The sequence below is a fragment of the Poecilia reticulata genome, chromosome 5 (assembly GCF_904066995.2).
Source record: "Poecilia reticulata chromosome 5, P_reticulata-male-v2, whole genome shotgun sequence".
NCBI lineage: Eukaryota > Metazoa > Chordata > Actinopteri > Cyprinodontiformes > Poeciliidae > Poecilia > Poecilia reticulata.
Window position 1 is genome coordinate 28,639,973 of NC_088834.1, and position 121,896 is coordinate 28,761,868.

The 121,896-nt window shown below is 41.2% G+C and overlaps 6 protein-coding genes and 2 long non-coding RNA genes across 14 annotated transcripts; 4 read left to right on the forward strand and 4 right to left on the reverse strand.

The window, feature by feature from the left end:
* Nucleotides 1-6,978: 6,978 nt before the first annotated feature.
* On the reverse strand, nucleotides 6,979-79,933 carry plxnb1b (plexin b1b). Of its 4 annotated transcripts, XM_008410420.3 has the most exons (39): nucleotides 75,911-76,271; nucleotides 60,278-60,348; nucleotides 38,663-38,756; nucleotides 36,425-37,598; nucleotides 34,385-34,567; nucleotides 32,147-32,275; nucleotides 31,779-31,879; nucleotides 30,379-30,511; nucleotides 28,916-29,072; nucleotides 26,817-26,925; nucleotides 26,253-26,361; nucleotides 25,134-25,922; nucleotides 23,568-23,702; nucleotides 23,362-23,484; nucleotides 22,319-22,412; nucleotides 21,278-21,444; nucleotides 20,886-21,037; nucleotides 20,694-20,799; nucleotides 19,917-20,053; nucleotides 19,273-19,449; nucleotides 19,004-19,193; nucleotides 18,177-18,419; nucleotides 17,802-17,969; nucleotides 17,552-17,700; nucleotides 16,582-16,682; nucleotides 16,098-16,315; nucleotides 15,741-15,919; nucleotides 15,589-15,655; nucleotides 13,890-14,036; nucleotides 13,615-13,780; nucleotides 12,550-12,653; nucleotides 12,388-12,472; nucleotides 12,130-12,296; nucleotides 10,841-11,001; nucleotides 9,629-9,776; nucleotides 9,477-9,541; nucleotides 9,242-9,317; nucleotides 9,089-9,163; nucleotides 6,979-8,524 (listed from the first exon to the last, which is right to left on the reverse strand). In XM_008410420.3, the coding sequence occupies exons 4-39, from the start codon at nucleotides 37,586-37,588 to the stop codon at nucleotides 8,420-8,422; spliced, it is 6,579 nt and encodes a 2,192-aa protein (XP_008408642.1). In that variant the 5' UTR covers nucleotides 37,589-37,598; nucleotides 38,663-38,756; nucleotides 60,278-60,348; nucleotides 75,911-76,271; the 3' UTR covers nucleotides 6,979-8,419. The 4 variants fall into 4 exon arrangements, with proteins under 4 accessions (XP_008408642.1, XP_081463548.1, XP_081463547.1 ...); XM_081607422.1 differs by lacking the exon at nucleotides 75,911-76,271 and adding an exon at nucleotides 79,915-79,933 and having other exon boundaries at nucleotides 9,089-9,317; XM_081607421.1 differs by having other exon boundaries at nucleotides 9,089-9,317; nucleotides 75,911-76,273.
* A 395-nt stretch (nucleotides 79,934-80,328) lies between these two features.
* On the forward strand, nucleotides 80,329-84,987 carry LOC103465507 (ubiquitin-conjugating enzyme E2 variant 1-like). Its single transcript, XM_008410419.3, has 4 exons — nucleotides 80,329-80,481; nucleotides 82,143-82,291; nucleotides 82,860-82,985; nucleotides 83,918-84,987. Exons 1-4 carry the CDS (start codon nucleotides 80,460-80,462, stop codon nucleotides 84,062-84,064), a joined length of 444 nt encoding a protein of 147 aa, XP_008408641.1. The 5' UTR covers nucleotides 80,329-80,459; the 3' UTR covers nucleotides 84,065-84,987.
* Nucleotides 84,988-85,827: 840 nt separating this feature from the next.
* On the forward strand, nucleotides 85,828-99,451 carry serinc3 (serine incorporator 3). Its single transcript, XM_008410418.3, has 10 exons — nucleotides 85,828-86,782; nucleotides 89,256-89,408; nucleotides 90,789-90,982; nucleotides 92,496-92,575; nucleotides 92,657-92,794; nucleotides 92,892-93,061; nucleotides 94,153-94,243; nucleotides 96,245-96,446; nucleotides 97,342-97,569; nucleotides 97,696-99,451. The coding sequence occupies exons 1-10, from the start codon at nucleotides 86,744-86,746 to the stop codon at nucleotides 97,829-97,831; spliced, it is 1,431 nt and encodes a 476-aa protein (XP_008408640.1). The 5' UTR covers nucleotides 85,828-86,743; the 3' UTR covers nucleotides 97,832-99,451.
* On the reverse strand, nucleotides 86,607-92,488 carry LOC103465505 (uncharacterized). The gene is made up of 3 exons (XR_533807.2): nucleotides 92,197-92,488; nucleotides 87,634-87,698; nucleotides 86,607-86,684 (listed from the first exon to the last, which is right to left on the reverse strand). It is a non-coding gene; the product is annotated as an uncharacterized LOC103465505 (long non-coding RNA).
* A 400-nt stretch (nucleotides 99,452-99,851) lies between the features above and the next one.
* tp53rk (TP53 regulating kinase) lies at nucleotides 99,852-101,773 on the reverse strand. The gene is made up of 2 exons (XM_008410417.2): nucleotides 101,501-101,773; nucleotides 99,852-100,467 (listed from the first exon to the last, which is right to left on the reverse strand). The coding sequence occupies exons 1-2, from the start codon at nucleotides 101,703-101,705 to the stop codon at nucleotides 99,980-99,982; spliced, it is 693 nt and encodes a 230-aa protein (XP_008408639.1). The 5' UTR covers nucleotides 101,706-101,773; the 3' UTR covers nucleotides 99,852-99,979.
* Nucleotides 101,774-105,352: 3,579 nt separating this feature from the next.
* LOC103465502 (casein kinase II subunit alpha) lies at nucleotides 105,353-118,598 on the reverse strand. Of its 4 annotated transcripts, XM_008410414.3 has the most exons (14): nucleotides 115,921-116,068; nucleotides 114,943-115,171; nucleotides 114,746-114,857; nucleotides 114,565-114,666; nucleotides 112,954-113,004; nucleotides 112,657-112,716; nucleotides 111,815-111,898; nucleotides 111,467-111,577; nucleotides 110,151-110,252; nucleotides 108,746-108,846; nucleotides 108,049-108,197; nucleotides 107,840-107,929; nucleotides 107,710-107,764; nucleotides 105,353-106,660 (listed from the first exon to the last, which is right to left on the reverse strand). In XM_008410414.3, exons 2-13 carry the CDS (start codon nucleotides 115,041-115,043, stop codon nucleotides 107,745-107,747), a joined length of 1,083 nt encoding a protein of 360 aa, XP_008408636.2. In that variant the 5' UTR covers nucleotides 115,044-115,171; nucleotides 115,921-116,068; the 3' UTR covers nucleotides 105,353-106,660; nucleotides 107,710-107,744. The 4 variants fall into 4 exon arrangements, with proteins under 4 accessions (XP_008408636.2, XP_008408632.2, XP_008408631.2 ...); XM_008410410.3 differs by lacking the exons at nucleotides 107,710-107,764; nucleotides 115,921-116,068 and adding an exon at nucleotides 118,478-118,598; XM_008410409.3 differs by lacking the exon at nucleotides 107,710-107,764 and having other exon boundaries at nucleotides 115,921-116,069.
* On the forward strand, nucleotides 116,090-117,458 carry LOC145551756 (uncharacterized). The gene is made up of 2 exons (XR_014087663.1): nucleotides 116,090-116,823; nucleotides 117,134-117,458. It is a non-coding gene; the product is annotated as an uncharacterized LOC145551756 (long non-coding RNA).
* On the forward strand, nucleotides 118,105-121,641 carry LOC103465503 (putative peptidyl-tRNA hydrolase 2). The gene is made up of 7 exons (XM_008410416.3): nucleotides 118,105-118,295; nucleotides 118,921-119,034; nucleotides 119,122-119,193; nucleotides 119,306-119,380; nucleotides 120,016-120,113; nucleotides 120,493-120,607; nucleotides 120,707-121,641. The coding sequence occupies exons 2-7, from the start codon at nucleotides 118,927-118,929 to the stop codon at nucleotides 120,791-120,793; spliced, it is 555 nt and encodes a 184-aa protein (XP_008408638.1). The 5' UTR covers nucleotides 118,105-118,295; nucleotides 118,921-118,926; the 3' UTR covers nucleotides 120,794-121,641.
* The last annotated feature ends 255 nt before the right edge of the window (nucleotides 121,642-121,896 follow it).

Sequence of the window (121,896 nt, forward strand, 5' to 3'; positions counted from 1 at the left end):
GCATTCACCTGAATAATGTGTAGTTGCGCCACTGCCTGTACCTACCTGTGGTATCTACCTCCTGTACCTGTCGTATCTATCTGTTGTACCTACCTCTAGTGACTATTTGTCGTACCTACCTCTGGTACCTATGTTTCATAACTCCTTCACGTGCCTACCTCATTTACCCACATGTCGTATCTTTCTCCGGTACCCACCTGTCGTACCTACCTCCGGTATCCACCTGTAGTTGCTATCTACTGTGTCCACTTGTCTTTCATAGATGTAGATACGACATGTGGGTTCTGGAGGTCGATACGACATGTGAGTACTGGAGGTAGATAAGACAGGTGAGTACTGGAGGTAGATACGACAAGTAGTCACCGGATGTAGGTACGACAGATAGGTACTTACCGTACCTACCTGTCATGTCTACCTCCTGTACCACTGTGTCATACCTACCTCCGATACCTACCTCCTGTACCTACCTGTCATACCTACCTGACGTACCTACCTCTGGTACCTACCTGTCATAACTACCTCTGGTACCTATGTATCGTATCTACCTCTGGTACCCACCTGTTGTATCTACCTCCGGTACCCACCTGTAGTACCTACCTCCAGTACCCACCTGTTGTACCTACCTCCAGTACCCACCTGTTGTACCTACCTACGGTACCCACCTGTTGTACCTACCTCCTTTACCCATCTGTTGTATCTGTCTCCGGTACCTACCTGTCGTACCTACCTCTGGTATCCACCTGTAGTTGCTATCTACTGTGTCCACTTGTCTTTCAGAGATGTAGATACGACATGTGGGTTCTGGAGGTCGATACGACATGTGAGTACTGGAGGTAGATAAGACAGGTGGGTACCGGAGGTACATACGACAGGTGAGTACTGGAGGTAGATACGACAAGTAGTCACTGGATGTAGGTACGACAGATAGGTACCTACCGTACCTACCTGTCATACCTACCTCCTGTACCACTGTGTCATACCTACCTCCGATACCTACCTCCTGTACCTACCTGTCATACCTACCTGACGTGCCTACCTCTGGTACCTACCTGTCGTAACTACCTCTGGTACCTATGTATCATATCTACCTCTGGTACCCACCTGTTGTTTCTACCTCCGGTACCCACCTGTAGTACCTACCTCCAGTACCCACCTGTTGTACCCACCTGTTGTACCTACCTCCTTTACCCATCTGTTGTATCTGTCTCCGGTACCCACATGTCGTATCTACCTCCGGTACCTACCTGTAGTACCTACCTCCAGTACCCACCTGTTGTACCTACCTCCTGTACCTACCTCCAATGCCTACCTGTGGTACCTACCTCTGATACCTACCTGTGGTACCTACCTTTGGGACGTACCTCCGATACATACCTCCAGTACCTACCTCCGGTACCCATCTGTCGTACCTACCTCCGGTACCTACCTGTCGTACCTACCTGTTGTACCTACCTCCGGTGACTACCTGTTGTACCTACCTGTCATACCTACTTCCGGTACCTGCCTCCTGTACCTGCCTCCAGTAAGCACCTGTCGTACCTACCTCCGGTACCCCCATGTTGTACTTATGTCCGGTACCTACGGTAGGTACCTATCTGTCATACCTACCTCCGGTAACTACTTGTCGTATATACCTCCGGTACTTGTCGTACCGGATAGATTTTTGCTATCCATCCATTCTAGCTATGTAGCTATCTAGTTATCATAGATTGTCACTTCATTGCTATCTGCCGTAATAGTTATGATGAACATTAAACATCAAAGCCAGTGAAAGCATATCTATCTGATAGCACTATCAATCGAGCCGGTAGACCAATTAATTTATCATGTGACCTGCTATGTTTTTGGACTGTGGGGGAAAGCTGGAGTACCCGGAGAGAACCCACATATGCACAGGGAGAACATGTGATCTCCTTGCAGAAAGAACCCAGGTTGGTTTTCGAGCCTGGAACCTTTTTGCTTTAAGGCAACATTGCTAACTACTGTGCCACCGTGCAGCCTGCAGCTTACCAAGATTACTTTGAAAAGTAGTTGCAGGTTTACCGTACTTTTTTAGCATGATGTAGATGTTGCATATTTTAAGGGATACCGTGTTAGTCTGAAAAGTTTATTTACGACAGTTGTGATATAAAGTTCAAAAGACAAGATATAGGACAATCAAATATAGAAAGAAACTTGTGTGCGTGTGTTTGTGTTCTTAACATCTTTTTTTTAATGTTCATTATTGTTACTTAGCACCTCATAGGTATTTAGCTCTATTTGGTGGGATGTCTTCTGTTTCTATTGAAGCCTGTATTTGGGTATAGGCCTGGGTTTGCATATGAGCCTGAGTTTGGATACCGCCGTGGGTTTGGGTGATGGCCTGGGTTTGAATAGTGGTTGGGGTTGGGATAGAAACCTTGGTTTGCGTTAAACACTGGGTTTCCCTGGGGGCCTCTGTAAGGTGGAATTCTTTTGTTTCCATTCAAGCTTCCATTTGGGTGGTGGCTTTTCTGTTGCTGGGAGCCACTAATTGTATGAAGTCGTGTGTTTGCATGGTGGCTTGTTACGATGGACTCCTGTAATTGTGTTGAGGCCTCTGATGGCATGGAGACCTCTAATGGGGAAGAGATCTGTGATTTCGTGGAGACCTCTGATGGCGTGGAGACCTCTGATCGATTAGAGAAGTGTTTTCGAGAGGGAACTTTGTAATCGTCATCTTTTGAAGCAAGGTTAAGCTCTACAGTCAGATTTACAATGTAACTTTGCATAGATTGGATTTTTTTCTCCTGTTCCTTGCATTTGGTGTCAAGCTCAAGGTAATTCTTGAGCTTGTCCTCACATTTCAGTCTTAGTTGGCGTTCTTCTACCAAAGCTTCTTCCAGTATTGCATTGTTCAAGTCATGTTTTTCAGCTTGCTTCTTTAGGAAATTGAGCTCATTAAGAAGGTCCTCATAAATTGCTGCTTTGGGAATGTCCTCCGCAACGGATCTTTCTTGCTCCTCCTCTTTCTGTTCACATTTGGCTTTTGTGTGGCGTTCATTCTCTAAAGTTTCCTCCAGTTCCATGATCTTTTTCAGGTAGGATGTGCATTCTACTTGAACTCTGATTCTTTGTTCTCTCTCCTCATCAAGATCAAAAGTTTTACGTTGGAGGTGCTTCTTAAGGTCATCCACTTGCTTTGTGAGACTGGTGATATGTTTGGTAGCCTGTTCAATGTACTTAGAATAGTGGTTAAATGCTGAGATATTGTTGGGATTTCTACTCCGCTTGGGTTGTGGACAGTGGGGGGCTTCATATCTAGAAAAGGCCTGTGTCAACTCCCTGTTTGAGTAACCACACTGGAAATGCTGGTATGAGCCTGGTGCCAGACTGGTTGAAGGAATAGGAAGAAAAACTGGAAATGGGTTGCCTGCTTGGTGGATTTGCACTGAGTTGACCAGCAATGAGTCAGCAAAGGAATTTGAATCCTGCTGGTCTTCTACTGAGAGAGAATGATCTAATCCGGCAGAAGATGTAACCTGTTGTGCTTCCCCTGACGGGGAAATCTCTAATCCGGCAGAAGATGTAACCTGTTGTGCTTCCCCTGACTGGGAAATCTCTAATCCATCAGATGTTACCTGTTGTGCTTCCCCTGAGGGGGTAATCTTTAATCCGGCAGAAGATGTTACTTGTTGTGCTTCCCCTGATGGGGAAATCTCTAATCCAGAAGATGTAACCTTTTGTGCTTCCCCTGACGGGGAAATCTCTAATCCGGAAGATGTAACCTGTTGTGCTTCCCCTGAGGGGGAAATCTTTAATCCAGCAGATGTTACCTGTTGTGCTTCGCCTGATGGGGAAATCTCTAATCCGGCAGATGTAACCTGTTGTGCTTCCCCTGAGGGAGAAATCTTTAATCCGGCAGAAGACGTTACCTGCTGGGCTCCCCCTGAAGGGGAAATCTCAAATCCGGCAGAAGATGTTCCTGCATTACTATCCATGGGGAAAATAATGGCATCATAGTCAACTTGGATGTTAAGTTCGACCATGTCTTCCCATGAAAGTTTTGCCTCAAAAGCTTCCAAATCAGTCCTGATCTCCTGTTGCTGCATGTTTAATTCTCGGCTGAGATCGACGTGTCTGTTGATTCTGTCAAAATTCAACGAACTCTCTCAGAATGTGTGAACAGTTATGAAACAGTCTGTTTGTCAAAGGTATTTTTTCAGACGCCTATGATGTATTAGAGAGTGATGTCATCACCTCTGTTGTCAGTTTCTTTTGATGTTGAATGTTCCATTTCAACTCTGCAAACACACAACAAATGTTCAAAATAGAGATTGTATTGCATTTTTTTTGTCTATGCCAATATATTTATTTGCTCAGTGGAAGTATTTATTGGAAGGACAATTTTACAAAAACTTTAAGTTGCACAGATTGGGATATGTTTTCCAGTCACAAGGTAATTCACAATGCTAAATTATTCTGTGATAACATTGTGTAAGCTTTATGAAATACAGATTAATACATTATTATTTTTTATTTGCATAGTTATTTTTATCATTGTATTATTCATTTTATTGTTCTATCAATTTCATCATAACTTTTCACAATTTTTATCACTAAGTTAATCGATTATTTCATAACCTTTATTGTTATTGTTCGTTTTATTTCTAGCCTTTTTTTTAAGCCATTAGCTATATCGTAACTCTTATTTTGTAACTAACATTAATTTTATTGTAACTTTTGTTTTTATTAATTTTATCGTTCAACACGATTGTGTTATCACACATGCTACTGACAGCATCTTAATTTTAGCTTATACACTATTGTTAACTTAACTCTATTCAGTATGTAATCTCAACAAGCCACCGATAGACAAACACGCTCGTGAGAGCATTTTCGCTAACTTTAGCATTTTAGCTAACGTTGGCGTACCTGCTTCCTGTCGGTCTTTTCTATTAATTTATGAGCCTGAGTGTCTCTCGAGCCATTTGGCTTCAATACCTTTATTTTGATATTTATCACCTTAAGGATGACAGCATCACCCCTCTGCGTCACACTGTTTTCTGGGGTAATAACAGGTGACTTCAATGTTAGTGTCATCATGATTCTGGTGCAAATTTAATGCAGCCATCCATGGAGCATCTCCGACTCTCATAAGCCCCTTTCGCACTGCACAGCTGGACTCGGGCCGACCGTTTTTGCATTAGCACTTCCAGCCCGGTACCGCCCGGCTCCCTGGAACCCCGAGAGCTGCGGTTCCAATCGGGCCGGCCAGACCAGGCCGGTTTGGAGTTAGCTGTTGTTGATTGGTTCATTGGATGAGGGGGCGGGACAAAGACCAGCTCTCTGGATCAGAGGAGCACTTGACATTCTCGATGGTTGTCATTTCAATATGCTGCATCAATAAATTCCCCTCATAATCTATTCTTACCCTACACTGCGATTACATTCGCCTCTTCAGCCAAAGATTTTAATGGTAAATATAAATAACATTTCTCCAATGAACCGATCATAAGTCTTTTACTCTATGAACGAGGGGATTTCCGCATCTCGCGTCGCTCCAGCCGGGAAATCCCGCCTGCCGCAGCGGTAGTTCAGCTGTCCGCGAGTCCAGCAGAAACATTCAGATAAAATTTTTTATTTATTTTTTGTTAAATGTAAAGCTGAGGTAAATGTTTCCCTCGCCCTCAGCTTCCACGCTCATGAACGCATACAGAAAAAGCGGGACGGGAGACCCAAGAAGAAAACTGTTCTGCGGTTGCTGGGGAGATCGCCTCGGTAGCTTTAGCAACGGGTCGATTTACGTGACGTATCCTGCTCAATGCAAAACGACCACGGCCACAGCACCAATCGGACCTGGTCGAACCGAGCCGGGCCGGGCCGGGCCGGGCAGGACCCTGAGGTGCGAAAAGGGCTACAGCTTGTGACGGTGTGGCGAGAGGTTGGAGAAGGAGTTAACAGCGGTGGTTAGCCCTCTAACCCAAAACAGCAGGACGTACTGTTGAAGTATTCCACACTTTCAATTTATTTAACTTCGTCCACGTAAAGTCAGATCTCCACGGTACTACATTTTCACACATGAGAAAAGTAACGACAGTTTACCGCTCTGCACCTCATCATCACCTACGTTCTTTTCTACAACAAAGTGGAAGACTAGGTCTTCTTCTGTACAACAACAAAAAAAGGGAATAGGCGCCCTCTTGTGGTGATACCTACTCATCTCTAGGAACCAAACAGTATAATGACTGTTACAAGCTTTGCCCTCCTGGCAGATTCCAGACCACATCAGGGGTTATGGAAGAAAAGCCACAGTGACATCTAGTGGTAAGAAATCTATTCTAGTACGTTCGAATCTGTTCACAATTTGTTCAAGTGTTTTTAATGAGATTTGGGGTAATAACTAATAATACTTATTAGTATTATTAGTTATTACCCCTAATAATATAACTAATAATATTAGTTATATTATTAGTATAACTAATAATACTTATTAGTTATACTTACTTGGAAGCATTCAGACTTCTCATCTATGAGGAAGACCTAAGTCTGCAGTCCCAATCTGCCGAGCCACTTTTTTTAAAGGTTTTATTGGATATAGTGGCCTTTGATAGTTGACGGGAGAAGGGGAAGACATGCGGCAAATGTCGCCAGGCTGGGAATCAAACCTGCGACTGCCACGTCAAGGACTGAGGCCTCCATATGTGGACTGTGCTTAACCCCTGCGCCACCACAGCACACCCACATTGAGAGCCACTTTGAATGGAAAATGGTAAATTAGACTTTTAGATAATAAAGACTGGAAATACAGAAATATATCTGCTATTTTTATTTGCTCTGGAAATTCCTCGTCTAGTTGGATGTGTAGCGCCTCCGGTTTGAGTTGACTGCCTTCCAGAGAGAGAATTCACTTCCTGTTTGTAGACATTTTTCCTGCCGGACATTCACCTGCAGCAACTCATTGGTTGCAGTTAAACTGCACTGGAAGTGAATGATACTTTCAAAAAAGAAACCAGATCATTATTTTAGGAATACTTTATTATATCTGTGGACATTTTGTCTCAATCAACAGGTTAAATCGCTATGGTTACATTTCAGATCAATATGTACAACAGCAACGCAAAATGTGAAACATTAAAACTGCTCCTTGCAGAGCCTGCTCTACATCGCCGAATGTGTCTAACAGTTAGTCCTCCATCGGGTCAGTACCGGTGAGCTTCACTCTGTCTGAGCAGTGATAAACAGAAGTTGTCTGGGAATGTCACTAGAGACCTGCAGGCTGCTTTCTGATGAGATCAGTCGTAGTACAAAGTGTGGCAAAGTACAGCTGAGAAAAAAAAAGAAAATGCTGTCCATTCACTTTATTTTGGATTCTGGCTTCTTTCCGAGCCAGCTGTGATCAGATAAGCGGTGAGGTTGGCATCTTGTTGAATAAATACTTTAATGAGTATCCTGTACAGCAGCTGCCATTAACTAAGAACAACAAATCTGACCCCTACTGATCTGAGTATTTGTTGAAAATATTAAATGTCAGCGTATGAAAAAGTGCCGCTCACTACAGGAAATGCATAGACAGGATCTATAGGAGTTCTGCCTCTGATAGATGATCCAGTCAAACAAGTGAATCACAATTTAAAACTAAAGTTAAAACATAAAAAAGAACACCTAGAGGTGTACAAACAAAAACAAAAAAGTGGGTTTTGTTTAAAATGATTCTACAAAACTTAAAAACAAAACAAAACCAGAAATGTGTAGAATGTGTGTGTGTGTGTGTGTGTGTGTGTGTGTGTGCGTGTGTTTGAAGCTGGTTCTGAGGGCACATCGGGGCAGTGCTGCTGCACTTAGTGGATGGAAGCAGCTGAAAAGCACAAAGCGAACATCACTGATGCAGCTCAGAGGGCTGAGGTAGAGCGGTAGCAACTTATTCTACTGATGTTTGATTATGTGGGATGTCAGACCGAAGCTTTGTTTTCACTTCTAGATATAAAATACAACTTAAGGTCAGTTCTCAAAGTAAAGTAGCTTTTATATTAAGATCCAATGTGTTGCTTCCAGCACTTCATACCATTAAACTCGAAATGAGACAGTTTACAAACAGGAAAACATGCCCACACACACACATACACACACTCGACCATACAGCAGCAACAAGCACAGAAAGAATAAGAGCTGTGTCCTTAAACTGACTCTGGAGAAAGTAACAACACATCCCCTGTGATCAGTCTTCAGATCAGCTCAGGTTCTCCTCTTCATGGCTTGACCTCAGCAGAATGAAAAACGTTAAAACCTCAGTCCAGTGACAGCAGACCGCTCCTGCTTCCATCTGCCCAGGTGTCTTCTGTTGTCCATTTTTATATATATATATATATATTTTTTTTGTCCCGTTTCTACTCAGGACTCCTGGAGTAGCTGGAGTGAAGAAGCTGCAGAGAGCACCGACACCATCACGATGTCTCTTCTGTCACAAGTCGGTGACTTTGTTTTCCACAGCAGCAGCTATCTGCTGCAGCCGGTAGCCCAGCTGCATCTTCTGGGCTGTCGTGTCCTCCTCCAGAGCTGTAATGATCTGCCGAGACAAGAGGGGAAACGGTTAGCGACGCTCCATCTGGGAGCAGGGCGACCCAGGACTAGGTTGGTCGGCTCAGCAGAATAACTTCAAATCTCTGGATTCTCTACCCACTGAATGAAGACCAAACATGTTTTAATCAAAAATTCACCAGACATACAGCTGCAGTGTTTGTTAAAGTTTCATAAGTTTTTTTTTTTTAAATTGAAGGAAACTGATTAGTAAAAAAAAAAGAAAAAATGTTGGCTTGATTTTATTATTTTTTGTTACTTAAATGAATTATCATTTTCATCCTTAAAATACCAAAATTTAGATTTAGATGTGACATAGAAGCAGAAACAGATGGGATGAATTACAATCTCTGGTTCCAATGAGACTTGTTTTGTCAAGTGAAAGTAGCTTTTGAAAAAAAAAAATACAAAAAAATCTGAGCAGGTATTAAACATACTTTTCATTAAGCCCACAATTCTGTATTAAGAAAAATGCAGTTTTCTAATCTTAAACGAAGCGTTTTCCTGAGCAGAAGCTCATTCTCAGCTGTGTGGGACTGGGTGTGAGATGCACCTGGTCGTAGTACTTGTTGATGTATTTGTAGAGCTCGTGCAGTGCCACCAGGTAGTTCAGCTCTCCGGAGTAGTTCTGAAACACAAAGCCTTCAGGTGAGTTGGCACCGAGCAGCTTGGCGTCCTGCAGGAGAGGAAGTGAGGCTCCACTCACCCTGGACAGCTCGGCCAGCGCCGAGTTCATCTCCTGGTCGCTGGCTGATATCGTCTGCCTGATGTCAGCGTAGTACCTGCAGCAAACCAGCATCATGACATCAACTCAAACTACGTACCAAATCCAAGTTAGACTGGAGTAGTTTAGAATTTCATTCGGAAGGAAAATTCCTTTCCATCCTGATCCATCTGAAGCAGTTTTTAACCAAGGAGCTGCGAGCTAAAGCAGAGCAAACCTTTCCACCATCTGTTTGTAGCGGGGAATGTCTCTGGCATACAGCAGCTTGTTGATGGGAGAATCCTGTTCCACAAGAGAGAGAGACAAACAATCACATCTACATCCAGGAAGCATCTGAAGTGGAAGAGTGAAAGAGGAGCAACGCCTCACCCGCCCCAGCTTGTGGTCAGCAATAGTGCAGGAGTCCATGAAGGTCTGAGCAATGACCGAGAGGACGGCGTCCACGTGGTCCGACACCTGGACGTCAAAGATGAACTGAGGGTTCTTAATGATGTTGATCCAGAAACGCAGAGGGAGGCTGGAGAGAAACAGAACGGCACACAGATCAGTTTACTGCGGGTGCAGCTGAGAGCATCCGCAGTAAACCGACTTCAGGGGAAATAAACTCTCATGTTCAAAAGGGGAATTATTCCAACATTATATCAAACGATGAAAGTTACTTACAAAACACCAGCATAGTGAATATTAGGATAAAGTGTCAAAATGTGTTTAACTTATATTGCAGCTCATGATGCAGCTGATTCAAATTCAAAAATACTTTGCTGTGGTGGCGCAGGGGCAAAGCACAACCCATGTATTGAGGCCTTAGTCCTCATGCCGGTGGCCGCAGGTTCGATTCCCAGCCTGGCGACATTTGCCGCATTTCTTCCCCTTCTCTCTCAGAATCCTCTTTCCTGTCAAACTACCTTCAAATAAAGGCCAGTAGAGCCAAAAAAAAACCTTTAAAAAAACAAAACTTTATTGATCACAAAGGGAAATTAAATGTTGTTGTAACTCATATTAATTCAAACACTTCAAAGAGTTTTGTAGATTGTGATGACTGTTTGCAGGAAATATTTCCTGTAGCAGTCTGTATTACAGTGAATCTGAAGAAGCCTCTGACCGAAGAGACTGTTTGGTCATATTGGTCCATAATTTTATTGATTTTATGAAGAATCCTTCTTTGCACCATCAGCTGATGTTGCAGCTGATTAATGGTGCTAACATGCAGCTCTGTTAGACTTGTAGTTAAAAAGGGCTTTAATACAAACACCAGATGATCATGGAGATAAAATGTCAAACTGTTTTAATCGTCAGATGTTAGCCGTTATCGTGGTTCAGATCAGAAAGTCATCGTGCATCTCCTTTGTCACTGGGAGGTTTGAGCACATTTCCTTCGCTAGCAGGTTAAACTCTGGGGTCAGCTGAGGTCAGCTCCAATCTAAATCAACAGCCTATAACACAACCAGGTTCCATCTCTCACTTCACTTTTAAGATGAACTTTCCTTTCTCTGGAACAACTTCAACACCACAGACTGTTGCGGTCAGCGGAACTTGTTGGCTCGGGTTTTTAGATCCCACCTGGCCGTTTCTGCCGCCTACCTGTTGGTCTTCCATATGTGGATGGTCTCCGGATCGGTGATGCTGTGCTGTCCCGCCTGGTCGTCCAGCAGGTCAAAGAAATATTTGACGGCTAGCGGGACGGGACGGCTGGTGCTGAGGATCACTGTGAACAGATCGTCCACAAACTTCTGTAACGTCCCCTGACAGACACAAAGGAGGGACAAACGGATTCAAAATCAAACCAGATCATTGTATTTAAGAACAACAAAGGATCACAGGATCACGTGGTGTTCTGGAGGATTACGCTGAGAGTTTTCATCGCCTGACATCAACATGTTGGCAGCCGTGTTACCTGGTGTAACTTGCTGACCAACAGGCTAATAAGAGTGAGTCAACAGAAAACAAGCAGCAGTCATTCTACGGATCAAGACACCATACGGGATTATGAAGGTACAGGCATAACTAACAGTACCAGGATCAGAGTTGGTTCTGCTGCTGACGCTGAACACAGTTTTCTTTGTTCTGCAGTTACTGTCCCATGTGACTTCATATGTCTGTGCCTGCTGGAGCACGTTGCAGATCTACCGTCCTGCAACATCCAGATGCATCTTCCACTTCTACACACCTGAATCAAATGAATGCCAGCGGCTTCTGCACGGCGAAAATATGCTGGTGAGCTGCTTGGTTCAGGCGCGTTGGAGAGGGAGGAATGTGAAGGCGGCTGCTAGGGAGACTTAAAGGTTTGTACCTGTTCAACTGTGTAACATAATAGAGTAGCTTCCATCTTTATGTGTGGTCTTGTATTTTCTAACAAATGCTACGTTGTGCAGAGCGACTGCTTCTTATGGGGCCCAAAAGCCAAAGCAGTGCTGTTTTTGGGTTAGTGGCTTCAATGAAGACTAGAGTACTGAGTTTAGGTTAGTGTTAGGCTTAGACATGTACTGGTAACGGTTAGGTTTACGGTAAGGATTAGGGTTGGGCTATAGAAATAAATGACAAATGAAACGAAGTCAATTCAAAGAAATAAAATAAAATCTGACTTGCATAGCGCTTTTCAACCCTCAACGGACACTCAAAGACGCTCTACAATGAAATCAGTCATTCACATTCACACACTGATGGTGTTAAGCTACTAGACTGCAACCACAGCTGCCAGAAATGAGGTTGCCATTTCACTTCCACCCCCAGCAGGTAAGGAAGGCGAGGTGTCTTTCTCGAGGACACAATGACAGAAGTGGATGGAGCGGGAATTGAAGTGATGATCCCACAGACTGCAGGATGAAAAACCGCCAATGCCCCAAAGAGTGTGTGTATGTATGTGTGTGTACCTTCATGGAGAGCAGGCGGGTGAGGTAGATCTCAGGGATGGCCTTGGCCCGCTCCCGCTCCCTTAAGCTCCCTCGGCGGTGTTTAGGAAGCTCTGGCTCCTCGCTGGCCTTCACCAGGTGCCACAGCTTCACGCCGCCCTCGTCTGCATCATCCAGCATGGGAGTCTCTGTTCACACAATGGGATGCCAGTGATGAGCAGAGCGCCACTGCAGCGGCTGCTGCTCCATCACCCAAATGATTTCTGCAAAGGAACTCACTCTCTCCGGCGATGTAATCATGGTTGTCATGGTGAATGTTTTTGGTGTGTCGCGGCACCAGTGCCACCGTTGCACCGTCGGGGACCTGGAACGACACACAGCGGCGGTTAGGGCCTCCGTTCGGGCGGCCCAACAGGGCGACTCTGGCCAAGGGGGCGTCACCTTGTAGTGCTGCAGAGTGTTGAGGCGCTTCCAGCTGCCCTGTACCACAGATGTCAGGTCCTCGTCCGACAGGATGAGGTGGCCTGCAACGCCAGACCTCCACTCTGAACAGGAGCAGCAGGGTGTCATTATACTCAACTGTCCCTCAAATGCAATATCAGCATAAACATTGTTTAATTTCTATAAAGCTGCCATTAAATACGCCAAGATGAACCAAGTTCACCAGTCAACCGCTGGGTGTGTTTGGAGTGATGGGATGCCTTTTTGTGTATTGCTGCTAGTTTTTACACTAAGACTGTGATATCAGTTAAAGGTAGATTAAAGACATCAGTAAAGAAAAAACAAAAAAATATGGCGGCACCCAGAGTTACCGATGCAGATATCAGAAGAATATTCATTAGACTTTTTTATCATGAAATGTATCCTATTTATAAAACTCATCAACCAGTTCTCAGTGTATTGAGGTCAGTGGACAAACACCGAGATCTCACTGCTGCTGGAGGGTGAGGTGTGCTGCTGCTACTCAGCTACAGGGGGCGATATAGAGATGGCTGTTCAGGGAACAAATCGGGTCAGCAGGTAAATGTGACCCATATCTGACTTTTTCAGGCGGTCTGAACAGCCCAGGTCAGATTGTTTCAGACTTGTACCACTTCCAGATGTGCAAATAAATTGTTTCTGAACAGTCACGCATCATTTTATCTGCCTTTGAGATCCGGACTGTAAATTAGGGCTTGATTCCATTTTATTTGCTCACTTTTCATAGCAAACTGGAATCAATAAAAACTCTGTGTGAGAGAACAGCAACAGCAGCAGCAGCACAAACAAAACGCGCAGAAAAAGATCGACTGGACAAGCACTGATCGTGTAACGCAGTTATGTTTCTCTTGCTGTAGGGGGCGCCACAGCTCAACAGTTTGAAATTGTGTGAACATTGAAGTTGAACTTCTGCTTATCCTTCCCCAGATACTGTTGGAGGGAAGCAGCAAATGTGTTCAGGGCGAAGGGGCCAGCTGTTCGTGTGTGTGCGTGTGTGTGTGTGTGTGTGTGTGTGTGGACACTCACCCAGGTCCAGGGAGTCAGCGTGTGGCCGATGGGAGAAGGAGGTGCTCTTGTACACCTGATCCAGGAGCTTTTCCTTCACCTGGGTGATGGTATCACAGTCCAGCACTTTGGAGGGCAGCGGTTGGGTCTCACTCACTCCTCCACCCTGCACCAACACGTTCAGCGTCTGGAGGCCAAGAAGAAATGAGGGCAGGGAGGAGACGGGGCGGGGAAGAATCCTTCAACCTGCTGAAGGTCATGGGAATGTTCCCCAGGATGACAGAGCTCATTCTCACCAGGGTCTTGTACTCCACGTCTTCCCGCAGCAGACGGTTATCATTCAGCGTGTACTTGGCCTTGCGAGTTACGGCATCCACCGGCCCTTTATCTACCTGGTGTTTTATGGCCTTGAACAGCATGTACAGAGACTCGCCAGCAGAGTCCTACACACACACACACAAAGATATTAGTATTGGCCAAACACACTCTGCAGGAGAGAGTGAAGGGCCTAGACAAGGACAAGCTGTTAAGGCTCTGGTTCGCTTTCAGCCGCTCCCGGAATACAAGCACAGAGAGAAACCTGAACTAAACGTCCGAGTGAGTCGATGTCTAAAGCCTCTACTGCTCACAGGGTCCTGGGACAGGTTGCTAGGGCAACACATGCACACCAACAGGCGTTTAGGTCTTCATCAGATGAAGAACACAGCGCCTTGCAAACCCCCAATGCCACTTTAAAAAAGTTGGGTTTGAATGTGACAAGAACAAACCAGAGCGTCACTGTAAAGTGAAAGGAGGAGGATACATGACTGTTTTTTTCCTCAAGCATGTAACTGAAAATCCTGCTGAGTTTTTTATTTATCACTCCCCAAAAAATTGTTTAAAAGTTTGATTAAAATATGTATTGGATTCCGTTGATGAATCTACCAATCAGTGGACAGAAGGCGAAGTTGTTAATGATGACGTCGATTTGCGTTGTTTTAGAATTGTAGTCTGCCTGTAGTTTTAGCAGGAAGTGAACGAAGCCGTTTAGTCCGTGTTGGCCACGCTTCCAAGTATTGAATTAACTTTAACAGCCGCCTTGTTCGGCTCGGCACTTCTCTCTTCATCACGGAGGATGGTTGTTCACAGCGCAGGCAACTTCAGGTAATCTTCATAGTATCAAACTGCCGCATTACACATGTCACGGACTGGGTGAAATTTCAAACCTGAACACATTCCACGTCTCCATGAAGTAATCATTTCTCAACAGCCGAAGGTCCAGACCCTCCAGATGAAATGAACGTAGAACAAGGGGCTGGTTTTTAAGCCTGAAGTAATTTCCTTATTATGTACATAAAAATCATTTATTGACTTTGATCAAGTCTGACTTCAGACATTAGAGAAGCAAAAAACAAAACAAAAAAAAAAGATCTAGACTTCTAAGTGGCTCTTCAGCTATGGTTTTCTTGAGATACCCTTGAGTCAATCCATCAATTTATTCATCTATGCAAGATGTTCGATGGATCTGCAATTATAGGTCAATAAAAAAAAGAAAAGAACTGCTTTGGTCAAAGGATGAACCAGCCCAGTTTGACCTTCAGCTAGTCGTAAACTGACTCCCTGTCTCTATTTTATAACAAGGAATTTGAAAGTTATTAGAAACGAAATGAGTTGGACATTCTAAGGTTCAGGAACGTCTAGTCAAGTCGTCAAGGCCTTCAAGGTCTTCAGAGAAGATTTCTACTATTCTTCTAAATCAACAACAATAAACATGATTATCATAATTTATGACAGCTTCAAATTAATTCAAACTGTTTTCATAAATGTAGCAACCTGACAGAAAAACATAAAAGTTGATGATTTTCTCATTTCTGTAAGTCAACCTTCCTTTGGAGAAAAACAACTGGTCTGAAATCCTTGGTCTGAATGGTGCAAAATCACACAATTTGTCTCAAGATCCCAACAAATTTCTCACCAACAATTTGCACAGAAACCTCTCTTCCTGCTCTTACTGACCCTTAGGAATGTGTAGAGACAGATGGACATCCAGTTGGTCAGCAGTTTCTCCACCACCGTCTCTGTCCTGCAGGCACACACGGCCAAGATCTCAGAACCGCTTTAAAGGCTCAGTGTACTATGAGGTTCCCCCCCTTCTCCTCCCTTCCTACCTTCGCAGCATGAGTTTGGGGTTCTTGGCCACATACTGCTCCACCAGGTCGTTCAGAAGAGTTTTGAGGATGTCTGTGAAATACTCCAGCTTGCCATGAAGAGCCACGGTCAGCAGCGAGGCCACATAGGCTCGGTCTCTGGGGGAGAAGGTCCGCTGGCTCTCCAGAGTATGAATGAACTGAAGGCCAGAAAGCAAAGGTGAGATGTAGTTAAAGAACGAGGTAAGTCATGGAACAATTCAGCTGTAAAGCTGGGATGGTTTCATAAATTCTCAGACTTGATTAGACATTAGCCAGCTAGCATACCCAGGTGGGCTGATGGTTGTTAGCAGGGATGCTAACAGTGAGGATGAGTACCTTGGTGAGGAAGAGTTTGCTGTTGAGCAGGTTGGACAGCTGGATCAGGCCCTGCTCCACCGTCTGCCGCCGACACTCCTGCATGTCCAGGCCTCGCCTCAAGGGCGACTCCCGGTGGCCGGGGAAGAAAATGCGCTCTGCATACATGCGGTAGTCGAGGAAAGGGATACCTGAGCCCACCAGGTCGCTGGACATGTCCATCATCTCTGTCATCAGGTCTGGGTGGAGGCAGAAAGGTGGAGGTCAGCTCAATCACCAGCTTCTCATATTTTTTAAGCACTCATGTTTTCGTTCTTATTCAGAAACAAGGAATTAGAAGATTATCCTTGTTTAAGCAACATTAAACAAGGATATTGTTTAATATCCTTGTTTAATAGATCAGAAAATGTATCTGATCTATGTTGAACTCCAAAAAAAACTCAATCGTAGAAACATGATGTTTATTGATGCGTTTATAAGTGAAGTTCTTAGTTTTGAACGTTACCTGTGAACTCCTTCTTGCATCGGTCCCTGACGCTGGTCTCCAGGTTCTCCAGCTGGATCTGGACCTTCTTGTAATCCCTGAGAGCCTGCTTACTCTTCCTCCTGACAGCCAGCAAACAGAGAGCGAGGCAGAACGGTTACCACCACGTTTCTGAGACGGCTCTTCAGACAAAGCCTGGATACGGGTCGGATCTGATCCCATGCATGATCCCAGAAACCAGCGGAGCTTCAAGTGGGTCGGCACCGGGACGTCATACCAGCACTATAACATTGTTCCCTCACCATACGGCCAGGAATAATAATAATAATAATAATAATAATAATAATAATAATAATAATAATAATAATAATAGATCTTAGATAATATGTCAAAGGTAAAATATTGGTAAAATGCTGCAGATTTCAGATGCCAGACCAGATACTGAGAAGAAATGTGTTTTACAAACCTTAATATTAATAAGGAATTTATCACTTTTATTTTAAGTTTTTTTTGATGGGGACAGACACACATCGACAGACAAACTGAACAGAACAGCAGTCCAATGTTTGAATCATAGTGCTATTAGCAAAAGCTATAATTTGCAGCACTTGTCCTTCGATGGGCTTTTTAAACAGTACATCTAAAAACTAGTAGAAAGTGAAATAATGATTTGAAATTACCCAACATGATGTTGACAACACATATATATGAAACAATTAAACATAAACATAAAAACACTAATAACATATTGATTTTTATGTCTATGCTCACACCATTAGACTTGAAGTTAATAAATGGCTCCATGTTGCTTTGAACTTGTGGTTTTGATTTAAAACCAGCTTTGTTCTTCTGTTCTCTTTCTGTACATTAAAAGCATTGATTTATAGACTGATGGACAGAATGATATAAAAATATCTCCCATGTTTCTGTATGGCAGATAGAGGAGAGTCGTGTAAGGGTGTAAGGGTTCAGGTTATTTTAGGGTACTAACCTGTAGATGAGGACAATCATGAAGACAATGAGGGCGACTATGGACGCCCCAACACCCACTCCGATCTGGGCCTCCAGTGGGAAGGTGGGCGAGCTGAGATTGTCGTACTGAACCTTACCAAGAGAGATGTTCAGGTGGCCCATCTGTACCTGAAACACACGCACTCTCCTTTAAGCAGACGGTACCGAGGACAGACCGACCAGCTGAAGGAGCATCTCCTCAGTAGGAGTTGAATGTACTGCGGACTCACAGTGAATTCTGGAAGATTGTCTGAACCCTCACACTTCCTGCAGCTCGGCTGCTGAGGCGGCGGCTCGCAGTACAGATGGTTTCTGGTCAGGGTCTTCACAGCACACACCCCCTCCCCTATCAGCACAACCACTTCTTCTTTGGTGATGGCAAGGTCCAGGTTGTCCCCCTGAAAACCCACACAGACCCATCGCTTACCTTCAGGTTCCAACTATGTTTCTGTACAGTTCTGTTCACTAAGCAGATTTCCTGAAGGGTCTGGAATTGACCTTTCCAGTCTCGTGCTACACATTCTAGTAACGGCTTTAGAAAGCAGGTTCCTGGTTCCTGATGCTGGAACACGAACCCGAGGTGAGGAAAGAGGACTAGTTCTGACCTCCAGCTGGATGAAGCTGCCGGGGTTGTAACGGTACGCCTTCTGCGGCTCCTGTTGGTTCAGAGGCTTCAGGACCGGGTTGGGCTGGTAGGTGAAGGCCTGGGAGCTCACACTGCTGAAGTTAAAGCACAGACTGTCCAGCAGGAACTGGACGGAGATGCTGGAATCCAAGATGGAGGAGTTGGCGATGGGGGAGCGGCAGAGGATCAGGGAGGAGTTGGTCACCTCACAGAGCTCCAGGACCTGAGGAGGAGAGAAACAAGGTCGTTTCTGGGAACTGGGTTGAAGGTCAGAGGTGACGGAGCATTTTCTGTTGTTGCTCCCAAGTAATGGAACAAGTTACTATTGAGTGTCACACAGGCCTCCTCTGTTTCTGTTTATAAATCTCTTTTAAAAACACACTTTTATTCTCTGACTTTCAACACACTGATCTCGTCTTGTAGGAACCTCAAAATACACCTGCAATACACACGTTTGTGTACGTTTTGTATGTCTCTTACATATTTCTGTTATGATGTAAAGCACATTGTTTATCCTACCACTTTTGAAATGTGCTACAAAAAAAAACTTGATAAATTGAGAACACAGACGTTTGTATTTCTATCCACACTATGACTTTGTATTGACTTCCATTTTATGCATAATCCAGACATTTTCCCTAACCCTCACCTTGACTAAAACCTGATTCACATCACACCTCTAAGTCTAACCCTGACCCTACAGAAGGGGGTCCACCGTATTGGTCACCATAAGACAAGAAGACTAGCAAATATGCCAGAAATGGCCTTAAAGAGGATAGGTAGACAAGTACACACACATATACACACCTGTGCAATGGGGCAATGTGGCTCTATACAACACACTGGGTCCTGAAGCTTCCTGGGAGTCCGCCCCGGCCCTGCTGTCCTTCTCCTCCTGCTCTCGCTGACGGACGTGGTTGAGAAGATGTTCACCACCATGTGTGGCTTCTGCACCACATCCAGGTTGTGGCCGGACACGCTGACGAGGCGGCCACCGCTGACGGAGGGAGAACAGGAGATTTAGAGCCGGTCTCAGGCTGAGCTAGGGGGCCACAGCGAGGCGGGGTCAGACTTACTCCAGGAAGCTCTTGGCTGGCCAGGCGCTGCTGATGCTGGGGTTGTGGGTGTAGTTGTACAGGGGGGTGTGGAGGTGCCGGGGGGTGCTGCCGTAATGCAGGGTAACCCGGAACCTTCCTGCCTCACTGCTGCTGCCGGTCACACACTGAACAATGGAGTTCTGCACCGCTGACACACTGAGGACGAGACACAACCGTCACCAGCAGGGAGTGGGCTTTCCTTCTATTCCCTTACTAATAGAGGAAGGTCAAAGGTCAGTCGGGATTCAGACTGCAGTATTAAAATATCTTTCTTACAAATAAGTGACAAATATGATCCAGTGAGAAACGGGGCCGACAACAAAGATTAAAGTACTGTAGTAATCACTGAAACTTCCTGTTGTCCTGAGGGCCCCGTTTGGCTAGGCAGGGGCTCAAACCGAAGTCCAAAGATTTTTGCATTAGACAGGGCAGCCACTGATTGGTGGATTGGCTGCGAGGGCCGATCTTCCAGATCTCAGTAAGAGAAGTGTTAGAATGTCTCGATGATTGTAATTTTGACTGACGGCGGGGGAACAGCAACATTTCGTTTGGACGGCAACAATAACCAGCAGCCAAAGCTAACAGTTCAGACTTTAAACAATGAAAACTGTGCATCTCCTCACATTTTACAGGGGACCTCCCCCACTGTGATGGTGAGGTCAGAGGGCAGGCCTGTCAGCAGCTTCCGGCCGCTGATGGTCAGAGTGGTTCCTCCGGCCTTCTGACCTCTTTCAGGTGAGACAGCAGTGACAGACGGGTCCTGAAGCGGAAATGGGGACAGATCAGAGGAGGGACAGCAGAATTTCCACCTCCATGAAGATCAAACACACAGCAGCAGTAAACAGCGACAGAGAATTATATTATTATTATTGTCGAGGGGTGCATCAGTTGCAGTTTTCTGGCCGATCGCCGATCTATAAAAAGCCTGACCTGCACTTTTGTTTTGACTGAAATATCGCTAAATATAGCAAGAACGTTGATGAGTCTGCAGCAGTAGGATGACAAACTTGCAGACATGACCTGGTGGGCCGGTCTGTCAGTCAAACCTCTCTTATAGCAGAGCAGAAGAGGACAGTGGTTGATTTTTAGACCTTTCCTGAGGTAGATGACAGCTTTGGGGAGATTTAAACCTCATTTAATTGCAATTAATTGTGGCAATAAATCCAAATTCTTATAATAAGTATTTTATCATAATAAATCAGTGACACTTTCTACGCGGTTAGCAGAAAGACATACTCTCTGCATTTGGCTGAAAAGTGACTACAGGCTGAATTAACTTTGACCTGTTCCACTAGTAGATTTTATTTTATGTGAAAGAAATTTTATTTCAAAATTAATATATTTATTGTTTGCACGATAAAGCAAAAAAAAAAAAAAAAAAAGCAGCTAGTTGACTGAACCTGGTAGCTGAAGAGCTGACTGGAGCTGCGCCGGGCCCCTCCACTGACCGTCACAGACACAGTGCCGTCCTTCTCGCCACCACTGCTGCCGGTCCGGCACACTATCCTGGAGGACAGGCGTCACACACAGCTCACACACATCCTCAGCATCAGAAGTTCCTGTTAGAGAGAAGCAGGCTGTGTGTAGAGCACCTGGAGGAGACCTCGTACAGGTCCAGCAGGACAGCACACGGCACCTCGGCTACCGTCACCGAGTGGACGATGTCCTCAGCCTTCTGGCCCAGGTTGGACCCGGAAATGGTCACCAGGGTGCCCCCCTCCAGCAGGCCAGACAGCGGCTCAATCTGGAGGAAACACGGCAGAGCTGCTCACCACCATCACCATGGAGACAGCTGATGGTTTTTAAAGACAGCTGACGCTATGCCACAGGTTAGTTCAGGTTGGGAGACAAAAAGAATCCAAAATCAACACAGAGATGGTTTAGAGAAAAAAAAAAGATCCAGGTTCTTCCCCGTAAGGATGTTCTGTCAGGATGCCGTTGGTCTGCCACAGCTACCGGTTCAGGCAGCAACAGATGGACTCACCGAGTGGATGACGGGAGCCGGACACGTCTGCTGGACTTGTTCACTGCAGGAGTCTGAGTACAGGCATCTGGCGGTGTGGCCGCTGCACCACACACAGCCGTATCGCTGGTCAGCGGTGTGGCAGCGGCTGCAGTCCGACCGGCCCACGGAGCAGTTGTACAGGGTCACTGACGGCAGAACAACAGAGTGGTGTCACACCAACGCCAGGTCTGCAGAACTCTCTAGAAAACGTGGATCTGAGCTGCCCGCAGATAGACGTGCCAAAGTTTCTCCACTGTAACCCAACAACAGCTCCACGGTTTCATTTAAACCCAAACGTTCCTGGCGCTGCTGTAAACATGCTAACTATTACTTCTGTATTAGAAACAGCAAACTAAGGCTAGCATGAATCAACACCAAGTAGTTTGTAGGTGTTTCTACAGATTTTAGCTGCTTTGTTGTTTTTCCACACTCAGGCGGATAATCAGTCAGGCTGTCTGCTCAGGTAGCCAACTGTAGTTTTAACTCAGTGGCTCTCTTGGTTTCCATGCTAGGACTGGGATGCTTTTGCAAGCGGGGATATTTAACCTTTCAGTAACACTTTATTTGAAGTGGTGTGCATAAGACTGACTTCACACCGTCATAAACATAACACCTGTTATGAACATGGATTCTTCACGAATGACTGTTGTCATTAAGGGTTAGTCAGTAAATAATACTTTTAATTGACTTTTACTCCAGGTTTTAATGCTACTTTGCATTAAAAGTGTCATTATTTACCAACTGACACTTAATGACAACAGTCATAACCATTCATGAAGACTCCATGTTCATAACAGGTGTTATGTTATGTTTATGACAGTGTCAGTCTTATACACACCTCTTCAAATAAAGTGTTTCCAAACTTTTTGTCTTTTTTGTCAATGAGGAAATGCTGTTCCTTTCAGCCAGCTGACTGGCAAGGTGCGGCAGACTGAGAAAGCTCTCCTCCAATCACATTGAACATAACCGACCTCAGCAAGCCGTGCCGTCTGAACACAGAGCAGAGCAGGCGGGTCTCACCGTGTAGATTAGGAGCGGTGTCCACATGAAACGTGTTCCTCCTCTTCACATACACCATGGCACTGTAGTCCTCCACCGCAGCAGAGTACGAGTACTGAACACACAGCAGGGTTGGGTTCAAAGAAAAGCATTCCACAAGTTCATCGTGCCTCAGGTGAGGCTGGCATCACGTCCTCTGGGCTCAGTCTGACTGGAACAGTTGGAGCTCCGTGTTCTTTACCCACATCAGAGCCCCCTGGAGCTGCCAGGACCCACTGATACATCTATACACACAGTTCAGTTAAAGTTCATCTGAAATGTTGGACGGTGACTGAGTCTTTTTGGGCCATAATTTAAAAATGCAAAATAACACCACTGTCTAGATCAGGGGAGTCCAAATCTTCTTGTCACGTGGAGTAAAATTACAAAGTCAACAGGACTTTGTTTATCTCCTCAATAATAAACGAAGCATTTGATACTTTTATGAAACCAATAAAGTAGTCAGATTTGTTGCTGGAAAATAGGGGTACACCAATTTATCGGCCAGTCGATTTATTTTTCTGTTGACATTTCAGACAAAGAAATTGGTATTTTCCAAAATCAGAATGATGGGGAATTGGCGATCGGCCAGAAAACTACAATCTGTGCACTGCACTGGAAAGGGAAGCGTAAATTATCTTTTAATATTAGAATGCATGTTTGCTAAATAAATTTAGCACATTTTCTAAGTATACATTGGAAAAATAAAACACAATTTAGTCAATTCTGATAAACAAAATCATGATTTAGGTCACTTTGTCTTTGAAAATTGTTGCTATGTTTAGCCAGGTTAGATAAATTCCCTAAAAGCTGATATGAGTGCAACAAAGCTTGTTTTTGAGTAGAAGTCACCAGACAGAAAGTAAAAAGCCTGGTTACTTAAAGACAAACAGTTGGCGTTACCAACATTTTCTATTGTAAATTTTTTTTTTTACTTTCCTTGTGATAATTTTTCCATAAATAAATAAAAAGTCTCCATCTACATCAAACATCTGTGCACATAAACAGTGGAATGTATTTCAAACCTTGTGTAGCTGACAGGTGATGTAGAAGCTGGATGGATTCATGTCGTCAGACTCCACAAAGGCTTCCACCACCACCGTCTGACCCTCGATAACCAGCACACACTCATAGTCCAGCTCTGCATCCTGAACACACACACACAGAAGTTTAACAAATGCCTTTGGGTCCAGTCTGGTTGCACAGACGGATCGGGAGCGTTGATCTGCACCTGATACAGGTGGAGGTTGCGTGCCAGTAGCGTGATCTTCCTCTCCACCTGGACGGGCAGCAGGGAGGAGCCCTGGACCTTTTCCACACAGGGACATGCAGAGGAGCCCCAGCTGATGTAGGGGCCCTCATCGCCCTGCAGTGAGACACAGTCACACAACGTAACGACCCCGCAGGCCCCGAGCTCCCGCCTGCAGCATGGACTACCAGCTACGAGAGGACAGAGGCGGGTAGAGCAGCCAAACATTGTACTCAAGTAAGAGCAGTGACACTTCAACATGTTTTTACTCAATGAACATCCTCCAAGAAATGATTCAAGTAAGAGTAAAAATGTATTTGGTAAAAAGTCTACTCAGGTATTGAGTACGTGATCACATTATCGATCATTTATTCAATCATTAAAAATCACATAATCAGCTGAATCAGAGTATTAAATTATGTGGAAAATTTGGTATTTTAAAGATCAGAATGAAAATAATTCATATAGACACCATAATTATGAAATAACACAATCAGGCAATAGGAAAATTTGTCTAAATTTTTTTCCCCCCCATTTCAAAATGTATGAAACTTTAGTGAAAATTCCTGATGTGCGTCTGTTGATTTTTTTGGTTAAAACATTTAGTTTTTTATTCAGTGGGCAGAGAATCTAAAAATTTTACTCAAGTGAGAGCAATGACACTTTGTACTAAAATTACTCAAAGAAAAGTACAACGTTTCCAAAAAGTTACTCAAGTGACTCGAGTATTTGAATAAATGTAGCTAGCTACTACCCAACTCTGTGTGAGGATGAGTGCTTTGAAAAAATGTGTTTTAATAAAGTTTTAGACCAACTAATCATCCTCCCTCCATCATATGTCGGACTTGTCTCCAGGCACACAAAAATCTTAAAAACACTTTGATCTCCAGAGAGTATTTCTTTGTTTTTCTTTTTTCTGATGTTGATCTTTTAAGCTTGCCACCCTAACCGCTAACTTGACATGCTAGAGACAGTTTTAAATGTTAACTATGTTATTATTTCGTCTTTGTTTTGAAATAATAGTATTACATATAAATGACAGCTCGTATCTTCGTTAATTTTAATTCCTGGTGGGAAATCTGGATTAGCAGGCCGGAGAGAACCTCGGTCATCAGTGGATCATTGGGAACCGGCTCAGTGGCAAACAGGAGCTCAGATTACCATGTTCACTGTCCAGGTCAGTGGCATCGTCTTGTCATTCAGCCATGTTCTGTGTGCGTTTAGGTGTGTGTGTAGGCGTGTGTGTGCGTGTGCATGTGTGTGTGTGAGGATGGACTGTGTGACTAAGTTGCTACAGAAACCGACTGATCTACAGCATCAGGAAGGAAAGAAAGTGATGAGAAAAGGTCCATAGTGGAGCAGAGCAGCTGGTGTTGTGTGGTCTAGGCACAGCAGACAGACAGGAAGAGCAGCGGCAGAGGAGACGACTGGAGCGTTTCAGTGGGATGTACAGTTTCCAGTTTGAATTCCAGTTAGACGCTGGGAGTAAAGGGAAGTACTGGTGAGCAGGTTAAGGAGGCACAGAGGGCGGACCGCGCGTCAACTCACCGGTAGGAAGGCATCAGCTGGATCATCCTGGTAATCCAGTTCAGGGTTTGAGTCTGTTTCCCTCAGCTGGGCGTATGAGGGGGGGTCACGGTCTTCGCCGTCACCTGACAGCCTGGCTGTGTCCTCTTCTGTGCCCTCAGTCAGCGCGTCTGCTTGCTTCGACTTCCAGGTCTGGTCAGGGTCAAAGTCGAGGTCATGGTCCGGGTGGATACCTCCTTCTGGGCTCAGTGAGGGACTGGGTGTGAGGTCCAGGTTGGGGGAGGGGTCAGTAACAGCTGCTCCCGCCATAAAGGTGGTTGTGGGCTGGGGCTCATCGTCAGGTGAGGTCACGCTCAACGTTTCCTCACTAGGGGGCGACTGCGTGACCCCACTCAGGGTGGAGGCGTCCGAGATGACCAGAGGCATCACGGCTTCCTGATCCCCACTAAGGCTGTCGGCCCCGGTGACAGGCAGAACCTCAGTCGCTGCCATGGCAACTTGGTCAGATTCGCTCTGGGTGACAACGACGAGTCCCCCCACTGCAGTGGACCTCTCCGCCCTGCTGGGCGGGGCCGGGGGCGGAGCCGAGCTGGAGGGCTGTGGGGGCTCAGTGCTGGGCATGGGGGAGGTGGCTAACGCCCCGCTGGTTACTATGGCAACAGGAACAAAGCTTGTTGTGGCAGCAGTGGTAGCTGATGGCGTTATGAAAGGAGTGGAGGTTGTCATGGTGACTGTAGCCGCTGTGGTAGTAGAGGTTGGGATGGTTTTCATGGGTTTGGCGGTAGGGGGGGGAGATGTGGGGAGTTTAAACTGAGGAGGGGGGGAGACACATGAAGGAAGGGGGGGGAGACAAATCAAAAACTTACAGAAAATGGAAAACAGAACTGAATTTGCTGTGCTAAACGCATGCATGGACACATTAGCTGCGACAAACACCCAGGTTAGCTTAGCCTGGAGGAACGCTGCCTTAAAACCAGCTCATTACGTCACACAAAGGACAAAATGGCTGCCAGTGAAATGGGTGTCGTACGTCAGGTGGAGTGTTTGTGGAGCGCTGGCTGTGAGCAGAGAAAGGTCCACTCGTGGCGGAGCGAGCGGCCACAGAGTGCGGCGCTCTCCTCCTCCGTTACTGTGACTTACATGCTGGTTGTAGATAATGGCGCCCTCCTCGCACTCGGCCTTGTGGGTACAGGAGTGCTGGTGAACGCACCAGTTACAGCCCCATTTGCTCAGCACGCATCCACGGCAGCTGCACACAGACATAGCACCAGAGACGGTGACATTGGGGGAACCATCAGCACACAGCAGGAAATATGGCAAGAAAAAGATCTAAGTGAAGCTGCACAGCCTTTAAAACATGTTAACATCCTCGTTAGCACCAGAAAGTATGGAAAAGTAGAATCTGAAGATGAAACCAGGCTGGATATTTCAGCAAGACAATGACCCCAAACACACCGCCACAGCCCGGTGGGGCTCTTTTCTCCATACAGTTCTACATTATGTCACATCAGCTGATCGTGAACTCAGCTGTACCGACTACTTGTGCTTTTATCCACATTTGGTTATCCACATTTCAGGTTCATTGTAAATGTGTTTACATTGAAAAATGCTGAGAAGCTTAAAAGACGTGAAGTTACATAAAAACAGGACAAAGTGTTAAGATCAGCAGCAGACAGACAAGACGAGCACTGAGTGGTGACTTACGGAGAGCTCCCAGACTGCTGTTTCACTGCCATGCAGTCATAAAAGGTGAAGTCCCTGGCTGTTACCGTGACATCCCCGAAACGGACAGACAAGGTGAGAGTGATGAAATCTGATGGCAGAACACACACACACACACACACACACACACACACACACACGCAAACAGAGTGAACATCATCTCTTAACCAGGAAACCAGCAAAGCTTTAGCCAGGCTTATCAACTCTGAGCTACATCATATCAGTACTATGATGGGAACATCATGACCATCATCATCATCATCATCATCATCACCATCTTCATAAAGTGCTTTAACACCAGCAGCAACTGAAACAAAATGTTGAACATGAGTAATAAATAAATAAATAAATAAGATAAAAGAAACCATAAGAATAAAGCAACAAAGCTAAACACATAATAATGAATAAAAAACTCAATTCAAAACACAATCAGACAAGACATATAAAATTAACACCAATAAATAGCGGTGCACCGATTGCTGATTTTGTGGCCGATCTTTAAAAAGCCTGACCTGCTGACCCATTCTGATTTTGGCTGATTTTGATAAAGTAGCACAAAAGCTCAAATTAAGCATCTTTATGACATTACTAAAACAAAAATATCTTCATGTCTGTGTGACAGATTTTGGAAATGTGTCCTGATTTGTAGGACCTGCTTTATGTGGAGCTGCTTCTGTTGTTACAATGTTTTTATCACAGCCTTAAAGGCTGAATGAACAAATACAACACAAACAATAACAGCATACATGTGATTATGCAGTAGACAGTACATAAACAGATTTAAGCAGAACTGTGCATATTAGGATTCAGATTAGTGGCCACTGTCCTAGCTGCTTTAGGTAAGATGGAGTGGGTTTGATTTGATTTAGCTGTGTGTGCACATGCAGCATGTGTCGATACAATCTACACACACACGCACACGCACGCACACACACGCACTCACACACACGCACACACACAGAGGTTAATCCCAACACAACGGGGCTCCAAATCCCTTAGTCACAAAACCAAAAAGCTCATACCAGTAATTAAAATCCCTCAGTTGGAGGTTCAAAGCGATCAGACTCAACAAGCAGCGAATGCTGGTGAATAAAAACAAACAACCTCAGGCCTCTAAACCAGTGTTTTTCAACCTTTTTTGAGTAAAGGTACATTATTTTAATTGAAAAAAATCTCGAGGCACACCACCAACCAAAAATGTAAACAAAGATACTCCGTAGTCGCTAGTCGCCTATATTACATATATAGTCATTCTTATCAAAGTCTCTTGAATAGGAATCAAATAAACACAAACATTTATTTTGATCACATTTCATATTTCAAATTGCACTTAACACGTCCTCTTCAAAAATACACCTGAATAGTGCCACAACACTGTGGTGTTAAATTTAAAGAAGTTGTAGAAAACTTCAAAGTGTTTTACAAACTAATCCACAAGCATTCTTATAGCCGGAATACAGAAAATAATTCTTATTCTGAAAGAAGCAATAACATTTGGGAAAGATTTCACTTCATATTCACTGTTACAATATGAAGAGTTGCATGTACAAAATGTCAATATCTGTATATTTTACCCACCTAGTGTGAAACCTGTGAATGTTTGGATGAAAACAGCTGATTTCCTGGCAGAAATTGAAGATTTCAGTCTCTCTGGTTTTAGGTTTTATAGTAGCCAGGCTCTATTTCCCTCCTGTAGTGCCAGATCGACAACCCTCAACTTAAAAGCTGCATGATATGAGTTTGAAAACATTTCTCCGTCGTGCCTGCTGCTAGCATGTGGTTGTTCTAAATGAAAATCAGCGCTTCTTCTTTTGATTTACAATTTTGACTTCTAATGATTCACTTCCTGCTAGAGAGCCCCCTGGTGGTTGAAGAAAAATCCACAGAAAAGCCACATCGGGCTACAATCCGCATGGTTCAAAGCTTAGGAAAAGAGTAGCAGCTTATAGTCCGGAATATACAGTACCGTAGGTGAAATTGGAAAATTTCCACGACACACCTGACGATCACTCATTGCACACTAGTGTGCCGCGGAACAGTGGTTGAAAAACACTGCTCTGAACAGAACAAGCTGGACCCACCCTGTCCAGGAGGCACCATGGGTATTCTGCTGGAGTCCGGAGATTGGCAGGTGACTCCAGCCTCGGTGACGGCGGCAGGACTGCGGCTGTCCTGGAACAGGCAGGAGTACGACTCGCCCTGTTCCAACACGGGGAGTCCTGGGACGGACAGGGACACCTGAGGACAGGGGAGCAGTGGCACAGCAATTAGATTGTTATACATGGTTCAAAAGATGCAGAGGAGGAGGCTCAGTCGCTTTGCCACATGGAAATTACAAACAAATGTCTGGAGAGATAAAACTCAGCACCTGCGATTCACTAAGCAATTAGCTGGGAGCCTTCCTTTGGAAAGCTGCAGCTGTGTAAGCCTGGACAGACGGGCGTGATGTTCCAGCTACTGACAGCAGAACAAAGAGCAGACGACTCTGTCAGAATCAGCCGGGCTGGCCCGACTGTGTGCATAAACAAATACTACAAATACTACACTGCAAAAACACAAAACCTTAAGTACTTTTGGTCTAGTTTCTAGTGAAAATGTCTTTAGCACACTTAAAATAAGACAATAAACTAACTTACAGGTACATTTTCAGCAAGAAATATGAGTTTGTTTTAAGTAAATGATTCCTTAATACTTTTTTTTTTTAAAGTTCTAGTTCCATTGGCACTTATGGGAAACATGTCCTGTTATAAGTGAAAAAATCTGCCAGTGGAACTAAAACGTTTTCATCAATATTAAGGAATTACTGACTTAAAATAAGCTCCTTTATCTTGCTGAAAAGCTACTTATAAGCTAGATTTGTCTTATTTCAAGAGAAGACAGTAGAAACTAGAGAAAAATTACTTGGTAAGTTTTTGTGTTTTTGCAGTGAACTGGCTTCTCCTTATGGGGCCCAAAGCCTGGGCCCCATGAGAGGAGGCGCCGTTTTGGGATTAGCAGTTAGGTTTAGGATTAAGCTGCGACTTAATTTAGATTCAGGACTAGATATGTTCTGCTGATGGTTAGCCTGCAGAAATGAATGAAAGTCAATGCAAAGTCCCTGTGAAGATACAAAAACATACTGTGCGTGCGTGCGTGCGTGTGTGTGAAAATGTTTAATAGCGGGTGTGAGAACCCACATCCCCCCCGCTCCCTGTTGGACCTGAGGATGACATGAGGACATCCAGAGCCAGAAAGAGTCCACATGCTCCAAACAAGCCAACCAATCAGAGCGGGCCCTGGGCAGAGCAGCTCCAACCCCCCAGTGAGCTCTAATCTCATCTCCACAGACCTCCATGGAGTGCAGACCGTGGCTGGACGACTCCCAGTGATTATCCCCCAGATAAAATGACTTTTCCCTGGGCTGGTTAACTAAACGGCAATCTTAAAACGGGCCCAGTAGAACTGGCTCTGTTCACAAAGTCTCTACTCTGATAAAAAAAAAAAAGTTTTACCATGTAGCTAAGCATAGTTTGTTACTTTGCTTTGTGAAAGTAAGTGACCCTACCATCCTGCTCTCCTCCCGGCTGATGTTGAATGGGTTCAGCTCCTGAACACTCAGACACTGCTGCTCGATGTCGAAGCTCCACAGCCACTGGCCGGCTCGGTCCCCACGACCACACTGCGACCTCAGCACACACCTGCAGAGGAAAGGCAAACACACACACTGTGTCACACTATCGCCACAACTCACTCTGGAGTCAGAGTCTCCCTCACCGCACTGGTAAAGGAGCTACAGTAAACTGGACCCCTTTAACACATAAAATGAAAAAAAAATGAGGTGGAAAAAATAAGAGAAAAATAAAACATTGAAATCCATCTGAGGGATAGAAATATGTTTCCATGTCTTCAGTGTTCTTCCAGCTATTTGAGGCCGGGAGTTTTCCCAAATACAAAATATTTGAAAAGAAAAATGACGTGATGAAAAATGATATGACTCAGTGATCACATCAAGATAATAAATAGGCTATTCATGCAAGAAAATTCTGGTTGAATTAAAACAGCATCATTCACTTCACCTGAAAGGGCATGAAGCAAAACCCTGCAAAAACACAAAATCTCTCTAGTTTCTAGTACCAATATCTTAGTACAAGACAAAAAATAACTTCTAAAAAACTTTTCAGGAACATATAGAAGCTTGTTGTAAGTAAATAATTCCTCAATATTGTTCTAGTTCCATTGGCAAATTATGTTATTTATAACATGGGGAAAATGTTTTGTTATAAGTGAAAAAATCTAGAACTTATTCATCAGTATTAAGGAATTATTGACTTAAAACTCCAATATATAGCTGAAAAAATATTTATAAGTCAGTTTTGTCTTATTTCAAGTTTCTAAGATGTTTGCACAGGAAAATAAACCAAAAATACTTGGTAAGATTTTGTGTTTTTGCAGGGCAGCAGAAAGGAAAGTATGAACGAATGAATGATTCCGATTGTTGTTTTCCCTTAATTAAAAACATAGTTTGAAAACTGCTTTTTAGTATTTATTGAGGTTATCGCTATCTGATGTTGTTATTAGTTCAATCATCTGAAATATTACATATGAAGGGGGAAAAAAAGTGAAAATAGGGAGAAATCCATCGTCTCTTTTCACAAGAGTGAGACATAAAAAGACCCGCTTCCAAAATGTTTTGTGAAGAACACTAGAGTTGTGGATGATGAAGAGAAGGAAATGTCAAACATCAGACATGCTACAACAGGGAGCCTAATAGAGTGACAGAAGTTTGGGATTGGTTGTGTAAGGATCAGTCTGGAGGTGACTGAACTGTATTCATGTTAAAAAGAAAAAAAACATCTGAGTCATGGGGTAATCAGGCTGCTCTTTCTGAATGAACATAATCACATCAAATGGATGACTAATTACTGGGTGCCTATCGTTTCCTCGTCTTGCTAGCAGCTCTCTCACCTTCCCTCCAGGACGCACCAGCCGCAGTAGGGGTCATGGGCCAGCAGACAGGAGTGGCAGTCTGGGTGCTGCTGGCATTCAGCCACCGGCCTCTTCTGCAGCTGCAGCCAGGACAAAACAATCACACTCATTTGTGCAAATCAGCCACACTAAGCTCCTAAAAAAAATCTGATTATAAACAATAGATGGCCCACATTCCCCCAGTGCAACAACAAAAAATCAAGAATACGGTGGCCGGAATAATCCCAACTGCACGCACATTGCTGGAATAACTGGAGCAGAAAGCAAAGAGTCATTTCCTGCTTTGCTTTGTGCCCGCAGCGCGGCCGAGGGGCGGTGTGGGACGAGAGCGCGGCCGGAGTTTGTACCATGTCGCGGGTCATGATGAAGAGGTGCTCCTCCTCCTGGTCCAGAACCAGGTCCGAGCTAATAGGCGTGTTCTTCTGGATGGAGACCACAGAGTACTCCTCCACCTCGCCGTTTGGCCCCAGGAAAACCTGAGGAGAAACAAGACACCGGTCTGATCCATCTGTCTACACGTTACAGAAGGCATGACTGGGCCAAACGGCATCAAAGCTTTGAGAGACAGACAAAAAACTACAAAGCAAGAGAGGAAGGATTTCAGGCATGTGGCTGAGGAATGTACTTTCATCTCTCTTAACTGCTGAATAGGGTTCCACCAATTTATCAGCGCCGATTTCCTCAATTTTGGGAGATCAGTGATCGACCGATACTTGCATGTCAAGCCGATCTTATCCACCTCAGCAAAGGCCTAAAAATGAACCACTTTCCTCTTCTGCTCACCAATGAGAGAGGTTTGACACCGGCCCACCAAGACATGTCTGCATGTTTGCAATTAACAACACTCTCTCCACTGTTGCCAACTCAGCAACTTTCTTGCTGTATTTAGCGACATTTCAGACACAAAAATTGGTATTGGCCAAAATTGGAATCAGCAGGTCAGGCTTCTTAAAGATCAGTAATCGGAGAACGGTCAGAAAACTGCAATCAGTGCATCTGTACAGCCAAACTTCACTATGTCATGTAACAGTAATAGTAACAGTCATGTTACTATGTTACTTCTCCACAATAAAATTAAAACCATCTGAAAAAGACAGATTCATAATCTCTTGATGAAATGAGATAATCTTTTCCACCTCAGTTTTTTTTTACTTTTTTTTTTACTGAGCACAACAAAATGAAACATCCAGAAGAATGTGTGTGTGTGTGTGTGCGTGTGTGTGCGTGTGCGCGCGTGTGTGAAGGTGTGCAGCAATAACGGCGCACAACCCCGAGTACAGTATGCTGCTATGTACAAGAGATAAAGTCCCATACACGCTGAATCTGATGTAACTGCATAGTAACATATTAATGGAGTCAGTGTTCCTTTTGTAATGCTCCTTCACTACGGCTAGCCACTGAGGACAAAGACTCCAGTGTGTGCAGGAGGTCTCTCAGCCTGTAAAATCCTCGTGTCATCACTGGTACCCAGGTCCTTCCCTGACCTCCAAGCTGACGTTATTGAGGGAAGTTTTAGACACAGACTCATAGATTTATTGATGCCCTGAGGGGGAACTGTCCAGTCACAGCACCAGAGAACAAGGCAGCTGAACAAAACACAATCTGTGCAAACTCATCATCTAAAAACAACTAAACACGGTAAATTCATCATGGCTAGGTGGAGTGTTGCGCCTGTTCATGTGCTGCGCCTCTGGAAATGATTCACATCGCTTCACTTTTTCCACCGTTTGTCATGTTCCGACCTTAATCCTAATTGGATTTAATTAATTTCTTGCCCCAAAAATCTGCACACAAGTGCCCTATAAATGCCAATGTGGAAATCTTTTTGAGTGCTTTTCACATTTGTTAAAAACAGAACATGAAGAAATCACATAAAATCACGGTGCTGGAAGCATGTGATGTGACTCCGTCAAGAGTCAGTCTGACTTCATCCAGAATGTGAAGAATGTGACATGATATGTCGTGGTCGCTTCAGGTGATGTTTTGTTCAGCCATGTCTCTGAGCTCTGAACATCTTCAACTACAGTCATGGAATATGACAGAACTGGAGGATAATGGCTTCCTGGTAGCTTCAAGTATGGTTCTAAACAAATCATTGGCAGATAGTTTGTTATGGTTCTGTGATGATGCCCCAATAACTTCTAGAGTACTGCATCCCTCTGGAAGACTTCTGGTACATTTTGACAATCCAGAGTCAATAAAATCTCTTTTGGGCCTATTTTGACAAAAAAAGATGTAAGGTTGCTTTTATTGCAGTTTTCTAACTGGTTGCCAATCATGATCTTTAAAACTGGCAATTCCAGTTTTGGCCAATAAAAATATTTTATCTGAAATTTGCTAAATATAGCAAGAAAGTCACTGATTTGACTTTCTTGCTATATTTGCTATCTATCTGGATGAAGGTTAGTTGGGTCTCAAATCAGCATATAAATGTTTCCCATAAGAACCCAAATTCCAGTTAGAGACATCACTATATGCTTCTTGGATGGACATTATTTTGGCAATTGATACCACAGTTCTTTGCTTCAAATGCAACATAATCATTCTTCTGCGTGAATAGGCAGTGTTATTGGCTGGACTGTCACCTTGTGGAGTTTCCCCTTGGAGTCTCCAAGGAAGGCGATGGTATATCCCTCCCTCATGCTCACAGCCACAGCAGTGAGCCGGGCAGACGGGCTGTCCAGTATGGTGTCCACTAGCACCGGGATCCGGCTGGCCATGGGGCTAGGAGTGTGGTCAGAGCCACAGGGGTAAGCATCCAGGGTGTTCTGAAATTCAGAACAGAACCATAAGAAGACAGTCGCATCGACGAGTCACTTAACCAAGGCTGAAGACTGAAAGAAGACAATTCACTTAAACACAAAATACCTACATACCTAACTACCTACCTACATAGGAAGGTATATAGGTATACCTAGCTATATAGGTAGGTATATAGCTAGGTATGTAGGTAGAAACATACCTACCCATGTATCTACCTACTACCTATATATACGTCCATCAACTCACCTGCTTTCCTGCCTCCTTCCATCCCTCCCTCCCTCTTTCTCCCGGCTCATTTGGGCTCCACATAAAATCTTTGAACTAATTTGTCTTGAATTCCTCTACAGCAACACCAAAAGCCAAAATGTTTCCCAAAGTGTTCCTGATGGGGCCCATAAAACTGTGGCAGGACTTCTTGGGAACAGTTTGTGGTTTGAGGATGAAATAAAACTGGACACAGTCGCTATAAATCTGAAATAGGATTTGATTTTGCCTTCCCAGTTTGGGAAGAGGGAGTCTTGACTCTTCTTGTTGCAGAAGCTGTATTTTTAAACGAGACCGCTCCCCAATGGGTTCATTGCCTCATCATTAGCAATGAGAGATGGAGGCAATGAACCCAAGAACTCTGGCTTCTGGAAGCAACTTTTGATGGATTCTATGTTAATATGATGACAGGAACAGCTTTTGTGGTAGCAATACTTACCCTTCATCCACAAAACAAATATAGTGTGAGTGCTTTATAGGAAAATTTGATTCCTGCTCTTTTCTGCACAACTGTAGAGCACATTCAGCAAAGCAGAATAGATCTCTAAAAACAGCAGAGCAGACATCATGAAAGGAAAATGTATTATAGGATGTAAAAAATAAAGAGCCAGGTCTGGGAATATGTCATAGCAGCTTAAGCGGTGCCTGGACACTAGCTGGTTTGGCTGATGGAAGCCTATGATTACGCTGTAACGACTAATGAGTTCTGAGTATATCCGGAGTACCTATAGCCATAAATATAAAGGCCAGATCAGAGCCAAGATACATCTTGGTTATTCATTATCACTGTGAAACTTCACATTTCATCACCAGGAACAAATCTGCACTCTTAATGGCTTAAACCTTTTGTCCAAATCCACCCAGGGTGCAGATGGACCTTCCTGGCAAAGATGAAAAGTGGAGACAGATTGTTTATTTGCAGGGATCAAGTAAAGACTTAACGTTGTAATCATGTCGTAAATCTGCTTTTTGGCTTTAATTCTCAGAGGTTGCCTCCTTTCTGCAGTTTGTTGTGGTTTTCCTATTATGATCTTTCCATTATGACGGAAACAATATTTTTCTCCATTCTCATCAAATGGTGATCTCATGCCAAACATTACACATTTATCTTTGACGAGAAAACAAGCAAAGAGAAAGAAAACCACAAGTAGTCGACTAAATAAGAGTCGACTCAAGTTCAACAGTTATCTCAATCCTAAAGGTCGCTACTGTGGACCCCCAGGTATTCATGGGGGTTAGGGGCTACAAGTAACTGCCTATTTTTATAGTTCAAACACCAAATATACCTTAAAATGCTTTAATACACACAGAGGAAACCATATTAGCGCTCACGCAGTAACTAGCATCCAAAGATCTTACTTATCTCTGAATTTGGGGGTACAGTCAATCAGCACCATGGAATGTGAATGGTGCTTCTGGATTGGCTGCTAGGTGAGTTTTCCACAAAACTACAAATTTCAAGAAAACTGTCAATTTGAAACTTCAGTTGGACCCAAAGTGATTGGATTACGTGCACAAAAGCCCACTTTCCCCTCAGACATTCCGCTTAATAGTTGAGTGTAGTCACAGAGAACAGATTTATGGGTCATTGTGCTTACCTCTGGAAGGTTGGCACAGTTGGACTTGACTTCATATTCAATGTATGCCGCCTCCGCTCCTCCTTCTCTACCCATTTGTGTGTAGCACAGGTCTCTAGTTGAGTTAATTCTGCGGTCCACATCTTCAAGGTTGAACATGCACAGAGCGGAGTCCTCACTTGGTCGAGACGATGAGGTCAGATGAGTTGAGAAGACTCCGAGAAGGATCTCTGAATCTTGACCCTTAACCCCGTCCTTGGAGAATCCGAGCTGGACAGCTTGCAGGAGGTTGTACATTTTACCAGCCCTGGAGCGACACGTCAGCGGCACCTCTACATACGAGTAATAGGCCTGGTCATCTAAACATACACGCGAGACATATGTGCGGTACTCCCGTGACTGTGACTTCAGGTCCCGCCTGTAGAAGAAGAAGTACACATGGTGCCGGTGGGCGAACGAGGCCACAAAGTGGTGATCATATTCTGAAAGGCGGCCGGCGACGGCCAGCTTGGCGGTCTCCTCATAGGAAAAGATGGGGGCTTGGGCTAGGTTTCGGGTGGAGATAGGTGGATGGCTGCTGGTATAACCTCGTCCCACAAACAGAACCGGCTGTCTGTCAGGGTGAGAGCGAACCACAAGCCCGACAGTGCTAACATTGGGGTGGTTGGCTGCTACATACTGAGTGTCCACTGGCTTGTCTGTGGAAAAAAGCACTACATTGATTGATGTCAGGTTACGCTTCTGGCATATTCCTTGATTGACACTCCCACAGGTAATAAGTTCCATAGAGTAAGGGTCAACCAGCAGGAGCTTGTTGTGGTTGCTGGTTTCCTTTGCTTGAGGGCAGTTGGTCTCTGTCACAGGGGGCAAACACTCCGGGCTGTCGATAACGGGTCCAGTGTCGTTCCGGAGCTTAAGCTGAAGTAACGGATCTAGCTGGAACAGCTGATCTCGAGCCCCAATGTAGACCCATCCTACACTGGGGTCAGGATGCAGGGCCAGGTGCTCGAATATCGTGTTGTTCCATTTAAAAGTGGGATAAAGGCCAGAGTGGGAAGACACCGATCCCTGTGCAACACCTCTGGATGGTGAACTAAATGGCTGAGCAAAGATGGCAACAAGCAGGAGGCACCGCAGAGCGTGGAGCATTAACGCTGAAGCAGAACACGCTGTCCCAGGAAGCATGGCAGTAGAGCTGAGGGAAAGAAACAATTTCAAATATCAGAAAGCATGTCTACCTCCAGTACAACAGAACTGCTAAAGGTTTTGCCATCGTTTCCTGTGCACTTCTGGAACATTGGCAGGACTGCTCATACAGCAGATCAGGCATGAGATGTTTGCTATAATAGCACATTACCTCAACAAGATACATTACAACTTGCAAAGATATTTGATCTGACTGAGATTCTGATGGTCTCCCAAGACACAAGGACCTATTACAGACTTGGATCTATGATCAGTAAGATGTGAGTTGTACTTGTACTTTGGTTCTTTGCTTATTGTTATATTGTATAAACTACTCAAAGTCTAAATTTTTCTACAATATTTTCTGTTAATCTAAGAGCAAAGAGTTTTAGGGGTTCACCAAGGATGCGACCTCTGACACTACAGAACTTATGAATTGTTATTAAGCATTTTATTGGTTCTGGTTAAAAACTCCACATGTAATTATGTTAGTAGTCGAAGGTATGCCTGGTTCCCTGAAAAAACAAAATCTTACCAAGTAGTTTCTAGTGCAAATATCTTAGTACACTTGAAATAAGACAAAATTTACTTACAATTAACTTTTTGGCAAGAAATATGAGCTTGTTTTAGGTCAGTAATAATTCCTTAAATATTGATGAAAAAGTTGTTCCATTGGCAGATTAAATTTCACTTACAACAAGATTTTTTCCCCAATGTTTTTAGTGAAATAATCTTCCAATGGAACTAGAACTTTTCCATCAATATTAAGGAATTATTGACTTAAAACAAGCTCCTATATCTAACGGAGAAGTTATTTGCAAGTTAATTGTGTGTTATTTCAAGTGTACTAAGATATTTACTTTAGAAACTGGGGCAAGAATACTTGGTAAGATGTGGTTTTGCAGTGTTTGATGGTTTCAGTTTGTTAAATCACACATTGATCATTAACAGGAAAGTAAACCTCTTGATCTTTTATCAGGAGAAGAATACAGAAAAATGAGACTTTAATCAGTCAGACAGCACTGGAGAAACTTTGAAAACTTAAAATTCTCTCTCTCCACACAACAATCTCACCATTTGTTTGCAGTGGTGCTTTACAGAGGTATGTTACCTCTTGACCTCCCAGATGCTCAGGCTCGGGTCATAAACGCATCCTTCTGGATAACACCTGCAGCACAAGGAAAGATAAGACAAATCTGAGGTCTCAGTTCATAAACAAGCTGTGATTCACAATCAAAATCCAGAGTTATGTCAGCCTACACTGGGGGGGCAGTGGGGGGGGGGCGAGTGAGCCCGGAGCTCGTCATGTTTAAACTACATCAGGTTTCTTTTTTCCCCGGACTTAATTCATAGACTTTTCATACCCTGTTCAGACAGGATTTTAAGTCAAGAAGGGGCAGGAGACTACTACAACCAAAAACACAGATACCTCTTCAAGCACATCAGCTCCGGATGATGTGCTTGTAGTCGTTCATGCTGCTATAGGCTTAAACTACTGGAGAGTAAGGAAAACTAACCACTTTCCTCACTCTTCCTCATTTCATCTCCTGCTCTTCAACCTGCATTATTTGCTGTTATTTCAGCTGTTGCTGAAGTTCCTCGAGACATTAACTGTAAAAATGTTGCTCTAGAAAAAGACTAAATTGAATTTAACACACATCTGTCTTGCATGTGGAACTCATCCAAAGCAAACAAAGAGGGATGTCTCCCTTATTCACAAACGGGAGTAGAAAGAGACGTGGACACTCACATTAGGAAGCAGGATTATAAGAAATGCCTGGTAGCAAGATCTAAAACTTGAGAGACCATACCTGCTGATAAAGCAGCCATTAAGACAAACAGCAAAGACAACACACCACACAGATTTTAATCAAGAATATTCAGTTGTCAGACAGGAAATCTCGCTAAGCTGCTTGAGATCAAACTAAGTTCAGAGTAAGTAAAAATGACCGACAAGGAAGAAGCCAACATAGATAGTTTGTGTACTATTGTTAGCAGTTGTTTTGTTTTCTGTACTTTGGACTCCCCTCCGTGGTCCCGTCTCCTCACTTTCTGACTGGCCACATGTCACATTCAACAGGCTGCGTTCCCGTTCATCCTCATGGGGGAACACCACACACGATGTCAGGCCAAGACGATCCAACATGTTGAATGTTTCTGACTGAGATGGGAGCAGTCATATCTGAGCGTACCAGATCACTCTGAACACAAGTCAGTGGAAGATCTCTTATCTGTAGAGCCATCACTATAATGGGGGGAGTCCTTCAGATTGTCAGATGAGGGAGATCGGGTCAAAAAGTCAGCATAACTATCTAGTTGTGTGAACCAAGCTTAACACACTTCACTCTGACGGTTCAATGCATTGCATTTCCAGCTCTCTGCAGAGGAACTGCAGAGAGCCCTTTAGACAGGGCCCGTGGTGTGTTGGAGCACACACTCAGATCATGTACATGCAGCTGTTCATCAAAAGACAAGCTCTAGAAATACACACATTTCTTTTGTTATATAAGTATTAAGTGTCATTCATTATAATCTTAAAAAGAAGCGGTGCACCAGTTGCAGTTTTCTGGCCGATCGCCGATAACCGATCTTTAAAAAGCCCGACCAGCCGATTCTGATTTTGGCCGATACCAATTTTTTTGTCTGAAATGTTGTTAAATATAGCAAGAAACTCGCTGAGTTGCAACAGTGGGTTGACTATCGTTAACTGCAAATGTGCAGACATGACCTGGTGGGTCAGTATGTCAGTCAAACCTCTCTCACAGGAGAGCAGAAGAGGACAGTGGTTGATTTTCAGACGTTTGCAGAGGTAGATAAGATCGGGGGATAAGATCAGCTCCTCCTATGTTGGGAGCTGATCATCGTTCTCCCAAAATAAAGGAAATCGGCACCAATAAATCAGCTGGTCAATAAATCGGTGCACCCCTTTTAAAAAGGTCATAAATTTCAGTTGATATGACCTGAAGAAACTGTGTGAAATGCTCCCACTGGATGGGTATTAGTTGCAAACTAAATTATAGCCTTTGTGTCCCTGGAAAAGAACAAGAAGTAAATTAGAAGATTAGGAAGGGAAGCTGAAGAGATCATCTCTGTTTTGACACGTAAGTGTGCAGTTTCGTGTTCACGCAGGGAAACGGCATGGAATGGTGCCTGGCTGTGACAGCTAAATTGCACTAAATTCTCCTTTTCTATCTAAACTAGACACATAGAGCACATCATCCCCCAACCCCCAGTTTCCAACTTTCCCAACGTGATTTCCTTTGCCTTTCAGCATTCCATCATTTGCAAAATGGATCTCTTACAAGTTCAGGCAGGTCTGCTGGAAGCTCATAGGATGAGGTGCTGGACAAAAGTTGAAAAAAGAAAAAAAAAGCCTGAAAAGGACACCATTCATTCCAGCAGTGGAGAGCTCACTCATTCAACACACACACACACGCACGCACGCACGCACGCACGCGCACACACACACACACACACACACACACACACACACACACACACACACACACACACACACACACACCACACACCCACACGCACACACATGCACAGAGCTCTTTCTCTGCCACACAGGGCATTAGAATGCCTGCTTTGTTGGGGTAAATCTTCTGGATGTGGGAATCAGGGTAACAGCTTGGCAAGAGGCCAAAGGCCCCCCCCCGTCTCCCCAGACCCCGTCCAAAAAAAACTGAAAAGTATATGAGCGTCCAATCGCTGCACGAGCAAAGACAGGGAGCTAGAGCCTGTTGATTACCAGACAACATTCCAAAATAATGAAATCTAAACAGGAAGGTTCCTTTGATCCTTCTGGAAGAGGTATTAACGTCTGTTGTCGGAGGATGCCTCTTGTGACAGCACGGTCCGAACTCCGGAGACTCACAGGATTGGCCGGTTGATTACGAGAAAGACTGGAAGCTGAGAAAGCAGAGAGGAGCCTGACTGGAAAGTTAATTTACACGAGGACTTTCCCAAAACAATCAAACCAAGTAGTTTGGAATGAAAAGGAGTTGGAAAGGATTTCCAAAAGAATGAAAAACAAACATTCAGGTACTAATTACCTGAACGTTATGGAGTTGCAGAACTGTAACCCAGCATCAGGAGCATGGATTTTTAAAAAGGATTTTAACTTTCAGAGGGCATTCTGGTCTTCCTTCAAACTTTGCCCTCAAAGTTCAACAAATGTCTTGCTTGAAGATGTGCTCTACTTCACACACCTACTGCCTGTTTCAACAACTGAGCTAAAACTTTTTGTGTGTGGAAAAAAAAAATCTATTGTTCTTCTTGAGGTCAGGGGTCAGAAACAGCCTGCAGTGGCCTCTACTAGTTGTGGAGTAAAATCTACGAACAAAACAGGTGAAGGCATCACAGTGATCACACACTGTTTTTATGACACCGGAGTCAGATTACCTCAGTTTGAAGCAGAAAACACCAGCAAGCAGAAAGAGAGGTTTGGTTAGGAGAGCGCTGGTTTTACTTCTATCCAAGGACAGACACCCAAACGGGAGCAGAGAGTCGGTTCAATCAAGAGAGAACAGAAACAATCGCTCTGAAGGAGACAGGATCCTGATAGCTACAAGCTAACAAGACGCCTTCATACTGAAGAGAACAGTATCTAAGCATCTCTCTGTATTTTCTTCTATAACCTTTCACAGCCCACAAAACACAAACTTAAGACATACGCATATTTCAGTGCAGCTCAGGGGAAAAATAGCACCGACTTAACCAATCAAAGTGCTTGGTTATGGCACATAATTCCACCTCAAACAGAAACTCAAAACTACTGATGACACTCTGACACTAAGCTCAGCATCCTGTTTGAAGCCCCACCACGGCATGGTGCTGTTAATCACTTACTAAGTGTCACCTTGGCCTCTTGGTGTCAAAACATGAACAGTAGGATCGTCCAATGACTGGTTTTGATTAAAACAGAACATTTCCTGATGGATCCAGGAGTCAAACTGTTGGACGTGTCTGTTCAAAAGTTTAGAGAAAGTGACGTTAAGCCACCTGGAAAGGTTAGAATGCATTTTCAGGTCATTTTGACATTTAACAGGATAAATGTCACATTGTATTTAGAAAGACTTCCAAAATTACTTATATTGGCATTCATTTTTAATGTAACAAAACCTGAAATGAAAAAAATTAAAAAAAAGCTTTTCAGTGCCATTGAACATATGGATGTTATTGAAATGTGATCTGGGAATTTTAGAGAAACACTAAGCACACAGTACATCCTGGAGGACATGTCCCTGTCCAGTTTCAGACGCATTCGCTTCAGGCTTCTAGCTGCAAAGCGTAGCTCCATGCACTCGGTGGCAGACAGGTTTGACCAGCAGCGCAATGTCGAGCAAAAATCTGCCAAACGACACTAACAAGCATTCCTGGGAGGCACATTAAACCGAGGCATCATCCACTTCACCGACTCCACCAGGTCAGGCTCTTTCAGCTTTCCCTCAAACTGACAGCCGAACGAGAACATCTTCGGGGAGGGCGACCGACAACGGCCAAAGAGCCAAACACTCGGCAGAGTAATGGCCATAAAGACATTAAGAACTTTTTCAGAACCCATAGAAACAAGTGGCAGCAGGATTCAGAGGTCACCGAGCACTGATGGAATGTGACTCCTGAAAAGGAACCAGAGAGGGAGAGGTAGCGAAGGAAGAGGAAGATGAGGGAGACATTAATTACCCACAATTCAACACCCACTCAGAACAAGTATGTGTATGGTGGGGGGGAGGATTTCTAATTAGCAACATTACAGGGTACATATATAATCCCATAAAGGGTCCTAGTCCTTATTGTAGGGGGGAAGCTGCCACACACACACACACACGCGCGCACGCACACACAATGTGGCCATAAGTAAACACAGACATTTCTAATCTTTCCTTTTATCAACAAACAGAGTTTATGCTTCAGTAGCTGTGACAGCCCATGGTGTACAGTTACACAGACACTGGTAATCACCCTCCTGTGCTTTCTGCTCCACACAGATGTTGTGCTGAACCGCAGCAGCTGTTAGCATCACTACGTAACCATTAGACACAACGCCACTCAGCTGACGGCGGTGGCTACATGCTAGTCCCAGAGGCGAAAAGGCTCCATGCAATCTGCCAGGTTTCCTCAGACAGAAGCCTTTTTTAACCCGACTGCCCGGTTAGACAACTGATCAGCTGGAATACATGCAAGATGGGATTGCATGTATTCCAACAATTTTTGTTGCGAATTCTTGCGTTCTAAATTAGCTCAATTTAATTAGGCAGTCACAGGGGACCTGTCGCTGCTACAGTAATACCTGGGCCAACACTGTGTACTTAAGCTAAGGCTCAGCAATGACAAAAACAACAGCTACAAGCTTGACTTGAAGTTTTATGGAGTTGGAGAGAAAGAAGGAGGACCCCGAGATGACGGCTGCTAGCATGGAGACAACCGCTCAAATGTTAACAGAGGAAAATACAATGCACTCTGAATTTGAGAGTGCCACTTTTATAACTTAGAATAGAAAAAAAACAATATTTCAAGTAAAACTGAATGAACAAGTTAGATGCAGGTACAATCAATGCGATGCTGTAGAAAACCAGAGGGTCCATGGTCTTATAGTCCAGACTCTGGGAACTGAAATCATCCTCCATGGCTGCACTGTACATTGCTGGAGCACCAGTGTGCAATAGAAATAGAAATAGCTGTTGTGTAAGATATTTAAAGGGTTGTGAACTTGCACTATAGCATGGCAGTATATTTAGCCAGTCAGAGTCTCAGGACAGCAGAACTTTAAACACAAATGACATCGCTCAAAATGCTAAGGGTAAAAAGAGCTAGTTTTTTTTTTTTTTTGTAGAATAAACTCAAAACTTGACCTGTCCTAAAGAAATTATTGGTAATTTATGGGACCATTATTGGAAAAAGACCAAACTCAGAATATTAGAAATATGTTCAGTGTCTGTATTATTGTTCATTTAGGTTTGCTATGGTGACACAAAGATGCGAAATAGCCTTTAGTACCAGAACTGATTGATATTTGGGTCACCGAACAACAAAGCTTTGAGTGTGAGAATGCTTAAAATGTTGCTTCAATCCCTTCAGTCCCTCTTCCTGAAGCGGCACTGAAAACACTGCTGCTTCACAGCAGGAACGGCACCAGAATGAGAGGCGCACCAGAGGAACAGTCCTCATGCACAACGGTCCACAGCTTCAAGTTACAGCTCTAAAGTCACATCAGAGGAGTTAAAACAGTATTAAAGCAATAGTTTTTGAGCTGCTCAGCCTGACATTTGACCCCTGGGCAGAGATGTATAAAAACATGAGGTTAGTATTCAAGGATCCAAAACCAATCACTTGGAGGATATTAATGATGAACAAATGATCCAATAGTGCATTAGTGAGGTATTAGTTTCTGCACATGAGAACACATGGGAGGTTTACAGTGCAGAGTATAGTTAGGAGCTCCGGATAAACTTTTTACACCCCCCATGTGTAAAGGTATTAGCAGGCGTTGCCATGCCAACGCTGAGCTGGTGCGGCTGCAGCATCAGTCAATCTGTTGGAGCTGGACAGGCGCTGCTGGCTGGCTGACAACTACTTATTTATAGAGCCATGCTAAACAACTGCTGCTCATCTGAACGGCAACCGTTTTTACCCAGCTGATGAAGAGGAGGGGGAGGAGGAAGTGGAAAACAGCCATCCTGGGATCTGTTCAGAAAACACGACTAAAACACAAGGAGAACCAAGTATCAAAAATGGCGCTGTCATGCCAGTGAGCTGCTCCTTCAGAGGTTTGAGGAGAGCCGCTCACCTCCGAGTGGGTAGGAAGTTCCCACAGCACTTAAACTTTATGGTCCTAAAGCGATCGCGCTGGTGTGGCCAGCTGGGCCCGGACTCCTGACAGAACAGATCCACAGGACTTGTGGTCCGTCTCTGTCTTCTGACCGACCACCAGAGTTCATATGTTTCCTCCCTCTGCAGCATCTTTACTCCCTGCTTACGTCCTGGATTATTCAGACCAGAACGGGGCAAAAGGCAGGTACTTTTGAAGAAGTTTGGCTGCAGCATTTTGTTGTTATCGCTGCTCTTTGGATTAACATTATTTTAAGAAAGAAATACAATAATACGGTTGAAAAATTATTAAAATTTGATTTAAGTTTTATAGTATCCTGTTTGAAATATTTCTTCTATTTGAGGTAATGAGACGAGATGAAAAGTATATAACATTTTTCATTCATATTCAACCCAAATGCTTCCAGCTTTACTCTCCTCTGGCACCGCCTCTATCTCCTCTCCGCCATCAGATCTGCACAATGCTGCACCTGTTTAGTCTACGTCTACTGGGCTGAGCAGGCAGCCCGGTGATTAGCTTGAGCATTGCTGCCTCCTAGCGACTGGAGGCTTCCTTATCGTTGAAACAAACACAATGAAGATACTAAAAAGTCCCTGTGCCTCTAGCAGGGGATTACCTTAGCGCCCAAGGCAGACGTGCTCCAATATTTCAATAATACTGGTATAATCAAAGCAAAGAATATCAGGTGAAGCTCAATAGAAAGCTTAATCATGGTGGAGGGGTCAGTGGAGTCATGCCAACATGAAATTATGAGATCGTAGTTTAACGAAAATCAGATTTACAACTCTGGAACAGGCAAAATTTATGGCAAAGCTGTAACTGGTATAAAAAAAATGAATAACTCGTACGCATCAGGAAGGTTCGAACTGAAATTATGTCAAAGTTTGTGTCGCTATGATATGATGTTAAAAAAAAGTTTGGTTGAGATTTTTTTCTCACTCACAATATAGCATCCTATTTCCAATTTGGGCCGATTTGCTAGAAAACTGCAAGTCACTCATAGATGTAACACTCATAGATGTGAGTGTTACATTTTCTGAATTCAGACATGAATTCCTACGTTTTGATATAAAATATGTGAAGAGCCAATAAAAATTGAGCACGTGAGCAGAAGCTGTTTGGGGAGGAGCATAATTTTCAAAAAAGTTTGAGTTGTACACTGTAGTAGTTCCAGACACCTATCCTTGAAATCCATCATAAAGATAAATGATGAGCCAGAAGTGACCAAAGAGTTGAAGAAGGATTTTTATATTTAAACGTTTGTGAAGCCCTACTAGCTGCTACCTCATTTGAGAGGCCTGGGCTGTACGATTAAAGAGCCAAATACTTCACCCCGAACCACAGGAAGGGCCTGTAGGGTTCTCCTCCAAGGCTCAGTAAGTGGCGACTGCTCCAGCCAGACCTGGCAGAGAGCATAGACAAGTGCGGACAGCATATGTCCAAGCTCCCTGGTCAAAAGATCAAAGGCCTACAGAGACGCATCAGCCAGACCTTTGTGGTCAAGTGGAACAAATTCCAAAGAGGAGGACAAGGCCAGCATCAGATGGGAGAGGGATTTCCCAATCTGTCCATTGCAGGCCACGGAGTCGCATGGCAGAGAAGGTCATTCGTAATACAATGCTAGGGCCATGGACAACAGGCATTAGGCCGCAAAGCCTCATCCGGAGGGATAAGAAGCGAGGTAATGCCTGGTTCCACAGCTGGCATCTGCCCCAAGCCAACTGTGGGCAACTCCTGCATGGCCGACAGGGCCCCGTCATCCGTCATCAAATGTGAAAAAGCCTTGGTGTCCGACCAACAGGCATGCTGTTCCTGTATGTACTCCTCTGAGGGAGGATCCACAAAAGCAGAGTCAGACTTACTGTGCAGAAAGAAGGAGTTAGAAACTGCAGACTGATCCCACCAAACATCTAGCTGCAAAAGAGCCAGACCCATTCTGATTGTGGCTGTAACCGACCCCCAAGCATCCTCCTTGGGGGGATTGAAGTCAGAACCAGAGGCCCTGGAGTTCAACTCCAGAAGGTGCTCAAAAAAATCGGTACCAGAGTCTGCCACTGAAACGGCATCGTCACCGTTGACCGATGCTCCATCCTGCTCAGAAAGGAGAGCCAGGGTGCAACCACTGTCAGCCTGAAAGGACTGGAGGAGGGCCTTCACTGGGGCAACTTAATAGTGAGATGATCCACTCTTATGGACAACTTCCCTATATTGATTCGTCTGGCCCGCTTTGCCGGGACCGAAGGTGCAGCTCCAGCAGGCTGCTTTCCACACGTTGTCTGTTCTGGTGGCAACTGGCTTTGCAGTGCAGCTCCCACTCAGTCACAAGGCTACTAGCAACAAGCAGATAAGATAACGGTTGTAAATACAGATGCCACTAGCTTCGCATAACCACACCTGCAGTCAATACATCTGCGTGTGAGAAGAATAAAAGGGACTGAGGGCCAAGGATCATATGACTACACAGAGTCACAGGGGTCACCGACAGGTCACAGGTGACTTTGTTGTGATTAACACTCGACCTACACATGTACAAGAACGATCATTCAGTGCTTGAAGCACCCGCTTCTGAAGTAGAACTGTGGTTAGATGTTTGGGAAAACTGGGTCTTCACATAGATCCAGTCCTAAGTTCTGTGACAGACAAGCACATCGGATTTTTTCTCGGATTGCATTTGCACCAGAAATAGAGATTCTGACAGCAACTATCACTAAACTTGAAACTTTGGCTTTCAGTTTTCGTTCTGAATGTGGTCAAATACACCTTTTCTTCAATGGCAATTGTTAAAAATTGTCAGTACATTAAACAAGAAGAAAATATAGGAATAAATAGGACTGGTCTTTGAAGTCAAATGCTCTTCTGATCCCCCAGTGGCCCCAGTAGGCGGGTTGGCACTTATCCTGGGGCAAATTGACTAAACACAACCTCTGACACTGGTTTGCTGTGTCCCACCAGCTCTGGTTCTGCCCACAGGAGATCTTAGAATAGTTGTGGCCACAGCTGTATGGTTCTAGCCTTGTTGGACCAAATGTGTTTCCAGATTGTAGGACATCTTGTGCCCATGCAGCGTGGGATTAAAGAAGACTTGAAAGACTAGCTGGCTGGTGCCGGCCGTCAGTTTCCTGCTTTTAGCGGCGGTTCAGTTGGTAGGACACTCATCCACATCCGAGTTAATGTCACTATTTCAAAAAAACTGTCTACAGAGCAAACTCTGGTAGATGTTTAAATATTTTTGACATTTTTTTACTTAACAAAACTAGAAAGATTATGTCAGACAAGGCCTGAAGGCAAACTTTAGTCCAGCCAGAGTGGAAAGCTTTCTGATCAAACAAGAAACTAAAGTCTGAGAACTTTTCTGGACCTTCAAGCTCATGAAAACGGTGCAGTGATGGGATGGGAGTGGAAGAATGAGTGTGTCTGAATGTGTGTGCATCCACACATACACACCCACTTATCCTGGTGCATATTTAGGCTTTCATGAGGCAATGTCCTCACAGGCAAATTATAGCCTGTGTTTTCACATGGTCATTATGGGAAGCAGAACTATGCACACATTATCAGAATAAAGCCAGAGGTTTTTCACAAAGTACAAGGAGAAAGCTCAGATGCATTTTTTTATTTTATTGCTTCCCTTTTCCATCTGTGCAGAGAATAACAGTATTGTATTACTTTTGGTATCGGTATACCAAAGGTTTTCACTTTTTCCAGGCATTTCACACAACGAAAGCTAACAGGCACTTTGAGTCGGTGAGAAGAAAAATTCTCCCTTTTGGAAATGGGACAAGAAAATGTCTGGGAGTGTGGGACAGTGGCCAGGCACCCTGATGGACTTAAGGCCCTTCCACAATTCACCCGAAGATGAACAGTTGACTCATAGTCAATCATATTCACACCCACGGCACAGATCACCCGGGAACACGCCTCGTGCTTCAGTATACGTCACACCCAAAGCATCAGGAAGCGGCCGCAGAGAGAGAGCCACACCTTTCTGCAGACAACAGCACATTTTCCATCCAGGAGTTTTTTTTGTCCTTTGACATTCTTTTAAGTACAAATGTAATGTACATGATGAACACTCAAAAGTATTCATGTCGTCTCCAGAAACAATAACTACCGAGTGGAAGCGGACTAATTGAAGTGAAAGATCGACAAAGCTGTCCAATGGCATTTCTGCATAAAACATATCGGCAAACTTCAGACCGATCAAACAAGTCATCGGACAGAGCTCTGTCCAAATACTTCACCCAGTGACTAAGGAGAGGAATGACGCCTCCCTACGAACATAATGAAATAACTTTAGCTACATGACTACGTTAAGAAGAGACGATTTCGACATCTTGGATGAAGTCTGGGAGAGCCTTAGTGTGGAACTGGTAGAAAGAAAGCAAAGACAGAGAGAAAACCCGAACAATAGAAAGCGGTGGGTGTGTACGAACCATGTGTGGTGCTTGAAAGGTTTTAAATTCAGAGTTTGATCTTGTGTGAAGCACAGAGAAAAACTGGAGAATCTCTCTGGTGTCAGTTCATTTTGGGTTAGCTAAAAGCATTCCAGGTTGCCTCTTGGCCATTTTGATAGGGAAAAACTGCTAATCATTGTTCAGCAGAGGTTTGGTGTGGCCTAGTCAAAGGAATCCTTTGAAGATGCTGTGGTACGACCTAAAGGAACTTATTTCCAGTTGATGTCACAACCAGTTCCTCTCACCCAGCCAGGTTGCTGTAGTTAACTCTCTCCTCTTAGACATCACAGTTTGAAAACATTATTATTCCAGTCATCTTTATTTCAACTTGAAAATGACATTTGACAAAAAGTAAAAACGCTGAATCTGCAAGGTGGTGAATAATTGCCCCCAGTAATATGTAGTATAGATTTCCACTCAGCATATGAATGCCCTGAGCTCATGGTGCGGTTCAGGAATGTAAAGCCACGCATTCTGTCTTTCACCTGCAGAAGCTCGGAGCTCTAATCCTCTTTTCCCTCACAACACCGGCCTCTTTCTGACAAACAGCCAGTCAGCTGCTGCTGCAAACATACGACCGGACCAAAGCTCCTTTCCGCCCTTCAGTCCCGATGAAGTGATTTTAACACTACGGAGATAGCGACATGCTCTGGTGAAAAGCCTGGCCGAGCTTACACACACTCACACAAGACGCATACTCATGTAGACGTAAATAAAGGCTCCTTTCTGTGTCTGCCAGGGCAATAACAAGGGCAGTGCAGGGAGTGAAGGGTAAATGTTAGTCTGGCTTTGCTGTGTTGTCTGCTCCTCTCTGAAGGCTGTGTGTAAAAACCCACCGGAGCACAAAGAGTCCCTTTGTGGTCCGGTCAACTTAATGCTGCTTTTCCATAGTGTTGCTTTCATAAAACATCAGGGGTGTGTTGCTTATGGAAGCAGGTTTGTTTCTGAACATGCAGAGGCGATACAAGAGAGCCGAAAAAGTATACGAAGGAGCTCAGCTGGAGTTCTTTTAACCGGGCGGCAAAGACGAATAAAAAACTAACGAGATTCTAGAATAAACACTTCAATCATAAAAATAATTACCTCCAAACAACATGATCCAGGATCAAAGTGGTATAATACACAGATCATAGCATGACAAGCACAGACTAAAGTCAGTGTATGAGTAGGAGGGTAGAGTCAAACAATTTAGGAATAAATCGCTCTAAAAGGAAGTCATAGATGTCAACCTGCTGTGTCAGTTTTGTAGGAAATAACAGACTCATACAATCAGAGTACTTCTTTATTTTTTTAAGCAAGGCCTCACTTCCACCCCCTAAAAACAAAGTTTAAAACAACATAGTGATGATGAGGAAGAAAGTGTCAAGAGTATTTCAGGGTAAAAGCTGCTACAAATTCTTCTCCTCCCTGTTTGGTGCCTGAGGCTGACAGAGGAGCAGATTCAGAAAGCTCACGATCCAAACATATCGCACTTCTCACAATACGATAAGTTTGAGCCAAAATACATTTACAGTATTGGCATAAAAGTTAATACAAAAGTGTACAACATGATAATAGCTTTAACCTATTAAAGCTATTATTATTTCATAACTAGCTTAACTTATTAAGTTATTTATGAAATATTACTTTTAGTGCTGCTAGATCTCTTGTAAGTATTTTTGAACACTTCAAAATACCAAATATCTTTATATGCATTAATACACACAGTGGAAACCATCCCAGCACTACTACAGAAGAAAACATCTACAGTCTCGATTATCTGTGTCGTTCTTTGGGGTTCAGCCAATCAGCACTGAGGAGAATGAATGGTGCTCCCAGATTGGTTGCTTTACGAAGGCTAACCATTGGCACGTCAAGCAGAATTGTGTATTTCCACTCTCCAAGTTGGTTTATCTTTTAAATATTTTAAAGATTTATAAAACACACACACACACAAAAAAAAACCCTCAACAAATAGGCAAATTTTCTGTGAATAATTTGGAATTACGTTCCTGAAAAAAATCCTCAAACTGGCAGTGGTCCTCTGAAGGACTATTTAACATAGTTACAGTGACAAAGATGAATCAGGGGTGGAGTGGAGTTTTTGGAAACCTCCAAGCGGACCTTCCTCTGGCTTATACAGACGATGGAAACCGCTGGGCTCATTCGGACCGTCAGAGCAGCTGAAACTTTTCCCAGATTTGTGCCTTGAAACAATCCTGTCTGAAGTCTACAGACGATTCCTGTGACTTTTTATGTTCTGGCCTCATATAGACACATGTTAGCCTTTCAATAACCTGTCCAATCAGCTGGATTCACAACAGGTGGAAACTTTAAAAACGATCAGTTTCTACAGTTTAAAACAACAACAAAGTTTAAAACAACATAGTGAGGATGAGGAGGAAGAAAGTGTCAGAGTAAAGGGTTAAAATTGGGCTAAAATTGAACCCGAGCTCAATTTTAACCTTAACCCTTGTGTGTGCGAGGACTGACGCAAACGTAGAGGACAAATGATACAAGTTTTATGTGTGTGGGGTCGGTTGGACCTCATTTCTACATACAATGGCAGATACTGTGAATACTTCTGCAGATGGGATTTTTAAAAAGATTCTTATTATATTTGTAAAAAACAAACAAACAAAAATGTACGTGTTCACTTTGTTTTTATGTGTTGTTGTGTGGGGAGTTTTGAGTGAGAAGAATGAGGCTGGAACATAAGACGAGAATACTTCCCCACAGGGGAGAATGAAACGATGACGACCGTGGATTTCTGGCAGATGTATTTGGGACATAATCAGGAGATCGGAGGTTTGACTTACAACCGTTGTGGAGCAATCGAAACGCATCAGTGGATCCATTTGATGTGGACCCCCCACCCCCACCGGCAGGACAACGGAGGCTGCCAGAGTTTGATAGTAACTACCTGCATTTACTCAATTACATTTACTTGAGAAACATTTTTGAAATTTTTACTATGCTGTACTATGTACTTTTACTTGAGTAATTTTAATCATGAAGTATCGCTGCTCTTTCTTGAGTAAAATGTTGAATGAAGAACAAACATGTTGTAACTAAAAATTCACCAGACACAGACACACTCATGCAGTTTCTGTTAAAGTTTCATAAATTAGTTTTATTGAAAAAAAAAAACTGATTTGGAAAAACTTATTTCACCTGATTTTGTTATTTTTGTCCTTAAAACACCCAAATTTCCACTTAACTATATTTTGGTCCATCTGATTATGCAGTGTTTAAATGTACTACTACTTTATTCTTTTCTTTGAGTAAAAATATGTAAGCAGTGCTCCTCTTAGGTACTCTGCCCACATCTGGTGCGTGCCGAGGTTGCTTTAATTAAACTGTGGTGAGCATTTCTCTGCACTATCTTTTCAAGTTTCAAAGGAAGAACAACTACATTAAGAGACAGCGGACTCTCCCTGCCCCCATTGGCTGCTTGCTGGTTCAGTTAGTGACGCATCAGGTGGTTCGTTACGCCAGGTGGGGGTAGAGTACACTTCTGGGACAGGCGCCAATGCACTTGTGAATAAATTTGGATTTTTGCGTACCGCTGCGCCTTTAGATGAAATCCGAGCTTCGCACAATTTCTAACAACTCCTATTTTCAAAAGAGGATCAGTCTCTCTGTTTATTCAGGCAAATTAATGTTTAGCTGCCATCTGGTTAAGCACAGGTGCAGCAACTACAAAGGGGAATGTTTTCCTATTGCCTGCAGCAACATGTTAACCGTCAGCAAGCTGAAGGCTCAGAACCTCACTTTTATCCAGAGAAAGGAAAATAAAGCATGTGAGCAGCAAGAAGAAGAACATCCCTGTTCTTTTCTGCCCTTGTTGTGTCTCAAAAAATTTTCATTAAAAAAGTCTCTCCTTTTTTTTGACCAGAGAGGAGAGCTGGCCTATCACAATAGGATTGAAACAGAAGAAATAATCTATTGTAGATTGTAGATCCTGAACAACCCAGTCAGAAAAACAAGGGCATCAAGGACCAATAACATTTTGTTCATAGAATGCATCAAAGTTCCTAGAAAGACGGCCTGGAGGCATGTGAATCAGTCCATCTCTACTAGATAACCATCTCAAGTTCTCAGCCTGAAGAATCACGGTCAACTTTCATCCAAACTTATCTTCTACTGAATAGTTTTGCATGAAACATGGGATAAATAAAAACAGTGTGTTTGGTTTAGCAATCCTGAAAGCAAAATGGAAATTGTGACGTGGAACATCAGAAATCAGAGATCTTACTTCGTTTTCCTGAAATGACAAACCCACAGCATCATGATGTGGGGCTGCTTGGTCTTTATGACAGAATTAGGCCTGCCACAATAAGCATTAAACCAATTAATCGCATTAGAAATTAAAACAAGCTCAATAATTTCCATTTGCATGATTTATCTTTTTTCTCCATCAAAACCTGGATGATAAAAGTCTTCAGTCTGGTGTTTTGGTCTCAACTGCCCATTTTTTGAAGGACAATATTGTTTACAGAGACGACATAATTTATTGTATTTGTTGTTTTGTTTATTTATTTGGGATATTTCAAATTTCTTGAAGTTCCAGTAGTAAAATGTTCAACAGAATTTAAAATTATAAATGTAAGAACATGTTCTTGCATCATTCTGCCGTTACCATTATGTGACTTGAAAATGGTCTCAAAACAATAATATCATTGCTTATCGCAATAACGTCTGGGACAATTTATCGTCCAGCTAAATTTGTTATAGTGACAGGCCTAGACAGAATACCTACAAACTGAAAAGCGTGCGTGAAGCTCCAGTCACAGAACCCAGCCACACCCTGACCCTTCCAGAGACTAACAACAAACATCACTGTTTGCTCCTGTCTGCAGAGAATCAGTTTTTTTCACGTCTGTCTCCCAGTTCAGACCAAGACACACAGAGCATCACCAGCACAGCTACTAGCTCTGATGCAAAGGTAATCTGGAACTGCAGTACTTCATAAACCTATAATATTATTCCCCAGAAGCTTTGTTTGACTATATGTAAAACAGCTGTAGCATCTTTGTGCTCCATTTTAAATGTGTTGGCATCCAGTAGGTATAAAACGTAGATTTGCTGTTGCAAAAACAAGTTCTCTTCCCACTGAGCTACACGTTACATCTCAGGACAAATAAGGGTTCAAAAACATCACTATTCATATTCTCTAAGTTCACTACTTATTATTTCAATTCTTTTCTTTTTCTCCTTTACAAGTAGGCAGTATAGAAGCCACCACTTTATCGCCCTCTGTGGCGTTTTACTGGACTGAAGTGTATTCAGCTGAGCTAATAGTGAGGACGTGAACGCTCGCTTGTCTGCAATTCCCAAGTAGCTTTCATATGCAGACACAGACACAGAGAGGTACGGCGAGACTTTAAGAAGCAGGGTGAGGACTTCTGTCCTCTGAGGCAGAGCTGCTGCTTCTCCACACTGAAAAAAGTCAGATGAGTTGGTTCAACCCACCACAATTAGAGATCCTGAGTTTCTTTTAGAAATTCAGGGCAGAGGAAGGGTTTCCCCTTTCATTGTGTGTTCACCACTTCATATGATGTCATTTTTTGGTTTTCTGTGTTCCCGTTTATTTAATTTCATCGGCTGCAGTAGACAGCAGGTGATCCTGAAATCTAACTGCGGTCTTGGACTTTGGTGTTCTCGGTCAGAGGCATATTGCCGCTGTGTGATGCCAACTTACAAACCAGAATTGTTGAGAACTAAATCTTCACCAGCACAAACAGAGGGCATGCACAACGGAGCATGAGAAGGGTATTGTTGGCTCATTGCTGTGACATTTGAATAGCATTTGAGCTAATTCAGCCGGAGTAGCGCAAATGTAAATAACCCACAGCATCTCTAGAGGAGCTGGGACTTAGTGGGAAGAGCGGTCATCTTAAAACTTGAAAGGTGTGAGTTCAACTCCACAACACGTGTGCTCATGTACCGCTAGGCAAGACAAAAACACAAGTTTCAGTACCGGCCAAAATCTGAATCAGCAGGTCAGGTTTTTTAAAGAGCTTAATCGGCGATCGGCCAGAAAACTGCAATTGGTGCATTAGGTTGTCATTATGAGCAGAATAACACTATAGAAGCTCATTTATAAGCTATATGTCTCAGACTTGTGATGGTCATGTCAAATGTCCAAAAAAAACTAAAAGCAAAACACAAACCAGAGGAGTTTTGTCTTATACTGGTGTATTAGACACGTAGCAAGGCGATGCTAATTTAATAAAGCCACTTTTTTTTTTCACCATGGTGAGGAGGGGATAAAACAATGACTCTCTCAGACATGCTTTCATCAAAGAGCCAGGAAAGTGAAGGTCAGACAGCAACTGAGATACTGGACTCTACAAAGGTCGTCAATGAAATGTTTTCTCTGACACGGAATCGAGGACACACACCGTCGTCTCTCAGATGGTTGCTTTTGTGGAAGTTATGTGAAGTTCAGCCGTTGCTGGTGCAGTTCAGACACAGAAAGGCAGTCCCAAAAGGATCAACGGTGCAGAGAGCTAAACGACATGATTTGATTACATTGTTCTGCTTGCTGTGAGCGTAGCGGCTGTCTAGCTCCGTGAAGAGTCACCTTGTCTCAATGTGCATCCAGAGATAAGCAAGGTCGATCGCTCCGGGCTTTTCACGTATCTCATTTGGGTAATGTTCTGATGTAATGTTGGGAGGGAGGGAATAAAGAGAAACAGTCAATGTAAAAAAAGACAACAAAAAAAAAACATTTAAAACCATTTCAGACAATGACTCAGGCTGAAACTCATAAATGAAGCAATAAATCTTTGACTTTTACTGTCAAATAAGTTTAACCTTGTAGAAAATATGCTTTCATCCTTTTCAAAATGCTACGTTGTAGAAGAATCTTACATCCCCCGTCCCATGCAGACTTCACATTGATCTCATGATAAATCCTCAAAGCGTTGTTTGTAGGAGACGGTCCGTGTTTTGTCTGCGTCAGGTGGAGCGTGGTCACCTCACAGAGCAGCCAACGGCTTTCTCACACACATCTAATTTCCAGGCACTACCTAGTCTACAGTTCAAGTCTACAACCATCGTTAAGGAAAGCAACCAATCCGATGCCATTGTAAAACTCACACTACAAACTGCTGCACTTTGACACCAGACTGGTGATAGTGGTATAAAGTGATGAAGGGAGATAACCGGTTTAAACTTGTCGACAGAAATTCAACATACAGTAGGAGGAGGATTAAACATTTACCAGAGGAGACCTTAAGGTTGCCGTGAGATGGTGCCATAGCAACGTTTTGGGGGTGAGAGGAAACAAATCAGTTCTTTTTGTTAACATAGACCAACTCAGAACCAGATCAGACATGGTACAAAAACCACTCCAAGTGCTTTTGCACAGCAAAACACACCCACTGGTGCACACAAACAATCGCACACCAATTCACCAACATGCAAATCCACACTAGTAATTAGTTATACTTCCTTTAGTTTCTTTTTTAAGCAATCCTGTTGTTTTCCTGGATCTCTCATCTCAGCTTTGCCTTTTTTTGCGATCAGTTATTTTGATTTTTATTGTTGATTTACATCCACAAAAGTATGTGCAACACATCTCAATTTGTATAAGTCAAATAAAAACTAGAAACATAAAATTATTGGTGTGTGGCCCCTTAACACGCCCCTTAAGAGCTCAAAATAATAGCTGTAAGGGATGTGGATAGTTGAAAAGATGAAATTATAACCAACAGTCTCAAATTTAGGAGATTACACAAAGTTGTGTTGCAGTTTTTCTTCCAACCAGTTTTGCCTTTTGAAAGTTATTTTATATACCCAGTTATTGCAATTTCATACTCTCTACCCTCACAACTGGATTACTTCAAAATTAAAGGGGACACTACATGAAAAACAATCCACTTTTTTTTTTACCCCTTTAGTAATTTGAGTGCAAAAAATAGAAATTTATTTCTCCAGCTCGTCTCCACTACGACAAGCTTCTCAATAGAATTGAAGAGACAAAAATTATAAATCACTGACTTGAAGTAAATGGTAGACAACATTAGCATTGACTCAAAATAATGAGGCGACCGACAGCTATCCAGCGCCAAACTCCCCTAGGATCTGTCTGGGTACATCGCTGAAAAATAAACGCCATAGCCTTCAAATTGGGGAAGGATGAACCCTGAGCATAGACAAATCAGGCTGGTCAGAAACACGGTCGTTCATGCAACTACCAAATGCGACCGCAGTCAGACCTCTGTGTGAACGGTTTACGACCCCGAAGCGACCCGCATGCGTAGAAGAAGAACGTTCATTCAGCAATGGGAGCCGACAGAATTGTGAGAAGATCATAACGAGACGAGAGAAGCTAAGACGAGAAAGAACAGCGAATAGCAACGCGCTGCAGTGGAGCACTGACTGTAACTGCTGTACAGAAAACCTGGAATCTGAACCAGGAGTGGTGGGAGTGTGATGCGATGCACTTCACTGACAGACTGCTTCCATAAGGTCATAATAATCATTTTCATTTGCTTGCATCCAGATTTACTCTGTCTGGCTTCTTGTGCTGCAGAATTACGACACATGCCTCAACGTCAGTGACTTAAAAGTCGGATAAAATGCGACATGATCATTCAGGCAGCAGACTCTTTGAAAACAATCGGATATGCATCTGATTTAATTCCACATACACAAGTGGCATAGATTGGGTTTTATTTTTTGGGGGCTGGGGGCGAAAGGTGAAAAGATCAGCTTGCCGTGAAAAAACGTTGGATATGGGGCGCATTTGCCTGCTGTGGGAACGCAGCCACATATTATATTGAAATCATATCTTCCCCTGATGTGCCCTGAAATAAAGGCTATGAGAAGGCAGAACCGTCACACCAGCCACTCAAAGCTCCAGCAGACTGAACTTTCACAGCATAATCAAAATTCTTCACTTTGTGGGGAGCTCTGAAAGGATAGCAGGCTGGCGAAGTGGCGGATTAGGAAAAAGAGGGGAGGGCGAGGGCAGAGAGAAGAAACATGGAAGGGGGGATCAAGTGTTAGTTTATGTAACCAAGGTCAGCTGAAAGGAAAAACACAATCCACACGGCATAGGCAAAAAAAACAGCAAGACCACAAAGGCAGAGGGACCGATCTTGGGAAGGCGAGTATGAAAACAATCAGCTCCACGTCACAGCAGGGAGGCCTCGGTTCGCCCGGCCTCAGCTCCTGGTTTGGCACAGGCGCAGCAGTATGGAACAGCCGCAGCCACTTTAAATAGCTGCTGAGTGTGGTGGGAAGTGGGCAGGCTGGGTGGGGGTGGTTGACTGTGCAGAAGAAGAAAACTAAACTTCTTTATGGCAACAAAAGAATAAAAGGCTGCTGGTTTCATCCTCACATGGTTGTTGTTTGGGTGGTTTTTTGTGCAAAACGTTCTTGCACATATTTGATTTAACAAGCCAATGAATTTGGCAACACTTTATTTGAAGCGGTGAGCACAAGCCTGACATGACATCGTCGTAAACATGACATAACACCTGTCGTCAACGTGAAGGAGTCTTCATAAATGTTTACGACTGTTGTCATGAAGTGTCAATCGGTAAGTAATGACACTTTTAATGCAAAGTTGCATTAAAAGTGTCATTGCAAAGTGCCAACTTTGCATTATTTGATAAATAATGACACTTTTAATACAAAGTTTCATTAAAAATTTGCTTTATAAGTGTCATTATTTACCGAATTACACTTATTAACAACAATCTTAAACATTCATGAAGACTCCATGTTTACGACGGGTGTTATGTCAGTATTACTCACACCACTTCAAATGAAATGCGACCAAAAATTTGACCTGCAATTGTACAGCATTCTACACATTCGACTACAAATATTTACTTCGTGTGCTCGACAAATCGTTGTGGACACAGCGCTGAGGTTGGCCTCTGATTCACTAGAGCATTTACGGACCGGTTCATAGATTTTGGCAACAGAAGACAAATCAAAATATTTGACATCTAAACTCTAGACGAGTCCAATTGTTCTGTGAATGCAGCTTATTTAAAGCTCAGTTTGTGATTTCCGACACCTGATTTCTCACTTTGTTAGAAAAAGATTTTGTTCAACGTTTTGGGGGGTTTAAATCTCGGACCTTCGAGGACATGGAGGTCGAAAAGCAGCACAGGCGGCCTCAAAAATGATCGTCCCTTTTTGTGTGTGCTATCTGTGATAAACAAAGAAAGAAACTGTATGCAAATTTAAGGAAATACTCAAGTTGGGATATTGCAATCAAAGACAAACATTCCATTTAAGCATAATATTAACAAAAGATCTTTTATTATTCAGGAAGTTGCATTATGTTTAATGTATTGGAGTAAAACTCATGCTTTCCATATTCAACTTTCTTTTTTCTCCACAACAATAATAAAGCAAAGCCCACGTTTTGCAGGCTAGAGTTGGATTTCCTACCTCTGGACGCTCAGTGCCCCTTTCCTGCCATTCCAGATCCATCCATGGCTGCCATTTTGTTTTGTCAAAACCTGCAAAAATGCACAGAGTTAGATGATAGAACAAACATGCCTTTAAAAGCTACTGTGACCATTTACTCCCCCCCACACTGTTAAGAAGACCAGGCTCAAACTTTTTTGCTCCGTCCAAAATGAGTTTGAATTTCCTGTGAAGGAAGTGTGTGTGATAAAACATGATATAGTTTGGTATCTGCAGAAACTTTTTTGTGTGTGTGTGTGGGGAGTGGGGGCGTGTGTGTGTGTGTGTGAGAGTCGGTGCCGAAGCTTCAGGTGGAGGACTGAGTGGAGGAAACCTCCTCACAGCTGTCCTCCCATCTAAAAAGCCTCTCCCCCCACTGGGAGGCGGACTGAGCAGAGCTTATCCGAGCCTGATGCGGCAGCGGGTGATTGAGTTTGCTTGTTTGTCCGGAGGTTATCCCTCCAATCTTATTAAGATGCTGAGAAAGAGCTACAGTTTGTCCAGGAAGCGCCGGTTTTAGGGAAGATTTTGCACAATCCACCGGGTTTACCAATTACCTCAAACAGACACAAAGGAGATCCGCTTTGTTTATTTCCAGTTTCGTTTTAAAACTGTAAAACGTTACAGTTCCTGACTTAATCAACACAATGCTGTTCCACCAATTAGTCTAAAATGCATCTCAGAAAACAGTAACTTTATTTGAAGGGGTGTGCATTAGACAGACATGTGGCAGTCATAAACATGAAGGAGTCTTCATCAATGTTTATGACTGCTGCCATGAAGTGTTAGTAAATAATGACATTTTTAATGCAAAGTGGCATTAAAAGGCCATTAAAAGAGAATTAGCATTATTTGGTAAATTCTAACATTTTATGTAAAGTTGCATTAAAAGAGTCAACTTTTAACTGAGTAAAGTGTCATTATTTACTGAATGACACTTCATGACAACAGTCATAGACATTCATGAAAACTCCTTCATGTTCATGACAGATGTTATGTCATGTTACAGTGTGACATCAGTCTAATGCACACTTCTTTAAATAAGGTGTTACTGTAAAACCCAGTTCACCCTATGGAATTGAACTGGTTGGACGGGTTTTCTTTGTTTTGTTCCGGGGGTTTTTTTAGGGTGCTGTAGCTGCTTCTTTCTTCCACTGAAGCTACTCTGTATGTCCACTAGGTCTGCTGTTTTGCTACATGTCAAATGTAGTCAAATGACATGTCAAATGACAAAAAGTCATAGCAATATGCGATTACCTGTAGATGTGCATGTATTCTAAACTTCTTTTAAAATATTCACATGGTTTTCATGTTTTCTGTATTTCTAACCTCAAGATGTAACATGACGCCAAAACGCGACTGTAGCACTCTTAATGCAGAAGAAAGAAAATTCCCTAGTCTGAAGAGAAGACGGCTGAACTCTTCAGTGGGTGAATACGGCGAAGCACGGCGGAGGCAGCATCATGCTGCTGAAATCGTTTTCAGTGACAGGACCTGGCGGACTAGTCAGGATAGCATAAAGGTAAAGATGGAAGCAGCGTTATACAGTGAAAACCTGCTCTAAATTCAAACAGCAGAGACTGTACTTGGTGCCAAAGGTGCATCAACAAAGTATTTAGCAAAAGGTTGTGAATATTTATATACATATCTTTTTTTTCATTGCAATTGCAAAAATCTATAAATAAATTAAAATAACAACCATTATGGGATGTTAGGTTTATAGTCTGGAGGGGGGATGAGACAGAAAGACAATATGAGGGAAAAGTGAACCGTTGTGAACAGTTTCCAGATTCACTGTATTTTTAAAACCAACATGCAACAACAACAACTACTACTACTACTAGTACTACTACTGCTACTACCAGTTCCAGATTTCAGTTTAACCTCTGCAAGAACTAAATCACTTGCGGTCACATTATTAAGCATATTCAGCAACTGAACTTCCTATTTCATATTAATCAAAAGAGCCAAACTAGGCTCAGAACCAATCAGTGGAATTATGACAAAAAGTCATAGCAATATGCGATTACCTGTAGATGTGCATGTATTCTAAACTTCTTTTAAAATATAACTATATTTAACATTTATCAGAAATGCTTTGACTACCAAGAAAAAGAGCACTGCTGTGAACTGGTTCATGCAAACTTAACCAATAAGTTGTTTCTAATCAAGGTTAAAATCCACATCAGATGATGGTTTACCTGGTGGAACAAAAAAAAAGATTGAAGATGAATATCCAATAGATTTTAAAAGTACTTTATTTGAAAACATGAGCAAATTTAATCAGAAGTATTGAAGTGGTTTCCTTTAACCCAGGACTTTTTACACACAGCTACATGTAGAAAGCAGATGTGATCCACCACTAGGTGTGGAAGACAGAACAATCAAATCATGGTTTACTCTTGATTTGGTCAGCAACCTCGAGTGCCTTTTTCATTTTTACTAAAATCTTTTTTTTTTGTCTGCCCGGTGGCTTTGGAACCGTCACACGCCCGAGGCCACAGATACCAACAATGCCATAGTTTCCTCGCTTACCGAGCCTTCCTTTTTGAAATCAACAGCGAGAGTGTGCCTCCAGGCAAAGCTGCTCTGTAATTAAACTACAGAAATGTGAAGTTTTCCTTTCTTCAGATACCTAAAATATACACTTGGTGGGAAGTGATACCGGGGTTTTCTGTTTCATCTTTTAACCCACTTCAGCCAAAAGGTTTGGCACCATCTGAACCTGGGTTTCATTCAATTCAGATTCCTCAAGCCTAAATTACCATTTCCCCCAAACATATGTGTTGCTAAACTATAATGCCAACAGTATTTTGTCACGTGAACTTGAATGGCATCCCATTCTTAATTAAAAGACATTACAGCGGCTACAAAAGCTTCGCTTCCTTTAGGAAGAAGCTCATGAAGTGTGTCTAAGGCAATTATCACTCCTCCAGGAGAGTGTTACTGAGCTCTGGCACTGGAGACGTTTTCACACTAATTCATCCCAACGATCTTCTGTCAGGACTCAGCCCAGGCAAGTTCGACCAAACCAAACCTGCTCAACCATGTCTCTGAGGTGTTCTCCTCTATAGGTCCTTTTTTCTGCTTGCATCTTCTTAGCAGTGACATGTAGTGTTTAGAATGACGCATGCATAACCTTTAAAGATGGATAGTAGATGTGAAGTTGGTGTGGTGACTGGTGGGATCAGCAAAATCCCACACAAAAAAACAGTTAATGCCTTTAGCTGCATAAATCGTGCTTGTTCACTGGGTACAAATGTAAATCAGGCCACTTTTAATTATCCTCTACTATGTTGGATATTAGGTCATGGGATTATTGGAGTAATCAATATTGAGCACAGTAAGCATGTGCTGCTGTGGGGGTAGATGTAGAGCCGTACTGACGATATCGCTGGCACAGAGCATAAACAACAACATGAGCAGACATTTTAGAGTTTGCCTAGTTTATCATAAAGCTTTAGTATCAGTCAGTCATGTTCATTTGTGTAGCACATTTCAGCAGCGAGGCGGTTCAAGGTGCTTCATATAATAAAAGTAGAAGCAGTCAACAACTGAATAAACGTCACATTTTGACAAGTGTCATCACCAAAAATCATACACATAAAATATGTTGGTCAGTGTTTCATTTATCGTGGTTGAGAAGCAACTCTGAAGGGCTGGGTTTATAGTCTAGATTTAAAGGAACTCAGTGTTTCGACTGTTTTGCAGATTTCTTGAAGTTTGTATGTTAACCCAACAAAAAACACATTGTCTGTTTACACTCCTGTAATTAATATGGTTATTTTGCAGGCAGAACTCTGAAGTAGTAGGGCGATCTCATCCTTTATAACCAACATATACAGGATCATTTTAGCTGTTCTCAGGTGGCTTTTGTCCTCTATAGCGAGTAAATAGTAGTGTAAACAAAAATTAACATTTTCTTTTACTGGCGTATAAACATTGAACAACGTATGGAACAGAGTAAACTATTTACCAAGTAAAAACTCTCTCCAAGAAAGGATTTTCTCAAGGAAATGAAAGAAACCGTAAGCTTATTAACAAAATCAACCTTTTTTTTAAAGATCTTATCACATAATGTGACAGTTGTAACAAGTATGTAAAAAAACAAAACCAAAAAAAAAAACAAGAAGTATTGTAAAAGTTATAGACTGCAGCTTTTTTTTTTGCTTTTTTTTTTTTTTACAAGAACCCATTGGGACGCTGGTGGACCCCCACAGGGCTTAGCAGGTTTTCTGGGGGAAGCCCTGGTTCTTCAGGGCAGGGTCCAAACATGGTGAACTGTATCTGACCCAGCCTGTTCTTTGTGTTCTGGCACCGTTCAAACTGACAGCCCGTTTCAGCAGCTCTCAGCTTTCAGCATACATTTTCTTGTGTTTTTAAATCTTTTTTTACATGCGCTTCTGTGCGCTCTACTATTCTGTTCAAAATTGAGATGACTATTGTCTGGAGAGCTGTTGTTGTTTTAACCTCTATTTTTTATTTTATTCAGTGACTGTTGTTTACACCAGGTATATGCTAGCTCTCAGTAGCTCGACTGTACCGCCTTCCACCGAGTGACCCGATATTCCCCGTGAGCTGAGAAGGAAGACGTACAGGCATCGGGCGCCATGACCGGGGTATGGACCCGTCATCCATTTTCCATCATCATGGAAAATGTGAGATTGCTTCCCAACAAAGTAGTGGAGCTAGCGGCTCCCACGGGCCATCAAAGGAGCTACCAGGAGACCAGCTTTGATGGCCCGTGGGAGCCGCTAGCTCCAACTTTGATACAAAGTACAACGATATTTAATATTGCAAGCCACCAGTTGAGTAAAGTTTATTTTCACCACTTCATAACATTACTACAGGCTGAAAAAAGCTCATAACTGAGACATATATCGTTTTTCCTGCAACCAATAGCAGAGCTGAGTAGAGAATCCAAAAAAATTGTACTCAAGCACTACTTCAACATATTTTTACTCAAGTAAAAGTAAAATGTAGCCGTCCAAGAAATTACTCAAGTAAGAGTAAAAAAAGTATTTAGTAAAAAAGTCGACACAAATACTGAGTAACTGATTAAATTCATTCAGTGGGTAAAGAATCCAGAAATTTTACTCAAGAGCAGAGATACTTCATAATAAAATTCAAGTAAAAGTGAAAAGTACAGCGTAGTAAAAATACTCCTAAAAGTACCTTTTTTCAAAAAGGTTGTTGAAGTGAATGTAATTGAGTGAATGTAGCTACTTACTACCCAACTCTGACCACAAGGCTGCATACTTTAAGCTAGGTAGGGCAGTCTTAGGCACCGTAGGCTGACTGCTGGGTCATTGTGGAGCCCACCAGCTGGTCTAAACTTATATGCCTTTCAAACATTCGTTTTTTTTTTGCCCTCCATAGAAACTCTCCTCTTTTCCTTATAAAAGGAGTCCTCCCCCCAAAGCATTTAAAGGAAAGGGGTGGAGGATGTGTGAGGGGAGTTAAATTAGAGCGTGCTGTCTAGAGAAAAAGGGCGTTTCTAGGGAAACTGAGTGTTCACTCTTCTCCAGTGGTTGCCACTGGACGACCTCTAACTGACTGCATTTCAAAACACTGCTTTTCATGCCTCTCCTCTGGCCATGAAGAACCACACACATTCATGATTGTATGACCAAGAGGAAAAAAAAGAAGAAAAAAAAAAGAAAACACCTTCCCGGTGTCACCACAGTACACTGCTACCTCTCATATCACCGCCGCTGGGTGCAAAAGCCAGAGCCAGTGAGCTGATGTCAGCTAGAGACGGTTTAGTTTCACGAAGGCCTCCCAAAACCATTCTCGGAAATTCAAATCCAGGATTAATGACAATCCTGCTGTCAACAATCAGCGCTGTAATTACAATGATCCAAATCCAGTAACAAACCCTCAGGTTGCAGCGTTGGTTTCACTAAGTTGACGCGGATTGGATGATGCCGCCTGGGAAACAAATAGACGGCGAACATTACCTCTGCAGCCACACCCACTCACCTGTGCTTTCTCTGAGGAGACTGAAGAAAACACCAGCCGTTTTCCCACTGACCAACAGTTTTCCATCCTCACCCCACCCATCCTCCACCCCGCCTGTCAGGATCCTGAGTTGTTTCAGGGATTGTTTATTTCTGCTTTCCTCAGTTTCTTATTTTCATCAGACCAGTCCCGTTTCTGTATTTATGTTAGTTCAGTTCTTTCTTAGTGATTCTAGTTTGTTTATTTCTAATGTCAAGCTATTCTTTGTTACACTAGTTTAATTATGTTTCTTAAGTCTAGTTACTATTGGTTTCATTGTGTACTCTCGCTCGCCCACTATGCCATTTTCTCCCTCTCTTTTCACTCTCCAAATATTTAAATGACCCCTCTCTCATTCATACTCATTGTTTAGGCCTGTCGCAATAATCAAAAAATTTATTAATCGAATGATAAATTAAAACAAACGCAATAATTTCCTTTTGCATGATTAATCGTTTTTCTTGCTTTCTACCAAAAACTGGGTGATAAAACTCTTCAGTTTGGTGCTTTGGTCTCAAATAGTCTGTGTTTTCCTTTAAGGATAATTTTGTTTACAGAAACTTGATATTTATTTATTTATTTTTATCTTGAATATTTAAAATGTCTTCCGGTTCCAGTTGTTAAATGCTCTTTAGAATTTAAAGTTGGTTGATCTTTGAGAATGTGTTCTTGCATTATTATGGCTTTATTATTGTTAGAACTTGAAAATGGTCTCAAAACAACAACTTCATCGTTTATCGTGATAACTTCTGGGACATTTTATCGTCCAGTAAAATTTGTCATCATGACAGGCCTATTAAATACTTCAACATCAGCTCCTCACCTCAGCCTCAGCAGAGGCACACGGATCCGTAACCTCCACCTAACGTGGCGCTCCTTCAGCGGCCAGTTCTTTTCAGCCTCCTCCACAACAAAAGAAACAAAGGAGAAGGGGCTGCTTTCCCTCGTCATCTCCCCACACCCACTCCCTTCTAAAGTTGACCGTGCACAGACAATGTAGCCTCTGGAAAGAAAATTCTAAAATAAACCCAGTCGAAAACATCCAAACAGTATTATCTGCATTCTCTGTGGAGGCTGCAGAGCTACATGCAGGTGCATGAAGGCAAAACACACACCAGTAAAAATGTGCTGACTTCAGTTTGCATGTCTGTAGTTTACATTTGTCTCAGCAAAAAATTGAGGTCTAAATACAATCACTTCTAAATACTGAAATGGACTCATTTCCTCCTAAAATTCTCAGTTTTATACGATTTTGTTACCACATGTTCCATGATGGGGTTTTTTTTTCTTTTTCACCTTTTTTTTTTCTTTGTTCGGTAAACGTCATCCTGTTTTCTGCTCAGATTTATTGACAGAGAAGATTATGGTTTGACACATTGTGTATATTCAGCATTTTTTCCTAAGCATTTATAAAAAAAAATTAAATTTTTTTAAAACTTGTCCATCCTTGAATGAACTTTATGTAAAACTGAATTATTTGAATAATGTAAGCTTCTGCAAACATCTATAATTTCCTCTAAAAGTAAATTCAGGAACTTTGTCAGATGAATTTATTCCTTTTTTTAAGCTCAGTCAGGTTAAACAGAACTATATTTACTGTAAGTCTGTAATGTTACCTCTCATCTCCATTTATATATATCGTTCTGAGAAACTTTAAGAGTCTCTCTCTGGCTACCTGCGTTTTTACTTGTGATTCAGTCATAATCAGTTAGTATTGTCATCAACAGTGCTCCTTGTACATGTGGTCTAAAAGAGGTTGCCATTACCATTATATTACTTGAAAATTACCTCAAATTAAACAACATTATCATTTATTGCGATAACCTTCTTATTGCCAATAAAAAAACAACAATGGCTTAGGAGTTCTTTTGGAATATTATGAAAAAACAAAATGGTAAATGGTTCTTCCTCAGCTTTGCTCCATCTTACATGGAGATAGATTCCACGTAAGATGTAAAGCGGAAGATAACAGCAGCTTTTACCTTGTCCTAATCCGAGGTCTAATTAGGCTCAATTAAAACTGGATTAAGATTAGACCCTACTGTAAAACAGAAGAGCGGATTAGAGCTCGACTTGAAGGATTCTGCCTAAAAATCAGCTTCAAAGTCTGCAGCTTTGTCTGCACAAAGCTGCAGACTTTGTGCAGACAAAGCTACACAAAGTTGGCAGCTTTGAGTAGGTTTCATCAGGAAGGCACTTAGATCACCTATCCATTGATGTCAGTTTGACTCATTTTCTGGCTCTCCTTCTCAAAGGCCCTTCCATCAACAACTGCTTCACAAACAAAAAATAAAACGGTAAGCAAGAGCATGCAAGGATGGAGGTACTAGAAAAGGTTCATATTGGGTGTCCAACATTGAGTCAGAAACAATAAAGTGAGGAATTAATCTAGCAAGTGACAATAAGTAAATTATCTCATGAACCAGAGCAATAAGGAAGAAAGCAGTGCTCAGCACCGAGTTACAGACAAAATCAAGATGACAAACTTCTTGCGAGCAAGTGTGAGCTGCCATTTATTGTGCGACAAAACAACGCTCCAGGCAGAGTAATAATAACAAAACAGAAAGATGCCTGTCAGTTGTGAAGTGTCGCAACTGACAGGTGGTGGAGAACTGCTATTCTCCACCACTATTGAGAATAGAACATTTGGAAGTTCTTGAAGTTTCTCTTCAAGAACTTCCAAAAGTGGTTCTGCTATGTGGCAGTTTGAATTTTAAGCCGATATGCTAAGTCGCAAGTTTTTTCTGAAGCTTCTTGGTTTACCACATCTGGCAGTGCACTGCAAAAAACAAAACAAAATCCAACCAAGTAGTTTTGGTCTAGCTTTTAGTGTGAATATCTTAGTAAACTTGAAAAAAATAAACTAACTTACGAGTAAATTTTCAGCAAGGTATAGGAGCTTGTTTTAAGTAACTCCTTAATATTGGCAAAAAAGTACTAGTTCCCCTGGCAGGTTATGTAAATTATAACAAAACATTTTTTCCAATGTTGTAAGTGAAATAATCTGCCAATGGAATTAGAACTTTTCCCATCTATTAAGGAGTTATTTACTTAAAACAAGCTCCTATATCTTGCTGAAAAGTAGCTTGTAAGTTAGTTTTTCTTATTTCAAGTGTACTTAGATATTTGCACTAGAACAATAATACTCGGTAAGGTTTAATGTTTTTGCAGTGTGAATCTCCTGCAAGTCACTGTTCTGCTACACCAGAGCAGCTGTCACACCAGTGGTGGCAAAACACGTAATTGTCTACGTAACTCTTATGATAAACCTGTGTCTAAACCTGTGTTTCATCAGACAGAACTTGCTGCTTTATCTGGCCTGGCTTCATGTTGGACTAATTAACGTGTTGCGTAGTTCTAAACTAAATTCTCAACACCTCGCTACAAACCGTCTCTCATTGCTGCAAACACACTGACTTTGCAACAGGGAGATTTTAGAGAGCCTTTGCACTGCAAAGTGAAGATGCAGATTCTACCAAAGACTGAATGCTTAAATTCAGTCAAAACATTTGCTACAACAAAGTAGTTCAACTCCCATACTGCACTTTTTGAATTTTTCTCTTTCTAACAGATTTATTTGGTTTTCAGTGTGGAACAAGTTTCAAGATGATTCATCACGGTGTCTTTATTTTTTCATCCTGAAAAAATAAGTGCCTGGCGGTTTGACAGAGGTGTGGACACTTTTCAGAACCACTGCATGACTTGAACCATGTACTCTGTTCTCAGAGCAGAGAGGGTTTGGTGTTTAAGTCACTTTCACAGTTTCAGTTTTATCCATTGCTATTCATACACCAGTAAAGGGGAATTCAAGTCATTTCAGGAAATTTTGCCGTCAGTTTCGGATTTTATTTCAACAGAGAGCAGCACAGAGAGTGGTGAATGAAGTCCAAGAGGAGAAAACCTTCGAGAAAACCTAGGTGGCAAAAGGCATCCTTCAGGCCCAAACAGCTGATGGATAAAAAAGCAGCTCAATGCAAAAACACAGAATCTTACCGAGTATCTTTGTCTAGTTTAACTAGATCTTTTTCATCAATATTAAGAAATTATTGACTGAAAAATTACCTGCGAGTTAGTTTTGTTTACTAAGATATTTGCACTGATTTTGCGTTTTTGCAGTTTACAGCAGTGCTAGTGCTGACTGTTCTTCAAAATGATCAAAAACATCAAACAAACCGCTTCTTGAAACCAAAAGTACACCGACCTAGTATGCACTCTGAGACAATTATTCATTCCCACTCAACCTCTAAAACGTGGACACAAGCCTTCTTCAGGTTCTAAGCGGTTCAGTTCTTCCGGAGACGAAGCTCTTCAAACCCGCTTCAGCGCCAGCTTTACACAACCGCACCTGCTGCTTTCTGGAGAACGCACTGCCAACACTTAGACACCATGACCATCAAGGCGTGGGAGCATACAACAGGCCCTTGCGAGTTAATAATTCACATGCTCACAGAGCACTTGATCTTTCAAAGATCTCAAATCTCCTCCACATTCCACAGCAGCGGAGCGTGCATCTGGGTCGCTTTATTTCCACTGGGGGAGTTATCATCAAGTCTCCCTGTTTTCAAAGGAAATCCTCAACACCTCCTCTGCCGGTTTGGCAACCTGAACATCAGGTGAAAAAAAAAAAATACACCAAGCAGAGTAATAAATACCAGTAGTATACTGTGGGAGTTGAGCAGAGCACACTTACTGTTTGATTATTTCTTATTATTAGACTGTTATTGTCACAGCAGGGGTTCCATTACCTGGCATATGGCCTGTTTTGGTTAGGCTGGAGACTTGGAGATTAATGGCCGTCTACTAGGTTGAGTTTCCAGTTTCTGCAAAGGCCCAGTGGCAGGGATTATGTCTGAATAGCGCTGAATATCTGCGTCTCATTTTATGGCACAAAAGAACAGGAAGAGTTCAGTTATGCTGCTTTACTCCAAAGAATGGTGAACTTTAAGGCGTTAGTGAATTTTCACACCTGCAACCTGAATCACCACGGAGTCTTCTGATAACGCCGGAAGACGTACGGTCGTTCCTAGGCAACAACTAATTTAGATCAGTTTTGGAGACCTGGCAAGGTTAAAGATCTCAACACAGGCTATAAAGTGAACAAGAAAAGACTTTTCACTGATCTTCTTTATCCATTCACTCTATAGAGAATTGCAAGGTGGACGGTGCCCATCTTATTTTAGATTTTAGAATTGCACCGCTGATGGTGGCAGCATATTAGCATCTCGAAAGCTCAACTAATACCTGAACTCGGTCAGAAAACTGCAAATGGTGCACCCCAACTCTGAAGATTTCCAGACTCTGTCTCCAGCCCATATAAACACAAAAAGAGTCTTCATGAAATCCCAACATCTGAGAAGCAGAGTCATTTTCCAACAATGAAGATATCAACACACTGGTGATCAGAAGCTGAAGCAGGCACAAACATGGCGCCCCCATCACCATGTTCTCTTACACTTTCAAATAAATAACATGTGGCCTTGCTTATGTTGGAAAGACCAGGTGAGTACAGTTTGCATAGGCTGGTTTGTTTGTGGTAAGCAGCGTGGTGATGAAAAGGCTCTGCGACATCCGTGCAGCCGCCGACACCCTTCATCACATTTCACACCTTCACTGACAATTCATGAGCGGGCTATTGTTTAGTGTAGACATACTAGTGTAGACAGAGGTGGGCAGAGTAGCCAAAGATTGTACTCAAGTAAAAGTAAAAGGTAGCCGTCCAAGAAGTTAGTAAAGTATGAGTAAAAAAGTATTTGGTAAAATGTCTACTAAAGTACTGAGCAACTGATCAAATTATCATTTACCGTATTTTCCGCACTATAAGGCGCACCTAAAAACCTTCAATTTCCTCAAAAGCCGACAGTGCGCCTTATAATCCGGTGCGCCTTGTATATGGACCAATATTGAGCCACAACAGGTCTAGCAACTACGGTAAGCAGCCGCCAACTTCATTTAGCCCGTAGAAGTGCGCGGTGCATGCTGGGATAGTTGTCAGAATGCTGGTTTGTTAATAAAGTTTGACTGACCCATCTACCTACGGACCTGATAATCAGGTCGTCTGCAGATCATTTAGCACCACGTTCTCCACGCGAACGGAGAAGGGTGACCATCGTCCGGCCACGCCCCGGCCCAGTCGCGGAAGGCTCTCCTCGCAGACCGAGGAGGGGGACAGAGGGTGGGGGCGGGAAAGAGAGACAGAGACTGCGGCGGCAGAGTGTCGGTTGGTCTGTGTTACCCAGAAAGCAGTTGGGCACAATATCGCAACACCAACACCGTGAGTGAAATAATGACTGGGGCAGCCTACTTTAAAAAGTACTCGGGGACCTTTTCTTTATTATTACACATCCACATTTGTACAGGACGGGTGGCAACAAGAACTGTAGCGTCTATTCTATGCGCCTTATAATGCGGTGCGCCTTAAATATGAAAAAAGTTTTAAAATAGGTCATTCATTGAAGGTGCGCCTTATAGTGCGGAAAATACGGTAATATTTAAAAATTACAAAGTCAGTCGGACCAAAAAAATAAAGTTAAGTGGAAGTTTTGGCATTTTACGGACCAAAATGACAATAATTCATACAAGTAACAAAAAATAAAATCGGGTGAAATAAATATTTTTCAAATCAGTTTCTTTCAATGAATAAACTAATGAAACTTTAAAAACTGCAGGTGTGTGTCTGTGTCTGGTGAATTTCTGATTAAAGCATGTTTGTTCTTTATGCAGTGAAGTTGCAGTGGGTAGAGGATAAATTTACTCATGTGAAACTAACAATACTTCATAATAAAATTACCCAAATGGACAACGTAATAAAAATACTTCTAAAAGTACACTTTTTCAAAAAAGTTACTAAAGTAAATGGAAGTGAGTAAATGTAAGTAGTTAGTTACAAACCAACTCTGAGTGTAGAGATCTAATAGTCACTGCCTTTTCACGTTGTCAACCTAGAAAAACCACAAATAATCATATTTGGAAAAACAATATTTGCTTGATATTGACATATTAAAAAATATTCATACAACTACAAAAAAAATTAATAAAGCCTTACAGATAAATTTAAAGATAAACTTAAATGTTTTCTTATACATTGAATAGAAATTTACTTTTTCAATTTACTGGTTTTCTCATGAGTGTTACTTTTTTCTTAAAATGTTTTATTTTAAAGTTACAAGGCAAAAAGCAACCATATTTTCTGTTTATCTTGATGCATGTAAGATGATAGGAACATCTTTGTTGTAAGTTAAGTGTAAAAAGTTTGTGTTTGTATTGAATTTCAACAATATAATGCAGTTAGTCGGTCTGACCCACAAGCAGCTTACAAGAGTTAATTAAATCTATAAGAATTATTACTAAACGTCTACATAGATCTAGCAATGAATAATAAAACGACGGGCCCCAACTGTATCAGTCAGTGCACTCATGTTTTATTATTCATGTTTTAAAAGGACGAACAGACTCATACATGTAAGAAAATATTACATTACCTTAATAATTCCTAAATATTTTTGATGGAGTAAATAATGGAACTAGAGGAGAAAACTGCTGCGACACAACAATAGCTTCCTTAAATTTGGTTTCCATTATTACATTCCTGAACAATACCTTTGGCATGTGGAGCTCAGGCACGGTCCAAACAGCAGATATAACATGTTCATAAACCTGACCTCACTCTGGATATTAAAAAAAAAAAAAAAAAAACAGGTCCCCAAAATCACATCTATGGCTATTTGGAGATTATTGTAATGGAGGCCTTCATCATTTGCTTTGTATTTTGGCAATAAGTGGTTTAGAACCAGAACCACCAGAGTGGTTTGTTCACGCAAAAGCAACAACCGGCAGCTGAAAGTAGTTTGTTCACCCAATCACAGGACGATGCACATCCTCATAATACCCGTCTCAAAGAAAGAAAGACCGATTCTGGTTGAAAACATCCTGTCCTCAAGGGACGCTACCAGTATTTAAACATCCCAAACATGTTTCATCCTGGGTTTTAGCTTCAAAAGAACACAGCGTTTCACAAGACGAATTTCATCTCCCTCTTTACAGAGAAACATTTGGAAGTTTGTGATCAATAAAATCACAAAGAGATGCTTTATTTAAAAAAATTTAAATAAAAAAAATTTAAAACTAGCTGACTTCTGGTGGTTAGATGACAGACATGTCATGGTTCTTTTCATTCAGTTGAAAAGTGTTGTTTGTGATTGGAATATTATATTTCCCCTATCAAAATAGCAACAAATAATAATAATATGTCTTAAAATGAAAAAATGATCTAATTCAGTGGTTTCCAAAGTATGGTCCGAGGACCCTTCGTGGCTCTTGGAACCATGTTGTGTGGCCCCCGTGTTGTGGAACAAAACAATGACACAAATTTGTCATTTTTAGCACCAGAATTTAAATGCCAGATGGAATTCTTCTTTAGGCATGACATATTTTTCTTTAATAGCTGTGTTTTAATGTCACAGCAGTTTATTATAAATTAAAGTGAGGTAAAAAGCTAAAGCAAGCTGACATACTAATAATAGCATCTAGGCTATCATTAGCAATTTGACCCACAGTAAAATACCCCATGCAGGGTGAAGAAAACTCATGTGAAAGCTATAATTAGCTAAAAAGCTAAAACTAGCTGAAATACTAATGATAGCATCTAGGCTAGCACTAGCCCAAAATAACTGCCTGTTATTATAGGAATCATGCCCGTCTACCCCACGTATCATACTTACAACAGCCTGTATGATGACGTCTATGAAAAGACCCTTAAAAAAAATCTCTGATTGTCATTAATCAGAGAATATTATTAATACCCGATTAATAATAATAAGTGGGACATTGATTAATTCTGATCTGGATACAACTTCTCATTACTTTTTTATTATTTCAGCTTTTTCTGCCATTGTAATGTGATGTTTCTGTTTGGTTTATTTATTGAGTTGTGTTTTTATCATGCAAAGCACTTTGAATTACCATGTTTCGTAACATGTTCCATCCTAATAAACTTGACTTTAATTACAGCATATTAAAATTTTAACTATATAAAGCGTATCGATATACAAAAGTAACGTTTTTATTTGAGAAAAAGATTAATCTCTGGAGTGACTATTCTTCCTGTGGTGGTAAATTCAGACCCGTTTGTTCGGTTTTGGTGGTTTGCATCAAACACGTGAAATCAGAACAAAAATAAGTGATATTCTAACATCGCTATGAGTCCTAGTTCTGTGTCACACTTCCCTTTGCTACGGTTCATTCAATGGACTTTGTTTCCTCGTTTTAGTACCACTTAAAATCTGTTTTTTTTTTTTTGTGAGTCTTCATTTTTCCACCACCAAATGGCTCCACATGAGCACCACAAAGCATTTGCGTTTTGGGCACCCAGATGGCTAGCACCGGCCCTGCATTAGGTGCTTAGCAGACGTTCTGTTGTAAAAAACAAACCAAAAAATCTTCAACGAAAATATCAGAAACAGCACGTGGTTCATGCTGGGAAACAAGTGGGAAAACACGGAAGGTTGTTTTCTTAATTGATACCTAAAGTACACACACAGTTGAGATGAGCGCGGGGTTAATTCAACACACACACACACACACACACACAAACACAAACACACACAGCCAGCCACTCACCTTACTCTGAGTTCAACTTTCTCCTGACTAATAATGCTTCTTTATTCCAGCTCAGGTCAAGTTCCAGTAGTTCCCTCAAACTGCCCAGTGTGGCTGCTGCTGTGTGCAGAGACCAGCAGCGTTTTTTCCTCCTAAGTAACAACAGAATATCCCAGAGTCCGGTCCAGCACCAACCACTTTCTCTGCTTCACACACTAAAGCGCTTCATGAAGAAAACACCGCTTTCCTTCTCCGTATAGCGCTTAGAGGAAAGTCTGACGAAGTGAAGCGGGTTCCCTCCGGCTCCCCCTCAGCAAGCTTCGACCCCCTACCGCAGCCGGTGAATGGTGCCTGAAATGCTTGGAGTTGCTCCGAGTGGCCAGATTTCCACCGGCGTCAAAAGGGGATGGGCAGAGGGGAAGGGACGATGGTGCTTTCAGGTACCCATGGGATTCTCTACAACCAAGCTGCTGTAAAATTCATCCCAGGGGAAAAAATATTAGACAAAACTTTCCAAATCAGTTTCTTTCAATAAAAAAACTTGTGAAATTTTAATAAAAACTGCAGCTGTGTGTCTGTGTCTGGTGAATTTTTAGCTAAAACGTAGCAATACTTCAAAATAAAATTACTCAAGTAAAAGTAAAAAGTACAGCGTGGTAAAAATAAAAACAATTAAAAACTCCTAAGAATACTCCCTCCCTTTTCCCCCCTGCCCCCCAAAAAAAAGTTACTCAAGTAAATCTAATTGAGTAAATGTAACTAGTTACTTTCCAACACTGTCAATAAGCTTGATCATCTTTACCTTAATGTCATTTTTCACCACATTCAAAGGCTTTCAAGCAGTAGCTTCTAAAACATAACAGCATCATGTATGCGCTCTCACTGCGGTTCAATATGAAATTGTGAAATGCAGCAGCAGACGGTGGTGGAGAAGCGGCTTCCCCCTAGTGGCCACCTGGAGACATGCATCTGATTCCTGGGACACGGTTTGATCAGTCAGATTGTTTGGACAAATGTAGGAAGGATGAGTGTATCAACAAGTGGCTCTCTAGACCTTCCACAATGAATCTGAATTACTTTGACTAAAACGTAAAATGAACCAGTTAATTATTTACAGATATAATAACAAATGATTTTTATTAACTGTTCACAAAGAATGAAACAAAATATTCCAGTAGTATGTTTTCATGTCTGTTTTTCTTGTCATTAGGTTGGCATCTATGTGATTTAAAAAAAATAAAATAAAGTAAAAATCTATCCTCTTTTATGTTTCTCTTTATTTTGAATCCTAAAAAAATAGAAATAAAAATGTTGGTTCTTTAAAAATTACAAGAAATGTCACAAAGTGAATATTTGTATAAAATGTCTCTAAGACTGTAACATTTAGATTGTAAAGGTTACAAGGTCCAAATGAACGAAAACATTTGGCCGAGGTGTAACCCTCATATTTTAGTCAAACTGTTTTCTTTTTTTTTTACTTTTTACTCTGAATTCACACAGCAGTCTAGAAATGGCGATTCTGGGAAACAAGAGGGAGGGGGGGAAAAAAGCTAGCATTCATAGCAGGGTGGCAGGGAGAAGTTGGAGAAAGTAAAAAACGGAGTGTGAATGAGTGAGCCTGTCTGTCAGAGGGCAACACTCTGCATTCACATCCCTGTGAAAAACACTGAGCCATTCATCGTCAAACGCTCAGCAAAGAGAGAGGCCGGCCGGTGATTGGATGTGATGGGGGATGGAGGGTCAGGAGGCTGGCTTCCAGAGGGATGGGAGCATGCATGGGGGAGGTGTGGAGCAGAGGGGAACCTCTTTCCTCTGCCTGTTGTCTCATAACCACAGACTAAACTCTGTCAAACACGAGTCTGAGATGGAGGGTGATTTAAGTGGTCACCTCTAACCTGCAGCCATTGTCTGTACCTGCTTGTATTTGCAAAGTTGGTAGCAGGTTGAATATCATATAAAAAATAAAATGTGAGGTGCGTATATTAATATTTTCCTAAGCCTAACTCTGACATCTGATGGATATTGACTAGTAATAACTAACAATAACCTACTAATAACACCTGGATAATTTGCAGTTATAATTCAAATGCAGATTCAAATATACTTTATTGATCCCAAAGCGGAAAAAGAATGTTGCTATAGCTCATATTAATTTAAAAAAATTTCCGAAGAGTTATTGTAGATAGTGATGGCTATTAGAAGGAAAGATCTCCTCTAGCGGTCTGTATCACAGCACTCTGCTTTTCTAAGACAGACTCAAGAAGAGGTTGGTCAGGGTTGTCCATAATTTTGTTAATTTTGCGTCATCATCTCCAGAGAATCCTCAGTCGTCCCCAGAACAGAACCAGAACCAGAACAGAACCAGCCTTCTCTATCAGGTTGCTGATAAAGGTTCTGATGCTGCTCCCCCCAACAGATGATGGCAGAAGAGACGACTCTCTCAACAATGGCCTTATAGAAGAAATGCAGCATCTGAAGTAGTCACATCCAACTCATGGTAACAAACGATGTGTAAAGTCTTGAAACATTATAGTGCAGAAATAATTATGGAGCCAATCATAACTGTGGCATAACTACAACTCTGTCCTTGGATATCAGTTCAGACAGAAATTTCCACCTGAGAACTGTGTTGCTAAAATGATGAAATATCTCAAAATGGGTTTGAAATGTTCCAGGTATATATTGGCTTTACATATGCGGCTAATTTCTCTAAGTAAATTTGGAAACTTAAAACTAAATTCAAGATTAAATCAAATTTACCAAATGTAAACCTTTGTTTTTTTAAACTTTGCAATAATACCTCATTAAAAAGACTTTGAGGTCTCAGGACATGTTTGGCAAGAAGTTGAGTTAAGCAAGTAGAACAATGAATGTACCCATTCTATTCAATTCAGTTTATTTATGTAGCACCAATTCACAACAAATATCGCCGTAAGGCACTTTACAAAAAAAAAAACATTTCAATTCAATCATATATTCCAACGGATCCCAGTTATCAAACAGTACAGTATGCTGAATTAATTATTCAATGTAGATTGAAAAGTTTTGATGAAAAGAAAAGTCAAATGAACTGACTGAAGATTATTTTTGATGTTCATGAAAGTAAAAAGTTATAAGCAGGAGCGGGAGAACGATTAGGTGATGGCAGCATTATGTCTTCGAGGATGGAATCACAACCAATCAGATCGCCAGCCCAGGTGAGAGAAAACAAAACGATAACGGTTGAAATAAGAGCAAATAACGCAAACTGGAGAGGAGTAGAAGAAGAAGAAAAAAAGAGAGAAAATTGGTGAGTTTGTCCTCCAGTAGCATAAGCCCATGGCAGTATAACAACATAAATTGCTCAAAGCCAGTCTAACTAAGTTTTATCAAAAAGAAACGTTTGAAGAAATAAAGGAAGACAGTGTCTAGAACTGGGAGCTGGTTATAAAGCTCCCAGTTCTATAAGCTGTCGGGTATAAGCTGGAAACTCCCAGCTCCTGAAAACTAGGCAATTCTAGTTCTACTGCAATTTCTACTTTTAGAAATTTTCTGAACCAGAAAGAGGAAGTCCAGTTTATTGGACTTTTATAAATTGCAGTGCACCACAACAAAAGGAAATAATGCCGAAAGAAAGAACGTAAAACCACTTCTGTTCTGCGTTTCCTCGCTCTTATCTCTTTTAGGTTTTCCTCAAACACAGACCTGTTGTCATGGCAACAGACAGGAGTTCAAGCGCATCAGGAGGAATGAACACCGAAAAAAATGCAAAAATGTAACAAAAGACGTTCACAAAACACCAAACCCAGAGCATTCAGCCCCGTTTCCGTTTTATAACATCTGTGTTCAGACGTTTAATAGATCCGTCGGAGTGTGTGTGTGTGTGTGTGTGTGTGTGTGTGTGTGTGTGTGTGTGTGTGTGTGTGTGTGTGTGTGTGTGTGCGTGTGTGTGTGTGTGTGTGTGTGTGTGTTATTTTAACTGAACTGAAGTTAAAGATGTCAAAGTCAAGTTGTAACATAACTGACCTACTTCCCATTTTACTGACCTGTGAAATGTGATACTCTTGGATCTTTGTTATCTAGCTGTCGCAGTGTTAACTAATAACAAAACATTGCATCTTTCTTTTAGATTTTTTGCCTGACCCGAATCCCGACTCAATGCATTGCGGGAGCGCATGTCGGGCGCACTGCAGGTCACGTGATGTCCAATTCAGTAATATCAGTAAATATCAATGGTCCTGCCTTCTGTCCTCGCAGGTCCCCTCGGACTCCCCGCTACACACTCAGAATGTCCTCAGCAGGAGTCGAGCTACATCGAGTTGCATTTAATGTTGTCGGAAAAAAGAAGTTCACGTTTTTAATGTCTAATTTGCCTTAACCATTTCCTGAATTCAGTCACCAGCGAGGGTGGCAAATCAACAAGATTGTAAGGCTTTGCGTTAGGGGAGCAACTGTCACCCCAGTAGTCCCGCCCTTGCGGTAATGTATTTACATTAACTTGCCAACCGCCAATAGAGTCAAAACAAGCACGGGGTATGCGTAAGCGGGAACGAGCATTGTACGTGCGCGCTATCACAGCACAGTGACAAATATGGCGGCCGCCGCCGGATCAGGTAATTATTCTGTCTTTACCGACAGTTTTTAATAGTATGTTGGCAAATAGTTTCCTTCCCGGTGCAGTTTATAACACGCACCGGCTGTCTCTTCATTGGTTATCGGCTTTGTTTGAGTCCAGCAGCCCTTAAGTTAGATTCCCTTCGTGATTGAATGTGGCAGGATGCTGTCACCAAGGGTGCTATAGCTAGCTAGCAGGTCGAACCGGTCCAGTGTTTCAGCAGCTGTTTCATAGCTCCGTTAGACTCATTGTCCTGGTCCATCTAAGCATTCCGGGGGAAGGCTGAAATTTTCCACCGTTTAAATCAGGGCTGGCATGAGCCAGGGATTTTTGCGGCTTACGTGGTCTCTGAGTGGTGACGCCCCCTGTTATCTGAGGCGGCAACTGTATCAGTGGACTCCTCAGAGATGAGCCTACTGGAGCCACGACATTCCTGATAAATCCTCGTAAAACTTTATGCACATGTTTATCTTTTTAAAGCTCTAAGGATATCTGTACCTGAGTTAAAACTTTTGTTTCTCCCAGTTGGACAACTTGAAAGTCTGTATAAACATGGAGCTTCTGTTGCGGTTTAGATACCTCTGTGTACCTCTTCGTGTTTAAAATATTAAATTCTACCACCTGTGCAGCTTATGTCCTTGCCAGCAGAGGGCGCACTCACCATTAAACGAAGGAAGTCTATTGAAATGCAACCAGGAAGAACATGTCTGGTGCAAACCCGTCAAACAAGGAAGAAGATAACAATAATAATAGAGATATGGTTTTAATGAGCCGCCGAAACTGTGGCGTTCTAATTTAAAAGTTATGAACTTAAAAATTAAAAAAGAAAACGGGAAGTCTTTTGTGAATAAAGACGAGTACATAATGTCAGTTTATCCACACACACCACCAACACTTTTAGACCGCGGTTACATCGGATTAGCATATATTAAAAATGTTTTCTGATATTCTGCTCTGACATTAAAACACAGCGAAAATGTACTAAAATAAAATGGAAAACCAGAAAATAAGCCACAAAACATGACATTTGAAGCATGAGGATTTGTGTTGCTTTCTCTTTGTATTTTAGAACCTTGTAAACGTGCCTCATTTTATATATAGTTACTTATGTATAAAGGAACTATACATAAGTTCCACAGTTGATTTATATCTCAACTGTGGAACCAACTAGTTGAGACTAGGACTATATAATATCAGAAAAGCATGTGGTTAAAATATTATTATTCAATATTGATATTAGTGATATTAGTGTGGACACTGGCGATACAGTGATGTATTTTCAACACATTGTGCTGCTGTGGTTTGAGACAAATGTAGCTTCCTTCTCTAAAAGCTCTGAAAAAGCGACACCTACAGGTATTATCTACAGAAATGTTTCTCTTCATCACAGACTTGTGTTTGTGTAAGCCAGTGTTTATTGTTTTATGTTCATGTTTTAGAAGTTTTTCTGCTCTGACACACCTGAGTCAGATGATTGCGGTTCAGCCATCATTTTTTACCAGGTGTGCTGAACTTGTAAAACAAAACATCGACAACATGCAGGTTCATATGCATCAAGGCCTGGGGTTGAAAGTACTGATGTATTTATTTTTCAATGTGTTTCTTTTCCTCTCTTTCTCTGTGTGTGTGCGTGCGCGCGCGCGTGTGTGTGTATAAAAGGCGTTGTTGTTCCTCGCAGTTTTCGGCTGCTGGAGGAGCTGGAAGAAGGTCAGAAAGGTGGTGGAGACGGTACGGTGAGCTGGGGCCTTGCAGATGATGACGACATGATGCTAACTCACTGGAACGGCATGATTATCGGCCCTGCTAAGGTGAGCCCCCTCCCAGCACACACATCACACAAACATACACACGCGCGCACACACAGAACACGTCTTTCAAATGGAACAAAGTGTTTTAACTCTGAATAAATAGGTGATGAAACCGACATCGTAGCTCCAGAGTTACACATCTAAAGGATTTTGGCTGCCGGCACATTTTCGTCTGGAGATAAACTTAATGCTGGTGAACTTGTAATTTGTATCAGCTGACCCCACTTGGCTGAAAATCTAACCAATGTACCAATCAGAAACATTTTCACCATCCCTGCACCGAAGGTTCCTGAAAATAACCTGAACAAAAGTTCAGGCTGGTTCTGGTGGAAACCCAACTACAGAAATTCCTGCTCTGTCTAATTTTATTTTTTGCTCTGCTGGACCATGCTATGGAGTAAAACTTTGTGAATAATCATGTGAAGAACCAACATACAAGTGTGATAGTTTTGGCAACTCTGAGTCTTAATGTCAGGAATGAGCAGCTGGACCCAGTCAGAGGTTCATGTCGGTCCCCCCCCCCCCATTTCATTAATGTGTTTTTGTTTTTGTCCTGTTTGCATTTCAGACTGTTTATGAAGGCAGAATATACAGTCTGAAAATAGATTGCGGTCACAGATACCCAGAGTACCCGCCTATGGTCCGCTTTGTTAACAAAATCAACTTGACTGGTGTTAACAGTTCAACTGGTGTGGTGAGTGTCTTTTTTTTAACACATTTTTGCTTTTCTGATTGCACAGTAATTTTTGATGCTAGCCCATGTGACTCATGGATAGTGTTTTGTGAAAAGTTACTTATTTGAAAGGCTTTCAGTAATGGAAAAGCCCGTCTTCCCTCAGTTGTAAGGTGTTGCATGGAGGGATGTACAGTATTATTGGCATGGTATCGGCATCGGACAATATTAGCTGTAGATTTTAATATCGGACATCGGCTGTTCTGTCAAAATAACTCACTGGTATAAGAAGAGTTGTTTTTATGACAAACCAGTGACATGATGCCTGCAACGCAGCACAACGTCATGAGAAACTGTTGAGTATTAATGCACGACTGATGTGCTTTTCACTTGTTGCTTGTGAACAAGTTGAGTTTAGTTTTGTGAAGATTTACAAATTTGCACTGTTTGATTGTTGTCATCGTTGTAGAGAGAGCAGATGTCATGAATAAATTTGACATTAAACATAATGCAAGTTGAAAGTGATGCATAATTTTTAGCTTTTGCATTTTGTATCAGATGCAAAAATAAGGACAGAAATAATGCAGTATAGAAAAGCCATATAGTTTCAGTATCAGTATTGGTATCGGTTATTGGCCAAATTAGTTTTAGTATATCGGCATATCGACCAAAAATTCAATATCGTGCATCCCTAGTTGCATTTATTTAAAAAGAAAGAACTAAATAAATATACAAACAGTATTTAAAAACATGAACACCACCAAACAAAACCATCTTTCTTTTTCATTTTTTGAAATGACAATACATGATTGCTTTTCATTTCCATCTGATGGAAATTAAATGAAATTTCCACAAAATCGGTTGCAACAACAAACCCCAAGTAAATTGAGTTGTAACAAATATTCGATGCTGAAGTAAACCAGATGAAACAAAGGGAGCGTTTCTTCCCTCAGGTGGACCTGAAGTCTATTTCGGCGCTGTCCCGGTGGAAGAACTCCTCCAACATCAAGATGGTGCTGCAGGAGCTCAGGCAGCACATGATGATGAAAGAGAACAGCAGGCTCTCCCAGCCGCCTGAGGGCCAGGTCTACAGCAACTGAAGCTGCTGCTACTGTCAACACTCTCTCACACACACAAACACACATACACAGATATATATATATATATATCTGTGTATGTGCACACACTCTCTGAAGCTGTTCAACCATCATGTTATCCAAGACTGTCAGCCCCAACTTCTTCCTATCAGAGCCTTCCGTTGCTCAGAGAACCCAGCCGCCTCACCCGCTGCCCAGACGTCTATCACCCTGACCAGCGGTCTAAAAAAAAAAAAAAAAGAAATGTTTTAGTCAGCTTTTATTTTTCCTCTTTGCATCCAGATCGCGACCTATCAAATGGTCTGACGGAATGTATCGGTGTATTCTGGGATCATGTGAGGCTGTTGACATTTTGTGCATGACGAACCACAATCTGCTGCAAACGATCCCCAGCAAAAAGGCAAAACAAAAAAACAACGATTTACCACTTCGCTTAAGTTAGCTTCACATTTCCAATCGTTCCCGTTTCTTCCTGGAGTAAACTTCTCGGGACCTTTCTTGAACTAAGCATGTCCAATACAAGGAGGTGAACATCTTCTTGACGCTATGTCAAGCCAGAGTGTTGCTGCTTTGTTTTAACTGTTTGTTTTTGATTTCTTTCTTTTGCCAAACTTCTGTGCCATATGTTTCATAGTGCTTTGTGCTAATTGTTAGCAACCACTGGAAAGAGGGCCAAATGGGGGTTTTGAGGTTTGGGAGGGAGGCGTTTCTGTAAGGATCACCACTGGAGAACGTTTTCGTTCAGCTTTGTTTTGTTTTTTTCCTGTGTATTCCATGGAATTGTCTCTACTTTCCGTCGTTCAGCGAACGCTCACTGAAGACAAGGTTCGGCTTTGGATGTTTATTTTGTAATGGGGTAGAGCCTAATCAGGGGGACGGTCACCTGTTGCATGGTTTTATTTGAATTAAACATTATTACTTTTGCACACAGTTGTATTTTTTATGACTGTCTATACACTTTGTGCGATTAAAATTTCCTCTTTTATACATATATAGATAATGAACAGAAAAGAGGTAATGCTATCAAAGTGCATTCTGTTTGTCAATGGCTTTATTGTTCAAAAATGGTGGAAATTGTTAATTTTGTTTCAGGTAAAAAGAAATTATCTTTTAGTTTGGTTCACTGATCTGATGTCTCTAAATTGCCTTTAGGTATAAAGCTTCCATCACACAGCAGATCTTGATGTTCAATTCCAATTTGTTTTATATTTTTTAATAGCGAAATCATACTACCACAATGAGACTCCTATGTCTACGTGCGCAGAAGAAGAACATAAACGTCACGCACTGTGCTATGATGATGAAAAAATGATTGGAGGCAAACAGAAAAGAACGTGACTGGAATAAATCTTAGTGGATTCAATATTATCAGTATAATTAACTGACCTGACTTGGATTAATAGCAGAACTAAATGATGGTGGACGTCACACGTTGAGCAAAAATGAACAAGTTGGGAAAAAAGTTAAAACAGCCGTTGAGTCAAAGTGTTAGACTTCCACACAATATTAGCAGGGTTTCCATAGTGATGCCCCCTCATTTTGCTCTTGGGGTCTGGCCCGGACCGGACCAGACCAATGTAAATGTTCTCAATGGTCAGTTGCACCAGAATGTGATGCTAAATCCCCATTAAACAGTTAAAATATTAATAAATAGCTGTTTCTGCATTCAACAAATAAAATTAAATAATAATGAACGTCTTTTGATATTACTCCCTTCAATAGTTAGTGATTTTTTTATATATCTACAATCAAAATCACAGATTTGTGGATCTAATTTATAAATATCAAGGAATCTTCAATATTTGCGCTTATGTCTTGACAGTAAATGTGACGTTTTGTTTCTCGCCACAACGATCACGGACGATAACGTGACCTCAAGTTAAGTAGCATAAGAAAGTAAAAAAATTATTTCTATAGCACCTTTCACACACAGATCACAAAGTGATTAACAGAAGCAAAACTGTCTAATTGAAAAAAACTAGTTGTTTCCTAAGAGTCTGTACAGTGTAGGGACAGTGGGAGGACATCCCCGAAAAGCTCGGTGTCCACGGGTTTTGAAATGGGTTCAGGATGCAGCCAGTAATATAATACTCAAAAACCTCAATCATGAAAGTTCAAACCAGAATTTTAAAATAAATCTTGCAGTGCAGGAAGCCGGTACAGTGAAGGCAAGAACAGGACTTGTCAGAATCACTATTGCTATTGTCAGTAAAAAGGTTTACAGTCTAGGGAAATGTTTTGATGTAGTGATGAAAAAAAAAAAAAAGAAAATATGAATATCTAAAGAAAAATATACAACATTTATGCACCTGTAGCATAGCAGATGGATGAAGTAGCTGTGTAATGCCACAGCCTTAGGACTGGGCAACATGGCTGAAAAACATGTCATGATACAAGCTTTTCATATCAGTTGGTTTTAATGAGACTCTTAATAGTTGATACTTTTGTTTTGATGAAATGCTGGAATGGCTTTCCACGAGTCAGCAGGTCTCAGGCTGCCTATGGCAGCGTGACGCGCTAAGCAGATGAGGCATTTAACCCACAAGCCAATCAAACTGAACTGCAGAGTTTGAGAGTCGGACCGGACAGCCGACTGAAGCAGCTCCATTCAGTCCAAACCTTCCTGCAAGGGAGAGTCAGAATGTAACTGGAACCAGACTGCTGTAACGGAGCAGGCCGGTCATGGGGGCTGTCCAGAGGATCTTTACCTTCACAGGCTGTGTAAGTATTCACACATTTTTTTATTTCATGTTAGATGGCATTGTCATTAGTGATTTTTATGGTTAGCAATGGTGCTGGAGTCAGTTTTACTGTTTTACTGTAAAAGACAATGTTTTAATTTAAAGAAAATATATTTTTTAAATAAAATTAACATGGAAACAACTTAGAAAATGAATGTACAAATGCAAAATGTACAAACTACTGTTTAATTTATCAACAGTTTTAAATTGTTTTATAGTTTACAGATGTTTTCTGCCAATTTTCACTGTTAAATATACAGATTTATTTATTTATTTATTTATTTTTACAATGCTCCATCATCTTATGTGGACTTTCATGTGACAAATGAGATTTTTGGCCAGCATGATTATGTTTCAGTGCCAAGGCATATGATAAACTGAGAATAATTCAATAGTCCTCATTTAGATCCCATTGAGAACAATTGGAGATGCGGAGGCTCTAGATCTAACACAGAGAAACTTAGATTAGTGTAGGTCACAGTCCAGAATTTCTATATTGCTTAATCTATTTTTTATAATTCTTGAACAACACTCTTTAAAAATTACAGCTATGAATCAAAGCAACCCATTGTATCCATAGCAAATATTCAAGCTAATAGTAATAATAGCAAAAAGAGGAAGTCTTAGTACTCAGGCTTACTGTATAACAGCAGTAGCTTTCTGTGCCGAAATGTCCACATTGAAGGACTTTCTTGCTTTGTGGTCAGAGAGGGATTAACTATCTTCTAAAAATGTCTTTCTGGTTCTGTCATGGTTGTTTGGTTGTGTCATGTGACCTCCTGTAAATTGCCATGGCCCAGTTTGTAAGAAGATTAAGCTGACTTTGTTTACCTGCCAGGGGTATTAACATGTTGACAATCCTCTGGTGCCTTTCTTCCGACTCTGCTCTGCTGTTGCTGCATTGAAGAAAAAAGAAAATCAATGAGCAGAACATACGTTTGTTGGCTGCCAAGTTGTGCTACCTGCCTGGTATAAATCTGTCACTTGTACCTGGTATTTATTAACATGATGCCGACAGACACATTTGCAGCAACAGAGGCACAGATTTAGTTGTGTTTCAGCAACTTTGTTTTTTAATATGACCATCTTATGGATTAAACATCCTGTCTCTGTTCTCAATGTAAGCAAGTGTTTTTGTCTGAAGCAACATTAAACTGCCACCATGGCCAACAGGGCCTGGCCACCGTGTCAATAGTGTCTCTTAAAACAGAGACATCTTCTAAAGATAGTTGGTCTGCTGGGTCCAGCTGGCTGGTTCGTGTATTGGTGGTGGACCCAGATGCAGCAGGCATTAAGGTTGGGCGATATGCAAGATTTTCCCAGTCCAACAAATAGCAATAGGCGATATATTCACGCAGGTGATGTTTGAACCATTTTCTATAAAAAATTATAAATGATATTGAGAAGCCACCCTTTTAAATGGTGTAGTAAAATGTTCTTATTAAATAATAACGAAACACCGAGTCAACCAGAGAAATGTACATTTATTTTTATATATTTTATTTAGAAAATCAGAGTAAAAGAAAACCAATGGAAGATCGGAAGATCAAACCCAGAGAATGAAACTTTAAAAACATACATTTCGGTATGTTTTTGCTTACGTGACCAAGGGAAATATAGTCAATTGGTCACGTAAGTATGGAATTTTCCATCAGCTTCCCTCCTTAGGGATTTTTCCCATCAGAGAATAAACAAAGAAACTTTTTTTTTTTCCACATCTTCAGCTTGCACCTGTGTCCTTGGACAGAACGGGTTCAGTAAGTTCAAATAACAATAACAACTTCTCTGAAATCTTTTACTATCTGGTTCCCCAGTAAATAAAACAAAGTTTTCTTTTTCCACCACAATTGTCATATATCTCAAGTAAATAATTTCGAGATAGTCTCGTGGAATTGCATAAACCTCCAACGACTTCAGAAAATTAAAATGAATGAGTGGACTAAAAGACACTGATTACAAAATTGTACTTTAGAAAGTAGATGAAGGTGAAAAAAAATTGTTTTCACAACAATCATCCTCTGGTCTGCCAAGTTTTAAGCTACGGTCAAGTTTCACTCCTAATTTTATATCATTAGGAATGACCCCTTATAATCTCATTGGGATGAATAGGGGGTAAAAGACCTAGACTGGGTGAAATGGTTACATGACATTTGAACAAAATCCATTCGGTTTTCTCATTATTTAGGTGGAGAAATCTTTGAGAGAGTCATTCTTTAATTTCCCTTTAGCTGCATCTGTCAATGGAGTTTACACTAAGTGATATTGAGGGTCAGGATACACACTTGTTTAGGAAGGGAAAATGTGGTTCCTGGAAATGAAACAAATCTATCTATAGACACATGTAGAGAGTCCTCCTGTCCTTATAAAAAAATGATTTGTACATTACAGATAACCACTTTTACCCGTATCTTCTAGGCTCCTTTTTACTCACCACAATTCGTTTGTTTCCCCAGATGTGCAGCAATGCTACATGTCCAGTTTGCAGCTGCTGTCCAAGCAGCAGGAACTCCACAGTGACCAGAATCATCTACGCTTCCATCCTGTTGCTGGGTACCATTGTTGCCTGCATAATGCTCTCACCAGGGATGGAGCAGCAACTCAGAAGGGTACGAATAAATTATGCAATCATATCATGGATGGAGTGGTTATGTTTCTGAATAAAAAGTTGACAAACCCCCCCCACCTCAACAAAGATAGATAGACTGCAAAAAATATACATGATTTCCACACAATGGATCCAGAGTATTGTAAGTGTTAAAAGACCACAACCGTGCGTGAATAGCTGAAATCTGTAAATACTGAAGATCTTAGAATGCTTAGGACAGTTTAAACACCAAATACATCTTATTAAGGTAAGGTAAGGTAAGGTAATTTTATTTATATAGCACATTTTCAGCAACAAGGCAATTCAAAGTACTTTACATGAGTTAAAAGGAAATACAAACAAAATAAACCAAAGGAAAAGAGGAAAGGACACATTAAGGCAGATGGCAACATTCAGACAAAACAAAGGAATGAAACAAAGACATGAGTGAAGGTGGTGACGTCAAAGGGCCATGGAGCCAGGTGGCTGTGGTCCTTGGCATAGTCCGACAGAGGTGTTTGTTATCAAGGCATGATGTCCTTAGGGGTGCTCAGCTCCACAGCTCCATGGAAACAGGAGGGGGTGAGGAGGGAAGAGCGTTACGTTTACATATCTTCGAGGAGATTAGAGATATGCAGCCCTTCCAAGGCCACACGGGGAAAGCCGATTCATAAACAGAATGTCTTAGGTCGGGAAGTTAATGAATTTCAATCTTCTCTAAAGTCTCTCAGATACATCTCAGTTCTCAACTATCCAAATTAGTTTGGTCGTTCCACTGAACCGAAACTAGCAACTTCTCCAAGATCAATTCCAACTCTTAGTGAGTTTTAGAGTCCTCGTCTCTGTCCACACCAACAGTCTGAGTGTTTGCTAGTTCGGCCAAGTCCGTCAGGGAGCAGAGGAAAAAAGCGTCTGCCTTCATCGAGAGCAAGAGAGAAAGCTTATTAATGCTTTAATATTCACAGTGGAAACCGTCTTACCCCTACTGTCAAAGCTAACATCCACTGTCTTCCTTATCTTTACCTCTAAAGGTTTCAGTGTGTCAACGAAACTAAATGGCGCTCTGGGTGAGCTGCTTTGTAAACGCCACCCAGTCATATTTCAAGCAACATGGCGCCAAGGTTTTTCAGCTTCCCAAGCTGCATTTTCTTTGGAATATTTATGAAGAATCAGTGGATTTTTAGCTAATAGTAGAGTTATGTTCCACACAAAAGTCTATGAATAGGTGAATTTACAAATACTGAACCACGACAAGGCGCATGTCCACTGTCATTGTTCCTCTGAATTGACCTAAGGACCTAAATTAGTTTTAGATACTGTGTACGGTCAGGTGTCAGCCTTGTTTAAATGTGAAGTGCGATGCTCAGATTGTTCCTCTTTTTTTTTTTTTTTCTTTCGTCAGGTGCCAGGTTTCTGTGATGACACGGAAGGCTTCTTTATTCCAGCCCACCAGGCATACTTGAAGTGTGAGATGTTGGTGGGCTACAAAGCAGTGTACCGCTTCTGCTTCGGCATGAGCATGTGGTTCCTGAGCTTCTCCATTTTTACACTTAACATCAAGACCAGCAGAGACCCTCGCGCTTCCATACACAATGGGTAAGGACTGAAATAGTGGCAGGAATATTTAGCCTATCATGAAACAAACAACAAATTCTCAGGTTAGCCTGAGTACCTTATAGTTCCGTTTTAGTAGCTAAAAAAAAGGGGGTGGGGGTGAAATAAAGAATTAATTTGTAAATGCAGTTGCTATGAGCTTTGAAAGCTAAAGAAGAAGAAGCATGGCAGGATTTGTTCACAACTTATTTAGAAAAGAAGATTGAGTCTTTTTTTAATTTTAGTGACACTGATTCAGAAAAAAGTCAACGTATCCTATCTGCTTTTAGAAATTCTGAGACTTACTTTGGAGCAATGGGACGTCTTTGTCTGTGAAATATCTCTGTTGGGATTCCATGTCAAGAGAACGCTCCAAGGCTCTAAAATCCTGGTTCTCAAACACTATTGATGGTTTCAAGGGATAGGTCTGTTACTATCAGTCTACAAATGACAATATAAGAAATGCTGGGTTTTCTCCTCCCCCAGTCCAATAATGGTGAAAGTCAGACAACCATACACTCACATACTCACACTTAAGGACAATGTAGAGACCTACGTTGCCCTTAAGTGTGAGTATGTGAGTGTATGGTTGTCTGACTTGTGTGTCTGTGTTTCCCTGTCGTCTCATGGACTTTTGACTTGTATTCCTGCCTTGTATTAGGAACCACTCCCCTCCTGACATTCCAAGGAAAAGCAGTCCTCAGATGCAACCATCTGAGGATGGATGCATAGTGAGATTATGGATGTTTGTCAAGTTTCAATATTTTTAAGCTTTTGACATGGGTTTTATCCACTTTGCCTTGGGTCATATGACATTGCATGTTCCCCATGAACTGTTGGGGTGCCACAGTTCTGTGCTGCTGAGTTCCTCAAAATTGTGTCGTCAAATAATGTTAAGATAATAGTTTATAAAGTTTACTTGTCCACTAATCTATTCCTAGCTGGAGAAATTAGAACATACAAGGGAATACTCAAGAGAAAAATCTTCAAATCAGAAGTAGAAAAAGGTTCAGTGTAGGTGACCATTAAGCCTTGGCTGACTGAAGGTTAAGAACAGAGACAGACTAACATGGAAGCATTTGGTTCCAGCATGAAACGCTTCTGCAACGATCTATTTGTTAAATTTTCAGCTGGTTTGTTTTCACACTGTAGGGTGTCTAATGAACTAAACCCTTTGAAAACCTCTACACTTGTGCTTTTGTTTTGGTTGTATTTACCCAGAATGCCCTGCGCGGTAGTTCACTTCTTGCTCTTGGATGTGTCTCCGGTCCTCTTGACATTCACATTCACTTCAGCTGAACCGAGACCTGGGTTTGTAGGCAGACAAGAGTTTTATATTTTTGGAGTTCGACTGTACTTTTGTACCTCCCGAAATGAACCAGACTTTCGAGACAAACAAACTAGAGCTCACCATCCCAAACAGGGATGGTGAGAGCGCAGCTTTGATTTTGGTGAATTTACCGCACAATTACAACCGTCTTATTATCTAACTGAAACTCATCATATTTATTTTCAGATACTGGTTCTATAAGTTTGTTGCCTTGGTGGCAAGTACAGTTGGTGCCTTTTATATTCCAGATGGGCCTTTCACCTACAGTAAGACCTTTATATTTTTTCTCATTACAGTGTCTATCAGAGGAGTAACTGAATGACCTGTGTGGCTTTGTGTTGTTGCAGCGTGGTTTGTCATAGGCTCTGGAGGAGCTTTCTTTTTCATTCTCATCCAACTGGTGCTGCTGGTGGACTTTGCTCACTCATGGAATGAGTCTTGGGTGCAAAATATGGAGAAAGGCAATTCCAGAGGCTGGTACACAGGTCTGTGTCTGCAACTGCAACTCTATTTTTAATAGTGTCCTTTCAAAGACGTAAATTGTTTCTGCAATATAATTTGCTTTGTGCTGTTTGTCTTTAGTTTTGCTGGCGGTCATGACCCTTAACTACGTCACTGCGTTTACTGCGGTTGTATTGTGCTTCATCTTCTACGCCAGACCTGATGCTTGCTTCATCAACAAGTTCTTCATCAGCTTCAACGTGATGTTGTGCATCGTGGCCTCTGTTGTTTCTGTGCTACGTAAAGTACAGGTACAAGAGATTTGGGCTTCCTCAAACATATTTCACTATCACTGAAGCAATAATTTGGGAGGTTCTTAAAATATACAATCAAAATTAAAATATTGATTACTTACTTAAATAATTAGAAACATTAACATTAATGTAATAATTATGTCCTTAAATCAGCATAATGCAAAATTACCATATGGTTAACACTGGACTGGTTTAGCCCTGCCCAAAGCCCCGCCCCTCAACTTTGGGGCGGGGCTATGGGCAGGATGTCATTATATCAACAAACAAAGAATGGCTAAAATAAGCTTTGTTGTCATTTTAGCGTTATTTGGAGCTTATGGTTTTGCTGTGTCTATCGTTTTGGTAGAGAGAAGGAACGGACACCCCAGTCACACGAAGTCTTTCGGAAAATCTCTCTTGATACTGGCGGACGTTGCTGAAGCAGTGGTCCATTAAGTTCTCCAAAAATTGACATTCCCCATTGATGTGAGCACATTCCCAAGAAAAATTCAATGAATTTAACCAGACATTTCAAAGAGGCTCTGTTGCTGCCGATGTAAGGAATACTGTGCGTTAAAACACACTAGAACTGAACATTTGGACTTGTTTACTTGCAACTTCAGCATAACTGAACTTGGAAAAGAAAAAGGCGGATTCACAAAACTGGGATGTAGTGTGTGTGAGCCAGTTACTAGCATGAAACTTTCAACTGTTTGGTAACCTTTACGCCATTGTCTCAACCTGTTGAAGGATCTGAAGGATTTGGGTTATTTCCAAAATCACTGGCTCCAGGGCCAGTTGTGACTTGTGATGTTTTTGAGCAGGTTCCTCTTTGACTGTTACACAGTCTCATAATAAAAATAATAGATTTCGTAATAATGAGGTTTTAGGAAAAGCCAAGAGATATATCACAAATGTAAACTAAAAGTCCATTTGGGTCCCCTCAACAAAGTGGGTACCAATAACGCTTTTTCTTGTATTTTAATTTTTTTTTATCACATTTTTTAACTCTTTTTTAATTAAGTTTTCCAAACAAAAAGCAAACACATGCAACCTGTCTAGCAAGTACAGGATTAATAGAGTCATATTCTTTTCATTTGTATTCACAGGAATTTCAGCCACATTCAGGACTGCTACAGTCGTCTTTCATCACCCTGTACACAGTGTTCTTGACCTGGTCCGCTATGACGAATGAGCCTGGTGAGAATATATATTTATATATATGTTTTAGCAAGGAGATTGCTCCAGATATTGATTTATAGATTCCAGACTTGAACAAAGCTGACACCATTTCTTGAATTTTACAGAAAACGTGTCACAATTGAGTTGTGTTGAATTCATAGTTTTGATCCGTATTATTCTTATTTTGATTAGATCAGCCTTGTTGGGGCTCTATAGCAAAGCATAGAAGGCATTTCAGCTGACTGTTCAGGTTCAAAGTTGTTGCTTTTAGAAAAATATGGCCGTGTTCCTTAAGGTCTTCTTCTTATTAAATTGTATTATTATTGCATGCTTCTTGTAAAGAACTCAAATAGGATGGTGTTTACAGGCATATCAGTTGCTCAGTGATCTGGCTCTGGTCTGCTCACTCGTTCCCATAAACGTGTTCTTTCAATTCAACTTTTTCTTCAGATGAAATATATATAGTTAATCTTATCATAATCCTAGCAAAATATTATGTCCACAAGATGAAATGGAGTGAAAAAAATCCCCTCTTTTAATAATTTTCAAGAAACTGACTTGAAAATGTATATTGCCTCTGTTGAAAAAGTTAACTTTAATAATAAGAAACTGTTAAAAACCTTTAACTCTTCTCCAAAAATTTAACTTAATCTCATAAGCAGATCCCTCTGCTTTTTTTTTTTTTTTGCTGTAATATATTCTTCTTCATATGTATTCGAATATATTTTTGACACTTTTTGTTATGAAAACTATAACTGCAAAAAGTACACAAAGTTTTATTTTACCAATGTATAAATATTATATATATTTCAAAAGAGCAGAAAAAATCTTTTGTTTTTTGAACAGTAACAATATTTGTTGTTTGTCTGTTGCTAGGAGATGAGCATATTTTCTGGTAACCAAGTGCAACGAAATAAACGTGATTTTTTCTTTTCAAATGTAAAAATCAGAAGGCAGTGCATTAGCATTAACACAAACATTGCTAATGTAGCTACTGCCCATATTAGCGGTACTCTTTCCCTAAAATAAGCTGTTTAGCTATTTTGTTTATTAGCCATGTTTAGCACATTCCACTGCCAGAATTTAGGCTAATATTAGCAGTTTGGCCAATTTAACTTGTATAGTAATTTTAACATACTGAATGGAGTAAGTTCATGTTACTCCACATGGTTGTGACTCTCCACATGCTATTGAGTACATTTTAGCATCAGAATGCTGGGTTGAAACAGACAGGCAAACTTTGGCAGGCCCTGTTTAAATTTCTTCAGAAATTTTATAGTTTCTGTTCTATTTTAGTTCAGTCTGTTCTTAGTTCTTTTTTACACTTAGATTATTTTTATTCATATTTATTTCTTGTGCTTAGTGTTTTATCTTGGTTAGATTTGAATTCCCGGTTCCCTTGTCCTTGCTCTCACAGGCACATGTTTTTGTTTTGCACCATTTGTTTTGAATCACGTGGGGCAAAAGTGTAAGTGCAATATTTTTTCTGAAAATGTGACTAAAAACAATTTTGTCTAATTGTTCTTAAGATTTTGGAGGAACGTAAGGCTAATTGTTGTTTGTGAAAAGACTGGGAAAAAATCTCAAGTTTCGATAAAATTGTCTTTCTGACTTCAACTTCACAGTTATGAGGCATAACTACTTTTGCACCAAAAATAACTCCATAAACGTAACCCCATTTTGTTCACGTTATAGCCACAACTGTTAACTGCTAGCTTCGTAGTTTGCATAATTTGATTGCTAAATGTCATATTTGTATTGAATCTGGACCTAAAACGCAACATCTTACTTTCCCCTCTCCATCTTGAATCGCGTCACCTTCGTGCCTCATTTAAAATCAAGTGGCTGAAACCCATGAAACATTTCCATGGCTTGTATTAATACATGCTTGGCAGGATTTGAACCACTGATTTCCACTCTGCTTAAATCCTCCCAAAAAATATCTTTCAACGATTGTTTTTGCATTAGCAGTTTTCTCTTCTTGGTGCAGGCTGAATATTTTTGTGTTGCTGTGTTCAGATCGAGAATGCAACCCCAATCTGCTCAGCATCTTCCAGCAGATCACTGCTCCCACAATTTGGCCCCCGGAAACAGAAAACCAGACGGCCGTGGTGATCATCGGAGCCGAGGAACCTGTTCAGACGTCCCCCTACTTACAGTGGTGGGATGCCCAGAGCATCGTGGGGCTGATTATATTCGTTCTGTGCATTCTTTATTCGAGGTAAAAAATAAATAAATAAATAAATAGACCAATTTATTTCCATGAGAGTTTGCTAGTTAAGGGTAGAAAGCCATACTTGTCCAGATTGGGCAAAAACAGCTTAACTGTGAGCCAAAAAGCATAGTGTGTCCTGAGTAAGCCTGGATGAAACCTAACTTCCTGGTTTGTCAATGTAGGAAGTCTAGTTTTATAAACTTCACTCATTACAATTTGTGAAACTGAAGGAAATGTAAATAAAAGCAAAAAAAAAACAAAACCTTTGCTATTCAGAAATTATTAATTTGATCCCTTGAAACATGAAATAAAGAACAATCTGGAAACTCAAATATCTGTCCAGACTCACTTCTCATTTTTCCATACTTGCATGAAGTATGGATTGCCTTGTTTTGGACTCAAATAACTGTAACCAGAAGAACATTAGATACAGAGGTTATTGAAACAGATGATGTTTCACCCCATAGCTGTTTTCTTGTTTTCTGTTCTGGCCTGTTTGGTTAGGTTAGGCCTGTTGAGGTTACTTTAGGTAAATATGAAAATATCTCACCTCTGCAGCAAACAAATTGCTATAAAGGATGTGTATCAATGAATGTTGTTGCTTTTAAACTGTTTCGTAGTTTGTTTTAAACTTGGGCTTTGGTGTTACCAAGTTGTCGTATGTTGTCCCTTTTGAAAATGAGATCTGGCTCTCAATGGGGTTTTACCTGGTTAAATGGAGGAAATAAAAAAAAATGTGATCATTTATTGTGCCCACCTTACTTGGCCGTGTGGCAGTTTGACGCCAAACAAGGTGAACAATCTACAAGAAAGCTGGAACATAATATGTCGTGGTGCTGTTATGTTACAAATAATCGTGGTCATGTAAAATATTTCAGACACCGATATCTCTTGTCCGCAGCATACGTTCCTCAAACACGAGTCAGGTGAACAAGTTGACCATGGCCTCCAAGCAGTCGGCTGTCCTCATTCAGGGGTCCAGCAGCAGTGGCATGTTGGAGGACTCCCGGGGGCCCAGGCGGGTGGAGGACAACGAGCAAGACATGGTCCAGTACAGCTACTCCTTCTTCCACTTCATGCTCTTCTTGGCTTCCCTCTACATCATGATGACACTCACCAACTGGTACAGGTCAGTGATCCCTGCAAACATTTAGCTCAACTTTAAAGTTTTCATTGGGGACTGTTTGTTAACCTGTTATAGAAATATGTCTCACTAGAAAAATGAGTTTTTTGTGTGTGATTCTCCATTTCACAGCCCAGACGCAGACTACACCATAACAAGCAAGTGGCCAACAGTGTGGGTAAAGGTCTCCTCAAGCTGGTTGTGTTTGGCTCTTTACATTTGGACCCTTGTGGCCCCTATGATTTTCCCAAACCGAGACTTCAGCTGATGCTGTGACGAGGGACAGAATCATTTCTTGTGGAGATGGACCTGGAACGGCTCATCTGTTTTTATTTGTAGAGAATTGGTGATCAGGTTAAGTGTGCCAAAACATAATGTATAGAAAGACAAGCAATCAACGGAAACATCTGTTGTGTGATGTACAGCTGGGGTTCTCCTTATGTATCTTATGTACCATGTAATGAGTGTATCTCTGCACTATGCAGAGATACTACATATATATATATATATATATATATATATATATATATATATATATATATATATCAGGAAAAAGGAGCACGAGAAACTGGAGAAATACCAGGGCCTCAGGGAGGAACTGGAAAAGACCTGGAAGGTGAAGACCACAGTGGTGCCTGTGGTCATTGGGGCCCTCGGGGCAGTCACCCCCAAACTGGAGCAGTGGCTCAAACAGATCCCAGGAACAACATCAGACATCTCAGTCCAGAAATGTGCAGTTCTAGGCACAGCCAAGATACTGCGCAGAACCCTCAAGCTCCCAGGCCTCTGGTAGAGGACCCGAGCTCAGCGGATGAAACAGACCACCCGCGGAGGGTGAGAAGGGAATTTATATATATATATATATATAGCTTGTGTTTTTGACCTTAAAATAAGAAGTTAGCTGGTCTTAGGAAGACAAAACCAGAAATATGACATGTATTTTTGAACAGCTTAACATGCACATAAGAGGGAATAGAGTCTAACAAGGGAATAATAACCCAGAGGTCAACACAAGAGCCTAGTGGCTTGGAGCCTAGGTCAGTCATTCGTCCAGCGGCCCGTCGTGTTTTTGAGTTAAAAAATGTTTAAGGTGAACAGGAATTTTGAAAATATCGCTTGATAATTATGTATTATTGAAAGATTGGTAGATTAATACTTGAGCACCAACTATAAAGCCTTAAAAATGCAAACATTTTAAAAAGACTTTCAAAAATAAGCAATGCTTACCCTGGTGGGGGTACAAGTAAAGCCTGGTGGCCCACCAGGCTTATAATACACTGGGGGAAACCCTGGTATGGTCAAGATTTTTCTGATTAGTTTTCGTTTTTTTATATGTATATGTAATCTAGAAACATTTTCAAATGAATGTATGTGGCCTACACACTTTTAAGAATGTGATCTAACAAAACACTAATTAGACTCATTTTGATTAAATCGTGGAATATTACATCTAATTTAAAATGCTCTAACAATTAGACTACGTTGATTAAATCGTGAGTGCAAACAAATTAAATTGAGACCTACTAAAAACATTGATGCTCAATCTAATATTTCCACTAAACAGACTGGAATGTTCAGTCAGCTGCTGTATTTTTAGTTTTGTGAGACGAGAAAACCATTTGTGTAGATGATAAGGAAAATATATTTTCATTAACAGCTTTTTATTTTTGCAGGGTTTATCATTTAAATGACTCATTTATGTACTCAATGCCCATGTGAACAGTCATGGGGTCTTATGGAGAAACCCTCACAGGAGTGATATTTATCATTTGTATGATTATTATTGCTAATAATAGAAATGATTTTTGTCAACTGTGAATGATAATTTGATAATTGTTTATTAACCTAAAACACAAGAATATTGCGTCATTACATTTTTTTTATATATTCCAATGTTTATCTAGTGATTTTTGATCATTTTTTTCCTTTTCAGTGATTTGACTGTCAAGTTATTTCACTTGAAACAGTCAAAATATCCTATATACCTGTAGATGTGATAAAGTTTAACTACTAATGAATGCCAAGGAAACTATTAGTAAGTAAAGTTTATTTTATTTGCATTCTGCAAACCAGGAATTTTAAGACTCCTGCTTGTTGAACACCCAGACTTTATTCCATGTTAATCCAATTTATGCTCTTTGAGGACGAGTCTGTAATTGGATCAAAAGGTGTGGAAACTTTTTATCCACGGTCTTAACACACAGGCCCCATCAATTTCTATGGAACAATAAACAGAGGGAACCTAAACTTGCAATGTAATATTCAGTACCAATGAAAAGAAGCATTAATAACTTGCAACATTTTATTGACAAGTCTGTTTATTTCATTTATAGCACAACATACAGAATAATAGCTTCTCCCTGTCCAATCACTGACCACTTGTCTCAAACTCAAAGTAAGTGTTCGTCCTTCATGATCACCCCACCATGGACCTCTTCCTCCCTCTCAACCGTACCTCGTCAAGCTTTTTGATGACTGCCGCGGACATCTTGGAGGTGGCAGCGTAGCTCTTTAGCAGCTTCTCAAACAAAACGTCTGTGTTGGGGTGAGTACTGAGAAAAGCCTTCTCCAGGACAAACAGATCCACACCCTTGTCCTCGGGCAAAGCCGAAATGTAACTCAGGCCGAAGTCGATGAAGACGAGGTCCGGTTCTGTGGCCTGTGGCCCGCGCCTCAGCAGCATGTTGGAGGTGGTCAGGTCGCCATGGATGACGTTCTCATCGTGCATTTTGGCTAAGATCTGACCGACTCTCTCAGCTAACTCGTGCAGGCCTCGGTCCACGCAGGAGTCGCACCGCTGAACGGAGTTGATGTGGTCACGCAGAGTTGAGGAGCCAACGATTTCCTCCAAGAAGATGCAGTGATACTTGTAGTCCACGAAGTAGACAGCTGGAGCCGGAATACCTGATGAGGAAAATAAAACATGGTCAAGTAAATGTACATCAGTCTGTAAAAAGTAAAAAAACAAACCAATATCAGTTTCTAAACAAAATTCTTATTTTGATAGCTTTTTTTTTTTTTTGTAAAACTATTTAAAAAATATAAATATAAATTCAATCTGAGTATTATGCGAATATAGAACTCAAAATATTGGACAAAAGTTTGAGTTCATTGTAAGCAAACTAAAGTTTACAGTGAATTTTCTTAAGAAAAGTTCATTTGTGAAAGAGGTTTATGTGTTGCCATATTTCTAAGTTTAATAAGGTGAGAGAAGAAATTCAATTGTTTGTTTTTTTAATTGAGCATATAAAACATTTAGCCCTTCACGTTATGAAAAGACAGTCGGACATGTTGATACAATAGAAAACTCAGGTTCATAGGAGAATGGCCGCTTATCAATTAATCGTTTGTCAATTGATAAGATCAATCAACTTTAGATGAACTCAATCTATACTTGGATGTTTACTTGGAAGTTATTGTTCTTTTGTTGTTTGTCTATTTGTTTCGACTAACTGTTATGCTCTTTATTGATTTGGGCAGAGACAAAGTACAACATTTCATGAACCTTTTAAAAGAAGAGATGCATGAAACCAGGCTAAAGGGGAAAACACTCATTTCCTCCTGGAGTTCCCGAACAGGCTGATGTAATAAAATATGATTTAACAGATCATGGTTTAAAAGCCAGTGCATACAAAAAAATGTGTGTAATCAATTACGTACATATTTAAGCCATTCAGTTCTCACTAAAATCAAGCACAGCAAACTACAGACCAACAGGCAATTCATAAAAAAAATGTATTTGCCTTCATCTACAATACGTGCAAATCTGCTTATTTAAGAGACATTTGCCAAATGGCTAGAACTACTGCGTTACGGGGGGACTAAACACATGATATGAAAACATTGCAGCATGCTTTTTATTATTATTAATTATTATTATTATTATTTTATTAACAAACACTGGGTTAATGTCTGTCGAACTTCACCTAGAGCCCACCTGCTTTTCTGCAGCGCAGGATGGAGCGGACCTCATGAGCTGTTCTGCGAGAGTTCAGCTTGTCGTGCAGCTCTGGATGTCGGTAGAGTTTAGGAAACCTTTCTTTGATTATTGTCGGCTTTCCTAAGAACTCTGCCCGATACAAGCGAGCTTCTGCTCCTTGTTTGATCAACTCCGCCGTAGAGAGAAACTGTGGGACCGCCATGTCGCTCCTCTGAGTTCACTCAACAGAGAATGTTTTTGCCTTTTTCTTCTTCTGTTTTTATGGCGGTTGGCAAGCAACGTTTCGATGTGTATTGTCGCCACCCACTGGAATGGAGTGGTATGAAGGACCAAAACTAATACTAAAAGCCGAAATATATATAAGTATTTTGTTTTACTTTTTCCTTACTTTTCATCAAGAAATGTATATATATATATTTGTTTCGCCTTGTATGTTACTTGGATGTTACTTTTGTCTTATTTCAAGTGTACTAAAATATTTGCACTAAAACTTAGGTCAAAAATGCTTGGTAAGATTTTGTGTTTTTGCAGTGTTCCATCTTTTTTGTGTTAATCTGTAATATTATAACCTATTTTCAGGGGGAAAAAAACTTTTTCTATCCCATTTACCTGAGATTATAGTTGACCGCAGCCATCGGGGTTTCCACGGTGACGGTCTGGGTCTCTACGGATGGCGAACTCACTTGGCACGACTGCTGTAGATTTCCCAGGTTTGAAGATAAGCTTCTGCTACAATAGTGAGAACAACAGAACTAACCATGACTTAAATTTCTCCACAGCTTTATTCCTAACCTGTTTGCTGCTCCAATTGCTTGCTTAGAGGCGTGGACCGAAATCTGAAACTACTGGATCTGATTCTACTCAATCGCTAGCGTTTGTAACGCGTCAGCTCGAAGAAGCTTACTGGAATTTGCGGTAGGGTCGCATCTTTTTCAGGAATAAAAATGTCTGAAACGTTCCTATTGCTCCAACTTTAATTGCTCAATATTTGGCCAACACAGACTGAATGGCTTCATTTACTTCTTCCGTTGCAATGGCCAAACTACAACCCTCTGTGGGGAGATTGTGATTTCAAAACTGGAGAAATCGAGCTCAATGGGAGAAGTCCCAGACGGCGCACTGAAGAGAGATGAGAAATGAGCAGAATTACATATTGCCAGGTTCTCTCATTACTAATGTGTTTCATACTTTTCTGATTTATAGTTATAAAACCAACTTTAGCCCTTGAAGACCTGAACACAGAAGAAAAAAAGTGGAACACTTTAGAAGGTTTCATACAAACACCTTGGAAATGAAAATAGGATGTTTTCAGATTTTATTTTATTTATTTTGTAATGATGTTGTAAAATTAAATATAATATGACAAATGACTCATTTCCCTTTGACTTGTGCCCTACTTGGTTTTTGGTCTGTCACATAAAATACAAATAAAATACATTAAAATGTAACTTTGGAACATGATAAATGTAGGGCGGGGGATTTAGAAGGTTTTGAAAAATATGAATAGGTTGCGTATCTTTGCATGCTGCCCAGATGTTTCAGATGCTCTGAAACATATGTTGTAGATCACTGTGGGACCTACAACATGGCAGACACACAGCTCCACAATAAATTATCAGTATTTATTGATCAATTTTCAATTAGATAAAATCCTTCAAAATGTAGGAATATATGTTTATTGCTTGTTTTCTACACAATTGTTTTGCCTATGTCTTCTGTTATATCTGAGTCGCGACACTAAACTGAATCCTGATGTTGTCAAAGTCACAGTAAAGTTGCTTCAACTCATATTTTTGGCTTTTGTCATGTAAAATGAGAAATTTAGACCTCTGCTATTAAGTGTGCCCAACTAAAAAAGAATCCTAATTTTATATAAACATGTTCTACGTGGTTGCCACTCCACCTTGTATTAACTATAAGATATGCAACTGCGTATGCGCACATTCATGTTGGAGTGTGATGAAGAAGCTGTGATAAAGACAAGAAGAAACTGTTCAAAGAGTCTGGAGAAGCTTTTTTTTTGGTTCCCCACATTGACTGGTGTCTTACCAAAGAAGGTAAAAACAGAAACAAATTAGATCCCAAATTCCACAGAGCAACTCATTTGTTCTACATTTTAGATGGACCGAAGAACAGAAGTACTAAGAATATGTTGTTTTATTCTGTAATTTCAGAAGCACGGTTTGTTTAATTGGAAAAAATGGCTGACAGTGGTTGTTATCCATGTATGCCTGATGATTTGGGTAGACTGCTGATGGACGAAACTTCTCTGGACACAACCAGTGACGAATTGGAGAAAGAAAACCAAGAACTCCAGCAGATGGTGGAAAATCAACGAAGGAAGATCGAGTGCTAGAAAAACTGGCAGGAGTTCCAGGCAACAGGACTTGGAAGCAAAATATGACATGCTTGAAAGTGAGAATTATGCACTTCATGCTCACATCATGTCTCTTTGTGCAGAGCAAGAAAACATAGAGCTTGAACACGAGGACATGAGAGCTGAAGTGTGTTGCCTGTTTGAGAGTCTTTGTTTGAGCTTGACAAAGGCACAGCTGTGCATTGAAAAGCGATCCGAAGACCTGGAGAGTCTTTCAGAGGAGTTAGAGCATCTCCTGAGCCAGTACAACAGAGACTGTAAAGAGATTGAGTACCTTAGCCAACAAAACATGACTTGACTTTAAAGTCTGAAAATGTTAGGTTAAGGAAAGATTGATTGAACAGGAGGATGAGGAGCACCATCGAGAACCACGAGAGCCAGTTTCAGCTCTCTGAAACATCGGTAAGACGATGTACCAAACAGGAACACTCAGGTACTGGATACCAGCATGGACTTTCTAATCCCTCTGGTAGTTCTGGTTGGTATAACTGGCCACCTTGCTGAAACTGGTTCTAGGTTCAGTTATTCTTGCATGTCTCTATCTAGGTATATCTTTCTCTAGTGGTTCCAGTTAAGTTATTTCTTTGTAAGTCCTTGCTTTCCCCCAAAGTGTTTCTAGTTTTCTTATTGGGTTACTTTAGGTTCAGTTAGTCTTTTTGTCTATGTCTTTAGTGATTCTAGTTAGGTTATTAGATCTTCTAGTTATTCTAGCTCTACATTCTTGTTATTGTTAGATCAGTCCTGTTTTTCAGTTTAGGTTTGTTTGTTTTTTCCCTCATGTCTTTTTCTCTTCTAGATTATCAGGTTGTCTTTAGTTTTAGTGTTTCTTTAGTATTAGAAGTATTTTTTTAGTTCCCTGGGGGTTTTCTGCCTTTTTGTATTCCCCAGTATATTTTCTTAGCTTCCCTGTTGCCACCTTCTCCCCGCCCCTCAGTCAGTTGCTATGCCAACCAGTTTTCTCATTAAGTCAGCTCCTTTGTTCCCACTCAACTTCACAGTATTTAACCTCCTCATTCTTAACACGGATCCTTGTCTTGTGTTTTGCTTGTCTTTCACCAGTGCTACCCAGTGTTCGAGTTATTTTGCCGTTACTCACCCGTGCTGCCTTGACTTTGTATTTTCTCAGATTATTCATTAAACCCACAAAACTCAACTCAAACTCAAAAGAGCAAATGTTTCCAAATTCTCAATGTGTGCTTGTATGATTGAGCCACCAAAAATGAGCAAATAAATTTCTTTTATCCAGCAATCTCATATTTTACATTAGAGCAGCATTTTCCTGAAAGCCATCACTTCTTACAGATAAAAACTAAATAAAAAATGGATATTATAATTAAATATTGTCAGCCAACTCATCTTGGGAAAGACTGCTGACTTGATTGCTGTCCAGAAGACGTTGCTGACACTCTACCCAAGGAGAGGAAGCCTCAAGGGGCATCGCCAAAGAAATAGACTGAATGAATCCAACCAAGTTATCAGACAAATAAAACATTTATTTACACAGACACACTTCAGAATACTCGCCTTCTCTGTCATGTTCTGACTTGTTGGAAAAGAAAAAAAAAAGTGAAATCCAGCAAGTTTGGAAAGATCCTCGATTCTGTTGTGTTGGTGGAAGCCAATCATCTGACCAAACGACATAAAGGAGTTTTGACCAGCGGTCAGTAGAAAAGGATCATCTTCTCACAGGGAACAGAAAGACGGTGTAAAAAAATTCAAATGAAATGCATTTCTTCAGTCTCGCCTTCCAACTAACAGTAAACTTTGGTTAAATCTTGATGTGAATCAAGTTAAAGTCACTTGAAATCATTCAATGAGTTGAAAGCAGCATGTTTAAGAAAGAGGTCGTTTGAAAACGTGGAAGAACCGTGGATTCTTGAGAGAGAAGAACAAATCTCGATCTGACGAAGCAGACCGCGGGCAAATCGGTCAGAAAAACTGAGATGTCAAATCCCTGCCTCTCTGGCTGCACTGAGGACAAAGTCCAACACCCACAAAAAACATTTGTTATTGTATTTGTTGAATCTCAAGTGAAAATGCGTAATAAATAGTTCATTTTTAATGTTTATCAATTTAAAAAAAACAATTGAGTGAAAGGTAGATAGACACGTTGTACACCATGCCCATCTCTTTGCTTCATGTCGGAAACAAAGAGATGGACTATATGGCATGGCGATTCTCCTTAGTTATGGAGTTAAATAATGTGGATTATTAATTAAACTGTATAGAATGCGCTCCAGGAGGTCCTAAAAACACTTCCATGTTCTTGTCCGGTCACTGCTGGTCTTTTGAAACAACACAGACTCATAATAAAGGTCACAGTCAGGACTGTTGAGATGTTATAAACAACACATGCTCTTGGACTCAACGCTCAGAATGTCCAAATAATCCTAGGGAGGTACTAATGTACAATTTGGAGACAAAAATTTCATTTCAGATATAAAGTTAACATTTTGGATCTTACTGGAGAAGTAAAAATTTTTTTTTTACCTAAACAAAACAAATTATTAAAAAATAATAAATAAATAGAAAGGTGGCCTCCTATTCAAAGGTTTATGTGGCGCCATCATAGCAGGGTATGTGGAGCAGCGGCTGTCCGCTCTGGCCCTTTCCACATTCGGGCAGAGTCATGCTGGACTGAAGATGGAGAGGTTATGCTGGCTGTCATTGCAGAGCAGCGGCCGCGGCCGCCGGGCTGCTCATGGCGTTTGTGTTAGCCGATAAGACGGTGGAGCCGCTGAGAGGGCCGAGGGCAGTGGAGGCTGGCAAGGCAGAGATACCTAATGTGGAGACAAGCAGGTAAAACGTGGGCAAAACGGCAAGAAGCAATATATCATGGTAGACTAAAAGCTGTTGACAGTCTGCTAAAGCAGAAACAGGAGCTGCGCAAATCTTTATCTCTATTCTGCTAACGTCGAAATAAATTTAAAAAAAAAATCGCAATTTCGGTGTTTCCGTTAAATAAGAATTGAAATTAAAATCACACGTTAATAAGTTAGTTCATGCAATAAAACTTTAAAAATCATGGCAGCGACAAATGTTAGTTACATAAGATTTTTATAACTCAGCCAAGACGCCAGCGCTCGTCCTCTATCAGCCGTCAGACACGTCGGCGTCTTATTTCGGCGACGGAGCGACAAGCCCCGCCTACTTGAACCGGCTATGTATGCGGCGTTTCGGGGGAGTTACAGTCTGTGATTTTAGATGAGAGCTACGGATTCAACACGCGAGAATGAGTTATTTTATGTAAGCCGTTGTAGCCAGCCGCACATTGTCTGAAAAAAGCAAAAACAAAAAATTACAATCCACGAAGAAGACTACTTCCTGTCGTCTTCTTCTTTGTGGTTATTGCCACGAAGTGACGTCCAGCTGTTGATCACGTGACTCGTGTGGTCCAAAAGAAGTGTTTTTAATTATACCCATATCGATAATGGTGAAAAACCACCTTATCCCAATGCAACATTTTATCGAAAAACATGTTTTTTTTGTTTTCAAAATTGCCGTGTTTCCATTAAGCAAATTTATTTTCGGAATTTCAATTTGCGCAGTTCTAGTATTAACGGTAACGCAGCTACTGTGTCTACTGCAAGTAGAAAACTTTCTATTATGTTGCACTGTATCATTTTCCATCTTCTTCCTTTTCCTCACAGACCGGCTTTTATGCAGCAATAGTCAAATTTCTCACAGTTTAAAAACTGTAAAACATCTTTGTCAGATTCCACCTATTCTACTTGAAATGAAGAGAAACTTTAAGATTTATTGAACCAGAATAATCAAACACACGAGGCAATAAAGGGAACAGGAAAGACGAATGATAAAACTCCTCAACTTTTCATGCCGCAGTCGGTCGTAGCAGATGGCCACTCATGCTGAACAGAATTCAACTGTAGTTTGAGACAGAAAAATTAGGAAAGCCTTTTTCAGAAATGTGACAATAAGAGTGAAGCATGTCTCCTCACCAGTGACCATGCTGGCTGCAGTAACAGCAGGGTTACCGCCTGGCAAGTTGGCTGATCCAGCCATACAAGACTGATCCTTCACAATGGAGACTGTGTGAACAACAAGCAACATAAATGAAAAAATAGATTGTTGTTGTTTTTTTTTTTTGTTTTTTTGTTTTTAAATCCCACTCTCATTGTGGATTAAAACTGCGCCCTGGGACTCTTACAGAAGTACGGGTGGTCCATTGCCTCGCGGGCGGTCACTCGGGCCTGGTGATCGTAGCGCAAAAGCTTGTCGAGGAAATCCAGAGCCTCGGCGCTGACCAGGTGCTGATTCTCGCTGTGGACGAAGCGCTCCCACCGTTTACGAGAATGTCTGCAGGGAAACAGAAACAGCTTTCAAACAGACTGTCCTGCTATGATTAAATTATCTTAAGGAAACCTCTTTTATACACTGCAAAAACACAGAATCTTACCAAGTACTTTTGGTCTTGTTTTTTGTGGAAATGTCTTAGTCCACTTGAAATAAGACAAAGTAACTGAGCACCAACTTTGCAGCAAGATATAGAGGCTTGTTTTGAGTCAATATTTTCTTAATATTGATGAAAAAGTGGCAGATAAATTAACTTATAACATGGAAAATATAATCTACCAATGGATCTAGTACTTTCTCATCAATATTAATGAATCATTTACTGAAAACAAGCTCCCAGGTCTTTCTGGAAAGTTACTTGTAAGTTATTTTCATTTTATTTCAAATGTACCAAGATATTTGAACTAAAAACTAGACCAAAATTACTCGGTAAGATTATGCGTTTTTGCAGTGTAGATCCAGCTTCACCAGTGGATGTCATGGTCAGAAAAGGCCAGCAGTAACCAGCAGGCTGGCTTTTACATCCCGTCTCTGAGGGAAACAAGTCGTACCTTCCCAGAATGTCATTGAAGCGAGGTTCCAGCTCGATGCTGTACTTGTCAATATAGTCATAGAGGTCTTCTGTTCCCAAAACTTTGGCTATTCTCACCAACTGGATGAGAACAAAACAGGAACAATCTTGTCAGTACAGAAATCAAAAAATAAACCTTGTTGATGAGAAAGATAAGCTTCTAAACGCATGTGAAAATTACAAAGAATTATTGTGTGGGCAGTAGGCCTAAAAACATCCTCACAATATATTTCTGAGAATACGCGATATACACTGCAAAAATTGAAATCTGTTATTAACCAACTTTATAATTCCATGGTGAACTGTGACTCTCTGATCAAAGAGCAAAAAACAACAACAACAAAAAAAGGTAGTCGCTGTCTTCTCACACATCCTGAGGTAACCGCTAACCAGTTAGCTTTTGAAAACAGAAGTTGCAGTCCAGGTCAGCCACTCCTTTTAAAAACTGTAGTTGTGACAGGGGGAAATATAAAAGTCCCACCATACAGGAGCTAAATAATGACAACTGAACTGTCAAAGATCAACAACCAACCCTTTGCTGTACACTTTAGTTTTACTTGAGTCATTTTATTATAAAATATTTCTAGTAAAATGTCTGAATTCTCTACCAACTGAATGAAGAACAAACATGTTTTAACCAAAAATTCCCCAGACACACACACACACACACACACACACACACATGTGCAGGTTTTGTTAAAGTTCCGTAATTTTTTTATTGAAATAAAGTGCTTTGAAAACATTTTCTTTTGCGTGTTTTATTTTTATTTTAAATATAAAACATTTTCTATATTTACGGCCATTTTTGGTGTTAGTTTTTTTGTCAGAAATGTTGCTAAATGTAGCAAGAAAGTTCCAAACTTGCAAAAATGTTAATTGCAAATGAGCAGACCTGGTGGGCGGGGCTAAAGGTCAAACCTCTGTAACAGGAAAACAGAAGAGGACAGTGGATGATTTTTAGACCTTTGTTGAGGTAAATAAGATCGGCTTCACATGTAAGCATCACATAAATTAAGGAAATTGATGCTGATAAATTGGTGCACCTTTACCTTACACTAGAGTCACATTTAAGGGCACAAATTCGAGTTATTTTTTATTTTTTTTACTTATCAATCAGAATGCGTGTTTTTGTAACCATGTCAAATAAAATGACTAAGACAACTATTCTACCCACTGAGCCCCAGTCGTCTTTACAGACATCTGATTAGCATGCCGCTAACCAGAATAACACACGATTCACTATAAAAGCATTTAGAAGTTTGTGGGATTCAAAGACGACGACGAAACAAAAAGAAAAACATCAACCACTGATAAATGCAGCGTGCGTAGTTCTCACTGTGGGTAGTAGCTAAAACGTCATAGAATAGAAATTTAGTGCACTTTACCTGATCGTAGTTGTCATGACCGTGGAAAAATGGTTCCTTCCTGAAGATCATGCTGGCCAACATGCAGCCCAAGCTCCACATGTCCAGACTGTAGTCGTACATCTGCAACAGAGTGTAAGAGTTAAAGTACCTGAACCGTTTAAAACATGGAACAAACCCAAACATTTCCAACATCACTTTTCAAAATGCCTATTTTTAACTCGCTTATATTGTAAGCTCGTCGTGTGAAACAAGAAGTGATAATAGTTTAAAATTCAAACAAATGGGCGGAGCCTGTAATAATTCTCAAAGTTTAGATCAGTATCTGCTTTTGTTGTCCTCCCGTCAAAGGGAAGACACACTTCTTAAGAGCAAAACTAGCAACTCAGTCAAAAATAATCCAGGCACTAATGATGCTTGATGCCACCAATTTCCTTTCCGATCCAATACAGAGTAAAATCAAAGCCGGTATCAACGATACCGATCCGATACTTTGTGCAAAAACACTTAATTTGCCTGTTAAGTCTGAAAAAATAAATAAAATAAAAACATTTGTAATTCAAATCCTGGCTTCACAAAATTAACACAATGCATATTCATTTTAAACTTAGAAGTACTTTGTGATAGCAGCATCATTTATTATAGCTAAGCTATTTTAACAACAGCAAAAAATTATACAAAATATGTGAAAATGTTTCAAACTTCAAATAAAAAAAGAAAATTAGTAAAGTGATTCTCCTACTGAAATAAACCCCTGTGTAATTTTTAAGAACTGTTACAAAATGAAAGCTGAAACATATCCATGTCTGACTGAGCAGCAGCAGCACTAATGCAGCAGATACTTTCGACTACCAGGCGAAAGTACCTTTTGCCTGGTACTTTTTCTTACCAGGCGAAAGAAAAAGTAGTTCCACGTCAACCCTGTCATTTAGGCAAAATCTCAATAATTTAGATACTTTCTAACATCTCAAATGACTGAAATATTGAAAGTGTTGATACTTGGATTTGAGAATTGATCTTTAGGCTTAAAGGTTTGATATCAGAAGTATTGATATTTCAGTATCGATCTGGTCAACCAGCTTCTCCATCATTCAAAAGAAGCAACAAACGACACCTCGCTCAATATTTTTCATTTCAAATCTCTGATTATGAGTTTTTGTTTTTTAGTACTACACAACAGGAAACAGAGTTTCAATGACCATTTTTATTGAAAGTTTTGCTCCAGTTTAAAAATATATACATATTAACTGCTTTACATGCGTCACGTGATGCTCAATGAGAATCTAGCTGCTGGCTAGCTAATACAAGCCAACATGAAATCCCTCCCACAGCCGTACCTGGTAGTCCACCAAGAGCTCAGGTCCTTTGAAGTAGCGCGAGGCGACTCTCACATTGTACTCCTGTCCTGGATGGTAAAACTCTGCCAGGCCCCAATCAATAAGCCGCAGCTGCAAGAGCAAAAACAGGACGTTACGATCCATCGTGACTGACCTGTTGGGTTTTTACTGGCCAGCAATGATTTCTGTTCATCCTCGATGTCTGATTATTCAGGTTTTTCTTTAGCGCGTGCAAACCGATTCCGTCTCATTCGACAAATCAATGTAACCATCATAAAACGGAAACATATGAAAGAAAACGCTGGTGTTGGTCACACATTATGGAGAGATTTTGGTATTCTTGTCGACCTTTCGATGCTCGTGATCGATCATGACGTTATGTGGCTTCACATCTCTGTGCATGATTCCCATGCTGTGGCAGTAATCGAGAGCCTGCAGACGACATGGCATAAACATGACGTTTACACACATACAGGATGACATACAAAAGGTAAATGGAAAAATAAAAATTACAGCCAGATGTTTTCACTGAGTAACTGATCATCATCATCTTCATCTAATATTTAAAAATTACATCATCAGGCAAGTAAAACTATAAAGTTAAGTGGGAATTTTGGTATTTTAAAGACCCAAATGGCAGTAATTTATATAAGGAACATAAAATAAGTAAGCATGCAAAAGGACATTTTTCCAAATCGGTTTCTTTAAATAATAATAATAATAATAATAATAATAAAACGTATTAAACTTTAACAAAAACATCAGATGTGTGTCTGTGTCTGGTGAAAGTTTGGTTAAAATATGTTTGTTCTTCATTCAGTGGGTATAGAATCCTGAAATTTGACTCAAGTAAGAGTCATAATACAACAAGGCCATTGACTAGAATGCTGACATTTAATGAAATGTAAAAGGCAAGACATAAAATAGATACATTTGACATTTAGTTCTGTTTTATTTTGTTGAAATGCCAGTTTTTATCTGAGCGGCCGAGATAAAAACTCAGCCGCTGCTTACGATTCTGATGGAAATTTCATTTTACAAACGGCAGGAATCTCATCATGGTAGTCAATAAAAATCAATAACCGTTTCATTCCCAGTATAAATACTTCCGAGGCTCAAACACAATGTTGACTGTCGTTTATGGCTGTTTGACTGCGTCATTTTCCAAGCTCACAAAACAAAGCGCTCACCTTGAGGATCTCGTACATGTAGAAGCGGATGTCGTAGTCTGTCAGAGTTTGGTACAGTTGCTACAGATCAAAACAGTCATTAAATTAGCTATTTCAAACTGATTACACACATTCATAAAGCACGTACAATAACAATACTCTGCATCATGACAGTTGAACTTATCAAAAAATGAAATCAAAAGACAACACACACGCGCGCGCACACACTGCAGAGCAGGACATGAAGGGCAAAAAAAGACGACTTGCAACGTCATGCACCACAATGAAGAAATAGTTAAGTTAAAGTTCTGTTCTCACCTTAAAGTCTGTGTTGTTTACATGCTCAAAGACCAAAGCAGGTGTCCGGGACTAAAAAACAAAAACAGAATGAAACTGGTTTGTATTTGAGTTTTGTCAATTTAAAACAATTTTATCTATGTTTTTATCTATGTAGTCGGAGCCTCTGCGTAAACTCAAACAGGAAGGGAAGCTGTGGACGTGCAGACACTAATAGCACTGGGTACAAATCTACTGGGATGTTTTTAAGGTTCATTATACTGATAAGCATGTTCAGCCGTTTCCTGGGTGACTAATAATGATAGCAGGGCTCTCTCCGGGAAACATGCAACATGACAGAAAGAGGTCAAAACGCGAGCGCGGTGCTGTGATTGGATGAGACGTGTTACATCACTTCCTGTTGCACTGTATGAGACCGTTTGTGTTTGAGACTCTCTTCTTGATTTGATCTAATTTCTATGTCCTGAGACCTTACTGGTTTATTCTACCACATTAACACGTTGAAGACATTTCCTGTTGCTACATTTACTTTTTGGTGACGACCATGATAGGAGTTTGTACTCCTTCTATCTTGGAGTCTCCTCCTCTTTCTTGTTCTGTGTGTGTCAGATGTTTAGCTACTCCACTGCCTGCATTAGTGATTATAATAACGATCTTTCTGATTGGCTGCCAGTCAATTTGTCAAGCTGCTAAACTCCTCTAGCTAGTGTGGCAAGCACAAATGGACAGTTTCTGACATGAAACAGACATGGAACCGTCCGTCTTTCTACGGAGAACACTACTGCTGCTCGTCCAACCAAAACGTTTCTGTGTAAAGTGACTAGAACTCTACTTTTTAATCAATTAAATTGGGGATAGTTACCTATTTTGCCAATGTACTTCTTATGAGAGAGCCCAGGAACACTAAAACCAGCGGTGTCCAAACTTATTTTGGCTTGGGGGCCACAAATTTAAAGTTGTAGCCTACTGTTGAGCATCAACAAACTAAACATATTACTATTATATTATTTTAATGAAACAAGCAGAGTAGTTTGATTTCTGTAGGACAGTGATCTGTGGATTATTGTAGAATAGAAACTTTTAAAAAAAGAGGAAGGTTTGACCAATTAAAAGGAAAAAAACAGCAGCAAACATTGTAGATTTGTTGGGTTGATCATTTTTTTTCTTCACGATGCATGATGATCATTTTTTAACAACTGAAGGTAACACACAGTAACTATTTGACTGTGCTATAAAATAATACTATGTTGCTGGAAAACACATAGTACTGCCCCTTTAAAAATGTGTCTCTGCACATTGTCTGAGCTGGCGAACCAAATTTAGGGCGTTATGGAAACGTCATCGAGGACCGCCCGCAATTGTTCCGAGGACCGCAAACGGCCCCTGGGGCTACACTTTGGACACCTCTGATTTAAAACTACTTGCATTGCAACCACATAAATCTATCCATAACCAGGACTCACTTAACCATATACTTACAAACACACATTTCCCAAGCCCCACAGAAAACGATAAGCTGGTGCAAGTGGTAGGTTGGCAACTCTATTGGTACAGCAGTGACATTTCAGAGCCCTAACAACAATTACTGTCGTAAACAGAAAAAACAAACCAAAGTGTGCTATATCTACTTACTACGGGGTCCTTTACTATATCGATGAGAGAAATAATATTAGGACCTCCACGCAGGTTTTCTAAAATCTTGATCTCGCGTTTGATTTTCTTCTTCTTCACTGGCTGAAAGAGAAATTGTTAAGCAGCGTTAGAAAACTCAGACGAGCGACCTTTCACTTTGTTGAGGCATGGTAGGGCTTACCTTTAGGATCTTTACCACCACCTTCTCGTTGTTGGTGATGTTTATTGCCTCGAAGACTTCGCTGTACTTGCCACGTCCCAACTTGCGCACCAACTGAAAGTCATCTTGATTTCTTTGAAGAAAGAACGAGAGGAAATGTCACTTTTCTCGACGAGGACTTTGAAAGTGTTGATTATAAAATGTCCCGAGTCACTTACCCCCATTCCACAACATGTGACTCATAGTCCCAGTATTCCCTCGGGCGATGAGTGTTGACTTCTGTGTACACTCGTGCCCGGCTTGGCAAAGGCCCCGACATGTCTGACAGCTTGGCAGTGGCAGCTTTGGCTTAGGTACGGCTGGAAAGAAGGGAAACGGGGGCTAGGTTGGATGACGGGTTTGCCTGAGGATGAGGATGGAGAAGGGGTGAGGCCCCCCCAAAGGTAACTGACAAAAGACGAGATGATAGAGTGGGAGCAGAGTGTTAGATTGGACTAGAAGAGAAAATATTCAGGTCAGTTCACTTGCATAGCACTAACACACAATAAACGTCAAACAAGTCATTTTAATTTTATAATTCAATCACATACAAAGGATCTTAATACAAATGGGAACAACACGAAGACAAATACGCTTCATGCGCGTCACGTTTAACACTGCCGTAAATGTCCCCTTTTCAGGTTTCCTCCCAGTTCCAGCACAGCTCAACATGTAGTGATAAGCGAATAGCGCCATCTAGTGTTCGCAACGGTTCTTTTAAAGCAAACTTTAAAAATAGCGGGCCTCTTGTCATCGCTGCGTGCTTTAAAGAGATATTAAATACTAGATAGTAGTTATCGTGATAATGGATTATCTGTGGACACGCAGGAACAAAAGCAATATTTACTAAAACTTTAACTTCCAAGAAGAAGGACATCATTATTATTAGTATAATAACTTGGATTTCCCAGTGTACTTCCGTCCCACGTTGTCAGGAATATGCGTGTGCTAGCAACCGACGCAGCAATCCTGCACACTGAAAAGGTGCTCTCGTATTTTGAAAGCTAATAATGTTTTCCTTCTAGCACATGTTAAGGTGAGCAGCAGATTATCGTCTCGAAGCTTCCCCGTTGCAGTAGCTGCTAATCACAGGAACCCATCTGACGCTCATTTCCAGAGTCATCTCTGTTACAAGCAGCGCGTAAGCAAATATTTACCGTATTTATCAATCTGCCGAGCGAAGCCGATTTCGACAAGCCATCAGTCCTGGCCACGGTTCGGTCCAACGGGTCAGGGTAGGGTTTCTGCCGTATCAAAGACAAATCTAGCCCACCGCATATACGTTCCTAATTCTTGTAACGGAGGCCGAGGAGGGACAACCTTGTTCTCAGAGGCGAATCATCTCCGCAGGAATAACGTTTTTTATGTGAAAAGATGCTATAAATGATTTATGAAGAATTACGAACTGAATCCAGAGAAAGCTATATTTTTACAATTTATTAGTAGGTAGTTTCATCTGAACATTCTCTCACAACTGGCCCTATGAGGACATTCATGAGGTAGATGTAACCCAAAATGAAATGAGTTTGACACTCCAGGTCTTTTTTCTTGTTCTTAATAGGCTCACATTTTTAATTTTGTGAACATTTCTGCTACCTTATTATCACTTTTGGTCCATCGTCATCAAAATGCACAAATAATCACCAAATTATGCTACATATATAATTTTTTCCTCAAAAGACGTTTTAATTCCACTCTTTACTTTTAAAAGTATTTACATAAACAAATATACAATGACATTAACATTGGTTGGTAATCTATGATACCTTTTTACTGTTTAATGATTTAATTGCTTGAGGTATGAAAGAAAATGTTATCTTGTTTCTTGAGAATAAGGAAGCAGCTCAAATGAGGATTTCAAGGGATGTGTACCATAGACATAATATAAGGTAGACCCCGCATTGGCTGCTCCGGCGCAGGAAATACGGCGGCCATCTTGGAGCGGTCGACCCTCCTACTTTGCTCAATCAAAACAGCAGAAGATGCCTCAGCACTGAGGGATATTGTTGTTCGGATCGATGGACTATTGATGTGAGGGCTCCACAGACAACATTTCACAAGTAAGATGGACATATTATTGTGTATATTCTGTGATTGGTGTAATACGGGGTTCAGCCCCGCTATAAAGGATAATTGAGATTCCGTAAATCTAAAAAAAAAAGAATTATTCTCTAACATTGACTTAGATTATCTGACACAAGAGCCTACATTAGAAACTAAACAATGTAACATACATTATAAAACTTATATTACGTGTTATAACATTCACCAGCAAAGTTTACACAGGTGGTAAAGACTATTATTTATATGTATTTCTCTCACTCTGTCAAAAGTAAGATACATCCCAAATCTCCCGTTTTTGTTTTGAAGCTTTTATAAAGACACGATATGAGGAAAAAGTGGGAGATTTCTATAAAGAGAGACAGATTCACTGCAGCACGGATGAATCTCGGATCGGATTTTGGACTCAATCTCAGGTGCGGAATCACTGAAGCTAGAACTCGTCGGCTGGAAAACATAGATATATATCTATATATGTATGGATGTATATACAAACATACATATAAACATGTATCCAATATATATTATTCAGGATTATTCATTATTTATTTGTCATTATTAATTGTTATTTATTTGTGTTTGTATAGTTATATAAATATGTATTGATCTTACTAAATAAATTATTAAATTATGAACGGCTGTGTGCTTTGTAATATGCTCATCATACATCAATATCAGAATATTCCATTCCTATTCTATTGTTATTGCCACTAAGCATATTTAAATATGCTGAACTAAACATACTTAAAAAATACAATTGTTTATAAATGTAGCTTTGATAGATGTTTGAATATGGTTTCCAGTAACAAAAAAGCGTGTTATGATCGATTAAATGCGCTGATACGTCATTGTGCCTGCTAAACACATAAGGTTGAGTGGAGTGGAGTACCGCTCCAAGATGGCCGCCCTAAATCTCGTCAGCGACAATAGGCGAGAGCGGTCCATGAGGCATCTACTCTTATATTATGTCTATGATGTGTACTGTCTGCTATAATCTTTCTCACTTTCCTCATAATTCTGCTTCCGGTGTATTTCATTTATTAGAATAACGCAGGGTAATGAATCAAACCTAATTTATCTACAAGATCAATGCAGACGTGGACATAAAACACTTTCGGGGATTGAGATAAAGAGACCCTAAGCGAAACAAAATCCGAATCTCGATGAAAGTATTTCATTTTTTATTCACTTAAGTTATTTATTTATTTACTTTACTAACTTAAGTTATTTATTAATAAGCCTCTGATGCCATCATGAGAATATCACTCCACCCGCCAGGGGGCAGCATACGATACGCAGGGACTAAAGGCCTCAAAATGGAAGAATGGAGTAATGTAACATAGAATACGGAGAGAGCGTCATCGAAAGCAATTTTATAAATAACTTAATTTTATGTGTGTTGTGTAATATTTAATCTTCGGAGAAACTTAATCAGCGCTGCTGTTGCAGTAGAGCAAGCTGTGACAAACAGGTAACAATAGGTCATTAGCTAGGCTAGGTTCTGCCTCAGGCTAGTGCTAACTCTTGCCGCTACTCAGGAAAAATGGCTATTTAGCTACTTGTTGGGAAAAAGCGTTGTGATAAATTTCCCGAAAAGGTATAAACAGAGGTTACCAAACGTTAGCATGAAACGTAAAATGTTACTGGCGTTACCTTCAGTTGTGAGCGAACAGGGGCCAAGTGCGCAAAGTGCTGCAGCTAACCTAATGTAGCCTACAGCTGCTAGCTTTGTGCTTAACGCTTCCATTCATTGGAAGTGTCCTGAACATCCCGTTCACATTTTGAAAGTCCATTCGCGACGCATTATTAGGGAGACTATATTAACATTTACTCATAACATTTTTGTTAAACTTGTCTTTGTTAAGACGTCACGCAGTTTACCGTTAATTATTGGTTTTGTTTCAGTCCTGGCTGTCAACTGCCAATTATATTTTAAATAAAACGTTTGTTGCCAACAACATCAGTGATGAACAGATTTACACTTATTAGCCCTTTCAAGCAGATGTGAACTATATTCATATATTCCTCCACATAGCTTAGGGAAGACATTCCAGTCAATTTGGACAGCTGTTCTCACTGGAGCTCTGTTTCTGCAGTTAGCGATGGAGCCATCAGAGGACACTGGATCAAACTGGGCTTCCCAGGAGGTCAACCCTGTGTTCCTGCAGCAGCTCCGAGAGCTGGACATCCCTGAGGAGGCAGCAAAACAGGTGGGGCAGTACTGCTGACATGCGGACTTCACCGAATAATAGATACGTACAGTTTTTCCTGATCTTTCTTGTTACTTCTCGCTCCAGGCACTACTGCACACTCGGAACGTGTCGGCTGAGGAGGCGGCCATGTACTACTTCAACAAACTGGAGAATGAGGTGCCCATAAGCTAGCCTTAGTCCCCTGCAGGTACACATTGGTACGTTAGACCCAGTAGAGATTGTCCAAAACCAAATCTGAGTGTGTGTCTGTCTTCGGTCTAACACACAGGAGGAGGGGGACGAGGACCTCTTGTTCAAGATGGTGTTTGTGATTAACATGGACCTCGGCATGGGTGTTGGAAAGGTAATGGTGAAAAGAAAGCACACCCTCTGCCAATTTAGCAAGTTTTCATCTAAAATTGCTGTTTGAAATCTGAATTTGTTTGAGTCTGACATTAAGTCTCCACAGCAGATTCCAACAAGAAATTATTTATTAAACAAAGATGAGGGCAAAAATGTTAAGTTTGTGTAGAATTGAACGTAAACCCCAAACCCCTCAATTTACACAGAATACAATAAGCAGAGTGAGTTGAAGGGGTCTTTCTTTCTTTCTTTCTTTCTTTCTTTCTTTCTTTCTTTCTTTCTTTCTTTCTTTCTTTCTTTCTTTCTTTCTTTCAACACAACTAAATGAATGGAACAGAATGCTAAATGCAATTTAGCTGATTCTTTTCAGCATAAATAAGTTTCTGTGGGGGGGGAATCACTTTAGGATAAAAAGAGCTTTTATCTGTTGGTGTGTACTTTCAATTGGCATTTTTTAAGAACATATTTTGGAGTTTAATGAACATAAAAATAATCTATCCTCATGTTTAAATTTGGAAAATAACTCCACACGAACATACAGTACAGAGAGCTGTGCTCAGTATTGGTTAAATGTAGTTCCCCCGTGGTGGTTTTGTGTTTGGGAGCTACTGAAGTCGGTGCTGATTGTGTGTGCAGATTGCAGCCCAGGTGGGCCATGCTGCGGTGGGTTTGTACCAGGCTCTACAGGAGAAGAACAGCTGGCGGGAGATGGCCTGGAAGTGGGACCAGAATGGGTAAGACCTATGCAGATCGTGGCTAATTCAAAACCACAACCTGATAGATTTTTGTTCATCCTTCTAATATTTGTTTCATTCTTTTTGTGCATCGAGATAATTTGCTTGTACCTCGTATGAGTTTTGGTTCACAGCCTTCTGTAAAAGCTGTCTTTTTCCTGTCAGGATAGCATTAATATGTTTGCGTGATTCTCTACTCGTCATTCCTGTTTCCAAGAGCCACTGTGGCCTTTGGCTCTCCACGTTGGTTTGGTTTGCAAAAGGTGCAAATAACATCAGCAGCAGATTTGGGTTTAAAATGTCATTTTATTTAACAATTGCAAAAGTGTTCTTAGTGAAATTCTTTTCAGGATGCGAATGAGTTTGGTGTTCATAACAGGGCCAAGAAGGTGGTGCTCCAAGGCACCAACGTGGCTCATCTGCTGGAGCTGCAGGCCCTGGCTCTGAGCCTCAACCTGCCCACCTACCTGGTCCAGGATGCAGGTCTCACCCAGGTAGCCATCTAAAAAAAAAAAAAAACTCAAAATTTTAATCGTGTAAATATCGCAGCGCGTCTTTCCGCGTACAAGTTGGAGTAACAACGGTCTCTGCAGGTGGAGTCCGGCTCCCGCACCGTCCTGGCCATCATGGGAGCAGAGGAGATGGTGAACAATGTCACCGGCAGCCTGAAGCTGCTTTGAGTTGTTTGGAAACAAGTCTCTGCAGTGGCATACAACCACCAGGAGGGGGCAGCCTTTCTTAGCAGCAGGAGAACTACAGTCAAGCATGAGCTAAAAAACCTTTCAGAATAATAATAATAAAAAAAACAGAAAACACCTCCTCCCCCAGCACCGTTCCTCTTTCTGTCACTTTTCCTCTCAGCTGCTTGCTGCTTAATCAGACATTCCTGGGAGACCACCTACTAGCAAAACGGTTGATTTATTTGGTTCATTTTTCTCCCTCAAATGGTAACAGTTTAATACAGAGTAACTGATGGGACGTTCACGTGAAGGTTTTAATGGTGGTGTTTGTGTACAGCTGAAGTTCCCTGTTAATATATCATTTGTGGTGTTATGGCTGTATACGTGTTTTTTTTTTTAATGGCCATGTGATGTGCCATTTTTATCAAAATAAGAAGCTGCTGGTTTTTGTTTAAGGTAAAATGAGTAAATCTTCCATTTTGTTTTCCACCTCCCCCTCCAGCTTAACATTTAAAGAAGCCTCAACCTGGCACCAAAGCTTACCCTGCAAACATTTGGACTTGCTCTAAATACTGCTGCCATGAATGATGTGTTTAGGTTCTTTAAAAAACAAAAAAAGTGTATTTGTGGGGCATAATAAAGAATTTATGGGTTGCCAATCCCATGTTGTTGATTATAGTGTCACAATGTACATTGAAACTACAGTGTTTGTTCTGCAGTGTTAAAATGCATGATACAAAATGTTACAATATGAATTATAAAGTTGACAGACATTTGAAAACTGTGGTATACTATTTATAGCTTTGTTGTGTCAGACAGGTGATCATTAAAACACCTCAACATTACAACCACTCTGGACTTTGTGCTTATTTTACACCCATAGACTACGCTGATGAGCTTTTGGCACTGTGGGTATGGAAAGGTTGTGGGAAGGAAATAACTATGTTGCAGTGCCAGATTTTAGTTTTTTACCCGCCCCTTCCTGCAAAACACGGTTGTGTTGGGAGTTTTTTTTTTTTTTTTAATGAAAAGCAATTACATGTACATTTGAGATCTTAAATTCATAAAAGCGTTGAACAAGAAGTCTTTGTCCTACCAGTATC

Excerpts from the sequence above, each read along its gene's own strand:
- serinc3 (XM_008410418.3), top strand. The coding sequence starts at position 86,744 with ATGGGGGCTGTCCAGAGGATCTTTACCTTCACAGGCTGT. Across the intron at positions 92,576-92,656 it reads AGATGGGCCTTTCACCTACA|CGTGGTTTGTCATAGGCTCT; the intron begins GTAAGACCTTTA and ends GTGTTGTTGCAG. Across the intron at positions 96,447-97,341 it reads CTGTGCATTCTTTATTCGAG|CATACGTTCCTCAAACACGA; the intron begins GTAAAAAATAAA and ends TCTTGTCCGCAG.
- LOC103465502 (XM_008410410.3), bottom strand. The coding sequence starts at position 115,043 with ATGTCGGGGCCTTTGCCAAGCCGGGCACGAGTGTACACAGAAGTCAAC. Across the intron at positions 111,578-111,814 it reads TCGATCACGAGCATCGAAAG|CTGCGGCTTATTGATTGGGG; the intron begins GTCGACAAGAAT and ends TTGCTCTTGCAG. Across the intron at positions 110,253-111,466 it reads AGCTCTTGGTGGACTACCAG|ATGTACGACTACAGTCTGGA; the intron begins GTACGGCTGTGG and ends ACTCTGTTGCAG.
- plxnb1b (XM_081607422.1), bottom strand. The coding sequence starts at position 37,588 with ATGCTTCCTGGGACAGCGTGTTCTGCTTCAGCGTTAATGCTCCACGCT. Across the intron at positions 20,800-20,885 it reads CTGTACGAGGTCTCCTCCAG|GATAGTGTGCCGGACCGGCA; the intron begins GTGCTCTACACA and ends CCTGTCCTCCAG. Across the intron at positions 9,542-9,628 it reads CTGACCACAAGCTGGGGCGG|GATTCTCCCATCAACAAGCT; the intron begins GTGAGGCGTTGC and ends CTTGTGGAACAG.
- LOC103465503 (XM_008410416.3), top strand. The coding sequence starts at position 118,927 with ATGGAGCCATCAGAGGACACTGGATCAAACTGGGCTTCCCAGGAGGTC. Across the intron at positions 119,035-119,121 it reads CTGAGGAGGCAGCAAAACAG|GCACTACTGCACACTCGGAA; the intron begins GTGGGGCAGTAC and ends TTCTCGCTCCAG. Across the intron at positions 119,381-120,015 it reads TCGGCATGGGTGTTGGAAAG|ATTGCAGCCCAGGTGGGCCA; the intron begins GTAATGGTGAAA and ends TTGTGTGTGCAG.
- tp53rk (XM_008410417.2), bottom strand. The coding sequence starts at position 101,705 with ATGGCGGTCCCACAGTTTCTCTCTACGGCGGAGTTGATCAAACAAGGA. Across the intron at positions 100,468-101,500 it reads CCTGCGCTGCAGAAAAGCAG|GTATTCCGGCTCCAGCTGTC; the intron begins GTGGGCTCTAGG and ends TTTCCTCATCAG.
- LOC103465507 (XM_008410419.3), top strand. The coding sequence starts at position 80,460 with ATGGCGGCCGCCGCCGGATCAG. Across the intron at positions 80,482-82,142 it reads GGCGGCCGCCGCCGGATCAG|GCGTTGTTGTTCCTCGCAGT; the intron begins GTAATTATTCTG and ends TGTGTATAAAAG. Across the intron at positions 82,292-82,859 it reads TGATTATCGGCCCTGCTAAG|ACTGTTTATGAAGGCAGAAT; the intron begins GTGAGCCCCCTC and ends TTTGCATTTCAG.